This window comes from Notothenia rossii, assembly GCF_949606895.1.
Source record: "Notothenia rossii genome assembly, chromosome: 8".
Taxonomy (NCBI): Eukaryota; Metazoa; Chordata; class Actinopteri; order Perciformes; family Nototheniidae; genus Notothenia; species Notothenia rossii.
This window is the reverse complement of record NC_136906.1, coordinates 67,103,209-67,236,688: the sequence shown is the minus strand read 5'-3', so window position 1 is coordinate 67,236,688 and position 133,480 is coordinate 67,103,209. Positions and strand designations below refer to the sequence as shown.

Here is a 133,480-nt window from a genome sequence, read left to right as displayed (position 1 = left end):
TAAAATAGTGTAGGCCAAATATAGGGGTAGGTGATGGGTCACTTTCTTATTGATTTAAACATATTTCCCTGTCACTAAAACAAATTATTCATTCATGAGCAGCCACAAGCAGCTCAGCAGAAACAATTGTGTCATTTTTCTTTGTGCTTTGCTCTGACGGACTTTGGGGTTGTTGGGACCTCATGTGTACAAGTGCCTCTGCTTGCCAGAGTCTTTCAAAGCCTCCCTTAAGAGGGCTGAAGATGGATGTGGGGAGTGTGTGTGTGTGTGTGTGTGTGTGTGTGTGTGTGTGTGTGTGTGTGTGTGTGTGTGTGTGTGTGTATGTGTGTGTGTGTGTGTGTGTGTGTGTGTGTGTGTGTGTGTGTGTGTGTGTGTGTGTGTGTGTGTGTATGCGTGTGTGTGTGTGTGTGTGTGTGTGTGTGTGTGTGTGTGTGTGTGTGTGTGTATGTGTTTGGGTGAACACAGAGGAGCCCCAGTGGACAAATAACGGACAGAGAGAGATAGACGTAAACAGAGAGAAAGAGAGTGAAGCACTTTAAATGTGAGCGCTGCAAAACTCCCACTGCTCGCAAGGGCACTTCTCTCCTGCACGTCATCTCTCTTTTCCCCCCTCTCTCCTTCTACCCTTCTTTCTCCCCTTCCCATTCCCCTCGATTCCATTTCTCCCTCCCTCCCTTCATCGCTTTCTCCTTTGTCTCCGAGCTCTCACCCTCTATCCCCTATCTATCCATCTCCCTCTTCCCCCTCTCCCCCTCTTTCTCTCCCCTTCCTCTCACTAAAACAGTAGGACGCTTAACCTTGATAACAGTGAGATTTTCCCCCCTCAAAGTGACACACACGCACACACACACACACACACACACACACACACACACACACACACACACACACACACACACACACACACACACACACACACACACACACACACACACACACACACACACACACACACACACACACACACACACACACACACACACACACACATGCACACACACCGGAGAAGTGCTTTGCCAGCATGCCAGGCCGGTCCAAGGGACGGCTGTACCCTTCGAGGTGAACAGGACACTGGGAAATGCAGCAACAACAAAACACTTACACACATGGACTCGATCTCTCTAACACACACACACACACACACACACACACACACACACACACACACACACACACACACACACACACACACACACACACACACACACACACACACACACACACACACACACACACACACACACACACACACACACACACACACACACACACACACACACACACCACTCCAGGTCCTTCTTAACACAAGCCTTTTAAAGGTCTATTGTCAGCTGACATTGAGAGAGCAGTGGTGATCCTGAAACACACACACACCGTGGCAAAGGGGAAGTGTGAGAAATGAAACATATTAAAGGTGAAGTTGCCTGCTGAGAATTTATGATCACAATACACTGGAAGACACACACATAAACATCTCACCACAGATAGGTAAATGAGGATGGGGAAGTACAATGCGATTTCTCAAAAACACACCACACACACACACGCACACACACACACACACACACACACACACACACACACACACACACACACACACACACACACACACACACACACACACACACACACACACACACACACACACACACACACACACACACACACACACACACACACACACACACACACACACACACACACACACACACACAAGGAACACTGAGGGGAAATGAACAGTGAGGAAGAGGTAAAACAAGCGAGGTGTTGGTAAGCTTTCTTCCTCATTGGATGAGAGTTCCTCACGTAGTTGTATAGATTATCTGTGATGCACGCTTTAGAAAAAAATGAAATATTTGTATTGCTGTCAAGTGAAAACCCAACAGACGTTTATTAAAGATTAAGTTAAAAGCTGGTAATAAGGTGTTCTAGAATAGTTTTGGACCAGACAACAAGGAGGTAAACAATAGTGAAGTGTGTATCAGGAAGTATGAAAGGCTTAAACGCAGCATTGAGAATAGTGACAGCAAGGTTGTGTCAGAGAGGACACAGAGAGACAGTATCACTCTGCCCGTCTGCATCCATGAGGTGTCAGGTTTTCTGATGTGGACCTCATTACCTCAGCTCCTTCTCTCATACAACAATTCTGTTTCTGCATGATCTGCTGAAAGCGTTGGTGCGTACCTCAAAGTCGTTGGCCTTGTTGTAGTGCATGTTGAGGGCTCGGAAGAGTTCGTTGTCGCGGCTGACGCCCAACTCCTCAGTTCCGGTTACTCCATCGTTGATGGACTGGCGGGCAAACTTCTCCATCTGGATGTAGTAGAACTCCCTGAAGTTGCTGAACCACTTGATCAGCTGAGAGGTGATGCAGCGGTTGAACTGTAACGAGAGAGGAGAAGTCAGTATTGCTGAAAAGTTGAGAAGAGATCTGTACATGTTCTTAATGCAAGCAGTGTAGGGCAGAGACTATCAGATCAACCTTATTAAGCCATTGGATTTGAGAAGGAGTGTAAGGGTGACAGTGTGCCATTTCACATCAGGGAGTCGAGACGTGAGGTGTTAACTTAAAAGAAACCGAGAGAGAGGGAGATAACAGACGAAAGCAAGGAAGATCACAGGTCGTGGATCGAGGGAAGATAATAGAGACATTAAGTAAGACAGCTAGCAAGGAGGAGGAGGGGGGGGGAGTGTGTGAGAGTGTGTGTGGTTCATCCTCCCCACTGGGAGCAGACCTCCCCCTATCATAACCCTGAGAGTGGAAAGAGAGGTTGGGGGTTGGGGGGGGGGGCCGGGGCGAGACCGCAAACACATAATTGACCAGAAAAACGATTAAGTCATCATCTGAAGCGCCCTGGCCCGCAGGGGGCTGAAACATGTACTTAACCCCGTTCACCAATTACACCCCGATTCTCCTCCCCTCTCCGCACCTCTCAGGCAGGAAGAAAGGAGAAGAAAAAGAGCACAAGAAAAAGAAAGAGAGGGAAAGGCAGAGATGGCTGTGGCTATCTGGTCTGTGCCGCTCCGCTGGATTCAATAGGACGAGGTAAACCTATTAAGAGCCTCCGCTGGTCCCCGGCTCTTTTTCCGCCTGGTCTCAGTAGTGAAAACACACTGTCTAAACACCCCAAACACTAGATAAGGAGCTCAGGAGTTCAGGAGAGCAGCAGAGCTCATTCACCCTAAAATGCCCCACTGAAAGATCTCTCTGATCAAACCCCTAACAACATACAAATAACATCTTTATCTTTATTCTTCACTGATTTCCAGAAAGGACACCTCGTAAATTCAAAAATCTCGCCTGTGAAAGCTTGATATCCCTAACCATCACCCACACCCTCGGTCCACACACACACACACACACACACACACACACACACACACACACACACACACACACACACACACACACACACACACACACACACACACACACACACACACACACACACACACACACACACACACACACACACACACACACACACACACACACACACACACACACACACACACACACACACACACACACACACACACACACACACACACACACACCACAGGCCTTCACTCCTCCCTCCCCTCTGCTCTTTTTGTGGTGCTGGAAGAATGGGGGGACAAAACGCTACTAAACGCTGAGCGGACGGCTCGCTGGGGAGGCAGAGCGGTTTTGACATGGAGATTAGGCTCTGGCTATTGTTCCACAACACACAGACACACACAAACACGTACGCACCCACTCTCTCTTACTCGCAATCGTGCATGGCAGTCAAACACACGCAAGCAACTGAAGATGGGAGGCAGCAGGACAGAGAGGCAGGAAAGTTGGCGAATTAGGAGCCGCGAGAGAATTGGCAAAAGGTGGGAAGGGGCTAAAAGGAGAGGGGCCGTGCTTTTCTGGAATGATCAGCAGATGACATAAAGGCCGGAGTGGAAAAGAATAAGTCCGCTTGACATTGTTTGGCAGGGGTTTTGGGAGGCTGTACGTCGGGGGGGGGGGGGGGGGGGGGGGAGAGGAGGGGTGGCACGGTGGCTGTCCTAAAGTGCAGGGTGAGCATAAATGGGGAAATGAGTGAGTGAGGGAGGGAGGAGAGGAGGACGGGTGCAGGTCAGCGCCGTCGGACAATGGCGTTCTGCTGGTGGGGGGGAGGCGGAGGGTCGGAACGTGAGCAGTCAGCAAGCTGGGGTCGTGACATCGCAGTGTCAAACAAACAAACTACTGACACTTACAAATACAGAGGCTGCACAGGGCTATTCTTAAACACACACAATGTGGCACACAGTCGGAGTGTGAGAGCACAAACACACTATTGCATTGAAGTTGTCACTTTGATATAAACATTTCCTTGTGTAAAAGACCAGATCAAGTCTTGGTGGGGGGAATCTGAGACATTTAGTGAATTGGCGTCCATATACGCAAGCATGTGTGTGTACATGCAACTGAGCGCGTGCAAGATTGAGCACTACATACTGAGATTAAAGTCAGTGAAAGAGTTGCCATCGCTCATGCAGGAGACCTTTGGTGTCACCGCAGCCGAGTGACGGATAGATTTGTCATTTGGACAAGGATTACTTTATTATACGGACAGCTCCGGAGAAGATGTATTAGGGCCTGTGCAACTGAAGTGAACTGTGGCTCAATCAAAGCAAAGAGCTCATAAAAGACACAATATCTACTCTGCATGCAGGTAAATACACTAGCTTACGTTATATCTGCATCAGCTGCAACCAACACACTTACTGAATTAATTTTGGCAAGTCCCCCATGCAGCTTCCAGCAGTCAGGGTTCATTAAGTTGCTGGTGGGGGAGAGAGACCCCCTGATAGCGGTTAAAGACGAGTGTGTTCAGCGTACAAGGAGGGAACTGGTTCAAAGGAGCACATCACTGCAGCTCCTTAATCAGAACTGGCAGGGGTCAGCCTGCACAGACATGAGATGCAGCGAGAAAAATGTGTGTCTGAGCATATAAGTGTTTATAAGGGTGTGTGTGTGTGTGTGTGTGTGTGTGTGTGTGTGTGTGTGTGTGTGTGTGTGTGTGGCTGGCTGGCTGAGAGGCAGATGAGAGAGAGACAGCAAGAGCGTGTTTCTCACACTCACACTCAAGAGCCTGTGAAAGGTCAGCGCTTAGTGCTAACAGCACAAGATAGAAAGTGGCGCACACACTCACACTCACACACACATATGTTCTGCTCGTGCACAGGCGCATACTTAAATCCAGAATAGGAAAACACTCAAGTATCCTTGGACTAAACTATATTAGTCGCCTGACGAAAGCAATCAGGAGCTAACCGTCGGTCCCAAACTTCTGCACACACATCGGCTCAGTTTTAAATCTGTTGAATGAAATTTGGTTAAACGGTTTTGTGTTTAAATTTAGGATAACATTTTTTAGTTAAGAAACATTTGGATGACATGTCAAAGTATCACTTGCCAACACTTTCTCTGACACAGTGGTCAGCAGTGGAGCAGAAAGCACACGGATGACCTCAGAGTGCTAAGCTACATCCAGAACAACCGGAGAGGAGAGCAGAAAGACAGAGAAGCCTGTACGGGCCTCCCTCTCACTCTCTTTCTCCCTCACTCTCTCTCTCTCTCTCGTAAGCCCCTTCGCAGTCATCAGGGCTTTCCAACGTTTCCTGTTTTCGCAGGGGTGAATTGTGGGAGATAATCTCCGGCTGCCTATTGGCTGACTGCACACAAAAAGCGGCCCTGGAAAGCGGGCTTTTGTTACTGCGGCGACTCAAATCCAGCGGCTGGCTTTTCTTTCTCCCCGGCCCCGCCGAGGCACACACACCATGCCACACCATCAGCGAAAAAAAAGAAAAGAGAAGGAATGACATATAGAAAAGGGAAAACCCTACTGACCTCCTCTACACTACAGCACATGACTGGCCCAAATACTGAAGCTTGTCGCTCAAAAAGCCACAGACAGATACATAAAGAAAGCAAAGAGTGTGTGAGTTTCAGCCAGTGGTCGCATCTGAATTGGAAATCTTTATAAGATGAAGGTCCAAACAGCCTCTAATTAATATACAACACACACACTGGATCCCCTTAAAGGCACTAACTTTTGCTGACTTTTTTTAATTGACTGAACATCTTTATTTAATCTGTGCATTAATCTGTGATAATTACTCATCTTTAATCACAACATTAACTGCAATCATAATGAGAAGTCTTAAAGCTAGTGGGATGATACAATAGGCCGCTATCAACAACAAGGGCATATTGAGACGTCTGTCAAAAATATTTCATGAAAAACAAAAGTCAGAAAAGTCACAATAGTCACAATAGTCTTAACGGGAGCTTAATCAAGGGAAACAACAGCTACAGCATCCCCCAGTTATTGGGTCAACCCACTTCCCAGTTCATTAGATCCTTGACAGTCAAGACCTGATTAGTCGAGACCTGATTAGCCTTTAAGACTTTTGTCTGAGGACAGCCACTTGCTAAGAGGCCACGCTGGCTGCATCTAATTAGATATTCAGTCTCATTCCCATACATGTCTACTAACTTGAGTCCATTGTCCCTGACTGAAAACAATATGAGGGGACTCATAATCCCCTTAACTATCTTGACCTTGTTAAAGTATCTAATGTGGCCACCAAGAAGGGGCCCCATCCCTGCGAGTGATTAGTGAGTGAAAAAGTAAGTGGTTCAAATCTTAAATAGCAATTGTTGTAATTCAACACCAATGTGAAATCAGTGGTATGCTTTAATAAATTAGTTCTGTAACAGATCAACATTTACAGCTGCTGTCCACTAATGCCAACCCTCCTTTACAACGAGACCAACGAAATGCTGGGAGAAAACCATGTGATCCATGAGTCATGGTTTGTGGCGACGGCATCCATGAGAGGGCAGCTGGGAAAAAAGAGGACCTTTATCTTCTGATTTGAATAAGATGGCCTGGATATGTCACAATGTTTACCCCTCCGTATGGTCAGAAAAGGGGCACGCATTTAGTACAAACAACAACAACAACAACAACAACAGGAACAAACTCGGTCGCGCATACTACAGTACAACGGCCATTGTGCTCTTGTTCTTCTGTGCAGCTTACATACTGTATTGTGCTTTGTTTTCCAAATTTCCTTCATTAAACTCCCAGCAGCGCCAACGCTCATCCTTGCCATGTTCCCTAAACCGACTATTTCTCTTCTCCCCTCCCTCCATCAAAACATACTCCCTACACCTGCTCAGATAACCACTCCTCCGTCTCTAGGCTCCATCCTCCTCTCTGCCCTCTCCACCCCTCCATTACTCATCCCGCGCTTTATCTTTAGAATACTCATAGGCTCTCCAGCTCCCTCATGTAAACCCATTCAACTTCCTCTTCTTTCATCTTTTGCATAAAACCACAACTTAGTTAGGGAAAGGGCCTCATTTCAAGACAGACAGGCATACTCTGTTCACGGCAACTGAAGCTGTAAAATCCCCTTTTAAAGCAGGTGCGTTGACAAATGATAAAGTAGGAAATGTGACAAAAGAAAAAAATCCTCTTAATACTTGCTACACGTGGCAAAAGAAGTCACTGTGTCAAGAAGGTAGTACAAATTATAGTATATAAAATAGACAGGCAAAGATACTCATTCTTACAACATTTTAAAAGGAAGATAGAAGCAAATTATTAATTAAAAAAGGGAGAACGTGTTTGACCTTACCTTGACATCAGAGAAGAATATCTTGAGCATATTGGAGCTTGGGTAGCGGCTGTAGAAAAACATGAGCTTGGCCTTCTTCAGATGATTGGGAGAGAGACCCTCTTGGATCTAGAAATAGCTGCCATTAAGGAAATTAACAAGTGTTTGAAGGGAAACATTTTATGGTAGATCAAGATAATGTAGCTACTGATATTATCACAAACACAACATGTACATGGTAATCATTAGTTGCAAGATTGGCAATAAATTGTCCTTTGGATGATGGATAACCAAATTTCCTTTCAGGCATGGATGCAGGGCTGCTGGAGGGGGGGGGGGGGGGGGGCTGAAGAAAGTGTACTAAAGCAAAACCATTTGCTTGCAATTAGCATCGTCCGTATCAGGTGTGAGAGCGTCACGGTAAATAAAACGCTGGCCAGCACTACAGCCGATGCTTTTACATAAGGAGGCTAATTTCACAGTCAAAGTAAGCAAACGCCTTTGCCTACACCCTGCGCTAACCTCCACCCAAAAAAAGGAAGAAGAAAAAGGAGAAATTTGCATATCACAGACAAAGACAGCAGTTAACGCCAGTGACGGGCAAGAAGGCCTAATGGCTTGGCGACAACACATGCCAAGCCTGAATATGACTGTCTGATATTGGCTTCATATCATTGACAAAACAAGGTCTAGGAGATAGTCCGGAACAGCGGCCCAAGCAACATGAAAACCTTCTCACCCTCACAGGCCATATTCAAATACATGTCAGAGGCCTTGTCTTCTTAATGGATCGCCTGGATTGAACACCAGAGAGGATGGAGATGGGCTGGTGGGGGCACCTTGAGGGATAGTGTGGTTTCAACCTTCAATTACATCCCCCTCCTCCTCCCTCTGCTCCACCCCTACCCCCCAGCCTCGCTGCCTTTGCCAAACCCTTGGAGGAGCAAAAGGAGGAGGAGGAGGAGGAGGAGGAGAAGGAGAAGAGGGGCTCCGAGGCTTTGGACTCAGCCAGTGATGGGGGGGTCTGCAACACATCTGCGCCACCGAACGGCCCAAGCCATTTCCATGGTGAATTAACGGCCGTATAATGCATCTGATAATATCAATCTGGAGGATAAGACATTGAAAAGGGAACGGGGAAGGGGGCGGGCTGCATGTTAAAACCTCAGGCTGTTTCAACAAGGTTTTTCATCAAGCAGAAGCAAGACAGGGCTTTAAATTACAAAGAAGATACAGCACCAAGTTTTCATGAAGACTGTTTACACTCGACTGGACAAAATACATTGCCTGACATTATTTATGATCTACAGGGGTGGCTTTGATCGTTAAAATCAGTCAAGTGTCCAGATGTAGCTGTAACTATAGAGTGGGAAGAAGGCATCAGCTGCTAGATTGGATTGCCCTTGGCCTCAGGGTTACACAGCAAAGCCAGCAAATACTGAACCACACTGGGTTGGCTCCTTAAAAACCCTGTCTACTTTGTCTGATTCAGTGAGAGTGAGAGAGTTAGTTGTATACGCAGCGAGGGTCTTGTGGGGGAAACCCTGGCAGACTGGTGTTACTCTGTCAGGCCTGGCCAAAAGAGCAGCACTTCACTCTCCACACCACACCATCTGCTCCAAGTGGAGGGGATACAATGGATCCTCAGACAGAGAGAGGGAGAGAAAGAGAAAGCTCTTTCTCAGTAAGGCAAGGTTGGGATTTGTTTGCTGTGAAAGCTTTGCACTTACACTTAAATTAATTTGTTTTTGCTTTTTGAATTAGGATAAGCATCGCTCTCCCCTTAGCACTGAAATTAAAAATGATTTTAAAACAAATACGTCACGGTTTTACCTCTCCAGCCATAAACACAATATCACCTCCCTTCAGAAGACAATTAAGAAGCTTCATATCTCCTGATGAGGCATTTTCATCTCCAATTCACTCACAGCTTGCAAATGTAATTGTGATTGGACTTAGGGGTGGCGTGCAAGGCTATTATTTTGTCATGATGGTGCACTCATACCAGCTGGCCCACTGTTCGCCTGCCACATCTGACAAGACATCATCATTCTCACAACACATCCCCAAAACCCAAAGTCATGAGAGGGAAATAGCTGCTCGACTTCCCAATTCCAGGTGTACGGACACGAATATTTGGAGTCGGACTGAGAACAAATGAGGAAATTGATAGCAGCCATCTGCTCCACAACGCTGCCGAGAGCTGGTGAACTTGAACACACCTCGCAAAATGTCTGACAAGCTGTCTCTGGCTTAGGAGGCTCCGGGATAAAAAGGAGCTAAGAAATACAAATAATTTAAAACCACATCCATGAAACCAGCTATAAGATATTACAAATAAAAAGAAACTCATGTGTAGCGATTTAGAAAGTCGTACTATAAAAAAAAAAAATACTGAACAAAACTATATCTTGTATATGTCAAACTTTGTTCCTGAACCTGTGATAAAATAAAAATAAAATAATAACAAAAAACAAGCCGACATGTTGTACTGCCTATTTTTTCATTTAGGGGACTACATCTGGTAGTGCTCTGAATTTATAAATGCTACAATGAAAGCCACAGCATCTGGCATATGTGGTTGTTGTTTGATTGTTTTTTTACTTTCTCTTAGTCTCTTTTCTCTTTCCATCCCTCCATCGGGAGCCCGTAGAAGCAAAGGATTATGGATCTCTGGAAAGCGTTCACCCTTGGGTCAGAAGACAAGACAAGGCGAGGTAATGAAAGATAAACAGCTCGCTGCAAACACCTGTTAACGTCCGCTTCAAAGAAAAGACAGGGAGGAGGGGGGTTTGCAGGGAGGGAAAACAAAAAAAAGAAGTATTTGGCTGCCAAGCAACAGCCGAAGGGCCCCCCGGGCTGTTGACAGATCTTTATGAAATGAAAAAAAGGGAAAAGAAACGACAATGATTGTGGGCTTTTTACAACGGCGATGGATGATAAGAGGAACACAAGAGAAAACACAAGCAATCATAAATATACATCTTTACTGAGTCCTCAGGCGAACCTTTTGTGACATGCACACACACATAAAGACACACATACACACACACATGTACACACACTCAGAAAAAGGGTAGGCAGTCAGGTATGCACAAAAGTAAAAACAAGGCAACTAAAGTGTTCTATATAAATATTCACCGAACTTAAAAAGACACAACAGGTAAGCTGTTGGATTCATTTCCTGAGCAAGGTATGAATGGGAATGACTCGAAGACAAAGCTCTCTAAGGAAAGCAATGTGACACAAATCAAACTTTCATAAGGGTTAGGGGGTGTTGAATACTTAGGTACTAAGGAGGTATAGGGGAAACAGAGAAGGCACTGCATGTATCTGTTTAAGCTATTAGTCCTGAGTCCCCGGGGGACTCAATTTGAGACTCCCATAGGGGATAGCCTTTTTATCCGTAGGGCATGATTGGGGCACACTGGGGTTAAACTATAAGGGAGGCTATATAACACCATTGTGTGCCAAGTTTCAGGATACTATCTCCCTCCTTGTTCTTTCAGGACATGTTTATAAAAAGGAATTGGGGCAGTCAATGTCGTGGGGACTTAATCTTCGTGAGTAAGTGATATGTGACAAGAGAGCTTTTAAAGCACTTAGGATTCAAGATGGAAGAAAAGGCTGTATGGTGCTGTGAGGAAGAGGTATGAGTATAAAAATAAATATAACAATGCAGTACAATGGAGAAGAGAACAGCAGTGGGAGGAAAAGTGATTCATCAACAATTTCTCAGTTTCTTAGGCTAGTTTCAAACAGGCTAAAAAGATTTGATTTTTAACTCTTTGTGGTTTTGATGCATTGTATCGCACCTGTCTCTACAGGGAATTACCACCTGAAATTGGATTTTTGTCTGACTTACAGAAGCATATGCTGCCTGAAGTGGACTTTGTAGTTAAAACATCAGAGTAGGTATACACATTCAACCCCTCAAACACACACCCTCACACAGAAGCTCTTCGACAATTATTTTGTTGAAAGGATACATTGCTGCCTGAGTAGGGTGAGATGTCACTCATGTCCTGGAGGTCACTGCACTCGGACTTGATGAGGGACAGGGAGAGTCCCTCGGCCGTGCTGCCAGGGTGCGATGGTGAAAGAGAACGATGGTGGTGGTGGTGGTGGTGGTGGTGCCCCATGTGGTGGCCCGACGCCATCTTGGTCCTGAGGCTGGTGGTCTCCCGGGACAGGTCCATGGAGTCTGGAGAGGAACGGTCCTTGCTCGGGTAGCCACCTGTGGGCCCACCAAGAGGACTCTGGAAGGGGTAGCCCATAAGAGGCAGAGGGAATGGGTGCCTAAAGGATGGGGGGCTGAAGCCCATGGAGGCAGAGAGCGAGGAGGGGTGAAGGACGGGGTGGTGGTGTCCACCGTGGGCCCCCACAGCTGAGGACTGGTGGTGATGGTGGTGGTCACTGGGTGTCTTCCTCACGACTAAAGGTATCGCCTCGGTTTGATCCATGGTGGGACATGGCATCCCAGGCATGCTGGAGAAGGAATCTAAAGGATTGGGAATGATGACATCGCCGAAGCACTGCAGCCTCTGGTTGGCGGTGTGGAAGTTGGGGTTATCACCATTGACAATGGTGGGAAATCTTTCAGCAGGTATGGAAAGTGAGGGGAAGGCCTGCTGGGGTGTAGGACGTGGAGGCTTGGCAAACACCTTGACCACTGTGTCCACAACCTGGGTCATGGCTGAATTGAGTTCCTGCTTCAGTGTTTCTGCTAGCTGTTTACCTTCAGCATGCATGGAGGAGCCTGGACCTCCCTGTCCTTTGCTCCGGCTGAGCCCCTCTCTTCTTGGCTTCTCTCTGTCTGCCAGCATGGCCTGCTGCCGAAGCAACGCCCGTGCCCTGTCCAGAAAGTGGCCTGGGTCCAGGTCAGACATCTCATTGTCAGAGCGCAAGTCATCTCCACCCCGGTCATCGCCACCTGTATCAGACCGGCCTGGGCTGTCCTCGGACATGTTTCCTATGTCATTGTGGAGGTCATTGTGGAGGTCGTTATGTTCTGAGTCATCGGTTGAGTCATAGATCTGAAAGAACTTCTCCTGCAGCTGGCGTAGCTGTTTCTGCATGTCTTCCAGCTGTAGCTTCAGTTGCCGCCGCTCCTCCTGCTTCTGCTCCTTCCTCTGGCACACCAGCTGGGTGAAGCTCTGCTGCTGCTGCTGAGGCAGACGCTGCTTGCGCTTGTTCTCTCGGCTGCTACTGCTGCACACCTCCCCTCCCCGTGGGCTGCCGGGGGTCTGCTGCTGAGACTGAGGGGGTGGGCAGTCTAGATCCATCTCCCGGTCTCCATCCATCTCGTGGTCACGCTCATGACGGGAAGAAGCAGGTATCACCACACTGGGTGAGTGGCTCATACCACGTATAATGTTCTCTACACGGGCTCGCTTGGCACGCAGGTGTTCGTCGTTTAGACGTTCAATGTCAAAGCTGGCCAGGCCAGGAGGACGGCCGAAGGGTGACAAGCACTCTTGTGGGGTGCTATCGTGGGAGGAGTTACTGCAGGCATCCTCCTGGGGAGCATCTGAACTTGCATTGGAGCGCCCTGATCCAGGGAAGCCAACATCCCCTCTATCACCCCTGTCCCCTCTTTCTCCTCTCTCATGTCCTCCTCCATTTTTAGTCATGTTATTCTTGAGAAGCTGGGAGATAATGGTGGTGCCAGGGAAGGGCATCATGGTGTCCTCGTATGAGTTGGCCCTCTTCAGTAGCTTTCGGAGTACATTTGATTTGGACTCATTGTCACTGGCTGACATAACGCCAGGTCCACCATGTGGCTGCACTACAGAGCACTCCATGGAGTCAGCGTCTGATCCGTGGTGAGAGTGGGAGCTCAGAGAGTTCATGGCACTGAAAATGGCTGCTTTGGCGCGGGCAATGTTATCAGTGGTTGTTGTTGTGGCTGCTGCTGTGGAAGAGGCTGCGCTGCCCACGGTCCTCTTAACACCAATGTCCACACGTCTTCGCTTGGTCTGTCTGTTCAGGAGGGAGTCGCTGTCATGGTCCGGCATCACGGGCTGCTGCTATTGGGCCATATCCCAAAAAAGAGTCCTCTAGGATCAAATCCTTCGAGCACCTGTGGGCAAAATAAATCAGAAATTGTGTGAGTCACAGTGAAGAGTATTTTCGGAATATTAATTAATCACTCAGACAGCCAGTAAATGTACAAACACACCTACATTTCAAAACTGAATCTACATTACACAGAAAAGCTGGAACGTTTGAATGAAAAAATTTGAAATACATCAACCTCTTGAAAAATGCATCAGAGGACAATATGGATATACTGTAGAGGCATAAGTTCTGTCTCAAGCCAGCAGGCTATCCCTCCTAATCTGTTTCTAATAGGACAGGCGCATTCATGATTACATCTCGGGAGTGTGGACTGGTGACAGCGGGGTAAAGGGAACAGGCAAGATGGGGGCAGAATTAGGCCTTGGCTCGACATTCCAGGGCAAAGTCCTACATTTTATCCTGTCCCCTGTTACACGCCGCATGACACTGAACCAGTTCCCACGGAACACAAAGCTGCATAAAATTATGATAATTACTTAAGTACTTGTCCTCATTTCCATTTTTGTGCAGTGTGAACCAACATACTGTAAGAGCTATTAACTCAAAAATAAAATAAAATAATTAGGGTAAAGAGTATAAAAAAAAGCGTTGTGTAAAAAGGAAGGCAATGCACATTGGTTGTATAGCCTTTGCTAAATCCTATCACAGTATACGTAAGAAAATTATCGCTTGGTCATTTAAACTAAACTAAATAATACCATGTTTACACATTGTGCTGTGTTCACATTAATCAATATGGCCATCATATCTTAGGCGATGGGGGGGAGTGACACATAAAAGAAACACAAAATAGGCCTATTGATTTTGTTGCCAGCGTGAGCTCACTTCTGTGTTTTTTTTTTGTCTTTTCATCTGGCAAGGGCAGTTAATTCTGCTCAAATGAACAGGTCGCAAGGGTCAACTCCGGCAAGGAGCAACTTAAAGCGCTCTTACAAAAACCCTAATGCCCCTCTGAAAGCAAATTGTTTTGTCAGTAGTACAGGCCTGCATCAATACTGCTATGTAAGCAGTGGTGGCAGTTTCTTAGTCATAGCCACGAAGCTGCATTCAATCCCAAATGTAGAGATGTATTTTGAGACAATTTAACCTGCATGCCTGTCTTTAAAAATATAATTAATTATAAGATTTGTAAGTTTTAAATTTGGGTAATGTTTTCTTAATCAAAAGCAAGAGTGGTGCAACAATGTCCATTTTCCTTTTACACTCTTTCAGAAAGCCTTTTTTAAGACACACTGGCTCAGTAATAAAAAAACTGCTTTTTTTTACGTCTATTTAAAGGTTGCAAAAATATACTCAAATTTGACACAGATTTAGGCAGACTTTAAAAAAGATCTGCCAAGTAGCTATATATATATTTTTTTCTTTTATACGAAAAAGGCAGATATATTTAAATATATTAATTTTGCTATTATTTCTTCAGACAAAAACCATTTCGAGTGTCTAAATTCTAGTCTCGGTTCCAATGGTTGGTAGGAAAACTGAACTCCGTCGAGATTATAAAACATTCGCTTTAACTGATTATTTGGTTGCTCCAACTAATAAAAATGTTATCTTCTTTTCATCCTCACTACACGTCAAAAGTGTTTTTTTAAATAAGAAAATCATATTTCTTGTCACAAAGCCTTAAAGCCAAATTCACACTATTCATACACACAACTTTGCTGCTGGCTTTGTTAGAAGCTGTGCAGTGTGATGCACAACACGAGTGGCATGTAGCCTATTGCAGGTTTTTCCACTATTAAAGAAATCCCTTTTTCAATTCACATCTTGTAAACTGATAAGATAAAACTAATAAAATAAACAGGTATAGTGAAACATGTTTCCTCTTAAATCAATCCCATTAAAGTGACATCAGTGTTCTAAAACAATATCATTTTGATAAATGGCTGTGTCTCAAGTCTTGACAGCCATATCCAGCAGTTCATAAAAGGGGTGATACATATCCAAGAAAGAAACCTTGACTTGATCGCCTCAGGATCTTAACAATGAGCTTGAAATAGTCACCAGCACCTGTCTTTTTCGACCGAGCACCTGTCTCACATTGCCCATGCGCACTCCCTCTCTCTTGTAAAAAAAACAATTTCAGGCTTTGAACTACACACATGAACAGCAAGCTCCAGGGGTTCATCTCAACTTTATACATCTGAACATCATCCTTTAAAATAAAAACCCCTGGCTATAGGCTTTTGTTTCAAAAATTCTTTGATGAGACACAAAAAGTAAAAAAAAGAAAAGTGAGGTTACATTTAGATTTAAAACTTGGTCTAATTTAAAACAATATACAACTTTTAGAAGTCAAACGACATAATGTACTATACATAATGGTAACAGTTAGACTTTGAAGCATCTTTCCACATTTGATGGTCATTGGACAAAGATATCAAAACCTAGGAGAGTTGCCTTCACTTACAACAATATACCGGCAGCGTTTTATCACGATCCTCCAAAAGTGGTTCCAGCAGAAGACAAACACCAAATTCACAAAACAGGAGGACTGACAAGCACCGTAACAGCCTTGAAAACAATTCTGTGTCGGTAAAACGGCATGAAGAGGTTTTTATAATACGATTCTCCCCACAGGAGGACAAAGACAATATAAAAGTCACCGTTTCCAACACGAAACATCAAATACAGACTCAATCTCAGCTTCCGTCTAAAGTCAACTCGTGTTTTAAGTCACGTATCGAGACACTCGGTTCTAAAACTTACTTGGAGAAGTTGCAAATCAACTTGATCTCGGCTTTCATGGGGAAAGGTTGGGCTACCGTCCGCAAATCATCCTCGCTAAAACACACGGGCAGCTCACGCAACTCTAACCACACACCGAGGGGAACGAAACAGAACAAATAAAGTCGTATAGATATATGATTAGCTGTTGATCACCGTTATACATTTCCCCGTTCATGGGGTTTAATTTGTTTTTGTTTTTTCCGCCCACCGTGTGCAAGCGAGGCAGAACAAGAGAGGGAGGTATCCGAGGACAAGGTTACTTACCCTTTAGATGAAGAGGGGGACAACCTGAACACTACGGCGAAAAAAAAAAGAGAGAATAAACGCAGAACACCGAGGATTTTCTGGATGACGGGATATAACAGTTTCTCAGAGAAGAAAGAGCTGGAATAAAGTCAGAGCTCTGCGCAAGCGAAAAGAACAAAATAGGAAAAATATAGAAGATGAAAAGAGCTCTTGCGCGTATAGGTCTCTCCCTCTATCCTCTGCTGTGACTACAAGAGTGAGAGACATAGAGAGAGTGTAAGAGAGAGAGAGAGAGCGAGACTGCGTGTGTGCGTCTCCGAGGCGCACTGGATGCAGAGCTCTGGATGCTGAGCGCTTCTCCGCCACTAAGATTCACTTTAAGACGCGGCTGAAGGAAACAGGAAGACGTGCGCGTCACCAGCGGCGTGATGTAACTGTCGCAACCTACCAATAAGAAGCGTCCGTCCGGTCCGGAGAACAACGCACTGAACTTGACCAGAGAATGGGACTTGAGCATGCAACTAAAGAGAGAGAGAGGGGAAAAAAGGAAATACACTCTTACTAATCTCTTTCTTCCCAAAGCACCGACTGCGCGAGTAAGAATCGTTACTCACTTTGACATTACACGATAAGCCGCGACAAAACAAATAGTCCACATATTGTTATGTTATGTATGTCATATTTAAGAATGTTTTTGTTAAATGGTCGCTTTTATGCCAAGAGTTTTTGAATAAAATACTAAAAATAAAATAAATTCCATGATAAAGAAAATTCATTATGGAACGACTTGATTTATTTGGCAAACAATCAGATGATATGTGTCCCTGTTGCTGATTTATTCACTAGGATACATGTAAAGCATGATTTTAAACAAATGTAGCATTAAGTGAATTGTTAAAGTAGACCCCGTTTTAGTGCAGATATTTTCAGACATCTTTCAACCAGTAAAACTCAACATTTACAATCGTTTTTTAACGACTTTTCAACACTTGCGTTTATGCATGTTTGGATTATGTTTACGATACTCTAATAACACATTCCTTCAGGCCAATTCACTTTAAATCATTACCAACTTTGCAGTGTGATATTTTATAATTTAACGATGTGCAACGAGTCGGAATTTTAAATATCATTATGTAGCCTACATTTTGTTCTGCAACTGGTACACATTTAGACTGCAGCTTCTCAAAGGGAATAACAATATTAGGTCACTTGGGTATTGGGGGTTCAAAGTGGCATGTAGAGATATTTTATGTGCAGACTTTTCTCATTGGGTGCTGCAAAGTCTGATTTATGAATAAGCAAAGCGGCACAGAAGCTCGGAGCTTTGCTTTGGAATTCAGATTATCCAGGGAAGCCAATATCTGAGGAGAGATAAACGTGTCTTTGTGAAACGCTCAGTTAAGAGCCGAAAATCATCATGAAACGTCTGTCACACAGCCTGCCACAGAAATAACCCCATGTTTAAAGACGGCACCCTCGTCAGAAATGCATACTAAGTAAAGCTAACTGTACATTTATTTTAAAAATCGCCATGTTAAGATTTGTTGTGGATTATTCGACTTTTTTTCATTTTAAACTTGCCCACCTGTAAGGCTGAACTCAGCGGACATCTTATCCTTTCCACAGAAAAACCTGTTTGACGCTTCTGATTTATGAAATGATGACGGCTGCTCGTTGTCGTCCTCCTGCATTCCTACAAATTGGATATTTATTATTACACAGCAGATTTTGCTCACTGCAAATATTCTAGCCCTCGACCTTTACAACAGGTGCAGACATGGATTAGTAATATTATTTACACATTTGTGCCATTGAAATTAATTTTTATCTTACATTAGCCTACATAATATTTTTTTCATTTACTCTTACGATATTTCTGGATAGTAAAGGTCACATCCATATGCTTCATAATGCGTATCTGCATAAGAGAAAGGATTATCCTAGTATTAAGCAAATGCAGAAATTACCTCTGAATTATTTCGTAATGAACGTCTAAAATAGTATTTTAATTGTTGCTATTATTATTGTAGAATCAATTTGTAGAAGCCAGTAAAAAAGTAGCTGATGCCCCTTTTTTATGAGATCATTGTGCCTTTTTTTCCTTTCCCCTGTTCGTCCTAGCGTTTCACTTTAGATTCATTTGTTGCAGGCAGAATTTTCTTTTTTTATCTCCTGCACAAACAGGATCCTAAAGTACTTAACTAGAAATCTTATTTTCCATATGTGCCTCTGTCAGGTGCCAAACGGGAAAAGGCGAGTCTCTTTTCCATGTTGCAAGCAAGTGTTTTTTAGGACGAACAAAATGCAACGAAGTCAGCAAAGTTTAGTGTCTGGAGTGTCTTTTCCAAAGCAGGTGTCCCGGCCCCATGCTCTCTCACTGGCCTGTGGCTGATTTGGCCTCGGCTCCCCTGGGTGCCGTCGGTGCGCACACAGGCTGGAAAAACAGGCCGGGACATTAAAGAAACGCGTGTTTGGAAAAGGAAGACTCGGATGAGGTGTAGAGGAAACGTGTCGGTTAACACTGGCTGCTCTTATCGCGGCCCATTCCAGGTGGATCAACCCGTGTATTTATTTCAAACTCACTTTCCCCCCCTCTGTTGGGTCGAGTGCGACACACCTCGATGCCCAAGACTGATAACGCGCGCTGGCATCGAGCACTGATGGCAGAATTTATTGACATATTTATTACAGTAGGGCCTAAATGCAGGAGGAGGGAGGCAGGGAAAACACTATTTCTCCCAGAGGTGTTTTATCACATTCTGACCACAATTAAGTGGTAATAAGTGCGCACGCGGTGACGGTATGCCGGAGTGCAAAGGGGCAGTGGCCTATGTTTCCTCGGTTTTAATTTAGATCAACGGGTCATTTGTCTTTTCATTATTAGTAGTAGTATAATCAGAACTATTAGAGCGTTTTTGTCTTCTTTAGGCGCAAATTAAAAGAGAACAACAACAACAAATATAATCAAAATAACATTAACTGAATTTAAGTTCGATTACTTTTCTTTGAAAGAATGAATACTATTTGGGATAAGAAGCAATGCAGCGGATAGATATGGCCTTAATCACATAATGACTTCATGTGCTTCTACAACAGCTCCCTTTCTCTCTCTTATTTTTCGTGAATAAGAGAGCGAGAGAGTGAGAGATGGAGAGAGAGGGAAAGAGCTATTTGCAAAAACAGAAGCAGGGAGAGATGGTAGCGCTAAAAGCTGTTTTGTTCCGGAGAGGTCTCCGGGTCCCTGAATAAAAAGGTTTAGGAGACAGGACAGAGGAGAGGAGAGGAGGATTTGTCCGAGTGTAATAAATGAGTAGGCGTCTGACTCTTACTGCCTCTAAAGTCCTTGTTGGGCGTCCTGTCCAGCACTTAATGTATTCAGCTTCCACCATCACAGACGAGGACACTGGAGGAAAATATACATCACTTCTTTTTTTCAAGATAGAACCTCAGTCTATATGACCTGAACGTGATCAATGAGACTTCTAGTCAAATAAGATACATTTACATTTATTTTATTATGAGTGTTATTATTTGTTGGCAGCCAGAGGGATAGCTGGCACTGTGTGGCCCCCGATGACCCACATCCCTCTTTCTAGGGTACAAATGGTGATTATGGAGGTGTGTGTGTGTGTGTGTGTGTGTGTGTGTGTGTGTGTGTGTGTGTGTGTGTGTGTGTGTGTGTGCGTGTGTGTGTGTGTGTGTGTGTGTGTGTGTGTGTGTGTGTGTGCGTACGTGCGTGTGAGAGAGAGAAAGAGAGAGGGGTTTGTGATCCACTGTGGCCTGTTTTATAAGCCATTCAATGAGACATACTGCTCACACACAGTCTCAAATTCAAATATGTTTTATTTGCATAAATTGTTAATGAATATTGTTAAAGTAAATATATGACAATGTGACGGTCAAAAATGACAACATACACAAAGCAAACATCGATTTATCTAACAATCAATAACAATAATATGCAATAGTTTATGCATACACAAAGCTAGTCGGTCTGGCCCATTTCCCCTGTGGACCTCACACAGCCATCACGTGAGTGATAAAATACAGTATTGCAACACTTTTTGTCCTGTTTTCAATAAAGAACCTGTTTGCTCTAACATTAAATAAAGTTCCACGTCTGGCCTATTTGGAAATAATAGGCAATTAAATTAATTCTGCTCAGTCAGGCTGATGGGAATATGGCTACAGTCAAACTCATTAAAACCACAGATATACACTAAACATCATGATTAGTCCATGATTAGCTAAATATTTAAAATGTCTTTAGTAGGAAATGACTCAGTACATTCTGCAAAGTCTGAGTTAATTTAACATGTCTTACGAACAACCTTGAAAGTAGCCTATACACATTTTTTAAATCACTGCCTATGACAGGGGTGAGGCTAAAGTCGACAGGAATGAAGGGCTCGCGCACACATGTGAGCACGCGCACAAGCACACACTTGCACACAGCGCCTTGGAGGTGCTCGGGCGGACAGATATGTTGGGAAATCGCCTGGAACTGTATTAAGCCTGACGTCCTTAAAACAAACAATGGCACCATGAAATAAGGGCTTATGCGCTCAAAGTCAAAGAGCCCCCTCAGCAACTCTCCCTGTTTATCTCTCCCTCTGACACACACACTCACCATTTCTTGGGGGTTACACAGTCAGGCTCGCAGCTCCATTGGGAGGGGACCGACTTTGCTCCTGTGAACTCTCACCTGTCAACATGGAGCAGAGGACTTTACTTGGTAAACACGAAAGGACTTTAGCTGTTTACTTCTGGCGGTAACTTAACCTATTTTATTCACTGCAAGGCCGCGCGGACACAGCTGATTCTGCGCGTCAAGGCGAGGTTAAATCCACGCCAAACTCCGTTCAATAATGTTACTATTTTAATAAATACCTCTTAAGTTGCATATTTTCTGAAACAGGCGTTGACTTTTATTGTTTTAGATAATGTGTGCTGCATCGATAGACAATCCAGCATACATCCAAGTTGGATTGGATCAGTTTGACAGTGCATGAACTTCATTTTTCCCACACTGCTCGCTACCGCCCCACGGTGTAGGGCATTTTGACATAGCGATAGCGATTAGACAAATTACAATTAAATTAAAATGAGCGTGTTTTTTGGTATTTAACCCATGCCGAATTTAAGAATGGGCTTCAAAGATTCACGTATCTAAAGTGTTGTTCTGTTAGGCTATGTTTGGATATCTTGTCAATAAATAAATAATCAACAATGTTTACATTTGTTAATGGAGCGTGGCAGCACATGCGGGCTGCAGGTTTTTGGGATTTTCATTTTTAGATTTTCATAGCCATCATGCTGCAGTGAGATAACTGGAAAAAAAAGAAATTAAAAAAAGACCCGGGATGTGGCAGGGAAGCGGCGGTCTGTTTTCGCTCCTCTGATCAGCGGTAATTATATTTGTTGGCGTGGAGGTAAGTGGTCCTCCCCGGGGGGCGTATTGTACTCGAATCACTCCATGTCATAAAATAAAATTACAAGGAAAGGAGAAGATATGCTACAATAACAGAGGCGAGTCGTAAAATCAAAGAGTATAGCTAAATTAAATCAGAAGGAAAAAAAAGGCTCATGGAAAATACATTAGTGGTATGATGGACGGGGGCAGGGGGGCTTCAAATAAAACGCAGGTTAATGAGTTTTTAATAGCTTCTACGAATATATGGTGGGTAAACCAGCCCCCCCCCCCACACACACACACATACACGCACGCACTCACGCACACACATACACACACAAACGCACGCACTCACGCGCACACACACACACACACACACACACACACACACACACACACACACAAAGTTTAGCTGTCTGAGGCAATTAACGATAATTAGTGAGTGATCTGTTACCTGTGCTTCAGCCTTTCTGCACTTCCCCAAATACTATAAAGAGAGGCGTCTATAGGCTATGAAGTGACATGTACAAGGCTTAAGTAGCTTTAAAGTGCCTCTCTCACCACACATTAGTCTCCAGTTATAAGTTTAGCTCTCTGCAACAGTCAGCTCTCCTCTTACACCAGTGGACATTCACACATCTTGTACCTGTTGGCACCTTTTTGTCTGGTTTATGTATCTAGGTAACCTTTGACCCCAAATGTGGATGTTTAGCATGGCACCCAGAAAGCTCTCCACACTAGAGCGGCCTTTCGCTGGCGACCTCTCTTGACCTCTCACTGACCTTTCACTCCAGAGGAGATTCGGCTGCCTCAGGGGAGGTCATAAGGAGGGCGCCGCTGTTATAATTGGCCTGTAAAGACACACAGATACAGACAAACACACAAAGGGATTTGAGGATTGTTTTTTATGGCTTGTTATTGATTATCATTGAAATCTCTGGCTTTGTCAGACTGGAAATTAATCAATGTTTTTCAAATGGTTAAAAAAGCAATTACTGTCCTTTGTTCGAGCATTTCCTTTTTATACTAATACTCATACGACACCTAATTTTAGAGGGAAATATTAAATATTTGTCTGCTCTACGCTGTGAAACATTATACAGGAATGTTGAGGAATCAACTGGTTTCTAAGTTTGCAAAGGGAAAAGTGACTTTTTACCCGGCTTTGTATTTTTGATTTGTGGGTAGTGCAAATTAATGCTGTTCAACTTCCCTTCGTTGAACCAGTGCCAGGAGCTCCCGCTCACCTGCCCGATGATGTGAAGTGACGCGTTCACTCAGACACCCACCGCTCAGTGTGCGAGGAGTTTCCTGAGCCGGTAACATTGTTCATTTGCACACATCTCCCACATTGAAATTATACGATGAAAATCACCAATGTTTTCCTCTACCGTAAACAACATGCCAACTTTCTTGCTAGCTTAAGCAACATTTGGCTGGGTTTTACAGTTAGATAATTCAACGAAACATATACTGTTGCTGGTTTTACCAATATTACCTAGGAAAGCTTTAAACCAATGACCTGAAAAAGTGTCACCTACCATACTATTTTGATCACATTGCCTTCAGGATGCTGGTGTTTCTAGTGTAATGTATGTGTGTCACTGGTAATTAATCAGAGTGGCTTGCCCATCTATCCTCTGTTGGGCCATGCATGAACATGCTCCAACCACAGGTTAACAACCAACTACCTATAAAGTGTTCATGTACACAAGTCAACACCCACACACACTCACATAAACACAAAGTGAGGCCTATGTATGGTATAAATGCACAGGCCTAAATTCATGCAAATCACCCTCGGCATTTTTCAAAGACTTCCCCGTGGACAGGAGCGTCTGCCAGCGCTGCTATAAATCACGCAGAGGCTGGTGCTGAGGGCAAGGCACACCTTGTCCACGTCGCCCCCACTCCTGGGCTGAATAAACCATAACATCCTGCCTCTCGTGCTGCCCGACGCCCTCTGAGCACGACCCTAGAGGAGGCCTCCCTCATGCCCTCATCTCCCCTCATCTCCTCTCCTCCTCCCTTCCTCCATTTTATCTCTCACCCCATCCCTCCTCTTCTGCCTAATGTATCTATATATAGGAATTTTAGCTGTTGCAGTCTGGCAGAGCTCTTCTTGTTTGGAACAACACAGAAACCCCCTCCCCATCTTCATTTAACTATTTTTTTCCATTCCAATGACTTCCTGCTTGAAGAGTGGGATGAGAAAAAGAAAAAAGGAGAAGAGCAAAACAGCAGGAAGCAAGCGTTTAGCAGAAGGATGCTGACACCCTCATCCTGTCGTGTGCCGGCTTGGTTCAGGTGTTTAGGGCCAATCGTCTCCCTCCGCTCCATTTACCTCAGGGTGTGCCGTATTTGGCTGAGAACGTGCACCTTTCCTTCATGGCCCCCTCTGGAGGAAGTATAATGTTTCTGGAGAGAAAAGGAGATCATTTTACTGCACGTCCAGACGAGCCAAATGTACAGGCTCATAATAGAGCATTAAAATCCCTCACCACCCAACAGAGACATAAAAGTGAACAAAGAATAAAGAATGTGTGGAGTGTTAGGTTATCTGCTGATTATTTCCCTTGATTTTCACGGCTGCAGAGGGAGAAGCTAAGCAAACAATCCAGCCCAGCGGTCTACTCTTGGCATTCCACTTGGAGGCCTTATTATAGACAATAATCACTTTGGAAAATGTATTTCTTTTGTTGCTGTGTGTTGGCATGCAACCACACAAATGATTACCATCTCTAAAATTCAATTTTTAAGTAAAAGGCTCAGAACTGCCAATAAATTCACTCATATGCAACAGTGTGTTTTAATTCCATTTTGTTAGAGGAAGGAGACGCATGTTTTAGATGTGGAAATTCTAATTTTGGAAGAAAAACGCTCCTTTAGTCCCCTAAAAAATATGTGCAAATACAAGGGGACACACAATTATTACTTTGGATCCATATCCATATCCAAAGTCATATGCACACAAAAAACACCCAAGTCCAAATCTCTCCCTAACCCCTTAGGAGTATTTCCACCAGAACGCCAGAGGAGCCTTGAGAGGACAAGAATAGCAGAGCATGTGACTATTTGTGGCATCATTGTTAAAGAGATAAAAGATCTCACTCTTCGCTTACGCACGCACAACCGCACACACACACACACACACACACACACACACACACACACACACACACACACACACACACACACACACACACACACACACACACACACACACACACACACACACACACACACACACAATCATCATTAGGTGAAATATTTCAACATTGGTGAGGACCATGAGGTACGACCCCAAAAAACCCAAAGGCCTCCCTATGCATGTAAACACAAAACACACACACAGGGCATGCATCAGCCAACAGACACTTACACTCACTGGGCAGTTCCTAGTAAAGACACAGGAATAATCTTCTCTTTATACACCCAAAAACAAGGACTTTATTCGGCTGCTTGCAGTGTGTGCAAATGCCACACCGCAGCTCCATGCCTTAACCATGGGCTAACGCTAACCTGAATATAGGCTAAATTAAGCTGTGCACCTGTGCCGGTACAGAGCCAGTGTGAGAGGAGAGTGCCATAATAGGACGCAGGCGCGTCGTAAAGCCCCGGATGTTTTTTCTTTAGCCCCGGACAATTCTCCCTCAATAATATCATACATTAACCGTGCTTTACCTGAACCTCATCATGCCACTAGAGAGGACGGCAGGATTGTAATTTCCCGTGTTCAGTGAATGCAACAGAGGCAAGACACCAGACCAATCACCAGAGAGTTGCATGGACATAAACGTGTCTTATTGGCTGACAGGTACCTATCCTGTGACAATGTTTAAACTGTCAGTCGGACTCGGAGTTTTTGAAGATGGACAAAAAATACGACAATTCTCAAGTGGTGGCTCACACAACAACCCCACCACTTGCGCTAGGTAAACAAGGTATGTAAATGTCAGTAAACTTCCAAGTTATGCGAACATGTAATCAAAGCATAAATTACAGCTATGTTGTTTTACTTTGAATCGCGCGGGTAATATAAACCATTAGCAAGTAGCTATAGCTAGCCAGAGATATTAAATTAACACTTTCATACGATATAAATGTTATGTGTTTTAGCGTTACCTGGTGATTTCAAAGAAAGCTCTCTGGAAAATGTTGACTTACTGTCAGTGTTCGACATGGAGCTAGAAGCTATCTTACATTACACAGTCACAGGGGAGTGATTTGTAAAATATCCATAAAGAAAATCTGTTTACAGTTCTGTTTCATATGGGTGTTGAAAGATGTATCCATATCTTTCTGGGGGAGCATGCCCCCGGACCCCCCTAGAAGAGTTGAGGACCCCCCTAGAGGAGGTTACCCCTGCTTACATCTATGCCGTGAGCTGATTATCGAGTCTTCATTGTAACAGTCGCGGCTGCACTGTGTATGTGCGTGTGGGGAGTGATGCACTAGAAATTTCCACTGTAGCCCGGTACCTTAATGTACCTTAAAGGTGGGGTAGGTAATTTTGGAGAAACCAGCTCGAGTGCGCTAGAACTTGAAAATACACAGCCGGAAAAAATCTGCCACTTCCTTATAGAGCCCCTCCTCCAACACACACGAACGCGCACATGACCAATGAGGGCACGAGATAAGTTTGTGCGCAGATGGAAGGCTAACAGGCAGGTCGGCCATCCAGTTTAGCCGGGCCGGGCCGGCTAAAATGATTGGTCGTGCTTTTTACAGTACTACGGCTTCCACAGATGACATTTTTATGTATTTATTGTCAAAGCATTTAATATATTCATTGCTATTGGGATGTTAAGAGCATTTCATGGAATATAAAAAAAAGTGTTTCTGAAATAAATTACATACCCCACCTTTAATGAACTGTGGGCTAAGCCCCGAATGTTTCCAGTTCCAGGAAACGTCCCTGATAGAACGCTATGTCTTTTGTTCGGTTGGTATGACAATCTCATCCAAGAATAATGTCCCCTCCTCTATCCTGTACAGTATATGTTCTGAGATTAACTGTTCCCTACACTGTAGGGTTTAAATAAGTAAGACTTAAGCAACAATGAGAACATGTTTTAAGAACTCATTAATTTGTAAATTAATATCACATTTTCTGAACTTTCTCATACGTTTTGGAAAACTTCATAAAAATGCTTTTGTCAACGCCATGGTCATGCCACGCCCTCAAACGAGAATACCGCGGTGTGAGAATTCCGGTTCCTTCCAGCGATTCTTCAGCAGTTCTACAAGTGTTTGCGTTGGATCCTCTTCAAATCATCATAAAACAAGTAAGCATACCACCTGAGTTATTAATTACTGCTTTTTAACTAGCAAGTGTTATTTACCTTTCTTGTATTCACTGTTCTGAACGGAACATCGACAATTTAATGCATGCCATTGCCAGCGCCATTACTGCTGTTAAAGTTAGACTCAGCCCTTTCATGCTCATGTGTAGTCTATTTTCTCGTGTAAATGGTGTTGGGCAAAGTTTGCATCAAGTGCTTACCTATACAATTCTGTTAAAAGTGGTTAAGTTAAGACTATGTATTAAGAATCAACTCCGCAAACTGTTCCCCTGTGCAGTTTGCGGAGTTGAACTCTTTAAGCGTTGGCCTGGCTCCGTCATGCAGCCGGCCAACCGCTTTAAGCGGACAACGCTTAAAGCCCGGCGTCCGTCATGCGGCCATGGGGCACAGAGGCTCTGCTGCCGAGCATGTTGTGCAGTAAAATACCTCCGCTAAAACTATTCCCTACTACTTTATAACCCAGCGGTTATGTAAGAGTAAGCTACTAATGCGCCTATTTGATATTAATTCCTCTGTATGTATTTCACCGTTTCTTTTACTGTAAGCTATTTATTATGTTTCTACAATCTAGATGTGTACCCAATGTAAACTCATAGTCTGCAGTTACAGCATTGAGTTATTATTATACAATATGAAGTGCAAACTCTTTTTCATGCTTATGCAACGCTATAGATGCAAATCCATGTTTGAATCTGCAGGAGAGTTTACGTTAGCTCTCAGTAGCCAGTGTCAGAGGTGCCATTGACTTCAGTTAAGTTGCATTCAGGCGCAGTTAAGTAAAAGTGTGTATAGAGAGGCGAAGTCCCGCCCTTCTACTTTCGCTCCATGGGACTTTATCTCGGAAAAATTATGTATTGAAGTCAATGGAGAGAGAAAGATTATCTTTCGATCCCCAGAGTCTCATAAGGGATGTCATTAACGTTACACATTGCATTCGTGTTACTCACCAAAACCTTGTAAAGCCGGTCCTGCATGCTGGCTTTTACGGAACCGACTAACTACCCTTTTTCGTATGTACAGCTCTCAACATGCCCAGACTTGTAGTGATTTTCACCTCTTTTAATACTTTTCGCCTCATTCTGAAAGAAAGAGGTGAAATGTGCCAACGTGACGGCCATCTTGGTGTTGGTGACGTGTGCGAGACCAGAGTTGTAGTTCATTGAGCGTTTCACACAAAAAAATGTGTTACTTCACAGTTTTACGACACATTTAAAAACAATTTGACTTGCAAAATGATCTTTGACAAACATCATATGTGTAATTCGTGGCACAATTCAAACGGGATCGAAAGATTATCTTTCTCTCGCCATTGACTTCAATACATCATTTTTCCAAAATAAGGTCCTATGGAGCTCCACCGGAAGGGGATGGACTTCGCCTCTCTATTGGGCGAAGATGCATTTATAACGTCTGCAGGATGTGTTCAATGTAGTCCAGTAAAATGCAGTCTTTAGTGAGAAATATCAATAAATACAGTTGTAATAAGGAGATCTTTTACTACAACATAAAGTAGATATTAGACAGTATGCAAACAAGATAAAGGAGTGTATATTGAAGTAATTAGGATCCGCTGTGTAGAGAATCATGGAATTTGACTGATATCTACCAATACCATCCTTAATAAATGCCATCTTTATAAATGTATACAGGGCCGTCCCTCCCTACAGCCAGATCACGTAGACTGCGTGGGGCCTCACCTTGCGGAGGGGGCCTCATCTTGCGGAGGGAGCCTCAACTGAGCCGCAAATGCGGCGCACCTATGCGCTTATGCGGCGCAATTAGTGTGGCACGGCTCCACTAGCACCCCGCCACCCCCGACGCTCGCGAAACAGAGGGCCTCAACATATAACATTGCGTGGGGCCTCAAATTGGCCAGGGACGGCCCTGTGTATATAAATACAATACCGTTTTAAATTATACTAATGTTTTAATTATGTTTGATTCCATTAATTAAATTAAAGATGTTTCAATCAATTCTACTGAAATGATTGTTACATTGTCATCATGTAACTATTTTGTTCTTTTATTTGCCTCACCAGAAAACAGCACCTCCTCTTGAAGACATTTTGCCTCCTGGTATCGACTTCAGGTTCACATTATAGCCCTTGAGTGTGTCAGACTAAAGTTGTTGTTTCGGAGATTAATTCAAGACGTGTTATATTTACATTCTAATATAATGAGCATCAGGTAAACATACCCATTTCTATTTTTTGAATCACAGATGGGATGGAGATGTAAACTATGCAGCACTAGTGTCACCACTCAAAATGATATTTTAAAACATTATCAACTCCATCATGGAACCTTTGGACAGAAACGTGCCTTGCCCTGCATTCATGTAGACTGGCCTGCGCTCTCACATATCATGACCACGTGGTCCATTTTCTTGCAAACCAGCCTTTTTTTTGATGGCTTAAACCCCTTGTAATGCATGTGAATAGCACCTCTGTTACCGTCTGTTAACAGCTAATGTAAACTGGCTCGTTATGATTTCAAGATGGATTTGATTTTTTTTGTTGAGGAAACATGGTGTGTCCTGATTTGTACTCAATTTAGTGTTTTGTTTGTATTTACAGGGAACAGCAGAGGTCGAAGTGCAACAGAGGCTTGTGATGCACAGCATGAAGTTATACGTTGCCCACGAGCCAGATGCAGTTGGAATAACCATCAAGTAATAAGCATTTGTCTCCATGTATGTTAATGTGTTGTGCTTAACTTGTTACTGTTTTATGAAAACTGTTTTGAAATAATCCAATTTTAATAAAATGTAATAACATGTCCATAACGTTCCCTTTTTTAAATATATTTGTTTAATCTGCAATGTTTCAATGCTATCAAATGTTTAAAGGGTTGGATTGAAATCAGGAAGACTTTGTCGTATATAGGTTCCGGCAACTCAATTGTGTTTTATAATTTACTTTATTTATTCTTGTCTTATGTGGTTCTTAGCAGATTGTTATTTGCATTGGTTACACTTAATATATGGGCTTTTAATTGTAGGCTCAACTCGTCTTTTCACCCGCAGAAAAAATCACATTAGTGAGTTTACCCAACTCCTAAAATTGCTTGGAAACTGTTGACACATTTTTTTTAAGTTTAAGCAAAGTAACACGTTCTTGAGTAGAGGAAAACAAAAAAAAGAACATTTCACCAACTCAAAAAATGCTAAAGTTTACTAAACTCTTAAAATTGCTTGGAAACTGTTGACACATTTTTTTTTTTTTTTTACCAAAGCAACAGTTTTTACAGTGTACAGTTTTTACTTTACACAGCAGGTGAAGAACCTGGAACAGGTATGATGTAGAAAGAGGATAAATCATCTAAAATGAAAATGGTTTTATTATTCTTCTTTTTTTTACAAAACACACACTGTTCTTGAAAATATACTGAAATGAAGAATAAACGTTTTTGAGCTAGAATTAGGTGTTTTTTTACTTAAGTGGAAAGAGAAGTAATGCACTCAATGTGACATGAAAAAAACCTGAACAAGTTTTAGATAAGGGAACATTTCACTCACATGGCTGTCCAGTTGTAACCTCTGTCGGTGGCGCTTGCGGTGTGCATCAGAATCTTTCATTTAAATTAGTCCATGGACATCTCATTTTTAATAACGGAGCACAAAGAGTCCGTGGGTGGAAGAATAGACTTCTTCCAATAATTCTGAGATTAAATATTTTAGTTATCAAATCTGTATAGTCTATAAATCTATATAAAGTCTTAGGGAAGTTAGAAAAAAATGGTTTACATCTGCTTTAGTTTAAGCATTTATTTGACGAGTATTATAGAAAGACCAGCTTATTGAACGTTACAATACAACTACAACATGTTTGTTTCAGCATCTAAAGCACCATTCTACAATTCTGTTAAAGTGGGATATTGATTGGTGTGTTACTCAACCCCAGCCCACTACCTTCAAAAACAACACACACACACACACACACACACACACACACACACACACACACACACACACACACACACACACACACACACACACACACACACACACACACACACACACACACACACACACACACACACACACACACACACACACACACACACACACACACACACACACACACACACACACACACACACACACACACACACACACACACGCTATTCTCTGTGTCTTTAGCAAAGCCAGAGGACAAGTGATGCCCAGGGCCGTTCCTGATCCTTCTGGCCTTTTCCTTGCAGGAATCTCCTCTTCCTGTGCGGAAGTTTATCGTGGTCAGCCTGCCTGTCAGTGACGCCTCCCAAAGGAAAGTGACAGCGGCTTTATTCACCCGCTGACCCGTGAAGAGGACAGGGGAAGAACAAACCAACAACTGTATGTGTGTGTGTGTGTGTAACCTGACTAAGGGCTTATTTTCTCTGCAGTAAGGAGGCGCAATGAATCTTGTCCGATCAGCACCACCTCTGCATATCTGCGCGTGTGTCTAATGTCACGTCCTTTAAACGACCACAACAATGTGATGCCTCTTCCCTTCGTCTTTTCAGCCTCAAGATAGAAAAAACATCAAATTCCCACATCGACCAAGTGATGTCCTTTTATTTGATCTCTATACAAACAGATCCGTTTTTATTTTCTATCTCAAAGTCAAGGCCTCGCAGCCTTGAAGATATAAAAGGATAGAGAAATGATGTCCATCTGCTCCGATGATCTCTCTCCAACTTTATTTGGCATTAGCTTTTTCTCCATCCCACTCTGGTCCCATCAGCCCCAGAGGAGCGAGGCACTGGCCTTTTCTTGACCCAGTTTAGGACTTCCATTCTGGGCTTTCTGATCCGTCCACTCTCCCCTCTGTGTGGGGCTTCAACAGAGAATCCTGAGATTATCAGATGGTCACTTAAGAGGGAATGAGAGAAAGCGAAGTGCTGTCCACTTAGCTGAAGATTATCCTTTAAAAGGAAGGGATGGCGCTGGAGATGGAGGAGAAAAGGAGAAAAAAGGATGTGCTTAAGAGATGGATATAAAGGGGGTGGATGGAGGGAGAGATTGCGAGGACAGTCAGAGTATGGGAGAGGGCAAATGAATCATATGGAGATAAAGTGTGTGTGGGAGAGGGTTAACAAAAAAGCGAGGAGAGAAAATACGGCAACGATGGAAACGTCTAAATGAAAAGCTGAGATGGAGGTGAGGGGATGGAGCGAGAGAGAGCGGAGGAAGGTTGACGGAGGGAGGCAGAGATGGAGAGATAAAAAGAGGAGGAAGCAGGAAGGATGAGGACAAGAGCTGGATTAAGCAGTAAAAACAGGGATTGTGAAGTGGTCACTAAGCAAATTGAGCATCTCTGCTCTGTACGGGGAATGGAGGGCACATGCTGACTTGTGTTAGTCAAACATCAACAGAAGAGTCTCAGTAAGGCCTATTTAAGGGTTACATTAATGAATGCAAGCAAAATATGTATACGTAGTCTTCTTTCTAGATTCATGTTTTAAAGAATTTGTCGCCGCTTATGTACTTTCAGGCAGTGTAGGGTTAAAGAATAAAAGACGTGAACAATTGGTCTTGTTTTCGCAGTCAGTTAACACAGCAGAGTATAAAAACATTGTAACGACCCAGGAAATCTCTTTATATGAAATATATATAATAATAACCCAGCTCCTGTGTTATGAATATCTCATTTTTCAACTGTGGAACAACCTACCAACTAAAATAAGAAACCGCGCTACCTACAAAACCTTCACACAGAAAAACTCAAGAACTGGTTGTTAAAAAAGATGTAAATAAATTAATGAAATCAAGTACGATAATAATGAATTTAGGACAGATTGGGTACTCATTTTGCTGTTCCCCCTAATTTATACAAATACGTTTTGCCTTTGACACACAGGTAGATTGATTCTACCTGTGTGTTGTCTTACTCAGTGCTTTTCTGAATTCAACATCTGACAAAAGTATATTACTAGTAAATAACTAGAAATTGCTTTTATTGTGTTTCAAGTTACCTGCAACAGGTATAATGGACATTTTGTATATTGGCATTAATGTATTTGGCGTATTCAAAATGCTTCAAAATCCCATCACATTTAAAGTCCACCCTTTCATAATTTTATGTGAGAGAGTGATTCTGGTGTGTGTGTGTTTTTTCTCTTAGAGGGGCATGACTATGCAAGAAAAATAAATAGAGATCATTCCCCATCATTTGATTGGATCAGGGGTCCTGCCAGTGTCCAATTATTGTATTCCCCTCATAAAACACACACATCACAACGACCCACACACATACATTACAACACACACTAAATCTTCCTTACAAATCTAAAGGCTAAAGCTCCTCATTCTTCACTGGCCAGCTATAATCTCTCTATATCTACCTCTCTCACCCCGAGCATTATGGGAAAGAGGACAACCTCAGTGGAGAAAAAGCAACAGGGGTTCAAGGATGAGAGAGCTAGAGAGAGGGCGTTTCTCAATGTCGAGTACACCTGCTGCAGAGACACTATTTCAAGTATACTACGTCATCGATTTGGCGCCACTCGATGCCGTACTATACTTGAAATAGTGTCTCTGCTGCAGGTATACTCGACATTGAGAAACGGCCAGAGACAGGGGTGAGTTAGAGAGACAGAGGGGGAGGAAGGCACCCCCCCCCCCCCTCCTCCTCTTCCCCATGTTAATCTCCTCATTTTCATTTCTCTTACCATGTGGGATTAGAATGATTTTATTTAAAGTGTCAGCTTGAGCTACCGGATTGAGAAATCTGGATTTCATAGGGATTATTATTACAGAGAAAATGCACACACACACACACACACACACACACACACACACACACACACACACACACACACACACACACACACACACACACACACACACACACACACACACACACACACACACACACACACCAACATCCAACAGATGGATTTTTTCTTCTCAGTCACTCACTAATGACCTGCTTGACCAACAAATGGTATTTATCCTCAAATTCAGTGCATGAACCAGACATTGTGATACACTTCAAAGCGTGTGTGTGGCCGTGTGTGTGTGTGTGTTACATGGACAGTGTTTTTTCCACTCTGAGAAATATTAAAACCCCATATTTCTCTGGAAAAGACACAAAGCCCAAGCAGGAAGATTAATAGCACGCTCTGTGCTTTTTGTCCCTATGAGAACAAACTCCTGTCACCCTCAGCCAGGCCAAGTGAAACGAGGTGAACAGACTCTAACCAAAGCTTCACCCTTCTGTCAGATTTAACATCTAATCTACATTAGGATAAGGCTTTCACCGCTCAGGAAAAAATAAAAGAGAAGAATAAAAAATGCCATCACCTTTTCATCCTAGGGACAAGCCTTTTATTCCGCCTCTTCTCATTACATTAAAGGATGAGGCAGGCTGAGCGGTATTTAAAGATACCATCCCCTTCATCTGTTTAATTTCTCTTTATTTAAGAGACTCTCACAGCCCTTCACCGCTCCCTCCCTCCTCTGTTTAATTTCTCTTTATCTAAAGACTCCCTCCCTTCATCTGACTGATTGATCTTTTTCTCAGTGCGAATGACATGGTAGAGTTAGTTACTGCAAGGTCCCTAATCCAACCTTTGTGACAGGAACACTGCGTCTGAGTGGAGACGGGGCGACTTTACCTTTCTAGATCCAAGCTCTTTATGAAATACGGTTCTACATTTATATTACATGGCGCTACCTGTTTCACTGCAGACATGACTCGTAGAAATGTTGCTCACATTCGCAGCTTCCTACTTCATATAAAGCAGAGCACTGGATGCTAAACAAAGCCAATAAACTCACTTTAATGACTGCATTTGAACTGTTAGTATATACGGTATCATCTTAATAAAAGCTACAATTATACAACTTATATATGGTCTTAAGAATATCATTATTATTATTATTATTACATGTTACTTGTTAAACGATTTGATCCAAAGCGACTTACATACTGAATGCTGTGGACAATCCCCACAGGAGCAAGGAGAGTGAAGTGTCTTGCCCAGGGACACAACGACATGCTGACTGCAGTGGGGTTTGAACCTGTGACCCCCTGATCCGAACACCAAGGCTCTATCCACTGCGCCACATGCCTCCCAAGAAGGGAATTATAATTAGAAGGTATTGATCTCTGTTGATAAAGAGGGCAGTTTTTGATTTCATGGCACTGTCATGAATACTTACAAATAATTATAAGATAGAAAAAAATACTTGTGCTCTATTAAAGAACTACGCTTCTAAACCATTAAAGCTGTACTAAGAGTGACATAAAAATTTTTTACTTCCTCTTTTAGTGGTTTTATGTCATTCAGACACAAAACAAGTGCAGAATTACACAAGAAAAAGTTATTTGAGAAAATAAAAGTCGAAAGAAAACACTGAGGAGGTTGATACGGTTGAATGTTAATAATAATATGAATTGATTAATGAATCCAACAACTTTTTTTATTGTCCCATAAAATGTCAAAATATGACGATCAAAACTTCTTAAGGCCTGCTGAAACCAGGGACTGTGGTACATTTGCGATTGATGACTTAATCAATTCATTTATCAAAAGAGTTTCACTTGAATACAAAAATCATCAATATGATGATATCAGTGTCAGAGTCAAAGAAATCAAAGAGCATTAGGCATTGCTGGCACAAATGCCTGCGTTGAGACAAGTATTGAGAGTTGATCCTGGGGAATAAACACACACGCACACCGTTTTAAGAGCAAGGTCTTGGGAAGTAGGTTAAGCAGGCCGGAATCACCTCGCGCTGCTCTCTCCCAGCTTAGAAGCGCTGAGAGGGCCGGGTGGGGAGGGATGGGTGACGGAGGTGGAGAGGGTGAGGGGGTGGGGGTGGGGGGGGGGGTCGTACGAGATAGAGAAATCTTCCAGAGGACATCTGTCACAGTGAGCAACTTGTGAGCTGCTTTTTTCCAGCCCGCTCTGTGACCCACGGATTCTCTTGCATGACTGGATAAGAACTATGAGAGTTTTAGAGGGGGTCTTAGCCCCTGCACACGGCCTGGGAGACCCCGTACGGACCCTGTTAGGTACAAATCAACATCATGTGGAGAGAACAGGCAGGACGATGCTTTATGATACTAAATATTTCAAAATTGAAGGAATGTAATCAAAGTATTTGGAGGATTCCTACCATACATATTGAAGGCTTGGGAGAATCCGCACTGCGACAGGAAAATGTGTCAACGTTCAGCTAATGTCACAAATCATTTTATTAAAAGGCCATATGACACTTGTGTGTTGCTGTTCTGTGACCATGTGTCCACATTCGAGGATGCCGTTGGTGCTGAATAGAAACAGCAATGCACGTTGCAAAAGTGCATTCATGAGAACGTTTCTCCGCCTCCCGCAGGTGTTTAAGCTGCACAGTAAACAATAACGCTCTACACACATATAAACACACACACACGCAAAACACACAAACACAAAAGGCTCATTGTGTGTCGCTGTGTGTCCGCTAACCCATCCTTTTTAATCTGGGATTATGGTATTCCCATCGTGATGGCAGAAGAGGAAACAATGCTGTATTTCATGGGAGGAAATGTGCAATAATTATGTTAACACCTCAATCTGCCTTATTTAACCATTACCTACGTTTTCTCTCGCTCTCTCTTTTGCACACACACGCACACACATATGATGCCGCACAGTTTCAGCATTTGTCTCTAAACTTTCTTTCTTTTTTTTTAAACCTTAACCTTTATTTTTCTTTTTTTTATATTACCATATTTTATTCAATATGCTCCTTTAGATATCTTTTTATTTTATTATTTTCTCCTTATAGCTTTGTGAAGCACCTTGAGATGACGTTGTCTTTAAAGTGTGCTATATAAATCAAATGTATTATTATAAGCAAACCTTGACACACACAAATCTAAAGCTCGTTAGAAATTGAAATCCGATCCAAATTGTTTAAATTGTGTTTCAAAATGTTGTGATTTGTGTGTGTGTTTCAGGGAGAGTGCCTTGAGCCTTATTGTGAGCATACACAGTACAGTATAGCTGCTCCCCTGGGTTGTAATCTGACACTAAAATTGTCCATTAACACACTATCAAATCTATTCTTCTTGGTTGTCACACTTCCATGAGCCATTTGTAGCTTTAGTGCTTCGCCTATCCTGCCTCTTAAATGTAGTTCACAGCGCGCAGTAATAGGATGCCATCTTTATGGATAAAAGAGTTCCTCAAATCCCTCTCCTCGAAGCCAAAATCCTGACTGTGAGTTTATTTTTAAGTAAACATTCTAGTCGATAACACAACAGTGAGTCAAAGCATCAAATCAGATTTTAGATTCAGTGTTTCCCGACGTAATAGTGGTGCGCTATCTGCTCTTTTTATCAGTGCAGCACAGATCAGATGCTGTTTGAATCCAGAGATGGATGCCAGCAGATCATCTCCTGTGTTTGAGAGGTAACGGTGTGCTGGTCTGTGAATAAGACCTCTGATGATGGCTGTATTTTTATTGTGAGGCCCCAGGTGCTGCCAGCGTCACACATGGGCACCCATGGCACCGGTGTCCTGGCACCTGCCGGCCAACCAGGAAAGGGCCAAGACGTGGTGTGTGTGTGTGTGTGTGTGTGTGTGTGTGTGTGTGTGTGTGTGTGTGTGTGTGTGTGTGTGTGTGTGTGTGTGTGTGTGTGTGTGTGTGTGTGTGTGTGTGTGTGTGTGTGTGTGTGTGTGTGTGTGTGTGTGTGTGTGTGTGTGTGTGTGTGACTGAGAGAACAGTGTGTGTAGAGGTTTGTGTGCATGCATGCTTTTGGGCTAAAACAGAATCTGTGTGTGTGTGTGTGTGTGTGTGTGTGTGTGTGTGTGTGTGTGTGTGTGTGTGTGTGTGTGTGTGTGTGTATGTGTATGTGTATGTGTGTGTGTGTGTGTGTGTGTGTGTGTGTGTGTGTGTGTGTGTGTGTGTGTGTGTGTGTGTGTGTGTGTGTGTGTGAATCCTGCCTGAGAAAAGGCCAGTGTTGGTCTGGAATGCAGATGAGCATAAAGATGATACCCTCATGCTAATCCATCTCTTTATATTACAAATCTAATCTTCGCTCTATGTTTCAGGGCTTATTTAGGTCATCCGATGCATTTAATGCCTGTACAAATAAGTAAATTAATTCTACAAACACCGTAAAAATCTATTTTACCAGCATCACTTCCTAAAGAGATAACACCAGAGTGTCTTGAAGCCTCATGAAATTACTTTTCATTGTTTGCTTCGGAGCATTTACATTAGTGCATTTTAATTTCAGGAGCTTTTAATTACGGTAATAGCGCAGTTGCAATTGCACAGGCATGTATGTATGTGTGTTTGCACATATGTATGCACACAGTCGTGTGTGTGTGTGTGTGTGTGTGTGTGTGTGTGTGTGTGTGTGTGTGTGTGTGTGTGTGTGTGTGTGTGTGTGTGTGTGTGTGTGTGTGTGTGTGTGTGTGTGTGTGTGTGTGTGTGTGTGTACCAGCTGTCTGATCAGTAATCAGTTAGCAGTGGGCTAATGCAGCCTCCTTAACCCAGGGGCCTCATAAGACCGCCTCTGGCCCAGCCCCTCTCTCTGCCAGGGACAAATCCATTACCCAAAACAAGGACATCAAATGTCAACAAACACTCACACACTCACACAAACCAACACAAACATACTCACAGATTGTAAATACTTGCTCCAAAGCATATTTGATCGATGTCATGAGAGGGAAGTATCTCCATGAAATGCAAAAATTACTGAATCGGGAAGAAAGCAAAGTAGAAATAGTTATTGACACGCCTTCGTGATCCGTTGTTAATTTAATACCAGTTGTAAGAAAAAAGCTGGGGGTGCTGCATTTTTTGTAGATAATTGATATGCTGGTTTTCCAGGCTTGCCACAATTCAGGGTTTTAAATAAATGTTTCAGAAGAGAAAGACAAATGATTTTGAAGTTAATTTTTTCAAACAAGCAAAGCAGCCCTTAAAGAAACAGAAAAACTCTCCAAAGGGAATCTGGGCATTATGTCAATGGCTCTGTTACCAAACCGCCGTTCCTCAAAAGGTAACATAAATAGCACATAAACTGCACTGAAAAGCCCCTCAGAAGTGGCACAAAGACTGCGACGGCTCCCCGAGGGCCCGATAATAAGCAGCAGCGTTTACATATCCGTGGTCCTCGTAGCATGTACAGTGATCTGGCAGGTTGGAGGGCTTTGATGCTCCGTCACCCAGCAGGTCTGGTGTATCGATCCCCTGGGCGGTGCTGCTTTCTGGGCTGGCCCTGCCTGGGTGACAGGGCCCCCTCCCGGAAACCTCCCTGGTGCCCGTACCCAACAGATGGCCTCAAAGAGGGACCAGAAACACAGAGCCAACATCCAGCTCTCAAACAGAGGAGCAGAGGAGCAAATGGCCTGTTAATATTTCATACAAACACTCTCACTCATCTCCGAGCAAGGAAATGGACAGGATTGAGAGCACAGCGTGAGTGTGTGAAGGGGCAACTCTGTGTGTGTGTGTGTGTGTGTGTGTGTGTGTGTGTGTGTGTGTGTGTGTGTGTGTGTGTGTGTGTGTGTGTGTGTGTGTGTGTGTGTGTGTGAAATCAAAGACATTTTAATGACATAGTTTTTACACTGCTTTCTCACACTCATTCTGTAGTAATCACACTATGCAGAGGTGAAACTTTGGCCACAGATCCAAAAAAAAGGACATTGACTTAAAACTTAATTTCAGTCAGAATAAAACCATAGGCCCCTCTTCTCTTCAACACACACATGCGTTGACTCCCACACACATGCGTTGACACACACACACCTCACAAATTACTCTCTGCACCAGATCCTTCCTTATGCCTGTGCTGTATCTTTTAAGCGTAACCTGCCTGCTAATAGCCCATAACCCCTGTACAGATCAGTGGAGGTTATGCTATTTGCTGGTCGGTAATTGCCCTCTTCATCAGTACTCTGTCTGCGCAGGCAGCAACGCGGCCAGCCCCGGGGTCCTCCTGATGTCATTAATGTGTGATTAGGGCCGGTGGGGAGCAGCAGTTAGGAGGTTAAAAAGCCCCTGACAGCCCTCATCATCGGCGAGGAAACCCTGAGACTGATGCCGGCGCTGCGCAGATGGGCGAGAGCGTTCGGCTGCCAAAGTCCTAACTTGTTATTCCTCCTCACCTCCAAAAATTACGCCATGCTAATAAATGGCCCTGACGCGGGCATGCACGTGTATGGCTTCAGTGACACAGCTACATTCATAAACAAACACACAGGTTTTATCATAAAAATATGCTCAGGCCTTATTATTGAGAAAATATATTGTTTGAATTTAACTTCAATTGGGAGAAGGACTGGGAATGCTGCCAACATGACAATCAGAGGTTAATACACATGCTTGCATAAAGTTTTGCCATTTTTTGAAACTTGCTGACACTGATTGGACTTGAAATGATGAGTTGGTCTTGGGAATAGAAAGCTGACAAGTTAAACTTGACACAAGCAATCTACACTACACCCGAAAATGTCTGCCTAAGTGCTCAATCATGTCAGGGTTTTAGGATTCCTTTAAGTTGTCATCTTTAATACATGAGACGATTTCCAGCCCCGACTGCGAAACACAGTCATTAGACTGGGAGGAAAGATGAAATATAAATCAAGCGTCTCTCTCTGCCCCCTCCCCTGTGAACAGGTGGCTGAGTTGAATGAGAGGGTGCGCTAACTTGGCTGTCACCGTGTTTTCCAACAGAACCGCTGCCTTCTAAAGCCAAACCACCGTGAATTATACATCTATGGCAGTAATTCTCTCAGAGGAGAGAGAGAGAGAAAGTGAGAGGGGGGGGGGGGGCGGGGGTAGAGAGTTAGAGAGATTAATGGCTGAAGCGGTTGTTTTTGACGCAGTGATCCTTGGCTCCGCTTCCCGCCTGCCGCTTATTGGCTTTTCAGAGCACATTTATTTATTTCGTTAACAAGAGCGAGCGGCCGCGTTGCTGTCACTCTCTTGGCTCGCTCAGTGCCACAGCAGACTTGTCATCTCCTGCACCGCGGCATGCGCCTTTCAACCCTGCCATGGACTACAGAGTGAGAATATTAATAGTGCAACAAACAAGACTTTAAAAATAGCAGAGTTCTGTCAAAGGCCAAGTGTCACTGACACCTTTAGGAGAAAAAAGTGTCACATTTTATAACGCTTTCAAGGACCTCAGGAGGAACCAATGAAAAGTAATGCCTGTTTTGTTTGTTTTAAACAAAGCTGCTTTAGTTTAATTGTTGCTAAAAGTTTAACTTTTTTTAGAAAAGAAGATAGAGGGGGCAACAGCAAAATGAGTATTGCTCGAGGAATTCTTAACATGAATCCAACAGGTACCAGTAATAACTTATTAATTACAATTCATCATTAAGACGGATAATAGCTGCAACAGGACATTTTTTTATATTTGACACAATAGAAAATCACTATATTGCCACTTAGATATCAATGAAAATAGTTCATTTAGACTTGCACTGAATTATCCATACTGTTTTAATCATTTTTCTCTTAAAGGGAATACTTAGAGTTTGACAGTATGGTACTTATGAAATGCATATGCATCTTGTTACCCTGGCAAATCAAGTCTTCATCACATGAAAACTTAAAGGGAAAATACAAAAAATTCAGCGCTATGTTAAAATAAAGACTAGAGTTTGTCAAATAAAAATCCACAAACAGGAATTGAAAACACATCATTTTCACCCTCAATTTGAGAATTCCTCAAGCTAAAGTAAAGATGGTGAGAAGTGTGATGCGAGATAAAACTCTGGCTGAGTACAATCTGATATGAATAGTCAATCCATGGACTAATCTGTATTCAGCCTCCCAAGGGAGTCCTCACAAAGGGCCGTCACCGGCTTAGCCAATAAACTTATTCAAGTCAGTTTCAACACAGCGCGGCATGTTCCAATATAATCTGTCCGGGAGGTCGTGACCTCCACATCCCCTGCCTGTGGAATAAAGAGGACCTCAGGCCGGGATGACAGGAGAAGTCTTCCAAGGAGTTCATGTTACCACATGTCATAATAACAAGAAGCTACTGTTCCCCCGCCAGGCTCCTTCCCCCTTTGTCTTGGAGGGGCTCTGGACAGGGGCAGACAGGACGCGCTGGCAGAGCTGAAACTGAATATTATCATTGGGGGGAATCTTGTTTCATGTTACTGTGCGGCTAGGCCAGCTAGCTGAGTGCACCGTCACTTCACCTGACAGGAGCAGTTCACTTTCAAACACTCAGCTTCGAAGTACACACACCATTCAAAGAAACCTACACTTAGTTCCTTGACCGACAATCTTATTTATAGGCCCTGCGCACCTTTCGCAGACACATGCTGTATATTCACACACAAGCGCTGACCGCTTTACTCCCCCCGCTTACCCTCAATGGCGATTGAGAGGTCAATATCTCACTTTACCGCCAGCTACACTTTCCTCTGTCACTCACAGCTCCCACTCCATTCAGACAGCAGGTTAGCCCAACAAAGGAGACCGCAGGGGAGCTGCCCGAGCCTTCCGTTTACACACACACACAACACACGCTCACACGCACACAAACACACACAGGTAACGCGGACTGTGCGAGCTGCGGTGCTGCTCAGGGCTTGACGGGTGCTTTGTGCTCATCCGTCAGCCGGCCCCTGGGTCCTGAAGATACCTTCAGTCAGCGAGGCCGGCTCCCTGAAAGGAGGGATTCACACAGCTCTGAAATATTGATACCCGGAGCACGCCGACCTTTTGACCTCTCCTTTGCATTCTTACAGGAGGGGAAGAGGTGGAGATGGAGGGAGGAGAAGGAGGAGGACGAAAGTCTGAGGTGTGGCCAGGTAGAATAGCCAGGAATCTGTAGGGATGATGGTGAGAAAATCTACACATACTCTAAGTTGTTTCAACGCATATCGCAGCCACTATGCAAAATCCAAAACGTTTATACATTCATTTTTAAAGGATCGCCTCCATTCTCAAAAAAACTCACTAGAGGACAGAAAGTACAGAGTCAGCCTTTGACTCTAGGACGGAGAAATGGAGTGATGAGAGAGAAAGATGGAGAGGGAGGGAGCGGGGAATGGGTCAGAAGTTTGACATTCCTGTGGGCGATGTGTGTCTCGTCAGTGAACGCGTTTGGATTCTTTTAACGGGAGTCGATACCCCCTTCCGCTTCCCAAGCACTCACTGTGAGCTGAGCTGGGGTAATGCCATTGAACAGGGACAATGGGGCCTCTTAAAAGGCAGCTTTTAACTGGGCGTGTGCATGTGGATATCAATACAGCCGATAGTTTTCCATGTAAGAAGATCAAACACAGAGACACTGGGTGAATTCTCAGTGAAGAAGCACACAGATAAATAAATGAGATGACTGGAGGGAGTTTATTTTAAAGGGAGAGAAGTGTTTTGCTGTTGTACAACATACAGGCGTTCCCCTCTTTTTCTCTCAGTCCCCCCCCTCTTTCCCTTTGCTCAGACACACATGCTCTGGCGTAAGCTCTTCAACTTTAAAGCGTGGATTTCAAAGGCGCTTGGGTGCCTGTATCACTGTTTTAGACAAACGGGCCAGCTCTTAGGAGATAGAGGGGACATCTGAGGCAGAGAGAGAGGGGGAGACAGGAGCAGAGAGAATGAAAGAGAAAGAACGAGCTGGGTTAGAGAGGCAGAGGGTGAGAGGGGGAGACAGAGAAGAAGAGACTGAGGGAGACAAGGGAAGAAGAGAAGGAGGGGGCGCGATTGCACGCTTTCAACTGCCTTTTGTGGGCCTCTCTGCAGATGTCACCAGCTGTTCCCCTGCACGGAGGGTTCCAGAGCGTGGAACATCGCCTCCGGCCCCGTCCTCGGCCACCTTTCAAGTGTCAATCAGACAGGAGGGGTTGGGGTGGGGGGTGCTGTGACTGAGGGGTGGAGGACCGGTTTGAGGGAGGCAGGAGAAATGGGAGAGTTCAGTGGAAGGGGATGCAAAAGGGGGCCAACAGACTGGGCTGCGGTCACTGTCCTGAGAACCATGCCAGCGATTTGCCATTGATTCGCCCCCCCTCCATCCAACCCGCTCAATAACAGAGAGGATGGAGCCAGCCGTGTGCGGCGTGCAGACAAAAGAGGCCCGTGGGCAAGGTTAGCTGGAGATCACACGGCTGCAAGGCTACTGCTTCCACAGCGCTACCGTTAGCCATAGTGATAGTGATTAGCGATAGCCGATGCCCCCGACACAACCCCTCCTCCCCACTGCGCTCCTTGGTTCAACATGCGCAGTACCGTGAGGGTGACCTACGATTAGATGGTGTAGTGAAGAGTAGGGCATAAAGCGGCGGGAGCAAGAAAAGTGATCATTGCAAGTGAACAAGCAAACATAAAAGAGGCTGACATATGGCGTGATTGACACTGAGACAAACAGTGTCTAACGAGGAGGAGAAGGTGTGCTTAACACCGCTTAACCTTGGAGCGTCTAGTCGGCCGACATAACTCCAAGACACTTTTATTGACGACATCAATATCTACTGTACGCGGCTGCTTGTATAACCTTCTGATCCAGCTGGGGATGATGGCGCTGAAACCTGCCGCACGGAGACATTTAATCAAGGCAACAGGGTCATTCGTAGAAACCCACAGACAGGAACACAAACAATTCTTCCGCAGATTATATTGGCAGACAAGTCTGCGTCGAAAAATTGTGCCGCTGTCACATTGATGCGATATAATTCAATGCCTGAAAAAACACCGATTCCTCGGTTGTATTGCCAGTCTGAAGTGAGATCCACAGACTTTAAATGCTTCTTATCAAGCAGTGTAAGTACGTCTATTATACACACTATTGCCGCTGCCCTGCTGATAACCTCTGTGCCGAGGCTGTAGAACAAAGGCCTTTGAAGAGGAGAGGAACCGGTGGATTTGTGTGATTTATGTCTTTTAAAAACAAGATGGCTGAGCAGAGGTAGCAGACCATGGCTGACCTCAGTGTTTCCTGTCACTGTCGTGTGGTTGTGTGTGTGTTTTCTGCTCTGCAGGGGATAAGTACTCAAAAACATGCACCTAAAAAAAAAAACTGAAAATGATTCTAAAGCAACTATGAATGTCTCAATCTGACAAAGGTTCAACTAATTCAGAAAAGTTCCCACAACACAGCTGAACTTAAACTGTGGCACTACATAGAGAGATAAGTATCATGGTTATCATAGTAAGACAATAAAATCCTAAGATCTGTTGCATTGTGTGTATTTCAGACTGTCGACGGACTGTCTAGCTCTGAAGCTGCAGTGTTTAGAGACTGTGAATGAGAGGAAACTGTTTTATATAGAAAACAGTTTAGCTGTGTGTGGTGCATTTCATGTCATTTCAATGACTTGTGCTAATCTTAAGGAATAATGACTGCTGATCTCAACATTACAAAATAAGACTTTTTTTAGCACTGGTGATTGAAAGGGATGTCTTTCTTCAATGATTGTTTATCTTAATAGGATTAACCAGTTTAATCCTACTGCTTCATACTCATTATAAATTCATCAAGAAGATATTTCCTGTCTCGTGAACAAGCGGTGACCCCTCTTCACATTGTCGTCACGAAACAAAAGGAGGCCAAATCGCTCCTGCCTGTCAGACATGTAGCAAAACACAACTTCAGTCAAGGGGCCACCACTTTTTTTCCAAGGGGTAATATCCTTGGGCATTAATCACCCCAGTCATAAATCAAAAGAGCGTGACCACCCCTCCACTTCAACTCCCCGCCGCATCCCTTCTTCACTTCCCATCCACTCTCCCCCTTCCCCTCCCGTGCTGTGCATATACTCTCCACAGCTAGAAAAAGTTGAAAAATCATAAATCAAAAGAACGACCTCAGCTATCCTGCCACACGCCATCGCCCGCTCCCCCCTCCCCGTCCACCTCCTGCCACACCATCCTCCTCGACCTTCCACCCATCAAAGTTTGTCAAACGCGTCAGAAATCAAGAGTGGCTTCCTCAATATTTCCTCATCAAACCCCCCCCCCCCCCCCCCCATCTCCTAGATCTGTAGCCACCACTGACTGAACCCTACACCGGCCTCCAGTCTGAGGTCACAGGGTCACCGCGGGGTCTTATGGCTGACAAGCTGAATGTGTCATTGTCTCACCCGGTGTGAAGCTCTGCTATCTTTGGGAGCCTGCTTACTGCTTTCGGAGGTGGCCCTGTGGTCACAGAGTCCCGTGTTTTTCTGATCCCCTCCTGCAGAAGTGGAAAATAGCAGGAAACGTATATCTGTCATTGTCCATTCAGGAGATCACCTGTAAGGAAACGAAGCGGAGCAGCAAGTGCTGACACAATCATCCCCGCGCCTAGCAACACATCCTGGTTCCGGCCCAGACGCGAGGGACCGTACAGTATGTCTGAGCTGCTCTGCTTCCTGCCCCGCAAGGCAGAGGGAGGGGGGGCAGGTTATCACAGACTGAAAGGGGAATTCTGGAGAGAAAAATAAAGACTTATGTGTTGAAAGATTGAAATGAAGTTAAGGCACATAGATCATATCTCGTGGTTTCTCAGTCCTCAATTGACAAAAGAAACAAACACAAAAACATGGTGGTAATAAAACCTCAAAAAGGGCACGTTGCACTTGCCAGATTTGAAAAGAACAAAGCAAACACAAACTAAACTATTATATAGCCAACATAAAACCAGTCTTCCAGAAGTGTTCATAAGACACTTTCAACACCTGCTTTGCGTGATTTGGTGTTCTGTTAATTTAACTCCGTCAGGCACGCATGTTTTCGAGTGAACTGGTTTTTCTTAAGCCTGACTCAGCAAACGACCACTGTTTGATCTTCTCTGCTGTTGTTAAGTTGCGTCCTCCCATTACAAAGAGTACCAGGAAACGGTGGCCCCTGGAGAGATGAGAATGAGACCCTGTTTATCCTGAGCCGAACCCATACTCGTGATTACAACCCAGCCCTGCACCTGGCCCCAGTGACATGCCAAGTACACACATCATCGATATACACACACATACAAACACATTAACTTGTTCCACTCAGGCACTACCAGCCAATATGTAATAAACAATGTATGCCACACATGCAAAATGACAATGAGGTCTTGAGACAGTATACAAGACTCAATTGAACAACAGTCATAGATGTGATTTCCTAATCATTTCCAAAAAGTTTTTTAAAAGAACAATATTTGTTCCCCTACAAACCACTTTATACTAACCGTGTTTGAAGGTAAAAAGCAGTTCAGATTGGAGAGACTCGAAGGACCTCCAAAGATGATCTGTTATAGAAAGGAGAAAGATGCAAAAGATCCTGCAGAGGCATAACAGAGGGATAACAGCGCATACTCTCTTTGTAAATGCATATATGGTGTTGCCTTTGATTGATTTTACACAGTTATGTTAAAACATTTTACTTTAAATGCCAGTTTCCAAAAGTGAAATACACTTTGTTTGACGCCTTTTCGAGACCTCAAGACCTCCATCCACGACAAACCTTAAGAGCATGTTTCTATGAATAAACAAAAAACTAAAACAATTTTAGTAATACTGTAGTAATAAAGCCAGTATCATTTATGAGTTAATAGGCCATGCAAGTAATGAAAATCTTTGAAAGTAACTCACAATACATGTTTTCTATATGGGTTATAAACTAGAGTGGGCACAATAAGTGGACTCAAAAATTGCTGCAACTATTTTGATAATTGATTAAATATGTTGATTTACGGCCTTTCTCTATTTTATACCAAATTGCATCTTTGGATTTTGGACTGACAAAACAATAAACATCTTCAAACTTGTCTATCAACCTGCGTCTCACACTCAGCCACTGTGATTAAATCTGAAACACACACACAGCCAAATGCTTTCTAAGAATTTTGAAGAGGTCATTTATATCACTGTGTGACCTGGCTGCAGATGAACTTTAGTAAGAAACAAGCCACAGGGGAACCTTCTATTTGCACATGATCTCATTCAGGAAACATACATTACACTCTTACTAAAAATACACTGCCAGAAACCACCGAACATGTTGAATCGGGGCCATAGAATTCAATTGGCAGCAGCATTTGTATTGTGCGGACGGTGCTACAACACAGAAGTGCTCGGGCGTCTCGTCTTTGTGCTGTGAGGAGTCACATTGCAAACTGGTGAAATCAAAGACTCGCCGAAAACTTTCAACAGGCTTTTTGAGCTGAAAGAGCTGAGAGCTGGGTGTAGCTGCGTATCTTTCAAGCTCCTTTTTTATTCACCCCCTCTTCTCTCAGCAGCACTCAAGTTCACTTACTCAGTCTCCATTTCTGTTTTCTACAGTAACTCAAACCACTTATTCTCACCTTTGAATTTAGGCAAAACTTGGTGGAAAGAATAGATTTGGAAAGTCTTTCTCATGCACTCACAATCACAAATGCCTCTCCTTTTCCTCTCTCCTCATGGAGTTCTGGCTGCCAGCTCTGGAGGAGCTCTATTGTCTCTTGGACCAGCACCTGTCACCACAGTGTTAAAATGCAGAGGAGAGGGGCCGCATGGTGTAGGACGCCCTCAGCAGGCCACTGGATATGTGTGTAAACGCTTCAATTTGCACGCACACACACATAAACACAAGCACATACTCACAAGTTATTCCTTGTTAAATTGGGGAGGGGTGTGTTCGAGGTGTCATGGAGGTCATTCAAGCTATGAGTGTGTGTGTGTGTGTTTGTGTGTGTGATTAATCCACAGAGCAAAGACAGTTTGAGCTGTTAAACAGCTGAGTGTCAAAGGGCTTTTATCAGGGCGAGTGGCGCCTGGACTGACACACACACATATTTTCAAACCACACACACTTTCATGTACCATACAAATGCATCAAATTAGACTCGTTTACACATGCACACACTCACACTATGTAAAGTAGGCATGGGTAAATGGTTAGTAGATGGCAGATATACCATTATCATTTCAAAAAAGCCTTTTAAAACACACACACACTTCACTGTCCGTCTTGCCGTCCAGACGCAACGGTGACCCCAGCTGTTGCTACTTCTCACTTTCAAAGTACATGACACGAGCATGTGATGAGGACATGCAGCAGCAGTGCATGCATGTGTGTGTCATGCTGAACACACTTCACTGCTTCCTCCTTACTTTCCCTATTTGTCTTAGCCTTAAACATTGGCCTATGAATGTAACTTGAAATATTTTTAAACATATTTAGTGGACTTATTTATCAAAATGTTACGTAAACAGCCTTGTAACTGAATGAACTGGAAAAAAGACAACTATATTCAGAATTCAAGAAATACTTTTCGCTATATTTACTTTTAGCTATATCCTGCAAAACCAAATAACAGTATCCAAAACTGCAAATTCCCCCCAACATACTGATAGCTTCACCATACAGTCTGTTGCTTGATCAGTGTGTGGTGAAACCCCAGCACTGCACTGCACTGCAACTGAAATCTCATTGCAGGGGAAATGACAATGAGTTGCATTTGACTGCATGCATAACCTCAGAAATCAGATCTTGTGAAATAGTAATGAGTAAAACTATGCATCTTCTTTTTAAGTGGTATACAGTTGGACAAAGATAATCTACTTTGTGTTTGAAAGTAACAGTGAGACCAATGTCTACATAAGCCAGAAAAACTACTAATTTTGTATCATATGAACACAACTTTGCTAAGAACAAACATCAAGCTGGTGCAACAACAAAAAAAAACAAAGCCAGCCAGAAAGTATTACTAAACCTGTTACACAACCGTCTGCAAACTGACTCAGTAATGTCCGTTACACAGCAATATCCATCGCACTCTTTACTCACATTAGCCTAAATTGGTGACTAAAAGCAAAACACCCAAGCATGTGGAACTGAGAGAATGTTTCATTGCTAATGAATGAAACTAGGAATTTTTCAGGAAGATTGTGATACCTCCTTGGCTTGTGCAAATAAAGTATATTATTAAAAACACTGAGGGCATTTCAAGTCTCTCAGAGATGTTGAATGGTATAACAGTGTGTGCTCTACAAAGGCTGCAACATGCTGGCATGAGCTGTTTAGCATTTAGACTTGCTGTGTTGTGACTGCATGTCAATGGACAACACCTCCTTTGTATATCGCTGTATATTTCCCATGTCTTCAACTTATACACACACACACACACACACACACACACACACACACACACACACACACACACACACACACACACACACACACATACATACAGAAGCTCCTGCACGCAGAAAACACACAGACTCTTACACGTCACATGCGCCTCCCCCAGTATAACCTACATCTTTATCTAAATAAAGGCATGTTTCAGATTATCATGCTAATGCGGCGGCATTGTTTACCAGACCACTTTCCTCTGGCCTCCTAGACCCCCCTCCTCCCTCCTTCTCCTCCCCCTGTCCCTCCCTTCATATCCCCATCTCCGTGCAGACCTCCTGATTGTGCATTTGCAGCTCCCAAGTCCTCCACCCAGCCATTATCTCCTCTTATCTCTTCCTAAGTCCCTGTCGCCCCTGACCACAAAATGTCCTCATATTGTTGCTCAGGAGGACTTAAGACGCTCTTGGCCGCACGGAAAATGCTACCAGCAGATGTTTCACCATTTAAGCGCTTTTTATTGCCTGGGCTTTCTTCCTTTGAGGGGTGGAGGGAGGGAGAAAGAATAGGATGGATGCAGGGGAGGAGATTTCAAACATTAGAAGGCCAACAGCTGGTTGCGTCTCCCTCCCTCAGTGCATTAACCTCTGTGGCCCTCTTGCAGCAGTGCCAGTACAAGGAGCCTCTCAGCATCTGGAGCTTAAGTAGGACGGAAATATCACTGTCGCCTCGGTGAGGGGACAACAAATCCTGGAAACAGGCAGAGATGGAAGATCCGGTCAAGCCAGCACAAATAAAAAAGAGATTTAAAAGAGATGCTACAAATGTTCTTTCTACATTTCCTTTTTCTTCAGCTGTATTTGAAGAGAGAGCTACTGTATGAGGCATCTGCCATAACTCCCTGTATCAAGATAATGTTCATTAGGTTACATTACAGTAGATAATCTAGTGTCTACTAGCTGTCACTGACCTTTATATAATAATAAAACGTTTTGCAAAGCATTTTGGAAGCCACTGAAAACGTTTTCCGTTGTTTTACATAACTGTTTGATAATAATATTCAGTCGTTTTAGTGCAGTTTGGAGGATAATTTAATAGTGACACAAACTTCTCTACAAGTAACCACAGGTTTTAATTTACATTTGTCAAAGATCACTCTTAAAGTCGTACAACTTTGCACTCGTGGATCTTTTTTCTCAAAGCATTTTTTGACAATAACAAATTATTCAAAAGAGTTTCCAGCCTTATGAAGGTAACCGTTGTATGTGAAAATGCTCTGATAAAACAACTGTACACCACCTGCTCTGCACTCAATGGTAGACACATTTAAGCAACAAGCTGGTTAACATAGTGGAGCATTTAGCAAGGATATTTCCTCTAGGTTTCTAGTAGATATGGTACATAAAATTGCATGTTAATGTTAGTCCATGTACGCTACAATATTCAACAGAACAACTTTGTGAGATAAACATATTTCAATGTCTTCAGCTTGTTCCCCTTGCTCCAAGGGGCGAACAATTTGAACAACTGAGCTATTACTGCATATAACCTTGTGTACTTTATGAATTGTAATGCCAGGCCATCATTATTAAAATTAGCATTTGCGTTAAGCCTCAAATTAAATAACAAACAGCAAGATGAAATTTAATCAAGCAGAAATCTGAAGCATTAGTTGCAGACTGTGTTAGATGGACCTGTGGGCACTCCTGCTACACACGCAGACACACACATACACACACATGCACAAGTCAGTCCCCATTCAGCAGCCGTCACTTTGAACGTCCAAACTGTACCTTTTCTTGGGTAAACACGCCGATTGTCTGCATCTCTCTCAACCCTCGGCAGCTGCTTCGCCTTAAGCCATGGCCGTCAACATTACCGTCAACATCATCATCATTATAATCATCAGCCTGCTTAAACACAAGACAACAAAGGTAGAGACACACAATGGGCCCTGGTAGCTTTGAGGAACATATCAAGGCTTAGTGAGAGAAAAGACAGAGGGTTTGCCATCTTTATTTGAATAGTCAGCCTTTGCCTCATGCAGGGCTTGGCCTTTTCTTCATCTTTACTCAGTATTGGGTGTTGTGTGCTCATGTGAAAGGTGTGTGAGTGTGGGTGGGTGAGAGCATGACAATAAGGGCAGGTGCTCCGAGTTGACCTGCATACAGTTTGTTAGCTCAGGGAACAGACACACAAACACACAATGCCCAAGGAGAAGCGCTCTCTCCCGACACTTGTACTCATCCATCGTCGGCATCATCATGCTCTCTTCCTTTCCACATGAAAGTCTATCGTATCTGGTGTCGGAAAGTGACGCCAACGAGCCATTGGTTCAGGTAGATGACAAGCATCCACTTCCTGCGTTGAAAACACAATACACTGTACTTCCTGTTTTCCAACAACGCCTAGTGGACCCATAGATCAGGACAGACAAATAATATTAAACTATTTTAATAATTGATTATAAATATCTTAAGTAATTTCTAATGCAAAAAAGTCAGAAAATGCTCTTTTAGCTTCTCATAAGTGTCCTGATTTTTTCTGTTCTTAATTATATTTAACTAAGTATCTTTGGGTTGTGGTCTGAAACGTATTGAAATGAAAGACATGACTTGAATGAGAAACTGATGGACATGTTCCCTATTCTCTTAAGTTTTATAGACCATATGATTTTGATCAAGCGATTGCTAATCCTCAGATGAATTAATTTACAAATAATTGTTGTTTGCCGCCCTAGTCTATTTATTTGGTCAGGGTGCCACTTTACTTCCTGTGAAAACCAATGAATAAAGTATTTTGTGTTTCTAGAGGGAGATGGCGTTTCAAGTGTTGCTAGAAAACAAATTTACAAAAAAGAAAATGGTCTTATTTCATATTAATATACAAACTAATGTATATTGAGGGGGGGGGTTCTAACTTTCTTCATACTTTTTCTGAAGCCCTGATTGTCATTCTGCACACAACCACTTCAATCACTTTTAGTTCAACACCTTAAATGCTTTCCAGGATAGATTTTCTTAAAGGGTCCGCCCCCTACTCATCCATTATGATGACACTAAACACTTCTTCCTTTAAACATGTTCAGACAACAGTTGCAAAAGTAGGAGCCAATTGTTCTTGTCATACCTTTGCCTCCAGACAATCTCTAAACGTAATGGAAATGGCGTACTCAATCATTGGAGCGCCAATATAAAGCAAAAAGAGAATTAAGACAGGGTTTCTGAACTTCGTCAAGTTGAAATCAGTAATCTAAAAATGTCTCACATCACCTTCATAAATCATGAAGTCAAATCCCTGTGTACAGTTTCTCTCTCTCTGCCTTTTTTTGTTTTTTTGCTGGCCTTGTTTTCTTCTCCTTCTTGAAACGCAAGGAGCATTGAGTCATTTACTGGCAGCCACAGGAGATGAGGGCTAAAATTGCAGGAGCAGACACTTCCATGGCCAAGTCTCATACGGCAGCACAGCTAGAAATTAATTAAAACAGGAGATGAGAGTGAGATAGAACAAGAGAGGAAAAGAGGGGGGGGGGTGAAAGAGAGAGGGACAGAGAGGGACAGACGGGAAGGGATCACAAGAAAAACACAGACACGCACAGTAAGAGGATGCTGTGCAAACGCATTGTTACTTGTGTGTGTCTGCGTGCTGGCTCGCATGTAAACACCAGTTGTCCTCTCTCGACTCGCCACAGAACACTGCGATCCTGACACAAATCCTTGGTAAGGGTCCTTTTTTCTGCCCCTCCTCCCTTGCCCTTTTCTCTTTGCCATCAGTAAATCCGGGTTTCACTACAACTTAAGCACTTAGCTGTAATCCCCATGAAGAGGCGATAGCCCTGCACAAGTCACTTTTCAACCATTAAAGGCATACAATAGGGGCGTGTAAGGGACCCACTTAAATGGATTGAGCACAAAGCCTGTGCTTGATAAGTTTTTAGCTGGGAAGAATCCGCCGTTTACACCCCTCCTTTTGTGCATTCTCATAGATGTACTTGTCTCAACAGTCTAAGCCGATTGTATCCCTTTTTTGCGTTTGTTTAATTCCAACGACACAGAAAGGCTTTAGAGTATGTCCCATTTCTTTCTTTCTCCCTCTTTTTTTTTCAAACAAATGTCACAGTGAAAGATTTACAATGGGGGATATCTCTATCCACTTCCTACAAACTGAACACAGGGGATGATGGCCTCTTCTTGATATTTCCAAAGCTCTCACTTCAAATTAAGCCACTGTTTCTAATCTTTTAACATGGCGCATCAGCCGGACTAAGGGGAAGTGTTTTGATACGCTCGTCTCCCTTGGACCGAAGGCTGCAGAGGAAGTGGACTCCAGACTCTTCAGAAAACACTAATACCCATCATCCTCTGGGCGCAAGGAAGAATGCGCTCCGATACTGCTTATCAAAGCAAGAACACTGAAACACAAGCAGCCAAGAAAAGAGGCCAGGGACAAAACCGGCATTGTCGGTGCTCGTCATTTGCACACTGGACATAGAAGAACATTCGGGGAAGACAATACACAGTTGTCGAATGTGAAATCAATTAAGGAGAGAGCCCGTGGAAGGGGGCCTCACCAAAACCAAGTTCCAAATCTTTGGAGAGTGGGTATTTTGTATTTTCAAGGACATTGGAGAAGTTTTGGGGGATTCATAGAGGTCGTTACTTTGCACAAGTTGTCCAAAGCGTGTCTAGAAACACCTGCACATCCCACACCCTTCATTGTAGAAAGACTTCAGTTTGTGGATGGAGAAACAATCAAGAAAGTCTTTGAACTTATTTTGAATGAAGTGTGTTTGTTGTCGCTCAATAATCCGTCACTGATCTGAAGTCCAGTCCTACACCTCTTTGTTTGTACTTTTTAAGACTCTTCTAAAAGGCCTGTGAAGAAAGTGCTTTTAGTCAGTTAGATATAAAGCCTGGCATAGAGAACGAGAGCAAGAGGGACGCTGCTAAGTCGCTGAGAGCCGATCTAATCCAGAGGTTTGAGTGTTTGCCACTGCCACCATGTCTTAAAGCAGATCTCAGTAGGAGGTGGTGAGATGCTCCTCTGGGATCAGGACTCTAATGGTTTGATTAAGCTCCTCCAGCCAGGGCTGTGCTGCACAGACTAAACCTCCATTTAAGGACCAGACAAAGACAGGACCGCCGGGACGGATAAGAGTATTAAATCTGACTGCCAGGCTCACAAACACACGGATGTAGATTGTACACAACACATAAACACACACACAGCCAGGGATGGTAAGTGTTCTTGCATCACACACACAGCAGCAGCAGATCTTAATATAATTCAGGTTAGTTTAACCTCTTTTTCAGTTACTCATTAAAGGTTAGATTACGCTGTAAAGTATTCAGATCATAATTCAATGCACTATAATTTATTCTGCATGTGAATTGTAAGCTATAGACCTTTTTTTTCTAACTTCCTCTGCCTCAAGGGTTATGTTTTTAGTTTTAGAATTTTGGAAAAGCTACTAGCCTGATTTTCATTAAACTTGGTGGAGGCCTGTGCTCTTCTAGTGCCCTTCTCGTTTAAATGACTTCTAATTAAATAAATACCACAAAAAAATAGATAAATGTAGAGTAAATAAAACCAAGGAACATACAGTGCTAAATGATTCCTGCAAGTCATACATACAAAAATCAATGGCTCATACACACGTAAAAAAAATACAACTGAAACATGTGTGTGTTACTGAGAACACAGCAATACACTGGTATGATAGTAAGTAAGGTGGTAGTGACAAGACACATCAGCAAACATTTGAATAATGCCACACACACACACACACACACACACACACACACCAGTATTTTGCTGGGGTTCAGCATTGTTTTGGAACATAAAGGGTTAAGTCCGCCAGCTCACTCTCCCTGACTTTGCTGGCTGGGCTGTAAGGCTACTAAGTAGCAGCTGTCCACCTGGCGAAGGAAGACCCTTCTGCTGACACACACACACACACACACACACACACACACACACACACACACACACACACACACACACACACACACACACACACACACACACACACACACACACACACACACACACACACACACACACACACACACACACAACCCACAAACACAGACATGCACATATATCCCCTCTTGAGGAGAAACTGCTCTAAAACTCACGCCTGTCTGTATGTGCACACACACAAACACTGACACACTCACTTTTGTGGAGGAGAGGCCCAGATGGTCGGGGAGGGGAGCAGTGCCCAGTGTCAGTGAGAGAGAAAGAGAGGGAAATGGAAAGAGAGAGAGAGAAAAAAGGGAGAAAGCGAGATAGGGAGACAGTGATATAGCTGGAAAGAGAGAGGCGAGGGCCGGCAGCCAGACTCGAGTGGAGGAGCAGAAACAGGAAGACAACATCACACCAGCTTAGCCAGCCAGAGCTGCACATAGAAAGTAAAAGAGGCCATCTCTGTTCCCAAACACACACAATCTGTAATCACATGCCTGGACTGAATTGCAGCCTCCACCAGCACTTATAGGTCGACAACGACAACAGTGGATTTAAAGGAATATAGTACAACATTTTGTAAGAGGATTTCTGTGAGATAGATGAGACCTAGAGCCGGGACGCAAGTAGCTTAGCTTAGCCTCAAGACCTAACACAGCTCTGTTCAAAGTCAATTATGAATATCTTGAATTCTTGATTCTAGGAGGACTTATGTAGTGTAGCTATCTCTTGATCAATCTTGACCATTTATGTCTGCCCAACACTTCTCGAAGCCCCCACAAACAGCACTAGCCGTTGAAGCACATTTTTGTAGGGGCCAAATGGTGGTACTACAGTTACATTCTAGTCTGTGATGTTAACCAATGACATGCATTGGGAAATATGTAAATCAGTCTATCTTAACCTAAATAAACTACCCAGTACAAACACTTTCATAGTTGTTATTTAAATCATGAGGGTCTAAAAAGCCAAATCCAGAGTTTTTTTCCCCTCCCCATTAATTTGACTGAGCCGAGAGCGGGAGATTGGGGGCGGGGCTTAAGGAAAACTCAAGTGCGATTGGGTCCAGACACGGAGGTCCCTGCCCGATCCGCATCCCTACCCGATCCGCACTGCTAATGTGCAAGATGGTCCGCCATATTGGACAACTCAAATAGGACATTTGACGTCTAGACGTTTGCCCGATTTGCCTCGTGCATGCGAGAGTAATAAACGTCTCAAATATCTATACAAAAATCTTTTGTTATTTTTTTTTCTTTGAAATAAAATGAAGGACATTCACAGTTAATGTAATTAGATATAAATTATGAATGTCATACATATTCACAGTCAATATTTCTTCAGTATGACAGCTGTCTAACAGAAGTTAAATCCATTTCTCACTTATTCTGACAATGTACTTAACCCAAATAAAAGAACCCAATAAAAAGAGTTGTTAAATAATAGTGAAGTCATGTTGTAATAACAATAACTCATCCCTCTCCCGAGTTTTCTTTTTGGCTTTGCCAAAAGCCACAAGTGTCCTACTTGGGTTGCTGTCCGGAGTTGTCCAACATGGCGGACCATCTACATGCGCAGTACAGATCGGGCAGGGGGACAGATGTTCTTATTATACATCCATGGGACAGATCGGGTAGTGACCATGGAAGTGACAGTGACAACGGGTACTTTTTTAATCTACAGTCGTTCTTTTTGAATTTACAGTCGCTTCATTTGGGCACAGCCCCATCCATGAACGGGGCCCAGCCACCGACACTGTATCCAGTCTTCAAACATTCATGGTACCTCACAGTGAGAACAGGAAGTAACTGCACTAGGCTGTTGTCTACCAATACAAAGTTATATCTCACAACTTCCCCTTAAACAACAAATTGTCCTTTTTAGATCAACATATTCATACATTACATTCATGTAAATATGAGCATTGTTGAATCTAGTTTAGCCTACATACTGTGGAAATATTTAACTGACAAGCAAATATGCGAATGAAAAAAAACAAAGGCAGGCATCTAAGCAGTTTCTGGGATGTGAAACCCTTCGTCCAGATGGCAATATTTTTTCCAGCTTTAATTCATTTATTTCATGTCACAGTTGTGCTTTGATCGCTCCTCTCTAATAATTAATGTGGTTTTGCTGTGCGCTGCTCTTGAAGTCATTGTTCCAGTCTCCGCTGTACCAACGCGAGCTGGCTCTGACTGCTACACCTGATGGGAAAAGAGCTCTCCCCCCTCAGCTCACCCTCTGTCTATTTATGCCTATTACTTTTCTTCTCTTTATCTCAGCTTTGAATCGTCTCAAAGGGGGTCTCGATGACTACTTTCACACATTTACACACACACACACACACACACACACACACACACACACACACACACACACACACACACACACACACACACACACACACACACACACACACACACACACACACACACACACACACACACACACACACACACACACACACACACACACACACACACACACACACACACACACACACACACACACACACACACACACACACACACACACACACACACACACACACACACACACACACACATATTGGCTTGTCTGCCGTCTCTCAAGAGAGGTTGGGATACAGTGGTTGGCATGTGTCACTCATTCATTATTGATAAGATCCAGCTGCCATCATCTACAGATCACTTAGAGAAACACCATTGTGTCCGTCTTACACTCTCAAGCAGTTTTCATCAGAAACCTGAACAAGAACCCAGCCTGGTTCAACTTTTCTTTGCTTAAATCACCCATTTGTGACCAAAAGCAAAATCCTCATTATCAGAATCAGAAACAGGTTTATTGCCAGGTAGGTTGGCACGTCCGAGAAATTACTTGATGTCATGGTGCATACATAAAAGTGAAACTCAAATGTAAAACACAGAGAGAGAACTATTTTAAGAAAACTATAATAACATTAAAAATATATATATATATGGTAAAATATAGCAGTATTTACAGAAATAGAATGGAATAAAATATGTGCAGTAATAAAATAAAACTGATATTGTGTACATTGTGTGCATTAATGTAGATAATTTGCAACTCATAAAAATGTGCAACTGCAGATTTAGTTTGTTTGAACATTTTATAATTGACTTTGATTTCTAATGTCAGTCTGGAATAGGATTTACACCAATTATTTTTGTTTTTTTACAACCAGAATTTGTATTTTACAACCGGAAAATGTCATTTACTTATTGATTGCTTACACGATTCTATGCTAAATAATACATGTATTTCCAATATTATAACGTTTTTTTAATAAAAAGTGCCTTATTAAACAGTGGTGAATTTAAGTTAAAGTGCTTTAGAGAATGATTAAATAGCAGAGAATATACTGTAACTTTAGGTTAGCATATAAGAATTCCCTGAAAACAGTTCTTCTTTCAATGTTTTAAATACTTTAAATGTGTCATTTAGTGGGAAAGCTGTTAACAGCATTCCAACTAACTGTTCTTCTACGCACGAAAAGTTTATTATTCCGCCGACTTATTTTGCCGCGCTTCTTCTCCCGCATTGAACATCGCAGAAACTCCGTTCAAACATCAAAACGTTCAGCTCGGTCGGGAATCGATGGCTATTACTTTTCTCATTCATAACTTTCATAATTCCAGAGATACATCCCATAATTCATCACATTTTTAACATTTGAACTTTAACATTGCGCAGCTCATTAAGGCAGAGTGCGTGATGTCAGAGTTAGAGTGGAGGACAGTTTGAAATTTGCCTTCATATTTTTTTTTTAAACTGCCATAATTCCCAAACCCTACATTCCTGAGACATAACTTTTCATGACAAACGTAGGAAAACATCCCGTAGCTTGAAAAATGACAAATAATTCAGCAAAAAATAATTAAACAAAGTGCCTCTTGAGGGCATGAAGTGACAAAAACGTTCAACATGTCTCCATTAAAGCCCATTGTAATTTCAGGCAGATATTTCCTCACAGCAGCAGCCGCACACCTTTAGTTAAACTGCCAAAAAGGCCACATTATTAACCCGAAACTACACAAAAATTACACTTCAGATAATCAACTTCCTTGACATGCTTCACGTTTTCAAATTTCACAGATATCTGTAACGGTTCTTCCACAAAACGCTCACATGTAAGAGGTTCATCTCTCATTCAGAACAATGAAGCCTATGAAGTCTAGGCACCTCGTTAGCTCAACTATAAACACCTGTGCAATGGAACACGATGATGTCATCACTCCAACTGACATGCTCAGAGCAGCAGACTTCAGATAGCAGTGTGCAAACAGTCCAACCGTGAAGGCATCTACAGGACAGTTTTGAGATTTCTTCAAATGCCGTTGCCATGGCAACACAATGCTCGCCTTGAAACACGGTTTTCTCATAACTTCAGTGAAAATACTCCAAACAGCCCAGAACTTCACAGGTTTGGTAATGATGCAGCCATCAACGCATCTAAGCGTAGTATGGGGTTTCATCAAATGCCGTTGCCATGGCGACGGACCACTCGCCATGAAACACGATGTGGCTGTAAGTCCCATCGACACGGTCCAATCGTCCCCCAATCTTCACTTGTATATCACCGGTCCATGCCTCAACAGCTCTACGTCAAATCTGAGATCTCACCATATGCCGTTTCCATGGAAACGCATCCCTCGCCATAAAACATGATGTCGCTATAAGTCCAATGGACACGGTCCAATCGTCCCCCAATCTTCACTTGTATATCACCGGTCCATGCCTCAACAGCTCTACGCCAAATTTGAGAGCTCACCATATGCCGTTTCCATGGAAACGCATCCCTCGCCATAAAACATGATGTCGCTATAACTCCTATGCAAATGTTCCAAAAGTGCTCAAACTTCACAAGTGTGCTAACAGTCCAGCCGTGAAGACATCTACGGGACAGTTTTGAGATTTCTTCAAATGCTGTTGCCATGGCAACACAATGCTCGCCTTGAAACACGGTTTTCTCATAACTTCAGTGAAAATACTCCAAACAGCCCAAAACTTCACAGGTTTGGTAACAATGCAGCCATCAACGCATCTAAGCGTATTATGAGGTGTCATCAAATGCCGTTGCCATGGCGACAGATCATTCGCCATCAAGTTAGTTCAGAAGTTTGCGGTTCAAATATTCTGCTGCTATTCCAAGCCTTTTCACTTTCTTTCCTTCTCTCATCACACATTCAAGCACCCAGTGTTCATGTATCATTTCAATCTAAATTATTCACTTTTTTTCTTACACATTACATTTCAACAGTTTAGCGTCAGATTTTCAGCATAAAGCATTCCCACTAGCAATTTCTTCAGGAATTGCATTCTCTATAGTTTTGTTTGCTATTTGTCTGCTTTGTTCACTTGTCCCAAGAGGGATAGACAGAGTGAGAGAAAGAGGGGAGGGGAGGGGGAGAGGGGGACGCACTTGTTGGTGGAGGTTTAAGGGGGGGTAGAAGAAGAGGGAGACTGAGAGAGACATGGAGGGAGGAGGGAGGGAGGGGGGGTTTTGCCCTCTGCAACATATCCACTCAACCATGTCTGTTCTCAACACCCCCTCTCACTCCTCTCTGACTCTCTTTCTTTTTTTTCCAAATGCAAGTCACCGTGAAAAATGTGCTGGTCCAATATTTGCACAGAAGTGGTGCTGGGACAGGCAGATAACCTATCAGTATTTGAGTTTGGCTTCCCATGCTCCAAATAGCCATCCTCCGCCTGTTTAGCTTATTGATTGGCTTGGCAAGAAACTAGGTCCCCTCAGCAGTGACCAAGGTCATACAACACATGGACTCTGTGCCACCCATCCACCACCCCCCCTCAACACTACCCCTTCAACACCCACCACAACCTCCTCATTTCTCTGTCTTACACACACATGTAAGCATCACACTATACTGTCACAAGAGGATTAATAATGTAATAAAGTTTTAAATGTGGGAGCTATAGAAATGAGACCAATATTGATCTGCATGAAAACAAAGTGAGGGCTCAAGGGGGATTCTGTAAATGTTTGGAAATAATAATGTTGGTTATAGCATATGCAGTATAGGGCCGGGTATATTTAGGATATCTCAATATGGAATAAGGCATTTATTTCCTCTGTTTTTAAAGGCTGCATCACAGTTAAATCGAGTACATTTCATTTCAGTTCTTGCTTTTCTACTAGTTGTCTTTGTTAATTGTTTTGTACTAATTGTTTCAATAATTAAAGGTAAACATGACTGTGATATCTTTCAAAACAGCACAGTCCTAATTTGTCAGTTAGATTGAATACAATTTTGTTAGAAAAACCCTTTGATGCTTAATTTCCACATTCGGATATTTTTTCTAACTGGAATATTGTGAGAAAAAAGCTTGAAATGCAATGAAAGAGTAATGTGCCACTCCAGTGTGTGTGTGTGTGTGTGTGTGTGTGTGTGTGTGTGTGTGTGTGTGTGTGTGTGTGTGTGTGTGTGTGTGTGTGTGTGTGTGTGTGTGTAATGACTCCAGAGGCAACGTCCTCCACTCCTCTGTGGGAATCAATGAGATTGAATTCTGAAGGTTTTCTCAGGGGCATCAGCCCTGCTTGTCAATACTGCTCTGTGTCACAAGTGCATTTTGTACACACATACGCACATATACACACGCACACTTCCAGTTCACTGTCCCAAGCCAGACCTCTCCCTCGCCCCTCCTCTTCACTTCATCTCCCGCTTTTCCAGCCCTCAATTAAACTTGCCCCATTTTGTCACATCCGCATCACTTCATCTTCCCACTGTTTTTTTAACACCCTTTTGGTGTCAGTGCTCTATCTCTTTTTACTCTCTACCATATAGGAGTGTGACAATCGGTCCTTGTTCCACAACTAAAATTGGATAAAGAGAAACTGTAAACGGCATATACAAGTAACAGGGGAATGACTAATTGATAAAAAATAAAGGAACATTTTGGTGCTTTTCAACAAACTGCTCTTAATTGTAGCCTTTCTGCGGGCATGCAAACTTTGCCTTCACCACCTCTGATGCAGAAACACATTGACAGATACAAGTTTGACAGAAATGTAAAAAACGAAGTTCTGGATAAGCTCTGGATTATTTACTTTCTATAATTACAAGTTGTTGGACAACTGTATGGCAGAGCAAACAAGATCAGCAAGTGTCCTTTAAAAGTCTGGCTCCTTGTATTGAGGTCAAAGGTCAGTTACAGAGCAGCACCTTTGAAACTGATGATATTCAGGGCTTTGCTCATGGACAGTTAAACACAACATATTTTAAACCTGAGAGCTCTATTCCTTTCTGTTCTATCATATTCCTGATTTGTAGTAAAACTCAGAAAGTGTAACCTGTGGCCGGTGGATCATGAGCGACACAAGCTGTGTGATTTATGACCGTGGCTGTGATGTTCAGCCGTGTTCCACTGTGACCGATATTCCTGATACTCCCAGAGTCCTTGCCTCGGAACCCCAGCGGGCTCTGAGGATAATCGTCTAACACCCCCACCAGCACCGTTTCTAATTTGAAAGGGCCCTTGGATACCTGCTGGCGGAGGGTTAAAAGTCACACACAAACACACAGATACAGTTGATACACACACACATAATCACTGACTGTTGCACTTAAATATGGCTCTGGGAGTTTGAGTGTCATTCTCCGGGAGGAGTAAAGGCCCCTGGGCCACAGCTGTGTGTGTCTGAGTCCGATCTGGTATCCTGCCACACGGAGGGAGGCCTTGGAGCCGGAGGCTTGCCTGGAGGCTACAGCCAGTCCTTGAAGGACATGAGATACAGACAGAGGAGACACTGCCTCTTTTCTGTGGCAAGCCAACAGATTCTGACAAGCTACCAACACAAAATAGACCAATATACAGGGCAGGGCAGTTTGATTTGAAGCTCTCTCTTCTGTAAATACGCATTCAAGTAGTCCTTTAGCAATCTTGCAGAACTGCAGCCTCCTCCTAGTATGCATCACTAACACCCTCCACACACACACACACACACACACACACACACACACACACACACACACACACACACACACTTGGGAGTGTTAGCCCCCGTCGCTAAACAGCTGTCTGAGATGTGGCAGTGTGGCGTACCCATGCTTCATCATTGTCATCTCCCCATCACCTGCATTCTTTCTCCTCCTTCGCCTTTTCCTCTCCATCCCTCCATCCATCAGCATTTTCAGACATAGGGCTCTGACAAGGGCACATCCAACCCCTGGTCATACATCACCTTTATAGGGGGCTGGTGGAGGAGGTGTGGAGGGTTGGGGGATGCGATGCTGTCCCAAACTCCTTCACATGTTGGGACAGAGCCAAGTTTCTGTTGGTCCGTTTCCCTTTTTCCTTTGTGTCTGAGGAGTGATTTCTGTCTTCAGTGACATCCTGATGTTTCCTGTTCCTTTTGTCTGTATGAAACGTCCCTTTAATTTCTCACAACATCCCAATATAATGATATGATATAATATTATCAGTGTCTTTTTATTTAAGTTTAGCATTTAAGATAATCAGCAACCAGTTGGCTTGCAAGAAAATGCAGTGTCACCATGAACGCCTAGTTACGCCATTTTTGTTAACACCGGCGAAATTCATCTAGTTTCCAATGGAAAAAAAGATGTTTTGAAAAACCAACTTTTGTGAACAGCGACCCACAAGTATCTAACATTTAAAAACAACACGTCGTCTTGACAATGCTGACCTTTAAGGTTACGAAAAGTCCAAAGTTGAGGAAGCTATCGTAGCTGGAGCATTAACTGCTACACAAAAGAGAAACTTTTTACAGACAGTTGTGAGACAGAAGTCAATGGAAAGTGTGTTATTTACCCTTGTTCTTGTCTAAGACTCTTTGGTGTTGTTTTTCTGTTTTCCTTCAGTGTGCTGCACAGCTATAAACACCTCCTGCTGACCCTGCCTCGCTCTTCCTTCAGCGTTCTCCTCTGTCCCGTCCTCTGTCTCCCTCACCTGTTTCTTCACTTTTCACACCTGGACTCTATTCTTGGCTGTTTGTTTACTGCTTTTGTTTTCCAAAGTCCCATCCTCCCTCTCTTCCCCCATTTCCCCTTTCCTGCTGCACCATCTATCACTCACTCCCTCCTTCTCACCTCTCCCACTCCCTGCTTCTCTCTGTCTGTCCTTGCTCGCTTTCTCCTCTGGCTCACCTCTCATTAAGCCCCTATTGCCTATTGCCACCGTGCCCAGTGTCCACCCACACGTCTCGCACCTCTCTTTCTCGCTTGGTGTCTCTTATCTCTGTCCTTCTATCCCTTACCACATGTATATCAAGCCCTTATGCACCTTCCCTAATACTCATGCTTAGTATCCTTTTTATCATGTGGTTACTTTATACTTTTAAGTGATATCTCGCATCTGAACTGAAATATAAACCTGTAAAATGTACACTAAAAAAGATTATGTCTTGCTCCAAAACAAACTGCAGATTGCCACTGACGTACTGTATGCTGGTTTATAAAACTTACATCATTAATGTGGCTCCTCATTTCTCTTCTCTGTTGTCTATACAAGTGATCAAAATAATGAATTGTGAAGTTAAGCAGATGTAGTTAATTTCCAATGTCACAAAAATTATAACAACAATAATTCTATAAGCTATTGTCTTATATTGTAGATAATGGACAACAAAATAGACTAAATCTAATTCAATAAGAAATAAGAGAAAAAAATAAGAAATACATTGCCTTGCAGAATCCCTATTTATTCAATCATAACCCGTGAATCATGATACATATTGTAAAGCCAGACACTTGCCAATACACAGCCCTAGCCTGCAGTGTGCTACCATGTTGGCTAACCACAAAGACAAGGGCTTGCTTCAAGTTGTCATACATTTTTTAAGATTTTCTTGTTGTCATTTTAATGAGAAAAAACGTGTTAAATAGCAGCAAAACCTGTAACCTTAAATTAAACATATCTTGTATACAACTGTTGTTTAAAGTGTTCCAGAACTACGCTTACTGATTTATTTGTATTTTATTCTAACGGACAACTGCAAGCCAATCAGAAAAAAATTGTTCTCTGCTATTATCATTCTTTATACATACAAAACATCATACCTCAGTATCTACCTCACCCCCCCCCTCTCCCTCCCACGTATACATGTGCTTAGATCACCCGGCAGCCTTACCTTGACCGTACGGCTCCTCCATTGATTACTGCCTGTACTTCTTCGCTCAAAAACACAATGCATCACAAAGACCAAACTGTCCGTGAAGGGCTAAAATAATTGTTTATAATAGACCCTCCACTTGCAATGACAAGAGTGCTATGATGTGTTTTAGGGTGTAGACAAGAGCTCCCGCTTTGTGCTCAGGTAATTTTCTTTCCAGGCGTAAGTGGTCAAGGTCTGGCGTTTTTAAACGCATGTGAGTGATGTGGTGTGGGGGAACTATATTGTTTCAGGAGATGCGCCAATGTCCATTTTGAGAGCAGCAACACTCGTCTCCCCACTTGAGGAACAATGGAATACACTCCAGAGATGCTGCGTATGAAGTATGGTTATGAGTGAGCTTGGACAATGGGGGACGATGTTACACAACACAAGAAATGGGTTTGGCTCTGAGAGAAATGAGGTGGACCCAGCAGACATCCTTGACATTCACCGCTAATTAAAAGCCGTTGACATGGTTAGAAAAAGACTGATTCACTGGCGGTGTTTACAGTGGCATATGATTGCAGAAAGAGCCGCGACCACTTTCAGTGTGGGAGAAAGTGGGCTGGAGTCATTTGGGGGTGGGGAATTGTTGAGGTACAGTGAGAGAGAACACATTGTGTTGGTGTTTTGTTTGACATAAAAGCCTGCTAACAGCTACTGTAAACCAGGAGCTCTGCCAAGGCTCACAGGTGTCATCAGGGATCTGGCTTGGTGCCACTGTGAGAGGACCCAAAGGCCCTGAGGCTCGCCTGGAGGTGTCACCTTGCTGCGAGATATACCAAAACATCACATGGATGAGAAGAGGTCAGGAGAGGATGGAGATAACATCTGAAAGTGTGTGAGCAGGACAAAGAATAGATATTCACGTGTCACTTTATCTAATGCTTATAGAGGTGAAAGGAATAGGTAAAGGAATTGTTCACACTCATTTGCCGGGTGATATAATGACATGTTAATGATCCAAGCATCTGGCCGTTCCATCAAAGGTGTATATTTATACTGAGAAAAGGAGGGTGAAAAATGCAGCATGCAGAACAAATGCCTTTGGTTAGGTCAGATTGTCTTCTAATGACCTCATTTACTAACAACAAACCGTGCATCTAAGCAGGAAACACACAGCACAGCAAGACTTCTATCCCTGTGCGACAGTGGATTGAGGGGAACAAGGATAAAAGGGACAGAAGAGAGAAAAGGAGAGGAGACAAGGAAGGAAGAGCAGGAGTTGAGATAAGAGGAGAAAGCATTGGCTCAGAGAGGAAGAAAAGGAAAAGGGGATGTTGGTGGAAAAAGGAAACAGCAAGGTAAGACAGCCTCAAGGAACGATGCAATCAAACAACATAAACACAAACACAAGTCTCCGTCTGACTGCTCAACCTTGCCAAAGAAAATAGGTTACCTCTGCCTCCCCTGGGCACACGGAGAAACAAACTGGCAAGAGTTTTGCCCCTGTGTCATCATTTAACCACAAATACCGCCCTGCAACACTACTAACAACTCTCCATACAAATGTGTGGTGTGTAACCTAAACAGTGTTTCTTGTTCTAACAGTAGCTTCAATTTCTGTCACATTGCACACTCTAAAAATAAGAGATATGCCTTATTTAGCTGAAAAAAATACCACTGTGTTGACAGCACATGGTTAGCCTAGCTTAGCATTATCCCTGGAAAATAACTTAGCCAGCTCTTTCCAACCATAACACAACACTATTGAAACCTACAGTGTACGTCTTGTTTGACATTTAAAATAAATTGTCCCCATATAATGAATGCTCTTTTCTCACTATTAAGCCAAAACGTGTAAATGTTTCTTTCAAAACACTTTAGTTAAATATGGCGACAGCTTCAGAATACCTGAGACAGAAACATTTGAAATCAATGGAAATTAGATTTAAAAAAAAAAAAAAAGTAATTGTTGAAAATTAAACTCAAATGTTTTTATTATATTTGACTGAATTTAATCCAGATGTGATAATAATGTGTGCTAAAACTATATTTTTGTCAAGACACTAAAATATAATACTAAAAAACGGTGCAAGATTGCAAACTCTGGCTGGATGCAGTTCCGCTCGGCTCGATGAACAACAGGAGCAGATTTAACTGCAAAGGTTCACTTCTTTTCTTGACAGTGAGCATAAGTGCATCCAGCCGTCCCTCCATCCCTCTCTCCTTCCATCCATCTGAGCATCACTAAAGCCCATCTTAATCTCCCTCTTCCACAATCACGGAACAAAGAGCAGAGTGCGGGCAGATCCTTGTTTTCCTAACTAATGTCGATTACATATTTGATATGCATTTGCATTAGCATTAGCCGAGGTCAGGATTAGCAGCGTTCATCCTCAAACTGTTCTGTCTCTATGCTTCGCCTGTTTGTTGATCTTTTTTCTGGTGGTGCCTTTTTTTTTTTTCCTCCTGTTGTTTGTGGCTATCTGAAATCCTAAAGGACACGAGTCGACACAAGCGCCGGCACAAATATTTGAAAGGGTGATTAAAAATCGTTTGGGAAAACAGATTATTGACGTTTTTTTTTTTTTTTTTTAATCAATCTGTAAACACAAACAGGCTGCTTTAAGGAGTCAAAAGGGGGAAGAACATTGGACATGTTATCTTGTGATTCATGTTTCACCTTTCTTTTTAAAGTCTCATGAATAACATTAGTCATCAGTTTGTGGATCTGATTTACTGGATCCCATATTGTTATGTACCCTTGTCCCTTGATATGTAACATTTTTCCAGCAACATATTTCAACAAGTGTAGAGGCGCATGTGCAAGTATTTCGTAAATGCCCTTCCTTTGTTTTTTCCTCGCGTCTTTACAAAAGCAATTAAAAGAAAGAATTAGCTTCAGACAGCTTGGGCTCAGGAAAAGTTTCAAGTGCCTCTGTTTACCGCACACAAAGACACTGATCTGCTTAGCAGGCTTAAAACTCTCCCTCTTTCTTTTCTTATGTCAGGCTCTTCCTAAAACCCTTCTCATACCCCCCATACACACCACACAGATACTCTGAGAAGCCTGAAACACCGCGGCCCAGACCGCTCGTCCTGAATGAGGATCTTAAAGACCTCTTCCCAACCTCCTAATAAACAGATTAGAGGCACATAATTGTCATCCAAACACGTCTCTCCAAAATGGGTTTTTAAAAGCCACATTGTTCCTCTCTGCCACCAAAGGTTGAGTAATCCCGAGGCTTAAGCGGCCGAGAAATGGTCCGTCTCATTCTGTTTTTCTCCAGCTAATAAGATCCTTCCCTTTCTGAATACTCCTGCTTTAATTGTTTGACATGAATGCTAATCAAGCTTTTGTCGTTCATTGTAACTTCTCTGCCAGGCTTACAAGTATTTGTTTCACACTTCCCCTCTGTTCTGCTTGATAATTTAAACGCGTATTAATTTTAAGATGTTTGTGGAAAAGTGTTTCTTAATGTAAAGGAACAAAATCATAATTTGGTGGTATTCAAACGACATTTAGTAAAGAAAGAGCAAAATGGTGCTGGATTGATTGAAATGAAGAGCTGCGTTAGTATCTAGAGTTGAGCCTAATTACATTTGTGGAAAACAATATTGGACAAGAATCCATCAAGGAGTCCGTTGGACAATGTTAATCTGATTTTATTAGTGTCCTTATTGCTCGCTCAAACTGAAAAAAGAAATTAGCCAGCGACTTTCTCCGATGTTCGCTTGCTTTAATTGGAGAGATGACAAAACAACTGCTCTGGAAGTCTTGATATCTGAAGGATTAATTTAAGGGCCAGGCAGAGTATAAGCGACGTGAGGAGAGGGAAAAAGCCAGTCGCTCCTTAATTAAAATGATTTGGTCCCCCTCCCTGACCAGACAATAACCATATTAGGGACCTATTAACCGTATCAACGCAGGCAGAAAGATCCAGAAGATTCTTCCTCTAATTAAGCATCATATTAAGTAGGAACCCATATAAAGACATCTGGTTGATTAAACTACATAGATGAAACAATGATATCTCTGTTTCAGTGTCTTGGTTTTTCCTATCCCGTTTGACCTGATGCACAACACAGTTTTTTAATATAAGAATTCTAACATTATTAGGTGGTAACAATTGTTCCAGTTTCATTCTTATCCTTTGGTTGAATAGCTAAGCAATTTGTTCGATTTTATTTCCTTGTGTCTTCCTAAATCAAAGCAGTTTTTTTTTCTGGACGACACAACAATGAGACTTTTTTTCTCGAACATTTCCATAGAGGTAAGTGCACCTCCAACGCTGTTATTTCTGTCACCGAGATTAAACCAAATAAAACCATTTGAGAGATTGGAATTGTTCAATTAGCTTTCATTGAAGCCAAGTGATTGGTGGAAATAAAATCAGGGCTCTCCTGCTGGATCTCCGGGTCGAGGATTCGTAGAGAACGTGATTGGTTGCTCGTCCCTCCGAGAGACGTCCAAGTGCTGGTCCACATGGACCCCTCTGACCCCTCCAGCCTCTTCATACTCCCAACTCCAGGGCTCCATTTAGCAAACAGAAGCTGCTAAAGGACTGCTAAGTTGTACTTCAGCGGTCCTCCAGTCCAATCACTCATTTACCTGAAGTGATTTTATCACTCTCCAGAGATAATCATGGAGAGTCCGACACAAAGTGCTGGGTTATTGAACTGACGACGAACAATTAACAAAGTTACAAACCTTGTCCATGTTCAGGCGCTGTGTGAGAAGCATCTTAATAAGGTATTACTGGGGTGAGTTTGGGTTATAAAATGCGCTTTATTTAGATGCTGTGATGTAAATAAATACCGCAGAGTTAAAACTAGACATTAGTCTTTAAGTAATGGACGGTGGATATCCTCTCCAGAAGGATTTCTCTCTGTCAAGTAGCTCTAAAAGGTTTTAGGATTTGTGGAGTGGGCATGGCCACTGGTTTTTGCATTTTGGGTCCTGCACTCGCAGTGGTTGGTCTGAGGGGAGATTTAAAGAGGGGAATTATCTAGAATGGAGAGGGAGGAATGAAGGCGATTTGTGTGTATCTTTGTGTGAGTGTGTAGGGAGAGGGGGACAGAGGGGAAGAGAGAGAGAGAGAGACCATGCTTCAGCAGTCCCTTTGGTCAGTGTACAAAAAGCCCACAGAGGGGCCCAAACGCATGGAGCGTATTTGAGAAGGCTGCCTGCATCAGCTTTGCTCAGATCTCCCCTAATCCTTCCCACTTGAACCTTAGTCCACCACAATCTGCATGCCAACAGATTAACACAATACGCAAAGATAATTCAGCCGGCCCAGGACTGACAGTGATCTCGCAAATCTCTGAACGGCCAAGGGAAGATACCTTCCCAAAACCGGGATTAAGTCAACAGCGGAAGCCTTAGACCCTCTTAGGGCATATATTAGCATTACTGCTGGATTCTTTATTTATATATTTATCTGATTTTAAAAAAGAGATAATGCTGCTTGGTCAGCTTGAGTGTCCCAAAATCTGCCTTGTGTAGGACGGAGGGATGAGATCATATCCCAGATTGAGGGAGAAAGAGAGACAGAGCCCTCTGTAATCCATATTATATGATGCCGAGAGCGAGGGAATTATTTAAGAAGCTCTTTGTTGTACTCTTTTTGGAAGTGTCATTTGGGGATGGGATGAGGGCGGCCGTTTCTATTCTGTGACAGATTATGCGATTTCAATTAGGAGGCTGAAGATTGAAGATTGGAGAATTATGATTTCCATTTTCAAAGGATGTAAATCTAAGAGATTTAGTTACTGTAGAAAGGCGAGGGCGAGCTACAAAGGGAGGAACACAGAGGGGATGTCAGTCTTGATACTCACAATGTGAATTTTGGAATACATTTTTTAAACAAAAAAGGGTAATGGATTTTCTTTCTGAGCTTTTCAACTGAAGCTGTGCTACAAAAGAAAGAAATGACTCTGCAAAACCCTGGACAGGTCGACTTTAAGACTTGATTCATTGTGAAATAATGAAGCTATAGCTCAAATGCCACTGGTGGTTCTTAATTAAATGGGACCATTACTTCCTTTTTTCCTGTCTTTTAACCTGTTAAGCCCCATAGCAGGGCCTATGGGGCTTAACAGAGACACAGTTTTTTTTTCTTCACGAAACTGTGTCTCAGGGCTTCTTAACATTTAACAATCTATGTATGTGTCATACCCACTTAACGGGAAGAAACTCAGCTATCAGACAATATTAACAATTTTTAGCTAAACAAAACAATAGGGTAATACAAAGCCTCTGAATTAGCACTAAGCGAAGAAAATGCCAACGCACTTAGCACAGAACTCACGGTAGAAATATGTTATACCTCATTGGTTCTGCACAAACAAGATATCAAATGAAAGCTGAGATTCCACACGTTACAATGGTATAAGTATCATCACTCCACGACCAAAACAGGGCAGCGAAGGCGAAACCAGACAACACACAGCTTAGCTTTACGGGGCCGAAACGGCAAATACGTCTTACCTTTGCTGTTTTCTGATCAAAGGTTGTGTTCAATGGCATTAAATCGATAAAAACGGTGCTGGAGGTTAATCCAATGTGTCTGTGTCACTTTGAAATGATTACTGATAATCCATCATAACATTTTTTCAAAAACTGAGATTTCATATAGAGTGTATGAGAGCTACAACCAGGGGCGGACTGGGACTATAGATCAGCCCGGGACTCTCGAACGGCCCACTTCGGTACCACCGGCCCACCTCGTTACCGCTAGTCATTTCCGTTAGTAAATCGTCAACGGGGGGGGGGGGGGGGGGGGGGGGGGGGTCGTGACTTATCCGACCGGAGTTTTGGAAGGAAACTATCATTTAAATTGTTTTACTATGTTCAATCTGAATTTACTTTAAAATAAAAACATCTATCTATTGATTCTGGCTTTTCTACATCCAACTCACAGGTTTATCATTGCTTTGAGAAAAAAGATTATTAATTTACCCCTTTTAGAGGTTAAGATATAGTCATTTTTTCTGGGAATGTCATTTTCGAGTCTGAGACCTGAAAAACAGGCTTGGGGCTTAACTGGTTTTAAATGTGGTTCTGTCCAGCACCCAGCATTGTATTAATGTTTATTATTTTCTAGATACTTTTTTGTCATTTCAATAAAGCCAGTCCGCCAACTCATCAAATGCCGATGCAGAAGACTCAAAGCACTGCAAAACCTCAGGATTATCCATCGAAAAACCTTAACCTTGCTCAACATTACTAGGAATTGGATAAACCAATCGCTGTGGTGATAACTTTCCATAGTTGTACAATTCTGTGTATTATAGAATATTATAATCATATGGGCCGTATTTTTGCAGTCTAATATGCCGTTAAATGCGTGGATATCTCCCCCAGAACTGGCCTTCCTGAAAAATATTATGTCATAGCAGTACACGAAACCACACGCCACCCCCACCCCGATATAATAACCTCTCCCCTAACATCCACCACATTGCTTATAGGGTACATTGGCATTGGACATAAAGTGAATATTTTAATTTACACAAAAAAACAAAAAGTTGCTACCTTTCCTTTAAAGAAATGCAAAAGTATGTATGGGCTTCATCCAGACACACATAATTGCACATTAGCTAAATAGACAACATCCCATTTGAACAGCCCCAATTTTCATCTCTACTCCCTCAACTCATAACTTCTTCTTTTTTTGAGGAGGAGGAGAGGGTGGGGGCATACCAAGTTGCCATCTCCTTCCCCATTGTGTTTTTCCCAGTGCGATGCTGGGATAGTTTGGAGAGCTCACTGTGTTCCCGCGGCGACAGACTGCGGCCCCTCTCTGCTGCGCTCAAGGGCCCTTGAGGCGGCCATTATCTGGACGCCCGCCTCGCTGAGGCATATGGGTAATTACTGAGCTAATAGAGTGATGGAGGGAGAGGCAGAGGCAGGAGCCTAGGCCAATTAGATGATGCATTAGTGCTCTGTCTTTTGTAAGCACCTAATGTGTGGGGAAAGGATGGGGTAGATAGAGAAAACGTGTCATTTCTGAAGGGTCAGGATCCTTGAGCAAATGCAAACAGTCTCTCTCCCTCTCTCTCTCTCTCGCACACACACACACACACACACTTACAAACTCACTTGTGCACAGTAGCTGCACACACATTCACACAAGCATGTGTTCGCAAACATACGTAGACACTGAGACCACGTATGCACAATTGCACTTAGAATATACCGAACCACACACACAAACGCACACATATATACACACACTGATTACTGCGCTTTGTTTTGCTCTTTTCTCTAAGTGTCTGAAGAGTGTGAAGTCGTAATTATTGCACACTCTGGCTCTACCTCACACACACACACACACACACATACACTAATAAACATAAACACACACACACACACACACACACACACACACACACACACACACACACACACACACACACACACACACACACACACACACACACACACACACACACAGACCAAATGCAGATGAGTCCAAATAAACGAGGAGACCCTGCCCAGTCTATTGAGGTCTGCTATGAGAATCCACTCCATCAATTACATTAAAGAGGCTGCCTAATGATGGCCACAGCTGTAATCACGCTCAGCTGAAGCATTTTACACCCCACTTCTTTGTTTTCACCTATTATCATCCATCCCACAAAGGAGAGAAATCTCAAGCATCGGCACAGTGTTTTGAGTTAAGAATGTGCTTTTTGTCATCATCCAGTTTTGTCAGATTGTGAATCAGTGTTTTGGCAGTTGCAGCTGGAGTCATTAAAGTTGGCAGGCAGCGGGAGTAACAGAAAGTTGTCAATTTGTTGTATTGAGTTTTCCACTTTCAGTTTTTCACTCTCACAGGTTGCACAGTAACATGAAAACTGGTTGCACTTTAGTTTTGAACCAACATAAAAGTTAGGCTTTCCAGTCCAAATCTTTCTTTTTCAAACAATTTGGATTTTCCTTGACATCCCTGACTTCATAATTATCTATGTTAATGGTGATCTTGACTGCAACTTTTGTAAACAGAGAGGACTGAGCATCAGCACCACAAACTTGTTCTCCTAAATATTCATTAACTTTATTATTATTTAATTGGACAATTAGCATCAAAACAGTCTCATCAAAGGGTGAACGGAGGCAGGACTGTATAAAGCGTATGATTAACGCTCCCATTCGACTTCATTGTTACACCCGTAACAATAACTCCAAGGACCTTCGCCTTCCTCTCCATGACGCTGACCGAGGTGGCCGGCCACTTCACTATCAACCCCACAATTACAGACATACAGAATGTGTGTGTTCAGTGTGACGCTGAATGTTGCACAAAGCATTGTTATTCATTCAGTCCCAACAGATGAAACTGTAATAGCCGTGTATTATTATTCCCTATCAGAAATAGAATCTCTCATTATCAAACAAAAGACTCTATTACTGATATCATTATCAAAAGGGGGGAAACGGTGGAGGGGGGTCTATAGCTTTCAGCGTTTAAATCACTTTGTTTCACAGACCCTTAGTGAGGTTTTCCTGTTGACGTGATTGGCGTACGTTGTTTTTTTCTTCTGAAAACAGGTCAGCTTCACATCTTTGACCTTGTTGCTGCTGAGTGACAATGTGTGAAGTTAGTGTGCGATTATTGTTAATGGTGATGCCACGGCTGTCCTATCATGTGGTTTTTGTTTTATGGTGGCTTTGGAAACACCTTAATTGCACCTAATGCAAGCTCATCTTTGATGAGTAGAGGAAAGGAGGGGGGTAAACTCAACCGCTCTTGCATTTTCACAGACACATTGATCTTTTGTGCAGGCAGGCATAGCTTCAGGGAGGTTCAAAGACATTCCCAGACTGAATCACCTTGAGGAGCTCGCTTCAGGCGGTCTTAGCTCCACTGACTCACAAATGAAAGCGGCTCACGGAAGGGAGCTGGCATAAAAATATGTTTTTAAAAAACCCTTGAAAAGATATTGCGACCGCTGAGCACAACCTTAGCCACCAAGGCATGTCTCATTAATGCAAATATTCTCAAGTATGTGAATTCAGACCATAAAACTCTTCATGATAAACACGTGTGATTGTGGTTAAATTACAGACACAAATGCAACAAACACTTGTGGATCTTCAGCTTCCTTTTCTAAAGACAACGCCCCTCTTTCAGCCTACAAATAATGCTGGTAATTTCTATAGTATGTATTTTTTCTCTCTAGGTTTGCACCACTGAGCATCTTTGGTTTTATCAAAGACCCAGACGATCTGTTAATGATCTGCGTTAATACCAGCTGGTACCAATGGTTTTAATGATTGAAATGTATAATCCTTATTAAAGCAAACCTATTTTTCAATGTACTCACAATCAGTCAATAACTTTCTACAGTATGTTTTAGTCTTAGTGCCAAATCTGCCATTCCCAGAATGCATCCCTTCTGCCTACGTAAACTCTACAAGTTCACAGAAAACTGATGCAGCGTTTCATAATCCTTGCCTATCATTGTGTATGAAGTTGTCACGCCACTATTATTATTAAAAACATCACGGTAAAAGACATGATCATGTTAATCGTTGAATTTCCCCGTAACAGTTTAGGTTAGCTGAGTCATATTTAGTACTGTGGTGGTCTAGGATTCTCATGTTAACAGAAACAAAGTTTTACAGCACACAGTTAATGTATAGGTAGCAGAAGGGTCGTCGCAGTGTTTTAACCAATCCCCCAGTATGCGTAGAATAAATGTGTGTCGGAAAGATTTACATACTTTACATAAGCCTAACACGCTGTGCAAATACTGCTCAGCAAACAAGACAGTGGATTTACCCTCCTCTGCATCGCCCTGGTTGTTAGTGATACAACTGAGTAACGGGCTCTGGGACAGCAGAGTCGAAAACAAAACACATGCTAATGCGTGACCTGGCTCTTGAGTCTCACCTCCTGCGATAGAGAACCATAGTTCTCAAGTACAGCCAACCTGGTCCTTAATCTATCAATGGGAGGCCCTCCTCTCCCAACATTCAGACACATAACCATCCTTCCATTCTCCAGACAGAGAGCCCTCCTCTTTCCTCCTGAGCCACCATCCCACACAGTGGCCCCTGCCCCCGGTAAGACCAGTCCCCATCTCCTCTGGGCTGAAGGGCCCTTCAGACGTCTACTGAGAAAGAGCAGAGGGGTGGGAAAGAGAGGCAGAGGAGACGAGCAAAGAACAGAAAAGACTGGAGAGAGGGGAGAAAATGTTTAAAAAAAGAAAATGACAGAGAGGTGTGAAAAGATTGAAGGAGGAGGTAGAGGAGATGAATATTGCATCGGGCCCCTGAGGGTTATGGCTATAGTTCATGTTGTGTATTAATGTGTGGAGCGCTGGTATTCTCTGTCATGCTAATCTCACTGTGTTTCTTTGTTGTGTTGGCTGGTGTCTGCTAGTGTCACATACACTCATCTCTCCTCTCTTCCTCTGCTTTCTTCTCTTTCTGTGCTCCCCTTTTGGAGTGGACGATCAGAGGGAGTAATAGGGGGTAAACAGTGCTGTTGTCTAAAAGGATCACATTTGAATAACTAATACACTGTTAGCATTAGCATACATTAATTATTCAGCCCTGCAAAGGTGCTAGCCATTTTCCAAATAAGCCTCAGTTGTTTTTTTTTCAGTTGTTGTTTACAGAAGGAATGCTTCCAGGAATCAGGACACATGAAAGTGAAAGGAAAAAGGAAACTGATGAAAGCACCTCAGCTTGCTATCAATAGTTCTGTAGACCCTCAGGCTTAACAGTGCAACGTCCATCCTCGTTTTTATGGAACAATCAAAATGGAACATTTCAGATGCTCCGCAAATGTTGAATACTCGGCAAGCTGTTTTTTTTTCAGTTTCCTCCTGATTACTTTATCGGTTTTTGAAATCTTGGATGGGAAGAGAAATTACAAGAGCGAGCCAAGCCAGAATTTCCTGGAGGTAGCATATCTCTCAAGTCTCAGTTGGGGTGGATGGAGGAGAGGAGGGGGATCTCCTCCTGCGTGTTTATCCACAGTAATCAGGAGTCTGTGGAGCAGGAGCCGAGGCTTGGCAGTGGGGGGACCCTGCCACATTAGAGAGGAATGAATAGAAATGTGCCAAGGCTGGCACACTAACACTTTAGACACAGCATCCTTTCTGATTTGGTCAAAACTTTTGAAGGGAGAGAGAGAGAACGAGAAGGAGAGAGCGAGGTTGACACTGTTAATCTGGAGCAAACTGGACCAGTGTTTCAGTTTTGTCGTGTTGTTTTTCTATTTTTTCTTCTCTTCGCCCATGAACTTTTGCAGCAAAGCAACGGGGAGGAACAAAAGAAGCCGTTCTGGGTTGACAAAGAGGAGAATAGATGGTATGCGAACGACAAGCCACCATCTGCTCTGGAGGACGACCAAAATCTTGACACACTTCAGCAATCCCACAATCCCCTGCTCCAGGAGCGTTCCAGGCGCCCCATTCATACTCTCTAGTCCGCTCCCAGAGTCTGTGTGATTTCCCCCTTTTCTCTCCTCCTCAATTAAGTCATTAATTCCTTTCTTCGCCCCCCTCTTAATGACCGCAGAGGCACAAACAAGCCCTGGTTGCTTCCTATTGAGGCCCTGTGATTGGGCATAATTGCTGCGAGGGCCTAAGTATGGGGAAGCAGGAACGAGGGAGGAGGGAAGCATTGTCTTTTGGGAGGAGAGCAGAGATGAAGATGCACATTAGGTGGAACCCTTCCTCTCTTGACCTGCGACACATTAGTGTCAGTGAACGTTCGCCTCTCCGAGACGGATGGACGATGAAAGTGAATCGAACAAATCCGGACACAGCAGACAAAAAAAGGAAAAATGCTAGATGTAGCTTTGTAGGAAACACTGGGGACTGCATACATTTCCATGTTAAACAGCAGATCCTTTGTCCACCTCCCAATTATTATGACACATCATGTCTTCATCACGCAAGTTTCAAGACTGCCATGTGTTGAGTGCTTTAGGGGGAAAGGTGCTTTTGTTGGCAGCAAAGGAAACCATATTTCAAAAGCCAACCCCATGACTGCAACATCCATTAAAACACCGAAAATGTGTTAGCAAGATCTTTGAAAAGATGGGCGATGAAAGATGTGTGTTTTTTGTTGCAAGATATGTGAGGTAATCACCTGATATATGCATGGCACCCAGCATGTCTTTCTGCAATCCCACTACATTGTTCCAGGCAGACCAGCTCTTCCTCGCTCCAGTTTTTGGACTGGAACTCAGTCCAGTTAAAGAAAGATTTGGGATTGGTTCTGACTGTTGCTGGCTCACTGCAAACAGCTAACATCTAATGGCTTCTAGCTAGCAATGTCCACCAAGGATGCCCTCCAAGAGAGAGGGGGTCCAACATTCCACCCTGAAATCAGCTGTCTTGTTTGGCTGATTGTGCATTATGTGACCATCTGCAAAAAAGAAAAGGAAAAAAAAAGAAGTGTGTGTGTGTGTGTGTGTGTGTGTGTGTGTGTGTGTGTGTGTGTGTGTGTGTGTGTGTGTGTGTGTGTGTGTGTGTGTGTGTGTGTGTGTGTGTGTGTGTGTGTGTGTGTGTGTGTGTGTGTGTTGTTGGGCATGGTCAGGGGGTGGGGTATGAGGATCTGAGGGATGTGAAGGGAATTAGACGGTCTTTAATGACACGTTTTGGGGATAAATGCATTTTTGAAATACTCACAGATTGCTCCATTTATAGATGTGGAGAAGTAGAAACAGAGAGAAAAAGAGAAACAGAGGGAGAGGGGGAACAGATATAGTAAATCTCCAGATTAGAGATTAGCCATAGTAACAGATTTAAAGGGGTGTCTGGTCCCTGGCCAGCCTGCTCAGGCATCTATCTGGCTTCTGCTGGCCAGGCCTGCCATGGCCCCTTCTAAGTAGATCACTCAACCCTTACTGGGGAAGCCATGTGACCACCGTTATCTCCTAGGTCTCTCTTTCGTTCTCTCTCTCCCTCAGCTCTCAGAACAGGAGACAAAAGGTTCTGCCTGAATCAGTCGCAGACGGAGGATGGGATGGATGGAAAGCATTTTCTCCACCCTTCCTGGCTACGACTCCAGGCTTTTCTGGCCCTATCAGATGATTTCAACCCTCAAAATAAAACTCCAAAGCCCCTTCACTAGTCCAGATCAGAGGAGCAGTTAAGCATCTCCACCGACAGCTCAGTTTAGTAGTTTCAGGAGGGGTGGAGGGGATGGAGAAAGGCGGTAGAAGGGTATTTACTCCTTTTTAACGTGTAATGGTGAGTGGGTGTTTGCGTAATGTAATAAGCGATGTTCCCCTTGGCCTAATGATTATCTTTAACGTTTTTAGGCCCTATAAGCAGTTCTTATTGGGAACTAATTCCTGTTTTTACATGGGTGTAAGTAATCTGCTGTAATCGGCAAATTCACCCAAACACACTCACATATATGCGCAGGAAGGCAGGGGGTCAAATAACTATTACACACACTCGTGGTGTAAATCTCATTGGGGCTTAGCTTTAGGGACTGTGCACAGGGGGTGGCTCCGAAGGTAAGAGGTTAAACACGATCTGTGGGAACTTTTACAGCCTCGGTCATTTAACCCCTTTAGATCTTTTTAATCGGTTTTAGAACATGTTTAAACAGACATTTTGGGCATCTGTTTACCCCCCAAATCTCTTGAGCATACGAGCTCATTGTCAACAGCTGGACACAACTGCAAGTGCACTGATCCGGAGACTTCATTTAAATAACAACATTATATTTTTGAATTATCTGCTGAGCATCATTTTCTAAAAATGTGTTTAATTCGGAGCACAGCTGCAAATACGTCCTTTAAAAAAAACTTTTCAGGGTGAAGTATCATGAATATTCAATTTTGTTTCTTTAAATAATATATATTTAAACTGTGTATTTCCCACTTTTAACAGCGCCAAGACTGATCTGCTATATCTTACCCTGCCTTGTTCTTCTCTAAGCTGCTTGCATCCCGGTTGTGTTCTGATACAGAGATGAAATCTTGGAGAGGCGTGTCTCTGGACCCAGGAAGCGGTTGCCGCTGATTGAAGAATAGAGCTCTTGGAATGGAGGATGTTCACTGGAGGTATCACACACACCCCAAAAGACGGCGGGACACAATGAGAAATCACAGCTCTTTCACTTTCCGTCCATCTGCCCGCCATGGAGCGTGCTCAGTGTGTGCCACTTGGCTTAATTCTGTCCCATCAGCCACCACAAAAGCCCCCCGATCCAATCGCAGGGATCCGACCTGGGCCAAGACCATGAGACGGGGAGCCAAGGAATAGACCAGAATCAACAGCCCATTCTTCCAAGATCACACACACATACACACACGGATAAATAAAGGGCCAAGATGAGACGTGGAAAAAATAACATGGAGGGTATAATGGCATGAAATGTGTGGACGGAACATTTCCACATTTAATTCTTGATTTGTAAAGTTTAGCTAGCTCCAACTGTGCTTCCAGAAATGGTTGAAGAGATGACAAAAGTCAAGCAAAACGAGAGGCGAAAAGTTACCATATGTTACTGCTGGTACGCCATTAAAAAGAAAGGCCAGGAGATCAGAGTAGAAAGATAAGGGCAAAAAAATGCTATTCTCAAATACCACACATTCCCTCTCTCTCTGCCTAAGCCTCGCTCACTCTCTCTCGCTGACTGTTAATTGTGTGAGAGCAGGTCATCAGTAGCAGTGCATTAGAATAATGGAAATAGATGGCAGAGACCTACGGATGGCAACACAAGCCATCTTCCCTATTTGCATGGCTGTGTGCTCCGGGACAATTATGTCATTATCACAGACCTCTGTGCGCGTATGTGTGTGTTTGTGTGTGTGCTGTTTGACAGGTGTGCAAATGAAGCTACTAAGTGCCAAGGAAATCTGAACACACAATCTTCCACTTTCTGTTAGTTTTTTTAATTCACTTTAAATAGTATGCCCTCTGTCCAGCCCAGCATTCTTTTATTGTGCAGTCTTAACTAAAAAAAACAAAAATCTTTGATATAGTTTCGCAATCACTCTCCAAAAAGTAAGGTTCCCTGCTTCTCTCAACCTTAAAAGGAATACTTTGTGACATTTTTTTGACACGTTTTCTTGCCAAGATGTATCACTTTATGTCTCTTTGTTAAATATATGACGTTTGATCAAGCAGGCTTTTGTTTTAGTTTCTCTAAAAGACTGGTAGCACTGAAAAACATTGCAAATAACCCCTGCTAAAACCACAAATGATCAATGTTACACTTCTATTTGTGTAGAGAATAAAAAACAGACTAAATAACTATATTATTAGTGAGCTTTTACGAAATGTAATTTTCCTTTTTTACCTTGGCTAGCTGTTTGCCAGTCTTGATGACAAAAAATACACATTTTCTAAAAATAAAAACTATTCCTTTACTCAAAATCTAAAACATTGTGCTTTCAGCGACTCTTTTGTAGAAAGTGGATTTTCTCCAGAGAACAAAAAACTTTTGTCAAACCCTATTTTCTCAAAACACCTAGAACTGCACCCAAAGGCAGGGGAATTCCCATCTTAGCCTAAAGCCTCTTCCACCCATCACCTTTGTGACCCTGCCAGGCTATATAGGGATCCAGACATGGTCTTCCTCCATTTCCAGGATGTTGGCGAAAAACCCCAGAAAGGCAAAAGAAAATACAAACTCATGAATGACAGCTTTTTCCCTCTTTCCTCCTGTTCCTCCTCCACCCCTGAAATGAGTGAGGCCTTTTAAAACGCAGCGAGACCTCATCAGGCCCCCCAGACTTAAGAAAACAGTGCAAAGAGTAGAGAGGGATGACCTTTGACTCAAACAAGTGTCCTGTGCCTCCGCTGTACACGGCTGACACTTCCTGTACTCATCAAGGCAGGGAAGAGAAGGCCACCTGCTAACCATGCGCCCTCACCTCTAATGGCGGATGCAGTGTGGATGTGTTTGTGTGTGTCTGTGAGTGTGTGCGTCTCTGCTCTGCTGCTACTTAGATTTGATCCCACTAAAATAAGTAATAACCTATTGAAATTACCACCAGCCGGGCGCTTTTCACTCTCAAAACAGCAGGAAACATACAAAGTACATGTTTTGATGGTGGCAGCCGGATCACAGCATCGTCTGAATTAAAAGAATTAGTATTGACATGACAAATCTGAGCAGTTACGAACATGGACAACAAGAGGCCATTAAATCCATCAGCAGAGTCTTCAGGCTGTTTCGGTAGCGTCAGAGATGTTGGACAACATGCATTTATCTCACTAGCAGCAGGCATTGTGGAGAAAAGGTGCGAGGTCTTTTTTTTCTGTGAAACCTCTTAGCGTCCCATAATCAGGAGTGATAATGTGTCTCATTCTATGCTAATGTGTGTGTTTTACAGCAATCAGGCGACAGGTGATGATAGCACGCACTGAGAGAGGTTCTGCTGTGTGCATGTTGCGGCGTGTGTGTGTGTATGTGTGTGTGTGTGTGTGTGTGTGTGTGTGTGTGTGTGTGTGTGTGTGTGTGTGTGTGTGTGTGTGTGTGTGTGTGTGTGTGTGTGTGTGTGTGTGTGTGTGTGTGTGTGTGTGTGTGTGTGTGTGTGTGTGTGTGTGAGCGCGCAAGTGTGGACGCAAGGCACCATTAGTGACTTCCCAGGTCCTCTTCAGGAATACAATGGGCGGCGAAATTGCTTTAATGGAAAAAGGCTAATGTGAGACGCACACACACACGTACACACATATGAACACATCGCCTTAGCAAATCACTCAAGCCGGTGAGAGGCAGAAAAAGGGAGGATATTATCACTTACACTTGAAAAAATAGAGATGTAGGAGAGAGAGAATAGACAGCGAGGAGAGAGTTGGTGCTGCTCTTCTTCCACTTGCACATGCTTCCACCCACTAGAGTCAGTAGTTTTCCAAAACAGAGGCATACATTCTCAAGTCTATACAGAGGAGGGGGGGGGAGGTCTAACCTGTATACCATTCTTACACAAGCAGCTGTGATTTGTGGAGAGAGACAGGAATGGAAAGAGAGGAGGAATGGCTGCAGTTAGATGTAATGAAACTTTTACAACCTTACTTAAGGCTGGAAACAAAGACGGAGGCTTCTACTTGGAAACGAAACGGCCCGTTTGTCAATCGCGAGGATGCTGGCTTGGTAGTCGCGTACTTCCAACTCACTATCTTCAGAAACTAAGCAAGTATGCTTCCGAGCCACGGCTTCGGAAAACGAAAAAGAATGGAACAGGCTAACAAGTGTGCCACTCTCTCTAACGGTTTCAACATAAACTGTACCGAAAATAAATACCTCACGATGTCTAGGCTGTCTAATTATGAACTTGCTTTACTTTCACAGAACACATTTATGGTGGTAACAAATTTAACAAAGTAATACATTTACCAACACTACACATTTTCTGCGCCACTAATACTTACATTTAAATGTGTACTGCGTCGGTTCAGCAATTCTCCTCAAGGGTTTTTGAAATTGGTCCGTGCGCAAAGCATTGTGGGGATTTTAAGGACGCGAAGTCTACCCATGTGCAGCCTCGAAATTTCCCCCGAACCAAGGACGCGGCCTCGGTGGAATTCCAAGTATGCTGGAGATTGGAACAGTACTTCGGCGGCACTCGATGACGTAGCATCCTTGAAATATTGGCTTGGAAGCCAGTATCCTCGAGATTGAGAAACGGCCCAAGGCTGCAGTCGAATAGTCCATTTAGCTTAGGAACCTTCCTAACCGAGTGATATGACCCGGAAGTCCCTCAGTGGCAGCCATGATACGTGCCGTTCCTATCTAGATATATGAAAGGAGGTTTCAAACTTCCTTTATAACCTCCTTTAGCTTAGGAACCACTGGACCTCCCTCACCGAAAGGAGAGGAGAAAATGCTGCCCCACAATGCCTTGCAGCCGCAGCATTTGCCGTCTCACAACAGTCGACCGTTCACGGAAACAACCGATTATGACCGAGAAATTATATCATGAAAGTTACAGTGCTTATTAAGCTTTTTAAAACGTAGGGGGCCGCTTGCCAAAGTGCTTTGTTTTGAACGTTCATCAGTATTATAATCAAAAAGAGAAATATCAATGTTAGTTTTTACTGAAATTATCAAATAAAGTCAACATTTCACAGTCTTTCTTTACTGAGCTGTGTAGGGTTTGTTCAACTTTTAAAAGATGTTTGAATGGTGATATACACAGTGATAGATGTTAAGTAGCAATTTTTATATTTAACACATTTGTATTGATTTTAAGATCTTTTCATAGTTTATACAGTGTTTGCAATCCTTTGTATTAATGTGGACCGGAGGGAGAGGGTGACGAGCATAAGTTTCACTTTCCTTTTTTATTTCAAGGGATTCAGCCCAATTTGGGATAAGCAATGGTGTCAGACAAGGTGGAATTATGTCCCCAGTTCTTTTTAACCTTTATATTGAAGATCTGTCCAAGCGACTGAAAGCCTGTAATACTGGATGCATGATTGGTAGTACCCTAGTGAACCATATTATGTATGCAGATGATATTGTTGTGCTGAGTCCATCTAGCGTTGGTCTTCAGCAGCTTCTTGCTGTTTGTTCTGTGTATGGTGTGGAACATGACATCAAATACAACGACAGTAAGAGTGCTGTCATGATCTTTAGAACCAAAGAAGATAAATGTCTCAAATATCCTGATTTTAAATTGTCTGATATTAATCTTAGTGTCTGCAATAAGTTAAAATATCTTGGACACTTTATTACAGAACAAATGACAGATGATGAAGATATTTATAGGCAATGCCGCATGATGTATGCACAAGCAAACATTCTCCTACGTAAGTTTAGTGCAAGTACAGATGGAGTGAAGATGTCTCTGTTCAGAGCATATTGCACACCACTCTCTACTGCACATTTGTGGTCAAACTACAGAAAAGCAAGTTTGAGGAAACTTCAAGTAGCTTATAATGATGCCATGAGAATATTGCTTAAGAGACCTCGATGGTCTAGTAGTGCAAGTGAAATGTTTGTGGCTGCAGGAGTCAATACTCTACAAGCTGTTTTAAGAAATCTTATGTATAAATGTATTTGCCGGCTTAATGACTCTGATAATGAAATCCTCTTGGCCTTATCGAACATAAGGTTTAGTACTACACGCAATCGCAGCTGTGGAGACATTGGTATAGTTGTCTCTTTGTAGGACACTGATTTAAATTACTCTTAAACTATGAATTATTTTTATGCTGTGTATGTAACTTATTATAATGCCTTGTCTTTTATCTATGTAATGTCTTGTCTTTTATCTGGACCCTGAGTCTGTAATAAAGTTTTCATTCATTCATTCAATATGTTTCTCTGTTGTCCCTGTTCATAAAGCATAAAACAACAGCATCAGAGCACGGTGCAGAGTCTCTAGATGAGTCTACAGTAGTCCCTCGTTCTTATTAAACATCCATGTTGTAGTCCGCTGTATAGAAAACTGTAGTTTCCATAGTTTCCCCACAGCAGCAGACGCACATTTATGACGTCCGCTGGCGCATCATAAACACGTCGGATAGTGAAAGTGCAGTCGGATTCTCTAAAGCACTGCAGTCTCTTCTCCTAAATCCTTTTGAATTCTCCTATCAACTATCTCTTAACCCCGTGACGTTTCACTCAGAGGTCAAGGAATAGACGATAGGGTTAGAATGTAGGAGATGATTTTTGGACTATTCGACTGCAGCCCAAGCTCCCAGGAAGTACGCCGGACCCAAGATTAAAATATTTGTGGTGGCCAAACGGCGGTACTACACTTCCGTTTGGTTGCCAGGCCCGGAAACACTTTTTCCCATTGACTTACATGGGGAAAGAGTGGTCCGTAAGTCGTTGGATAATTTTTTTTAAACTACCCAGTATGAACACTTGTATAGCCCTTATTAAAAACATTCGTTCCTAAAGTTGTAAAAATGTGCTAATAACGTTATTCTGAGAGTTATTTCCCTCTGCATTATGAACGTGCATCTAAACCACGGGACCGCGCCGCTCGGCACGTTCATGTGATGTGACGTGTTTAGTACTACATGAGTTTTACCTTTACCCATGGAAGCACAATAAGAACGGACCCATATCGCCTTACTGCCAGCCCACGGAGCTGTAATAATGGATGTATTGCACATGTTTGCTGTAATTCATAATTTGTAAAATATTATACTATGGTCTGTATGATGTAAATCTTGTATAAAATAAAGTTAATATTACCGACGTAGATTAACGTCCCTGTAGCTTCTTATTGCACTTGCAAATATACCATTAAAGGAGTTAAACGTTGCTATTGCCTATTACTATACTGTAATACCAAGCAGGGATAAGCCAGAGTTTACAACCTTTGCATGGGCACAACACGTTGACCTATGGTTTTGACCCAGATTAATTAGCTATACCATATATCGCCCGAGGAAGTCGTCATACTTATACAAATAAAGATATCAAAGCTTTAATCAAATTAACAGTAGTATTAATTATACTTGTATGTATATAGTTTGTGTTATATTTTTATACACACAAATGAACAACCTTGTATGCGTGTCAAATAACAAGTTGTATTATGCTTATTCACATTTTGATTTCAGAGCACAGGAGAATGCTGGGCACAACATAAAGCTCAACAGTGAAGCTGGCAATGCTGAACAAAACCATCTAGAGTTATAATATTAATTTAGATGGAAAAGTCAAAGCTCCACGAAAATGTAATTAAAAATACATAAGCATTTCAGGTAGAAATCAGCATTTTATATAGAAATTCACAAAAATAAGAAATGAAACCTAAAAGAAATGTTAACACATGTATACCTCTGATGGCTGGCATAGTTGAACTAGGTGGAAAAAATAGTGACAATAAATGTAAATACAATTGATATGGATTAAAATGGTAATATATATAATATTGATGGCAATTATATTAAAATCCACCAAACATGATCAACAGGAAAGCCCTATGAAGGCATTTTATGTTTTGAAAAAAGTTGAGGATGGGGTCAAGACAGTTCAATCAGGAGAGGCTTCATTTTGTTTAAAGAACATTTATTGACACATGTCATATGATAAATGTTAAGTCTTTAGCGATTAGACCCCGATCCTGAAATCTTATCTAAAGGGGGAAATGCAGCCGTGAGCATATTGGGAACCTCTTCGGGGTGTAGACACTGGTGATGATGATCTGTATTTGATGAGGAGATGGGATGAAGAGGAGGTGTGATGAGGTCTTCTGGCTCTGGATATGATGAACGGAGGTGGGTGGAGAGGAGGCGGGCGGCAGCATGAAGACCTGAAATCACAGCTGACTGCAGGAGAGAGGAGAACCATTTTAAAGTTTGGCTGCAGCTCGGTGATTGGCTGCTGGAGAATGAGGTGAATGTAATAGGTTAAAGGTGACCTATCATGCAAAATGCACTTTTGTACGTCTTTTATACATGAATATGTGTCCCCGGTGTTCCAGGGAACTCACCAAGTGTCAGAAAACACAACCCTCTCTATTTTCCTCCATACCCAAATCTCTTAAAATGGGGCTGCAACGGATCTGATACAGACTGATCCAGATTTGAACACTTCTATGACATCACAGAAGTGGCGCTACGGCTATTGGGGCAACTCCACCAATCAGGAGGAGACAGCCACGGACATTGCCGGTCGAAAGCGCTGGAGACGCTGTAGTACATATGCCAGGCCTGTAGATGGTGCTGTTCTCACAGAATCAGCCCATGCAAAGACAGTGATAAATTGAGCAAAATGAGGAATGGCTAAAATGTATGATCCGTTTGGTATTTTGAAAAATAAAAAGTATAAATATGCCGGATGGTCCTACACTATAATATTCAAATAAAGCATGATAGGTCCACTTTAAAGACAGCGCCCGTGATGAGCTGATTATAAGGAGCTGCGGAGTGAATGTATACATACCCAGTCTTCCTGAAAGAACTTTCGCTGAGCTTCATTTAGTGCAGTGGTTCTCAAAGTGGGGGGCGCGCCCCCCCTGGTGGGCGCAGAGGCATGCCAGGGGGGGCTCGAGAGACCAGGAGGAAAAATGGTTATATATAAAAAAATAAATAAATAAATAAAAAAAAATCATAATTTGAAAAATTATTGATTCGAAAATAATATGATGCAGTACAGTACTATTACGTCTGGGTCTCTGTTTCATTAAAGCTCGGCTCTGTGTGTGTGTGTGTGGAACGAGCCATTTTGTGTGCGCGTGAGAGAGAGAGAGAGCGCACCGGTACTGGAGATCGTTGTTGTTAGCTTCTGGTGCTAGCGAGCTACGCTAACGGATATAAGGAGTTTTTTCAACAACAAAGTGGAGGAGAGTCCTCTCCTGTCAGACTGAGAGACTCAGTGAGCTAAAGGACTCTCTCAGTGTTATCTCAGTGGGTCTCAAATGTTTTGGTCACCATTAATGTAAATAATTATTTCCGAGGCACACGGTTATATGATCATTATAGTTATAAAAAAATAAGAGAATAAATGAAAAACAGGTATGAAATACTATATGACAGTAAAACAAGAATAAAGTTTAAAAGGGTGATTTGTAAAATATCCATCAAGAAAAAGTAAATCTGTTTACATTTCTGTTTCATATGGGTGTTGAGAGATGTATCCATAGATCTCTTCATTTCGCTCTCAAAGTGCACCAGATTGATGCTTTTAACTTCAATATTTAAAAATAAATCTTCCCGGGGAAGCTTGCCCCCGGACCCCCCTATGTGACGTCCACACATCACCTATAAAAATAGCACTTTATCCCTGCTTACACCTATATGCCGTGAGCTGAATATCGAGCCTTCATTGTAACAGTCGCGGGTACGTTGTGTATTTGCGTGGGGATTGTTGCAGTAGAAAATTCCACTGTAGCGACCGGTACATTAATGGGAAACCCTAAATGTTTGAGCACCCTCTATGAAACGTCAAGCTACCCCACAGCACCCCCAAAATAAATCTCTGGCGCCGCCACTGAGCCTGATTATTCGTTTTGGGGGGGCCCGACTTTTTTTTTTCTCCAAAGGGGGGGCCTGACAGAAAAAGTTTGAGAACCACTGATTTAGTGAGTCAGACTCATGGTCAGAATGCTGGTTGGGAGGCTCAGTTCTTCCTGTTGACAGAAGATGGCACTTTTCTGAGAGGGAGCCAGTTGGCCGACACTGGACAGTGGCAAACCAACAGATTAAACAGGAATCCATCTGAGAGGCTATGTGGAAAAGGATAACAAATAATGTCAGCAAGACATGAACATATATAACCACTATCATTCAATTATGTAATTGCAGGTTTGTTAGCATGATATTTCAAACATAAATGGCCTGTCTTAGTCTAAAGCCCACTCACCACGTCAAGGTGCAGGCCACGAGTGAGGACACAACAACGATCACAAACAGTACATACACACGAGACAACTTTACATATAACTTACATATACAATGAAGTTACACTAGCTAGCTGCCGCGGCCGCCTCGTTATTATTACATGGCTTAGTCGAATACTCGATTCTGATTGTCAATTCAGAACACGTGACACGTTGTTAATACCGAACAGACAGACCGCTGTCAAGCACTTATTGACCGTTGTTAAGGACGCTCACATCTGCACAAACAAGTCTGTTCGATTTAACTGTATACAGTTTGGCCGAAAAAAGTTTGGCTTTTCTACCTGACAAGACAAGAGCGACAAGAAAGCAGCGGAGAAGTAACGGGCAGAAATCCTCCTTTTTACGCAACGGTCCAGACATAGACATCAAACGGCGACACATATTCAGTTGCCAGTTACTTTGGAATTAGGGCAGGGATATCTAGATACTTTCCAAGGTTTGACATAATTAATTGTGTTACTTTTAAAGCAAGCAGCGATGTTTTCAAATCTTTAATCAAAAAGCTCCTCAAAAACGCTATCGAAGCAGTTCCTGCCGTTGCTACGTTAGTTCAAACAGTAACAACGGACTAATTTTCTTAGCAGATGCATGTCAATTTAAATCAATACAACTATTTTTTAAATCAATAAAATCATTTTCTAAATCCATAAAAGCATTTTAATTAATATTGGGAGTCATAACGTTACTTTGTTGAGAATGTGGCCATGTAATAAGCGGGATAATGTGCAACGACTTGGTCATTATGGGGAAAAGAACACCGCTTCGCGTCGGGCTCCTGATCAGCCTGCACATTATCCCTTACATATCCATCGTAACAATCCAGAACGTGCGGTGCTGTTAAATGTACGCAAATTGACGTGCTTGATGCGAACGAGCCTTTTGGGGGGCGTGGCTAAAGTTGCGCATTCTCTATGAGCGCACATACGGGTACTTCTCAGGCATGCTGGGTAATCTGTGACGTTTTACTCTCAAAAGCTGGGCCATTTTGTCATCATGCGCCAATGGCACCAATGAGCAACTCTCATAGGAATTAATGAGGCCCCACCTTCCACACTGTATCCAGTTCTTATTATACATCCATGGCACAGACAGGCAGAAGGGGGAGGGGTCATCACACCCCCTCCCTTAAAATGGAGGACCATTTGCAAGCACATCTGTAGCATCTAGCTCAACCCCTCAGCAACTTTGGTACCTAAGAAGCATTTTAAGAGAGGGCAAACAGAAAAGACAGACACCACTACAGGGAGAAAAACACCAGTTAACCTAGGAGGTTATAGCCCTGGACATGGCGTCAGCCACTGTATTATCCACACCTTTGTCTGCTGTCCAGATGAAAAGGCTGGAGGAAGAGACACCAACGCATAAGGCGTTGATTTGGATTCTGGAGCGAGTGCAGAAAGGTTAGGTTAGGTTAGGGGATTATGAGACCACCAGGGGCCCAACTCCACTCCCAACATACAACTCAAAATGTATTAATGCCCAGATGAGTGCCAGTGCCTCCTTTTCAATGATCAAATAGTTTAATTGATGAGTTTAATTGATGAGTTACATTTCTTAGAGAAGAAACTCACCAGGCATTCGGAGCCCCTCATCAACCTGCGCGAGTACAGCCCCAACCCTAGCATCCACATGAAGAATGAAGGGCTGGTCCATCTGGGGAGCTGCTAGGACAGGAGCAGAGCACAACACAGTTTTCGCAGCCTCAAAAGCCTGTTGACACAGAGGAGACCATTCAAACTTGACCTTAAGGCCGAGAAGAGAGGTGAGGGGATTAAACAGAAGAAGACGAAATAGAAGTTTTCCACCTGAAGCGGCTTCATCAGGACAGCTGATGAGCAGCACGGAGAACCAAGAGACTCCTGGAGCTCAGAAACAGAAAGGAAGGGAGACGTCACAGCTGTCAGCAATGTGACAAATCAAAGGCGGTTTTGGCGCAGTGGTTAGAGCGTTGATCATCAGGTCAAGGGTCGTTGGTGAACTCCAGTTCGAAACCCGCCTCGGCCACCACTGCGTAAGGCCGTTGTGTCCTTGGGCAAGACACTTTACCCATATTTGCTCCTGTGGGTAATGTCCACAGTTATGACATTTACATGTCTAATATGTGTAATATGTAATTGTAAAGCGCTTTGAGCACCTGTAAAAGCACTAATAAAAAAAATGTAATGCATTATTAAATCCTTCAAAACATCTGGAGATTTAAAACGCCACCTGCGTATTCTCATGGGAGAAAAACCGTACAGCTGTGGGACAACTTTCACTCAATCAGGTCATCTCAAAATACAACATTTGATTTGCAGGAACCTGACCTACAGTCTCTGCAGCTCTCCTAGTCTCAGATGGAAGCTTACCTTCACTCATCAGCTCCAATCTATAGCGCTCCAAGTCTAGTTTTTGTCTGCCCTGAACTTGAGCCATCTCCGCTTCCTGAAGACAGGCATTTTGTCTAAACTTTTCTACCAACACATCACGTTCCAAATGTAGCATTAGAAGCTCTTTCTGTTCTTTAAATGACAGTCCAACCCCAAGTCCAGACAGGACTGGAGCCACACCTGAAACATTACCTGACTTAATTGACTGTTGGGAGGCAGGCCCCAGAAAGACAGACAAAACACTTTTCCACTAACTGTGGCTTTATTTCTTCCAACAACTCCTCTTTATTCAACTTTTTGGGAAGTTCAAGACTGTAATGGTCAGCTACTCTCAAAAGCCGATCTTTTTTATAAGTACTCAACAAATCCTCATTTGGGGACTCAACAAAATCTTCAATAGAAGCCATTTAACTGTTTAGCCACCAAGGCAAGGTTTTTCCAGCAGTAACTGATCGTGAAAGACAGCTTTACATATGGAAACCCCACTCCTCTGGCTAACTACCTTACCAAATGCTTACTGACTCACTCAACCCTAGTCTTCGTGTAGAATTGTGGGAGGATTTTAAGCACAAAAGCCCAGTGACCCGGTTAACTCTCAGCAATTGAAAATCACCTAGGCAGTCATGGAGTGCACCCGAGCAAATGCTCTAGCCACTTACTACACAAAAATAACAAACTAAAACAAAAAAAGGTTCAATGGAGACAGCTTGTGTCTCTCATTGCTTGTACCTAACAGGAATAAGGGTTCCAAACATTTGACAGCCTTTAACACAAAACAGCAATACCGGAAAACATAGCTTGCCTTGGACAGAAACACAACTTTGAGTAAAGCCAGTTACTTAAACAGAGTAAGATCGACCTGACCTATTTTCCACTACAAAACTCAGAGTCAACCAACAAGCTGTGTGAACACTCCCTGACTGAAATAGGTCACCATTTCCTTTATCCAGCACCAGAAATGATCCCGGACGAGACCCCACTTGTTACAACAAGTGGGGTCTCACAGAGAGTTAAATGCCAATCGGATGTTTGTTTAACAGTTTAACATAAAATACCTCAGAGTAATTGTGTATGTAAGAATCAGACTTTCAGTAGTGTCAGCAGTGTGTGGATGTGTGGAAGTGTGCTATAGGCATGTTGGATGGTGCATCAAACCAAACACAGGTGGAAGGCTGAGGTTTCTGCAGCAGGCCAGGATCAGAATCAGAGAATGAACCTTCCAGCTGGGCAAGGCTTTATGCCTTCTTGAGGCTCCACCTCTAGATGGGCGGGCACAAACAGGATGACACCCCCAGTACCTGCCAGAGGACAGCAAGGCAGGGAGCACAGACAGGCAGAAGGGGGGAGGGGTCGTCACAAAACAAAAAAAAATCATCTCCAATGCCTTGCATCCTTACATTTTCATGTCACTTTTCCTTTCATGTATGACATATGTATACTGTACATCAAATACATTTTTTTCTTAAAAGATAAATGTAAGAGATTTTATGTGTCAAATTTAGACTGAATATAAATAGATTATAGACACAAATGTTCAACACAATCATCGATGTTGAAGTTGGTGGATTGCACCTTTAAACCAATTTATTGTTGACACCTTGTCTATGCCATTTTATCGCTTTTGCCTCATCCTCCAAAACAATAAGATATGCATCAGCTAAGTAAGCTGACTGAATGTGCATTAACCTAAAAGTGAGCTGGTTTTAACACAGTTTGTTAGCTCAACAGAAACCTGTGCTAACACACTTCCTGTTAGCAGCTGACTGTCTAGGCCTCACGATCTGAAAACCCATTAAATGTACAATCAACTGAAGACAACTGATGGGCATTAGCATCACTTCAACAAACAACTCACGCTCTCTTTTCTTTGAGAGACAGGTCCACACACACACACACACACACACACACACACACACACACACACACACACACACACACACACACACACACACACACACACACACACACACACACACACACACACACACACACACACATGCTCCTGCGCTGCTCGGTAAGACAAGGCACGTCTCTCCTTTGCTTCTAAATGGTCTCATCTGTGCCCTGCTCAAGGCTGGCAAGGCCTGCAGCATCTGTTTGACTGCAGGCCATGCCATAAGGTGCCAGGACTCCAAGGATCCTCCACACTCCCTCAAGAACACTGATCTACGCCCTGCTAACCCCACCCTTTCAACCCTCTTTCTCCCGCTTCACGCTTCAACCTCAGAAATTATATCATGAAGTCCAGCTAACTCTGTGGCGTCTGCTCATTGCTTACGAAAAAAACAAACTCTCGTCTCCCCCTTCCCCACTCAACACTTTGAATCTAACGATTCTTCACCTCCCCTGGTGAAGAATCGGCTAATTTCCCTTTTCTCCATAATCTCATCTGCCCCCACCGTTTCCCTGCTGACACCCGTCCATTCTCCCCTCATTTCTGTCTAATGCCCCCCTGTCAGGATGTGTGACATGTCATCTACCTCCCTAATCTGCTTCCCCTTTTCCCCCAGCCTTCCCCTTTTTCTCTCTGAACCTCTTCCTTTGCTCTCTCCCCTGAGGGTGAGGGAGATGTCGTCTGGCTGGGACTGTAAATGTTCGGGGTGTGTGTGTGTGTGTGTGTGTGTGTGTGTGTGTGTGTGTGTGTGTGTGTGTGTGTGTGTGTGTGTGTGTGTGTGTGTGTGTGTGTGTGTGTGTGTGTGTGTGTGTGTCGTCGCTAGGAAGACATACCCCTCGGAGGAACAGACAGATTAGCGAGTGGATTATTGCTTCCAGCACGGCGTTCAAGCTGCATTCCCAGGAACGTCTCCTTAACAAGCATCACAGTCCCCTCCAGGTCGCCCGCAGCCAACCCCACAACCCGGCAAAGGAGAGGAAAAGTGATCTGATGGCACTCTGTGTAATTTCTCCTTATCTCCCTTTTCTTAGCAGGATAGTCAAAACGCCTTTGACCCTGAGCTGCAACCTTGTGATGTTTCAGTGTGTTTGTATGTGGCGTGGCCCTCACAGGAGCTCCTGTTGAGGCCTCCAGAGAAAGAGGGAGAAAAAGAGGGAGGATAAAGGCCTGGAAGGAGACACAGTCAGGGGGAGGGGAGAAGGGGATAGTTGGTCTTATGACAGAGGGGGTCTGCAGCTAACAAGCGGTGTGAGCCACAGAAGGTGTGTGTAGCGGAGCGTGAGGAAACAGTTGAGACAGCGCAGGCCCACTGAGATGACCGTGGAGCTAATGCTATTTTAGTGAGATGCTAACGGCATGCCTGGGCCCTGGTGCTCCGCCTTTCCACACGGATCACAGGGGCCCACAGCACAATGAAAGGAGACACCTCAGGTCTGCGGGGGAGGTATTACTAGTGACACGTCTTTTGGGCACCGGTTGGGACTCCTTTACCATCTGAGCCTCTCGTATCATGACTCACACGCAGGCATGTTGGTTATATAAAGAGACCCCTAAATGCAATGTGGCCTGGAAGGTGAGGTAGAACAACGCTCAGAGCAGAAACAAATTACTGGCACTTCAAATCGAGGTACACGGAGAACGCTTTATAAAGCAAGGCACCTTGGGTAATTTGACCTGAAGGGAGTTGAGATATCTCTCAAGGTTAGCAGGCATTCAAGCTGTTCTCGTTCTCTCGTTCTCTCGTTCTCTCTCTCTCTCTCTCTCTCTCTCTCTCTCTCTCTCTCTCTCTCTCTCTCTCTCTCTCTCTGTTTTCTTTGTTCTTCTTTAGTTTAGTGTCATAACGCATCACTTTAATTGTAGGCCTATACTTGAACTAGTATCACTCAAATCAACAACACAATTAGACATGTTCACAGATGTTAAGCTAAAGAGAGCTTATAGACTTCTACTGACAGATGTTGCACAAAACAAATATGTTTCAATGCGGTAAAAGCACTTTTTGTATTTTCCTGTCAATGCTTCTTTTACACAATCAATGTTCAAAAATAAATGTATTCTCTATACAAAAACTGACATGTGACTGACATTTATGTTCAATCTGAAACAACAGCATTGGAAAGACTATGAAGGCTACTCATACTGTTACTACATCTTTACTCTAGCACTGACACAAATGTCAGTTAAAATGTATTTTAAGTGACAGTACGTTTTAAAAAGGGAAAGGGGGAGAAAGGGAAATTGTAAGCGATGATTTATGGTAGACCTATTTACGTAAAGAACACATTTAAGTTACAAAATACAGTAGGCAAACGTAATGTATGTCAAGGCAAAGACTTACACATCACACCACACAGCCATTTCTTCCATACACTGTAGCAATATCATTTTCCTACCTTCCTTCCTCATAACGGGGGTTACATTATAACTAGTTATATAAGCACAGGCGGAGCCCTCTACTGGACTCTATGGGTACTACTCTCTATCATGCTATGCGTGCATTCACCTACTGAGTTGCATAAACGTAGCCGGCCAAGAGGAGCGAGCCTACCCGAATGCTTGCGCAGGCCCACAGTATATAAGGTGTCTACGCCTCCCGACCGTCATCCTACACCCTCTTCAGCGAGCGGCATAGGAAAGACAGGGCCCCCAGGTAGAGGGCTCCGCCTGTGCCTATGACTAGGGTAACAATACGTAACCCCCCGTTATATATCACACAGGCTCCACCCTCTACTGGACTCTATGGGTACAGTGGGTGGAGCCCCGATGTATAAACGCACTGTCGTCCAACAACATCGACCCATCACACTGCCCCTGACCGACTTTTGGCTAACATCCACAGCACCCCCACTTCCTCCCATTCGGTTGTAATCGTGGAGAAGTCGGGGCCGCAGCTTGGATAAGGCGCACTCACACACGCTTACCTCGTGTAGAGTGTGCATGGAAAAAAATTGTGGAGAGAGTCCTCCAGCCCTGTATGGGGTTCACTGCGCACCATGTTTCCCAGTTCCCCAAGGAGCATGGGAAAAACATAAGTGCATTATGTCGGGGGGGTCAGATACCTACTGACCCACAGCCCCCACCCCTCTCTCACCAGTCATGTGTTGTCCCGGCAAGCACAGACGACGAGAAGGACCCAGACATTTCCAAGAGATAAAACTTTATGAAGGGGCCTGGCATAGACCAAGACGCCGCCGTGCATATATCTTCTACACTCAGGCCGCTGAAAAAGGCTGCCCGTGTAGAGTGTGCACGGACCCCCGTGGGGAGGGCTCTCCCCGCCCGTCCATAGGCATGTGTAATGCACTCGCAGAGCCATCCTGTCAGGCGCCTCTTGGAGAGAGCTTTTCCAGCCACATCATCTCCAAAGCACACAAACAGCTGTTCAGTGCGCCTAATGGCAGCCGTGCGCTCCACATAACATGCTAGCGCACGCACCGGCAGAGGAGGTGCAATTTAGCCTCCCTTATGCCATGGTCCCGCAGGCACGCAGCGGCCACACATTTGCTGAACGTGCGTGGTGATAGGGAGTAGCCGAACGGTAGTCTGTTGTGCTCGTAGGCTACCCCCTGGAAGGCGAAACGCAAATACTTTCTGTGCTTTGGAGCAATTTCGACATGAAAGTAAGCGTCCTTCAGGTCGATGGTTGTGAACCAATCGCCTGGCTGCACTAGCCCCAGTAACTGTTTTATAGTTAACATATGGAACTTCTTGCAGGCAATGTGCCGATTCAGGCTGCGAAGATCCAGAATGGGTCTGAATTCTCCTGTCTTCTTGGGAACCAGGAAGTACATGGAATAGTGCCCCTTCTCCCTGTCCTGAGAGTGCACAACAGACACCGCCTGTTTTTGCAACAGGACCTGAATCTCTGCCGAGGCGGGATTCGCACTTGCGTCCTGGGTGGAGAAAGGCTTTCTCAGAAAGCCATCTCCGCCGGGACACTTCCTCCCGTGAGACCCCTAACACGCCCAGATTATTGGCCGCCGCCGCCAGCTGTGCCCCGAACCCCCAACTCAAAGATGTTGGGGGTTCGGGGCACATCTTTTTACTCAAAGATGTCTTTGAGTTGGCTACAAAAAACGTCTTTGCTTGGCTAGTTCCACTTCTGCTTATCAGCAAACGTTGAACCCAAGAACTAAGGAAATAAATAACCTATCACTAAGACAATTAGGCTACATGTTACTGATGGGCCTTATTATTTCATCAGAACCTGAATCTTGATTTAGATTTCATTTGGAGGTTGCATTCAGTTGCTGATTTTTTTACTCTTAACCTTTTTTCATTATCTCTGTGTAGCATAATTGTTTTACCATCTGATTCTTTACAACGTGATCGCACTTACTCTACAGTATCATCTGAGGCTCTCATAAAATATTTGATATTTTCACAATTATAATTCGAGGGTCAAAGGTCATACATGCTAACCATAAAACCTGTAGGGTGGCTTTATATAACCTCATGGGTCTATGTTTCCATTGACCTCTCGGAGACCCGGTAGTTCTGTCTTAAGGCGGCAAAGCGGATCACAGTACGAAGCCATGTGGCTAATGAAGGGAGTATGGTGCTCTCGTTCGCACACTGCAGGTCAATGACCTGCTTGTAATATGCCTAAACCCTTAAAGCCAATTTGGGATTAATTTTGGGTTTGTGTTTACAGACACTGATATTTACTGCCTGGACGTGAGATGTCTTGCACAGTTACCGCACAGCTTAATTTCTGTTCAGTGCAGTGGAGGAGCAGAGGTAGGAGACAGAGCTGCTTTGTATTATCTGATCAGATTAAGGCGTGAGACAGCCCAAGGCACAGGGTCAGTGACAAGTAGTATTACAGCAGTTAATTAAAGGCAGGCCAAGAAGAGATTTAATAAAACCTTTAATCTGGATGAACAATTTTTGGGGAGATACACTGTACATCACATTTTTGATAACCTAGTTACGATTGTTGCCCTTTTTAGAGAACCTGAAGATACTTAGTAGGAATATTTGTATTTATTTGCACATTTTATAATCAAGCTTCTTTCTTTTTTAGATGTTCTGTTACATGACAAAAGATCACATTTATGGTGTGTGGTTGTTGTGTATTGGGTTTTGGTCCACTACTTCAGCTTACACTATTTTTTGGTCATGATCCCTTCCCTAAGGAGGACACTGGACACCAGCTGCTACTGCTTGTTGCACTAAAAAAACACATTTACCTCTTAACACAAAATAGATGCAAAGGGCAGAATGGACAACATTTTTCCTATTTGTATTTGAATACAAATTGTAAGGAAAGAGCAATATGCAGATGTTTTATTGTACTAACGATTTTGAGTCAAAACATCATATAATATGTGAGGATTAAAAAAACCTGTACATTAATCCACTGATCATCCATTCATTTTTCCACCTTTACCTGTGCCTACCATGCACTGCTCCTGATGCTGTTGACCATGTAGCTTGTGAGTGTGTGTCTGTGCTGTGTTAAGGGTGTGTGTTTGTGTGTACGGGGGCGATAATGAAGAGGCATTGTGTCTCTTCATAATGACATCATGAGTCTGACAGAAGCTGGAGAAGATGCCCGGGGTCTCAGAGCGGAACTCTTCAGCTTGGCGCAAGTGTGTGTGTGTGTGAGTGTGTGTGTGTGTGTGTGTGTGTGTGTGTCCGTCCCTGGGCAATAGGGAGTCCTCCTGGGCTTTGTGAAGGAAAGTCAAACCGTCAAAGACAAAAACAAAACCTGACCAACAGCAATATGAAGCAGAGGGCAGGCCATTTGGCTGCTGCACGCTCGCTGGAGCCTCAGTGGGAAAGCGCTGGGTACGAGGACTGAGGGGAGGTGCGTTTGAGGAGAGAGGGAGAGGTGGGAAAAGACTGCAGAGAAAGAGAGATGGAGGTCCAGGAAGTTGCAGGAAGGGTTCAGGGGTCAATTCAGCCTGCAGGCCCGGGTGACGCTTGAAGGGCTCTGGCCTGTATTGCATCATGGGAGTCCTTGGCGTGTCCTCTTAATCTTGCCTCTGACCAGACGGATCCTCCCCTTTGGCTTTGTACACACACAAAGACACACACAAACTATGACACATGCACCTTGGTTCTTTGTGTGTATGCAGACAAATAGGCCATGGTGGGAGAAGTATTCAGATACTTAGGTAAAAGTACAGGTACAACAATGTAAAAATACTATTTTACACTTTCTTGATACAGAATCCCACTTAAGTAACATTTTAAAATTAATATAAAAACGTTAAAAAGTTAAAGTAATCTTTCAGCAGTTGAGTACCCAGGTGAGTGATATCACTACTCGATTAATACTGATGCATATAGTAGCATTTGTTGAGCTGATCAAGGTGAAGTATATTTAAACTTCTTAGGACAAATGGTCATTCGTTTTGTTTTAGAGATTTCACCTGTTAAACCGCAAGCCTGTTTTCCAGGTCTCGGGCTCGAAAATGACATTCCCAGAACAAATGACTATAACTTCACTTCTAAAAGGGGTACATTAATAATCTTTTTTCTCAAAGCAATGATAAACCTGTGAGTTGAATGTAAAAAAGTCAGAATCAATATAGATTTTTTAATTTTAAAGTAAATTCAGATTGAACATAGTAAAAAAATGTAAATTTAAGTGCAGAACTTGAGTTCAGGAACTTAGTTATGCTCCAGCGCTGCTAAATATCTTGAGAGTTTGCGATACATGTTGTATTAAACTGTAATATAGAGGTAGACTTCACATTTAATCATTCATATGCCATTTATATCAGTTCAATTGGAACCATTAGTGGCAAAACGTCGTCATGTACAGCATGGTAAAGTGGGCTCTGAGGGTTCCTGCGTCTATTGTGACCACATGGAAGGCACATCTCACATGTACGCTGAGTAAGATTGACAGGTTTCTTCTCTGAGCTGAAGTGAACCTCTCGCCCTGAGTGTGTGTGTAATGAGAGACAGGTCTTATGACAAGCACTAATCAGCCGGGACTCTTGACCCTGTGGCAGTGAGGCTGACACAAGAGGAAACACCGCGACACTGCTAACAACTCCCCCGACCGGTGTGTGTGTGTGTGTGTGTGCACGTGCATATGGGCATGTGCCATTTCAGGTAATAGAGGAATGCGTTACGTTATGTTTAAGTCCAAAGTGAATTTTCAAAATGTGAAAATATTGTTATTTGTAAAGGTTAATACATTTCATTTTTAGATATATAATTAGATAGTAGCCTACTATGCTGTGATCTTAATGATCTGATCCAATTCTTAATGTTTTGAAGCAAGTATCCAAACCATCTATCAATAACTTCAAGTCACTTCTTTGTCAGAAAATGTTTAACTGTAGTAATGTCAAGACAAAAAAAGTTGAACAAATTAAATATATATTCGGAAAAACACTTATTTAATTTTATTAGGGAGTAAGATAAGGAGATTGATACCAAATTGTCTCATATAACTCTCGCAAGAAACGGAATTTCCCCAAAAATATCTTACCAACATTTTGAGCCTTGCCAAAAATAAATATATATTACATTGCTTTGGTTTATCTTAATGAACATTTCTATGAAAATGTCTCAATAAAGTACCATCTTCCACTATATATTATTTTCAAAATGATAGCATACAGTACTTGTTTGTCACATTTCCCCAAACAGATTTGACAAATAATCAAGAAACATTTAAAACTTGAGCTGGCGATACCAAAGCTCCGATCATAAAGGGCCATCTATATCAAAGAGTGCTTGGGGTTTACATGCCGTGTGTGTGTGTGTGTGTGTGTGTGTGTGTGTGTGTGTGTGTGTGTGTGTGTGTGTGTGTGTGTGTGTGTGTGCTCACATTACCGTCAGTGTGACACTCAACAGGAGTGACAGCGGCTTTCTAGGAGCATCATCGGCCCGCTGATAGTCTGTAGCCTCAGAACACACACACTCCCAGATCCTTACACATAAATCATTAAATGTATAAAAGAAGCATCACTCCATGTTCTCATCCAGGTGTGTTTATTGTTATCCAGAGTGCACTGACAGACCCGTAGAGACATACAGCACAGACAAGAATAGAGCATAGAAAACGGAAAATCGGATCTCACTGCGGTGTTAATGTCTGATAAAAAGGGTTAATAGGTAGAATATGGACCAGGTCTGTCAGTTAATTTAGTGCAGCATCTACAGTGGAGTGATTAAACTGTGTATTGTTAGAGAAATGTATTACAATGCGTTTCGTATATATGCTCTAATAATTCTCATCTGATTACATAAGAAGTGGTATATGGCATGTAATTTAAAAATGGCGATGTTAACCACATTAATCAGTAATAACAGATTACAAATGACAAAATCAGCATTCAAATCTGTGCGGCAAGTAAGTAGATGCAGTGTACAAACATAAATCAATTAAAAATAAAATGGTGACTTGATTGAAGAGGCAGGAAATGATTGACAGGTTGGAAATAATCAAGGTTTTGAGACCTGGGAGTCCCTTGCAATCAACACAACATCATTAAAAAAGGTGTATTTACAAAACACACATTATTTATTGTTCAATAGATCTTTTTCCATAGTGTAAATATATTACATAAATCATATTCTTTCATGCAAAAAAAAAGCATTGTTGTACAGTGCAGAGTTTCCTCTTTAATTCGTAAAAACAATCTGTAAAAGGTCTGGTTTTAAATACGTGGTTCAAGCCCTCCTTATTTGTTCTCATTCCCATCAAGGGACCCGTCTATGGAGGGAGAAGGCTCACGATGTCTGTAAACTGTACCTTTTTCCCCAGCTATAATCTATTAAATAATTAAATCTTCATTTATCTAAATACTTCACCTAACAACAAAACTAAGGCTTACCTCAAAACATTGTGTTCATTGACCTTGTATAGTGTTTATCTGTGTTACTGTAAAAGGGCTGTATGGCTGTAAACCAGGTAGAAAAAAAAGATCTTACATTTGATCCTAATCAAATATAAAGATCAACCTGTCTCACTCACAGCAAATCTCAGTTGGCTATGTGAGAAATTATAAAAGTGTTCTATTAGGTGGCAACGAACTGTATTGCATATGTGTTTTTTCGGGAAGCTAAATGAATGTTATGTCAGTTTGAAAGCGCAAAGTAGTCACTTCTCACTTGTGTCATTTTGGCTTAGCTACTGTATGAGGAGTGTAAAAGCAACAATGTCGTAGTGGACCATCACTCAGTACCCGCACTTACTGTATCAATTATTGCACCACACATATTCCCTGCACAAAAAGGTTACACCCTCTATGGGATAAAGAAGCGAGCGATCTACAGGGAAACTAATACTGCTTGTTGGCAAAGAAAAGCACATGGTTAATGAATGTCCATAAAACAAAAGTGTGCAGAAATGCCAGATGTGTATTTACTGTATGACTATACGTTTGTCCAGTCTGAAAGGATTCATTGAGGACAGCCAGTCTTCCCAGCTCTGGCTCACGCAGTCCCACAATGCACAGCGTCTATCTGTGCCATTCCACTCTGGCAAAGAAAGGGTGTGATTTGATATCATCCACGCCTCCCACACCTGCCCCCAGTCTCTCCATCGGATTGAACTGAAGCAACTGTGAGACAAGACAAGAGACCAAACATGAGACAACACACATCTTTTTAAAATAAGTATAATAAGCATAACAGATGCCATAGCGTCTACTCCTTTACAGCAGGAACAGCACAGAATTCATGGCGGATTGTTGCCATGTTATGTAGAGAGTCATAGAGAGTACATTTAGAAATCACAAGTGTTAAGGATTTGCAACAGGCTTTAAGATAGCAACATGGTGCAAACTTAGCTATTAAGAATATTTTCTCTATGTTTATGGCTTGTGCTAACTCAGTTCTTCTTCTACTGTATTTATTTTAAACAAACGACTGCTGCTGCTACTGTAGGGAATAACCTAATATGGAAACTTTTCCCTGGGAAAGACCTGCCAAGAACTGCATATTTTCAATAACCCTCTTAAATGTTAATTAATATTACATTATTATTGTGTTTACCTGCCAGTTAGAGAAAGTGGTAAATATTATTTCTGTGAAAATGCAACAGATTATTACTTGAACATTATCATTGTCATTGTCATCCAACTTTTTTAAAAGGCCAATGGTTCTGTTTCTTTCCCTACTGCCTTTTCAAGTGCATGTGGAGTTTGTAAAGGAAGAAAAATACAGAATTACCCAAAGACCTTTTAGATCGGGGATTTCTTTGAGTTTATAGTAACAGTAGATATATACAAGTTCCCAGTAAGACCCCAGACTCTCACCTTCTCCAGCAGAGATCTGGCCTCCTCTGAAACAGACTCTGGGATGTTGAGAGCCGTGTGGTGACCGATTCCTGCGGGATGGCAGCGCAGCAGGGACTGTACAGAGGGAAGGAGGGGTGGAAAGAAAAGATAACTATCAATCAAAACAGAAAACTCACAGACTGAAGAACAGACATACTGAAACCCGTACAGCCAAGGTCAGTGTGAGAGCACCAGGACTGGACAAATAGGAGGAGACCAAAGAACCACCTGAAACAACACTGATCAACGACAACAAGGTTATAATGGTTTACCCACTGTTGCTCTTTCTTAGAACTTGGTGTGTGAGTCAGGAAAGGTGAGTGATGACACGGAAAAACACATTGTTTTTGGTTGGTTTGAATACAGAACAACTTTACAGGAAGAACCAACAGTTAAGCAGCAGTAAATCTAAAAGCTTTTGATTTGTTTTTACAGTAAAATATGGCCATATTAAACCGTCAATTACAAGGAATTGTTGCACTCACAGTCGAAAAAAAGACAAAACAAAAATCTCAGAAGTGAGAGAAAGGGAGCAGAAGACCTGCAAGTGCTTTTCCAACCACAGAACGCAGCCCCGTTGTTATAGTAATTGACAATAATGACCGTAATCACAGTACGCTGCAACCGCACATCTTTCAGAGCATCTACAAATACAAATTGAAATCGCTACAACACAACGTGTGCGGCAGGAGAAAGCCTGTGGACTGTTTGTGTGTGTTTTCCATCAGTTAAGTCTGTTGTCTCTCTCTCTTTACGTGCTGCAGGAGTTCTGGCTGGGTTCCTAGCTGCAGTCAAGACTGCTCCAGGCGAGATCTTATCCTGCAAGGATCAAGAGACACGATGTTCCTGTGTGTGTGTATCCTTGCCAGGGCTGTACCCAGACATAATCATCAAAGGAGACATCTGTGTGACTGAGTTGTTTTTTTCCCAGGTAAGTGGGTGTGTATGGTTCGACATAGGAACACTAACCTAACACTCAGACTCGTGTTTAGGGCCATTGATGGGAACGGCTGATCGCTGATATGAAAACATGCCCACTGGCAATCAGTTAGAATGTATTCAAATGTAATAGACAATGAAATATTGAAGGGACGCTGTGCACCTGCGCTGGGTGTCTGCTCGAGCAACTGTGCATGCGTTTGTCCTTCAAGAGAGCAGCAAGTTATAATTAGCATGTGTACACGTATAACAGCTGAGTGTGTATCTTTTGTCTTCCATACAGAAGCGCTCAGGATCTCTCTTTAAAAAGGATTGTCCCGCAGACAGCCATGTTTTCAACACCTTGAGAGCTGCCCCAGTCTTCACCTTCCTCGCCGACCTCAGACAGGCGAGCTCCGAGCCCGGCGCTGCTCCAGGAGCCAGCAGAGGGGCCCGGGTGGAGCTGACCCCCTGGCCCAGCAGATGGAGCTCAGGCTGGGGGAGAAAGTCACACCGACACCCCTGGCACTCCCCGAGAACCAGAGTAAGAGACGGGAGCCAAGACGCACCTCACACACATGCACACTCCAAAAAACAACAAACTAAAAACACGTACAGCCACGCGCACAGGATCACACACAACCTGGCACAACCATAGAGAGCGTTGGAAGCCAAGACACCTACAGACATCCCACAACACCTTAGCAACAAAGGTAACATTTGTGTTTTTTGACTCACCATGCCTGTCAGGAGCTCAAACAGCACGGCGCCCAAACTCCACCAATCGCACGCGGCCGTCTCCTCACTGATACCTCCCACCTCTGCAGGAAGAGCAAAAAGGGAGACAGGATTAATCAATAAATAAACAAGCAGAGAAACAGCGCATGTGCTGGGGAAAAATAATCAACTGGTGATGGCTGTCAAATAAGAGCAAAAGCCTTAAATGTGTGAACAGAATCATTCACTGATCTGAAGCTGTGTTAAGTCCTTCAGTGTTTACATCTAAAACTCTCCACATGAAGCACTGTTTCAGACTGACATCTTGTTTCTCTTATTATTTAATTGAATTGACAGAAATCAATTCAAAATGAACACAAAAACAAGGACACAGAGACACACGCGGTTTCACACACAGGCACAAGTGTGCGTCTCATAAAAAGGGTGATTTGCATAATAAAAAAGCAGTTAAATTGAGGAAACCGTCTGCTGCAACTTCACACCATCTGCATGACCTGACCTCCAACACACACACACACACACACACACACACACACACACACACACACACACACACACACACACACACACACACACACACACACACACACACACACACACACACACACACACACACACACACACACACACACACACACACACACACACACACACACACACACACACACACACACACACACACACACACACACACACACACACACACACACACACACACACACACACACACACACACACACAAATGTAAAGCAAGAAAACTGAGGAGAAATAGTATAGCATATTTTTTCCCATGTTTTTACCATTTTCAGCCCCTGAAAATAATCTACACTGCAGAATAAAGCTGCGAATAACGTTCATTTTCATTATCAATTATTCTGATGGTTTTCTTTTTTTAATAAACGAATGGTTGGGCTTATAAAATGTCAGGAAATTAGTCATTTTAATCAAATGTGTTCTGTTAAACAGTCCAAATAATTGAGTAATTAAAAGCTAAAATGTGGCTAGAAAAATTACTTCAACAATTTATCCGTTACTAAATCAAGGCACCCTTTGAAAAAGACCCTGCTGACAGTCCATCTCTGAGGTTTCTGTCTTGACAAATAAATAATCAGAATACCTTTATTTGTCCCACACAGGGGACATTTGCATTTCACTGACATCCTTTACCATCTCTTACTTTTATAAAAGTTTCCCTATTTGGTCTTTTGTACGTCTGTAATGTATCCGTTAACAGTCTGACTGGCAGCGTGATGGAGATGTTGGGATTTGACAGTGTGTGTCAAAGTAAGAGACAGAAACGGAGAGGGATACTCCTTTGCTAAAGTCACAGAGTGTGTGTGTGTGTGTGTGTGTGTGTGTGTGTGTGTGTGTGTGTGTGCACACGCGCGTGCGCTGCAGCTCCACTGGGTACCAGATGGCCTCTTGTGCCACTCAGCTTGCCTCTGCTCTCTCCAGAGGGCCGGGACCCAGGGTCACGGCTGCGTGTGCCCAGAGACCAGGCTCCTCAGCTGGGGGAGCGTAAGAGACAAAGACCCCTCGTCTCCCGGAGGCCGCTGGGAGCTCCGGGGGCCTGCGCGGCTCTCTTGCAGCAGAGGTTAGAGAGGGCTGTGATTACGACTTGTACACACAAACACTCGCACACACAAACACTCGCACACACACATGCGCACACACACAGCCAACTGAGCAACCAGTCTTCAGGGCTCCCCAGGACCACTGTTTTGACAGCCAAGGAGAGAAGATCGTCATTGAATGGACTAGTGATACCTGCGCAGTTACGGGCTGGAGGGGAGATACTGGACACACACACTCACACACACACACAAGCACACGTCTCAGAGCAAGGTCGATGTCATCACAATGGATTAATGTCTAAGGAGCTGCAGGGAGAGTACAGTGGAGCTGGCTACACTTACCGCTCTGTCAGAGCGAGGCAGGGAGAAAGGGAGATGGAGAGCGAGAGGATGGGAGGGGAGAGTTAACCGCATCCACAGGCCATGGGTCACTCAAAGCCCACTGTGGAAATGTGCGATACCTCCACCAAGCCGGCATTTTCTTTCTTGAATAGCGCATGATTTAAAAACAAAAGGAGACTGAGGAGTTCACTTTTAAAAACAATACAGAGTGTTCACCTCGTGGCCTCTTCTTCTTCCCTTTCCCCTCTACAATGCAGTTCCCTCCTCCTTTGTATCTTAATCACACTCCATCTCCTCTCTCCTGGGGGCCATAAGGAACTTTCTCTCTTCTCCTCTTAGACCTACTTCCCTAAAAACGTAACCGACAGTCATTGTTGAAAGGGGAAGTGGAGTGTACGCAGGTAGGAAGTAAGGAGGTATCGTGTTTGTGAAGTTCCAAGACTGAGTGTGTCTCAGGGAGGTTTTGTTCAAATGGAGCAAATTGTAGATGAAACTGAATAAGGTACATAAACAAAACAATCCTATGACTCATCTTCACCATGAGGACAGAAAATATTCAAATATAAAGCAGAAGTACCTTCAGGGTGAATGGATTACTTGCAAAGCAACAAAACGACAGCTCTGTGTCAAAAGGGGAACTAACTTTATCTTCCATTAGATCACACTGTGGCTGAGCAGGTAGAAGGGAAAAAAACAGGTGAGCACAAACAGCGAGTATGATGATGGATTCATCAGTTACTGACTGGTTACTTCTGGGGAAGAATATTGAATTTCCCTTTTCTTAGAAGACAATCGGTTTCGGCGTGGCTTCCCTCTCGGCAGAACAATAAACAATTACCGTTCCTGCTCCAACGCTGTCACTCAACAGCTTGTGTGTTTTCTTTCTTATTAGAGAACAAAACGTGAGCCATCTGATGTTTATCAATAATGACGAAATGGCTGGAAAGTAAATAAGCGTCAGTGCAGAGTAAATACGATAATACCCTCCTGCCACCGTATTTTCCGAGTCCCCTCCCGTGTTTTTTTGGGTGTGAATGTGTGTGTTTAAATAACATGTTTCCCTCTGTCTTACACAGACACACACACATACACACAAACGCACATACGGTCAAAGCAGACCCCCTGCTAGCTTTCTGGCAAACACTCATAAATCTGTCATCAGGAATGAAGCCATCGCTAGAGCTGACCCTGTCTGGATAAACAGCAATACATAACAAGGGCAGGAGAGAGAGACACACACACACACACACACTCACTAACCTCTGCCTTACTGTGTGTGTGTGTGTGTGTGTGTGTGTGTGTGTGTGTGTGTGTGTGTGTGTGTGTGTGTGTGTGTGTGTGTGTGTGTGTGTGTGTGTGTGTGTGTGTGTGTGTGTGTGTGTGTGTGTGTGTGTGTGTGTGTGTGTGTGTGTGTGTGTGTGTTTTAACAAGCACATACAGCAACAGATACACACATGTAACGTAAGAGTTTGAACGTAAGAAATAAAAAGGTAATTAACAGAGATTACTTGGTTAAATGTGTACAATCAAAAATGAAAAGAAAGAAAGGTGGACGTAAGAGACCGAAGAAAAAGAGAAAAAGTTGCCAGTGTCTGGGTAGGACAGTCAATAGATATGGAAGCATCTCTTTAACTCAACAGCAGGATAACACCCCCCCTGCTGGCTGCTAACATGTACAGCATGCATTCATCCACATGTGAACTACGGTGGTTTCACTAACATCACCTTTCACGCCTGGGCTGAGGTTCAATTCCAGACATTTCACTAAAGCGCTGGCTTCACATAGTTAATGGGAATCTTGTATTTATCGTTCGATAAATATAATTCCAAAAGCACCATTCTATAAAGTGATTATAATGATGTTGCTTTAACATAAAGAAACGTTTTTATACCGTGTCCAAAATGTATTACATTCCTTTTTGTCTCCAAACTAAACAATATCTATATTGTAGTTTTTTACCTTCTGGTCGTATTTAATGACAATTTTGTTATTTACATCATTTGTCAAGTAAAGAAAACACACATTTTAAAATGTGTTTAAATGTTCCCATTTTATTTGATTCCACTTAAATGTTGTTTATTCAAATGTAAGGAATACCTTCCAGTTTTTGTTGCGTCAGAAAACAAGAAAATATTTGAGTACAGCACTTTTTTCATGGTGAAAATAACCACTTTTCCCCTGAACTGCTGCAATAGTGCTGTTATAACTACATTTACTAAGAGTTAATGATACACAAAATGTACACTTAAAAATAAGTAAAAATGTTTAATACTGAATTCATTCATTTCAAACTAAAAAGATTGTTCTACATATTACATGGTTACCTTTCAAACCTTACCATACACACTAAAGTATAACCCCCCCCCCCCCCCCCCCCCCCCAGTGCTAATATTAATAAGGATATGACTACATTGATTACAAAGACTTGAGTGGCTCACATGTCTCGGCTCGGCACTCAGACCCTGGGCCACATTATGCATAAAGCTCCTTTTGCTAAGCTTTACTCCTGTGCTCGTGTCTTTAGGTCATCTACTGCTGGCCCCTGAACATTATGCCTCTCTGTGCTTCTATTCCCATTAGTAGGCTTTTAAACAAGCTGTTGCTAAGGGAATAAAAACGCACACTTTGGATATTAGATAGAGCATTTGTTGCTTTCAGATTTATTACAACAGTGGCATACTGTATGTTCCAGTCACAAGGAGGATTTAAATCTGAAGTGACCTTCCCGGCTTGAGAGAGAGGATGAATATGAGAGAATAACTTAATATAAGTGCGTGGGAGAGTGAATGGGTGAGAGGGTTGTTGTGTATGTCTCAGAGTGTTTCCAGAGTTTTCAGCTAACCGTTATCCATCATGCATTTTATTTATTTATTTCTGTCTATTCAAGACTGACTTAATTACACTAAACATAACAGGATCTAGCAGGAGCGTGAAGCCAAATGTTTCAATAGGTTTAGGGAGTAACAACTTAAATGCAACGCTTTTATTTCAATCGAAAATAATATGTTATTAATCAAGATGTTGGGGAATAATATGGGGATGAATTGAAATATATCAATTTGAGTAAGAAGCAGTTTTAAGTATATTTCAGGACAATGCCTCATTGGGACACATTTGAATGCAACGCCATCATGGGCATGGTCTCAGCATCCAGACAGGCATGTTCAATTGGTATGAGCTCAAATTGTAGTTGTGGACTGGTTTTGATTGGTTCTCTGGTTTGTACTGCCTCTCGCCTGCCAATCATATCAATGCAAATTACTCTAAGCAAGGTAGGTGACCATGTTGGCGGACAAGAACTCCTTTCAGTGCTGGAAAATAAACAATATCAGCCTTCTTAAATGAGAAAAGTACTCTAACAAAATTGTTTAGCGTAAAAACGCTCAATTTCAAACTGTTTTGCCCAGTACGAAACAGTTGTTCGAAAGGTTATGAAATGTATGAATATAAATATCTACAATACATTTGAACAGGATTACTCTAAATCTGTAATCTATTATATTTCCAAAGTCACCTTTTTAACCCTTTGCTTAAAGCAGCAAGATATTGTAAAAAAATAACCAAAATGCAACCCCCCCCCCCTCCCTTACACAGGAGTGCTAAGTAGGGACATGGAGCAGTAGTCTAGCAGCAGTTTGTTTTAGGCAGCTTGTAAACAGCATGCCAGAGCTGCCACGAGCCTGCTGAGGGCAACACGCGGGTTACTGCCTGCTGCCGGCCGCACTGCTGCACAACAGCACACTCTACAGGACCGAGAGAGAACTACAACAAGAGTCAGCCTCTCAAAACTGGGACCGCAAGATGGAAAACGGTTATTCTTCATATATTAACCAAAATGTGTGGTTTTTTTACATGTATTATAATACTGGCAGGGGGATTATTCCACGTAGCCTTATGATGTGATTTCTTAGAGTCAAGAGAAAAAATAGCTTAGTTTGGATTTCTGCTCTTTAAAAAAAAAAAAATGAAGAATACTATCCATTTGTTTCTACTCCCAAGAGTATGATTGTTTATTGTTGTTTTTGAGGCGTTTGTGACCATATGAAAGTGACCTCATTATGCAACCTGCATGCCTGCATGATATTAACCCCACATAAACCTCCTTACAAACATACCCAAGAGACAAGGCTCATAATTAAGAAGTAAAAAGTACATCAGTCAAATCATAGAGATAAAGTGTGTTAGCATGTGTGTCTCACCTGGTGCACAGTACATATCGGCGACTGCCTCTTTGTCACAGGACTCCTCCACATCGTTCCAGCTGCAAAAGTAGGTGAGCTGAATATGACCTAAGGAGACAAAGAGAGAACCTCAGAGAAAGATACATCCACCTAATGTTCCTCCTCCGCCCGAGTGTCTCTACTTTTCAAACTGTTTGCTCACCTTTAAAGCACTTCCTTCCTCCGCTCCTTTCCGCCTCTCTACATCCCTCCGCAAGCTTTTCAAGCACACAGCCCCGGCGATTACTCCTGTTTAGCGGCTACCCGTTAACGCTATCATTAGAACTAATGGTGTCATTAGGTAGCCGTGGCCATTAGCCGAGGCTAGCCAGACTGATGCACCACACTACGCCGTTGATGGGCCCTTTAGAACAATAATTACCACCAGGGAGACGAAAACAGCCACTCAGCTAATTAGACGCTTGTTGATAACGAGGTGGAGAGAGATGATTGTAGGACGACAAAAGGAAGAAGTTGAGGGGGGGGGGGGATCTGTGACCTCCTGGTAAAACAACACTTTGGGGGAGCCTTCCTTTCTGTAACACGATTACATTATTGTTGACTCATAAAGCCCCTTAATCTAATTGTACCTGCTCTAAGAAAGTAGAAAGATAAGACCTTGACTTTATTTGCTTTTTGCTCAAGAAAACGAGATCCACTCTCCAAAACAAAGTGCCCTGAGATATTTGGGTGTGACAGCAATCAGATAAAGGCATTTCCTCTGTGTTTTCAAGTTTAATGAGATTCTCGGGTGTACCTAGCACTGAGCTAATCTTCATATTTTTCTAAACTCTCTGTAAGTATATTGCATCGTGATGCTGCCCTAATATTATAGCTCCAGAATCTGTGGGAATCTTTTCTAGCAGTTTATGATAGTGACATTTGCCGGTCTTTCTCCCTACACCTAAGTGCATGTACTTTTATCCCACTGTGCAACCCTAACCCTATCTAAACATCTAGGGTTAGGGTCTAGCTGTGATAACAATGGAAGTCTTACCTTGGTGGTCGAGCAGGATGTTTTTGGGGTTGAGGTCCCGACAGATGATGCCCTCTCGGTGCAGAGAAGCCAGAGCTGTCACCATCTCCACCGCCCAGCATCGTACGAACTCCTCCGGGATAGAAGCTTGGGAAGCAGCCAGCGACAGCTCGTCCAGCTCTGCAAACAGCCGCGATACTTCTTTATCAAATACGCTGCCACCTGTATTACTAATAACTCCTGATGAATCCCCATCAAGACCTAATACATTCCCAACCCCGGCCTCAGTCCCATTTGTGGCCGTGATAGAGCCTGTGCTTGTGCCACTTAGGTCTGTATTTACTCTTGCACTGGCCTCCAGTTTCTCATTTAGAGAGTCTGTAACTGGAAGGTCAAAGGGAAGGTCGTTATTTTGGCATGCGGGATCGACCATCATTTTGTCAGAGGGCTCTTGTCCGAACGCCAGGCTGCAGTCATCCCACAGCGAGTTGAAGGGAGAGGAAGATGTAACACTGGTGTCGCAAGTAGCAGACGCTGTGCATAGAGATGAAAGCTCTTGCTGCTCCTCCTCTTCCTCAGGCTGGCTGTGAAGCTGTAAAACATCCGGCTGTATGAACTTCTGAGGAGACGCTGTGACCTCGAGGCCCAGACACACGCCCGATGTGTCTAGTTCTTCATGTGAAGAGTCCACAATCCCCCCCGTTACAGGCAGGTTGACCAAAAGGTCTGGCGGTTGGCCCTCGTCCTCCACCACTGCCTCTTTAAATGAAATGACTGGCACTGACTCGTTGGAGCCTTTATCGCTACAGTCCAGCCCCCAGAGCTCAGAACTGTGACCTTTGACCTCCTGAGCCAGCTCTGGAAGATCCTCAGCGACATCAAAGCCCAGATCGGATGTAGAAAAATGCTTGTGAGAGGGGCGCTGCTCTCCCGAGTCAAGACAGGTCAACTCGCTCGTACTGTCTTTACTGTCGATACGGAAAAACTCCATGGGCGTGTGCTTGGACTGATCCAGAGACAGAGGCGCGGCGGGGGAGGGCAAGGGGCTGAACACCTCCCCGTGGTCCTGACCCTCGCCACGATATTGCTCGATGTTGAGGGTGTGGCCGCTTTTGTCGGACGACTCTGTGAAAAAGCCGAGTTCCTGAGAGCTGATGGGTGAAGAGAGGCTGTCGTTGCTAAGCAGCGAGCGGCTACGCGAGGAAGTGGTCGTGGCAACGGGCACTTCCAGTGACAGCATTTCCTGTTCGCTCCTCTCTTCCTCCTCCTCTAGTGCATCTGGTTCTACTTTGTCTTGTTCGTACTCGTTACAAAGATTCAAATAACTGTTGGTGCACTCTTCCTCCGAGGTGGCTCCGGAGTCGGACTGGGCGCCTATTTGTTCAACACGCTGGGGGGGGAGAACCCTTTTCTTAGGAGAGGCGTTGCGTGGCTCCTCTTTGTTCTGCAGCGCAGAGACAGGATGAGAACCAGCAACCGGGCCAGAACCAAAACCGGCTGAACCCGCTTCCAGCTGTGGGATGGCCGGCTTGGAAGAGTGGACCGCTGCTGTGTGGCTCTTCTGGATGTAGGGAATGTCAAAGCTGTCGTCAGGGCTGGTAGTACGCATGAACTTTCCGATGTGAGACCACAGCTTCCCGCCTGGAGAGGAAGGAGACGGGGCATTAACAACAAAGAAACTGTACTACAACTAGGGATGCCAGCGATTATTCGATTATTCGTTACAGTCTCCATAATCGCAAATTATTTTTTAAATTCGATTTTATTTATATATATTTTTATTATTATTTATGTTTTTTTCTTTTTTTCTGGCTAAGTTTCAACTAAAATACAGACTAATGCTAATAATAGTAATAGTATTAATAATTGTAAATGGCCATTGGGCACACCACCAGTTTGTTTTACTCTAAACTTGGAGGAAGAGTGCAGCAGACTGCTGCACTCTGCGCAGCCCTACGCTGCGCTGCTACACACCGACCCCCTCCCCCCCCCCCCTCTCCGTCACACGAGCGATTGATTTATGGGAGTGAGAACACAACTAAAGATGAACAAAGGAAAGAAGAGTTCCTCGTGGAACTACTTCAAACTGAGAAGTGCAAATTAGGTCAAATGCAAGAGTTTTTTTTTCTCTCCCGCGGGGGGGGGTGGGGGGCGTCGAATAATTGATTATTATTTGCCAGGGCTCTCCGATCTTCGATTTTGATCGTGGTCAGTTTCTGGCATCCCTAACTACAACTGCACCAAAGGTCCTTTTTTCAGGAGAAATTCAAAGCTCGACAGTTGTCATTTTATTTCAGAGGACGACGGCCTAAAAAAAAAGTGAATTTGTTGTTTGATTACTACTACTGTAGGTCGCCCCTTTCATACAGGTGTTGTCCTTCCCTTGTGTGAGGCATGAAAGAGAGCAATATAACTGTTGGAAATTACTAACAAAAATGTATTGAATTTTTTTTTTGTCTCTTAAAAACAAGGGGACACTACTTTTGAAATAAATGAAATGTAAGTATGCAAATGTGGCATTATATATTGGCAAACTGATGCCCTATTCTTAAAAATCAGCATATGGCATTGAAAAAACCCAAATTGGTTCCCCATGTCTATTGAGCCCCTTTAAGTCTGGAGGAAACATTTAGATGCACACCTTGTCCAACTGGAAATCGATTCACTATTTCGAAGGCAGGTGTCAACAACATTGAATCTAAAAAATGTAAATAAAAAGTTGCTTCTTCTATTTATGAGACGTGCCTAATGTTCACAGTTCTTCAGGAGCTGTGGAAAGGCAAAGAGAAAGCACAAAAGACATTTGTAATCCCTGTATTTGGTTTGTGGGGCTCCGTAGGTACTGGAAGTCTTTGGTGAAGAGGGTCATTAGTTTCCACTTAGGAATGAGTATCCAAAGGCAAACAGTTATGACTGAACCCAAATTGGCCAAATGGGGTTGTGTAATGTTTGCATTTTGACTTCACACACACACACACACACACACACACACACACACACACACACACACACACACACACACACACACACACACACACACACACACACACACACACACACACACACACACACACACACACACACACACACACACACACACACACACACACACACACACACACACACACACACACACACACACACACACACACACACACACACACACACACACACACACACACACACACACACACACACACACCTGTTGTGTGTGATGAGAACAGATAGGGAGTTCACAGTGATGATAATGATAGTGGGGCAACTCGATGGCTTAGAAAGTAAAACCATCCACATGTTGTTTCGTCCAATGTCACTCAGGTCACTGCCTCCCTCCGTCTGCCTGCCTGTCTGTCGTCATTCAGCCAATCAGCTGCTGACAGGATACTAAAGAGGCATAAAGCGCAGCCCTGGATTTTGTGGATCAGAAACAAAAATGTATTTTTTTTTCTGCGGCTATTTCTGATTAGCTTTATTAGATCATGTTCGTACGACATTAAATATTGTTCAATAATATTAGTGCAGCGTGGTTATGGAGTGCACCAGATTGAATAGGTTACAGGGCATTAAAAAGTATGGTGGCATTACATTGTACCCGCACACGAGCTACACACACATCCTGGAGTGAGTGGGATGTAAGGAGGCCCAGGTGTTGGCATAGCTAATGAAGCATGGCGCCACCTGGTATTCAGAATAATGACCTGTGACACACACCCATCTCTATCAAACATCTGTCTGGAACAAGGGCAGAGAGGGGAGTGGGAGAGGAGCGCAGGAGGGATCAGGTGAGGAGACGGTTGGGAGGTAAAAAAGACAAAAGGGGGGGGGGGGGAGATGAATCTGATGGGATGTGCGCGTCTTACCTTCAGCGTACTGCAGAAGAAGAAAAACGGTGTCTTCTGAGACAATGAATTTCCTCAGCTGCACCATGTGTGGCACAGAGGGGGGCATGACTGTCCTCTTCGTCCGCCCACAGTCACTGCTCTTCCTCAGGCCCTGCGAGGGGAAGGCAGAGGAAGAGGAGGTGAGTAATAACAGGAGAGTTAGGGCATCACATGGATAATATATAATGCCAATTTTGCATTTAATAATTGTATTACAGTTCATTTATTTAGAAAGCAGAGTCTCACTTTTTCTGAGACACAACAAAAACTTGTTTTGCAGAAATGAAAGTTACTACAGGATATATTTTACTTTTAATTTCAAGCTACTGTAAGACAAGGCAAGGCTATTTATATAGCACCTTTCAACACAATTCAAAGTGCTTTACAAAAATGAAAGACATTAAGAAAACGGCATTTAAACAGTCATTAAAAAGCAAAGATAATAAGATAAACATTAAAAGAAAAAATAGTACATGAATACAATCTACAGTGCAGTTTAAGATATGAATAGTTCAATTAAAAGCAGCGGCAAAAAGAAAAGTCGTCAGCCTGGATTTCAAAGTAGTAAGAGTTGCAGCGGACCTGCAGGTTTCTGGGAGTTTGTTCCAGATGTTTGGAGCATAATACTCTACACAATTTCTACACTATGTACAAATTGTGCACTATGTTTATATGTTAAGCAGATTGGTATATTAGAGAGTATTCTAATGTATTCTGTCTATTTTATAGTGTTTAGATACTCCTCTGAATACAACTTTCTAATGAGAATATTTATATATTGTTTATTTTTGTAATGTTTATTTTATTCTATTTTTGAGAAGTGTTGTAAATCTTGCAGCTAGACTGTCCAAAACCTGCTGTCACAAAACAATTTCCCAGCTTGAGATAAATAAAGTATCTATCTATCAAAAGGTGAACTAAGGAAATGTAAGGACTAGAAGAGAAAATAAGAGTTAACAAAGTGACCGGGAGGAGGTAGAGGAAGGTGAGTGCTTTCGTTTGTGCGAAGAATCAAGTGTGAAAAAACCGAAGCGTGGCAAAGGAGAAACCTCCTATTAACGAGATGCCAGCTTTGCCCCTTGGCAACCCAAAGTCACTGGATTCATCAAGCCACATACAGCGCGTGACTTTAAAAGAGCCACACAAATCTGTCAGCGCTACACGTGAAGTGCACATCAGCTGTGTGTGTGTGTGTGTGTGTGTGTGTGTGTGTGTGTGTGTGTGTGTGTGTGTGTGTGTGTGTGTGTGTGTATTCATCTGTGCCCGCGCTGTGCGTTGGCATCTGGCACACGTCTCACACCTGAGAGCAGAGGAGCTGACAGGGACAGGCCCATTAGAATCAATTACACCGGTCACACACAGGGGCTTCTGGCACACTTCACACTCAGGACGACACACACACACACACACACACACACACACACACACACACACACACACACACACACACACCCACACACACACATTAAACTTACTTTCAGGATGAATGTCTCTTGAGTTCTCTTGTCCATGACCAGAAGAACCTGTGATGGAAGAGTGCCATTAATTGCCAGATATGAACACACCGTCTGAGATGATGTAGTGGTGGTGTCCTCTAAAGCAGTGTTTTTCAAAGGCTGGGTCGGGGCACACATGAGGGTCACAGCAAGATAAATGTAGGTCCCTAAATAATTCTACACAAATTGGCATTGACACAAAACCTGCTGTGTCGGACCACATCAAGTCCCAGACTTATAAAGACAATTAGAATATAAAGGTACTGAAGTAACACTTATTTATAAATTAGCTCATTAATACATTAGTTTATTGATATAAAACACATCTAATAATCTCATCATTAAGTATTTTAATCACAAATGCCAAACAATCGCAGGTTATTTTCTCTCTAATATAGTTGTCATGCCTCTCTTTTTTTATATATATATATGATATATATTGTAAATTGAGAATCTCTAGATTTGGTTCAGTCTGTCTGAAGATGTAACAATGGTCGTTTCATAGATTAAACAATGGATGATCAACTAATAGATGTATACATTTATTTATTGTTAAAAATAAACTAAAAAGACAGCCGACAAACCAAATGGCAGGTTGTTCATAATAATGTGTACATTTCTTCACTGTGCTCCTAAAAGTCTTGTGTTCCTTGAAAAAGATGTCACTCTAAATCTATGCAATGCTTCACGGCAGACACAGTAAAAGCTATAACTACCATCTCTAAATCCAAACCCTCTTTTCACCCTTGCCTAATTTCCAAAATAAACGGAGCCCTCGCTATCTCTCAATTGCCTTCCTTTACCTTCTCCTTCTGGCTTTTCCCACCGTCTCGATTTCCTCCCTCATTCTCCCTGACATCTCCATTGCTCCTCTGCTTCCTCCCCCTCTCAGGGGAGAGTTTGAGCATATGTGTGTGCCCCGCTGTGGGTTTGTGCGTAGTGCAGTGCGTGCGTATGTTCAGCGGGTGCGTTCTCTCCATGTGACCCTGGCCGGGACCAAACAGGTGCAGGCTAAATGGATATGAATGGAGCTGTGAGTAAACAGAGTGGCACTGCTAGCCAGGGCGCTAATATAATTAAGACACAAACATCAGGGAAGGGGGGAGGTGGAGGGGAGGGGCAGCAGGGTGAGGAGCTCTCTCCATCTGTCCCCTCTGTCCCCATTAAAAAGTGAAAGGAGGAAGGAGGAGAGCAGAGGAAAGCCGGGTCATTTGCAGCGCTATAGTTTTCACTTATGGCGTGGTTTTGTTTTCGCCGGTGTGTCCCATTTGCTCGGGACATATTGTGGATTTTGCATGCACCTCTGTAGAGTAACACATGTTAGTATTGTATCAACATTTTCCTTGGGGTTTTGTGTTTGTGGAGGATGAGCATCATTGATTCAATGCTGTGCGCCGCTCTCCGAGCTGCTTGCCAAGTCATTTCATGGCTGAGTGGTGAAGTTGCTTCGCCGGCAGCTGGTTGAGAGGACCAGCAACCCAAACTGACCTTGTGGTACTCATAACTGACGCTGAGCATACACACACTCAGCCCTTACCAAAGCATTCAGTAAATCTATTACGCTTTATGGCTTCAGATAACGGGGGTGGTCAAAGAAGGAAAGGACACAAGGAGGAGATATTTGACACATCCACATTTATCTGGGCCAGGGAAAATATTAGTGCCTGCCTGAGTGGAACTACTTTGTTAGGATCTTGAATGTCGTTGTCACCTTTAAAATCATATTTACTATGATAATCAAGCAGAACATTCCAGCCTCCAATTCAAAAAAGTGAATTGTTTTTTGTCTTTAAATCACTTTTTGGTATACGAACACAACCCAAGCATTCAAAATAAATAAAACATAAAATATGGGTGCAAGTTGCATGACTTTATAATATTGAACTGACCTTATCTATGACCCCGAGCACCCTGTAAGCTCTCAGCTCCTCGGAGGGACTCGGCTGGCCTCCTCTGCTGCTGGACGGGCAGCACTGCACCCCCAAAGCCTGGGACAACAACAAAGGAATGTCATATATAATGGTGGGCTGATTTATTATCTAAACATGGTCAAATTAATCAGTTCTTGTGACATCTGAAAAGAGTCATATGTGAGGAAGAATAGTCAGTGTTTTTGAAAATATGATTATCAGAGTGGGCATCATTCCGTATCCGTTTTACATAGATAGTTTTTCTGTAATTTTCTGTCTGAAATAAACCCAATGTACTGTCTCGAGTGGTTTGAGGTCTCTGGTGGATGCACGCACATAAATCAGATTTGCATAATCCAACATAGACAGCATACAGGCCACTGGCATTTCCCTCCCACTCACCACTGTCTGCGTTGACCCCTGACCCATGTTGCTTCTCAGATGCTGACTGGATATCTGCTCTGCACGCATCAGATAGTCTGCAGTCTTCTTCTTCACTGCCTCGCGCCGCGTGGGACTGGGCTCACCTGAAAAGGGGTGAGTGAGGTCAGTCATTTTTCTTTACGAAGCAGTTTTTATAGTGCAGGGGGAAATGTTTCTGTGCAAGCATTTTATTCACTGTCAAAACAGCATGATATCACTTCTACAAGCTGATAAACCACAAAGTGAAAGTGATGGTTCTTTGCCAATGTCAGATCGACTTAAGAACCCTGCTGCTGTGAGGGTCAGTATCTGGCTCATGGACACTTCATGGCTTGCAGATATATCCATGGTTACACTATGATGGATTGGTTGAGTATACGCCTACATTTCTCACCAGCTATCTCCAAAACTGACCTTGCACTCCTTGCAGCAGCAGGTCCACTCCGCTGCGATAACAGGAGAACGCTGCCTGGAAGTCCTGCTCCTTCTCCTTCTGTACAGCCACGCAGATGAGCTCGCTGGCTCTGTCTAGGTAGTCTAACTTCTTGTCCTTAGGTTTCCCACCTCTGGCTTTCCTCAGACTGCCGGAGAAAAGATGCGTTTGGCCTGGCCAGCTGACCTCTGGGTTAGGGGCTGAGGAGGCAGGCACTGGGGAGGGAGATGGGGTGCGGCGGTCGTGAAGGGAGGGCAAGCGAGGGCTGCAGCTGCTGCTAATGTTGGAGGCTCCCCCTTGTGGCTGGTTTGGGGAGGTGCGACCTGAGGCCATGCCATCGTCCAGCCCAGCCAAAGAGTCTGAGTCCACAGCCAGGGAGGTCAGTTCGCTGTCACTCGACGGGCCTGGGGATGAGAACAATGCAGTGTCATAGCAAATATAATCAAGCTGTATTGTGGGTGTGTGTTATTTGTATCCATAATTAAAACGTACCTCCATATTCAGATGTGATAGTCAGATCATCTGCACCACTTATGTCTCTTTGAACTGAAAAAACATGATCAAACATCTCTGTGTGAGGTCACAGTCATGTAAAGCAGAAAGAAAATGGATTCTGAGGAATAGTTATTGTATGTAACCCACCGTCAGAGCTGCAGTCTGATAAACTGTCTGCCAGGAAGTCAGAGAAGGGCTCAGCGGGGCCAATGAGCTCTGAGCCGTCGTGAACCTCGCCTCCCTTAAAAAGAATGAAAAACATATTCTTCATTGATTGTAGTGTTATGTTAAGGTGAGTATGGAAGTTATAGGGGTCTGGGATCATGTTTGGGTACCTTGAAGAAATCTTGGATGTGCTCACTGCTATAGAGAGCGGGAATGTTAGCAGAGAATTGAAGCAGATCCTCGGAGCACTGCCTTCTTTCCTCAATTACCGAGTCATCAAAACGACCTGCTCATGCATGGATAGAAACACACACACACACACACATAAGAGTGACTTCACAACTGATAGTAGTGCTTACTGACCAAGTAATAACACTAAACTGCCTCTAGGGGACAGTCATCACAACTACTACTACTATGTTCTAGTACTACAGCGAAGCCTGACACTATCACAGTCTTTCTTCAGACACATCCACTAACAAAAAACAATATTAAAAAGGTACCAAATGACCAAATAAACATCCAACAGGGATTTTTTAAATAACAATGTTCCCTTCTGGACAATGTTTGATGCAGGAGAATTAAGTGGTTTATTTCTTACCAAAGACTTTGGCCTTGGCAAAGGGAGGAAACAGCTCCGACTGGCTACACACATTCTTGTGCAGCTGCCATAAGCTCTGATGAAGCTTCCGGAAATCGCTGTATCGCTTCCATACTGTTATCTACAACAAGAGCAAGAGGAGAGGCGGATGAAGATAAGGAAAAGGAGAGGTTGGGTAATCAATATTTTCAGTTTGAAGACATGTAAAGCTTCACTAAATGGCTCGTATAGATTTTGTTCCCTGAAATATTAACCTGATTTTGTAATGCTCTGTAAAAGGTAATCTAATTTTTCAAATATCGGAATAAATCCAAATTCATTGCCTTGTTGAAACCACACATTTAGAAGGTTAACAACAGCACTGACTTGTCTGATATATTAAAGGAATCGAATGTCAACTGTTGTTCCTTTCCCAACATTTGACAAGATAAAAGACTCATCTCACCGCCATCTTGCACAAAACAACTTAAAACACAAGTCTCACTAATACACAAACCTGATTGAAGTAGGTCCTTACTGTGTGGGATAAAGACACATATAATATCCTAGATTGGTTTGCTTAACCCCTGTTTCAGGAGAACTAACCTGAGCACTATTCCCTAAGAGGAGCACTGCTCAATAATAGAGGTATGCGTTTCCAGACCAAACTCTTTCATTCTCTCTCACACACACACACACACACACACACACACACACACACACACACACACACACACACACACACACACACACACACACACACACACACACACACACACACACACACACACACACACACACACACACACACACACACACACACACACACACACACACACACACACACACACACACACACACACACACACACACACACACACACACACACACACAATAATTGACATCATGCCTGCTGCATTAGGGCTGGTTCCAGGCTAGAATGCATTCCTTGGTGTGTGAAAAATGCTAGGAGAGAATTCATGTGAGTGTTTGCAGTGTGTTTCTAGATACATGAAGATGAAGGTTAAGATATAAACATTCTTTTAAACCTTTTAAAAGTTGTCTTGAGCCAAAACTGATCGTTAAAATGACCTCAGAGACGATGTGAGACATTATATCACTGTGGACAGTAAAAGCTTTAGTGTCAGTATTCTCACATTAAGAAAGTGAACTTCAAATGTCAAAACAGGTAACCTTCCTTTATATAATCTCATTAGTAAGGGTATGGATGAGGAACATAGCAGCAGATACATCTTGCACAGCCAGTTTCATCAAAAACCAAGTGTCACTTGCAACTGATATTTGTTGTAACCTTTATGAATGAATACTGTAAAATTGCACATTTTAAAATGTTATTAAATTGGTCTGGTGAGAGCAACCCTGCAGGGAACATTTCCATCAAGCTCCTGTCTTTCAAGAAAGTTAACTCTGCCAAAGCTTTCACACTCACAAAGTCAGGGTTGCTTGTCTTACCTCTTGGACATCCTCTGGGTTCTTCCTGGAGATTATCTGTGTGGAAAAGAACGAAGAAAAACGTACTCAATCTCCATCTGAAGGATTCCTATGCAATGGTGTAGGATGCCAGTGCTGGTTTATGAATTCCTTGTGAGGCTGGCACAATTATGAGCAGGGACACAGCTCTGTGTGTGACAATGAGAGCATTATACAGTGAATGACGAAAGTCTTGAGTGTAGGAACGAGACATCACCAGCAACCATATCATCCAGGATGGCAGCAGAGAAAGGAAAAAGCAGCCTGGCCTAATTCTTATTGAACTGGGAGCATGCCAATGCCTCTGTAAAATCACTGCTCAAAATGTTGCATGTTTTTTTTCATAATCAGAGGATTTACTTCTCTACACAAGCACTTGATTTGGGAGTTTTGAATTATTATCAATGGGGACAGGAGCCCATTCTTACAGAGAAAAGAAAAGTGCCCTAAAGCGAATTTTGTCTAGGGTTTATCTCCTAATTTGAAATGGTTTCAGTTTTAGCACCACCTTGTCCTGGGAGATAGATACACGGAGCATTTGGCTATTAAATGTAGGTTTGAATTAACACAGGCTTTGACATTTCTACATTTAGATCTGTGATAAATCAGAGTCCCCTCCAACATAAAATACCTCTTATAAAAAGGCATTTATCTAGAAATTATGCACACAAATATAATGACACAAAGAACTAGATATCATTTTATCTATCTTAAAGATGCTTTATAATTTATACTAAGTGTTATTCCATCGTAAAGCTACCTATAACACGAACAGAGCTGGCTAGTTAGCTATCTTGCGGTTAACACCGAGGTTACTGCGTTTAGGTATGATTCACTCAGTTTGGCTAATATTGCTAATGTGAGCAACTATACAATCTACTGAAGGTGAAACACAACATAGATTTCAACAAATAAAATAGTCTGAATGAACCTGTTAGAGACATTTTTGTTTTGTTTACAAAAGCTGTTACCAGTTCATCCCGAAGAGGTTAAAACAACGTTGCTTGTGTTTGCATAATATTAGCTTGGTTAGCACAGCTCAAGCTATACAGCTAACAACACCTAGCATTAGCCTTGCTTTCACAGTGATCAACATCTCTTTACTTACCCTTGCGGTGACTTTGTACACAGTGTAGCCTTTCAGGTGCTTTTTAGGATCAGTGACAGTATAAAACCGAGCCAGTTCTCCTATGTCCCGCTGCGATATCATTCTGATAGTGACAACATTGCCAAAGCTACCAGTCGGCTAGCCATACACATTCATTCCCTGACAGCACAACACAAGCAGCATAGTATGTTAGAGCTCCCCCTGGAGAAAGGTCTGTGTAACTACATGCATCCACTTAAAGATTGTTAATTTTTATTAAGAAATGATCAAATGCTCTTTTATATAACTGTAAACTATACAAATCAGCATTCAGGCTTACAGTGCATTAAAAATAACACAATACATGAAAACCGACATGATATATTACATGCACATTCATGGCATATGCATATACTAAATGGAAAATATATATTCAAACATGACTGATTGCTGAATTCCTTCCAGTTACTTCTTGGTATAGTATGCATTTAAGTAGGTAGTGGAACATTTTACTTTACAAATTGAGTGTGTAGTTAATTGGTCCCAGGCAGGTATTTCTGTATTTTATGAAACAGGGTTTAAAGAAACAGTGAGACAGTAAATCGCAATATGAAAATCAATATGTCAGTTGCTAAACAATTTGACAGTTCATCATTGACTAATAATCAATATGTAAAGACTATGCAATACAAAAATGAAAGGAGGACATCTGAATGCACACTCTTCTTTAAAGTTTGAAACAATATAGATTTGATCAACTGTGCCTTCCTTTATCAATATGTCGATGGTTACTGTTGCTCCTACAACCATGTTACATTATTGCAATGTAGAGTAACACAAGTATGATTCCTGCCGGCTTCATTTTACAGGAAGTGCTGAGTCCACTGGCCGCGTTGCTAGTCTCACAGGTGACAGTTGTCTCCATCATATCCCTGACTGTGCCATGTGCGTTCACTGAGTAGTTGTGCTGTAAAAAAACAACCCAGATGGTTTAATATAGAAATAACTTCTTCTTTTATAATATTTGGTGGAAGCAATGACAGACAGAGGAGGAAAACAAAAATTCTTCAACAAAATGTATTTATGTTATCCAAGTTAAAAAAAAGAAAATACCCTGTCAAACAATTCAGACTGTTACTTACTTTGTCATCGAAGGCATACTGAATTTGTGGAAGGTTCTTCATTAAACTTTCCTGCTCAGCAATCGTATTCTGGTCTGAAGTTGTGCTGTTCTCAGACATGCTGTAGGAAATGAGTGCACAGCTACTTCAAAACAACATAATGAAATATATCTGATCGAAATAAATAGTTCAAGGTCGATATGCATGTAAGCTGTTTTATAACCAGAACTATAATGTGAATCAGTGCATCAGGTCTTAGCTTATAGATATATACTGTACCCTGTGTTTGGGTGGCTAACACATGCGGTGATGTTGATTGCAGGGTAGTAGTATAGGAAGGCCAGGCACATCTCATCAGTAGATCCTAACCCCATCTGAGCGTGGAAAACGTGAAACATGGCAGAGACATGAGTTTCTCTCTTTACAAGCAAATGGATTTCAAACAGTGTATGGTGCTGTGACAGCCATGCACTCCAATAATTTAGATGTATGAGCTGTTATGTCTTCTGAGCAGTTTTTATTTTTCTTCAAAATTATGATGTAATTTATTTGTAAAGAAAGGAACATTTCTTTTTTTGTTCATGTTAAGGTGCCCACTATCAGGTTTATAGTAACAGTTCCAAATAGATACATGAAATATATTACTTCTTATTTGTTTCAATAAAAGTCTTTATGTTACTATGTTTTCCTTTATATGTCTCTGATGATACTGATTTAATTTAAAGCAGACTGTATCTACTGTATTTACGCACAATAGAGACATTGGTGCGATCGGAAGTATCGTAGGTGCACTCCACTGCAATCTCATCACCCTGTAGTGGGAGAACAGAAATGTGGCATCATACATCATCGTTTTTAACTTTAACAACTAATGACTTATTAAAAAATGGTCGTGCAACAAATGGGCATCACATCTGTGCCTTAAGGCAAAAGAGACTTACCTGCTTCACGGTTGTGATGTGCCCCAAATTGACTGTCTGCTGCAACCCAAAGTCATAGTCTTCATCCAAGGCCAAGAAGCCTGTCTGTGTTCCATTCCTAAAGTGTTAATATTTGTACAAGAAAATAATAGTAGAATGTATAATCTGCGCCAAAACTTGATTTTATTTCAAATCACAACTACCCTAGATAATACTTTATAGAAACCAACAATTATACTGCATTTGGTACTGTAAAAATAAACGTTTCTTTTTTTCTTAAACTTTAATATTAACTGACATAAAGCATATCTCTCTTTCCTACCTGTAGTGGACAACTCTGATTTTCCTCCCAGCTAAGTGAGTGTGCAGCATCACGGCAAAGAATTGCAGTTCAGGCACAGGATTGAGAAGCTGAGGTTGGAAAGTATACACTATCAGGGATACGTTCATAAACAAGCAAAAATAGTTATTCTTTACTTGTCTCAGTTCCATGAAATCCATACTGAATAATTCCATACCTCTGAAAAGAGCGTGGTATTACACACGCCGTAGGTGTGAAATTCAGGGGTTTTTGGAGGGATATTGTAGGCCAAAGATGTCCATGGGGAAACACCTGTGATCATGATGCCCGCATCGTGCTGCCGGAGCTGGGCGGTATAGTGCAGTCTCAGTCCTGAACTGTCTGTCCTACCTAAACAGAGAGAGGGAGACAGGATATAGACATGTTAAATCTTAGTATTGTGATAAAGACAGACTATAATAAAAAATACATATATTCAGTTCTGTGAAACAACGATGTAAGTCAATATATATTCCTGGAATTTCATTTTTGTTATATTATGCATGCACTTTGTTTAAACACATCCTGCGCTTCTACTGATGTAACACACATAAGGGTGTTGACCTACAGAACACATCTTGTCTTTTCCAAATGGGATGTCACCCAACACACAATGTTATGAGAAAATAGCTTGAATAGCCGATGAATAGTCAGCAAATGACCAATAATTAAACTTTTTTTTTTTTTAATGCCAAATCATGCCTTTGTGGATATGATGTCTACTGCATTAGACATTATATAACACTTTACTAAAACATTGTTGAGAAAAACATTTTTACATTTTCACTCAGTCTTTAAAGATAGACTGAGTAAAAATGATCTACTGTACCCGCTTCTTTTCTTGGGTTATTGTAGTGGATTTCCAGTCTATAAATGGTACCACTGTCCGCACCTCCAATCGGAATACCAACATTTTCTGGAAGCTCAAATACCTGAGGGTTTCAGGAAAACAACGTGAATCACTTTGCACACACAAAACACTGACAAGCATTTAAGCATTCATAGAGAGACCCTTGATACTTTCTCACCCCTCCTCCCACGGCCCATGCAGCCACCACCCCAAAGCAGGTATCTCCCATGTCGCCCATGTAGCACGGCCTGTCGTCCTCCTCCGTCACAAAGGAGGGGCAGCGGTGCAGCAGCACGCGATGCACGATGTCAATATGCTCGATCACAGGTTCAATCTGAGGAAGAATTCGAAGAGTAAGAGAGCAGCAAATGAAGGATGACATATTTAAAAAGACCATGATGGTTGTAGTCCATTTTGTTTTGGGAGAAGGATTAGTCATGTTTCCCATTGTTAGAGATTAATAAATGACACTTGCTTATTATCAATTCAGTATTTTCATTGTATACGTATGTAAGACTTGTTTTGCTATTGAACTTTAATCCAAACAAAACCTGACAGTTGATGGGTGTGATGACAAAAAGAAGGGATGATTACCATATATATATGATGTTTTGTAGTTAAGTTCAACTTCATGTACTTGCAGTAGTAGTAGGTACGGTAAGCCGGGACAGTGATCTGATAAAACAATAAAGTAAAAAGGCAAGATAGATAGATAGATAGATAGATAGATAGATAGATGGATAGATGGATGGATGATTACTTGAAAGGGCAATACAAATAATTAAGAAAATCCAAAAATGGTCCCACAAGTAAGCATTGTGCATCATTGTCATCACATTTCTAAATTATTCGTACATTGTCCATTGTGGCGCTGAGGAAGTTGAGGTTGGTTGAGGTCGTCCTGGGCATATATTCCAGCAGGTTGATCTCCTTTGTGCCTCTATTGTCCCTGTGGTTTTTTATTTCGTCTGTTAATCCGTAGGCGTAAATCAGTTTAATAGGTTGAGCCTGTAAAAGAGAGAACCGTCTTAGTCAGCAAATATGATACGCTACAAAAGCAGCAACATAAAAGGGGTGTAATTCAGTGGAAAACCTTATACATTTACCAACATAATTACCTTCTTTTTTTTAAATTGAAATTACAGGCAAGATCGACGTTGCGACCTTGTATTTAACAAGGATATGTCAACACATACAACAAGGTTTATCACCAAAGTTGTGTAGTACTTTCAACGCAAAACAAAATCTTGAGCTCCTTTTTCTTTTGTTGCTATTGTCTTCTGAAAACACCCAATTCAATGCTTCTTCAAGTTGTTGACGAAGATTCAGGTGAACCTAACAAAAGAAATCCTATGACACAGGTAACATGGATACTAGCAGGAAACCTGAGCTTTAAGCTGTAAAAACAATCAAAGGCTAAGTTATAGTAACAATGAGCTGGAGAGTAATGCAGCATGTTTTGTTCCCATGGAAAGAGTGGCATTTGCGATGGGGTAACTCAAAATGCTTACATCTTTTGCACTTTATAAAGTTTTAACTGGGCTGACCTTTTTCGGACATTTTCAATCTCATAATTTTTTCAGTGTTATTTGGAAATATACCCTGACAAATATCTCCAGATCCTGATAATGGAAAGTCACCACGGTCAACTTGTGTTGTGAGTTTACTATACCCCAACCCCGTAGCCAATACTAAATACCACGCATGCAGAATATATTTACTGTAACATGAAAGACAAAATATCCGAATGTACTTACAGTAATAAGGAAGTCCTCCTTATCACACGACTGAATGGACCTCCGAAAGGACATGATGGTTTGGCCATCTTTTTCATTCATAGAGAGGAGAGTGTAGCTTTGCTGCTGGTCCACCAAGGGCTCAAACTTTCCCAATGCATGTCGATCCTAATGGACAAAAAATTCACAAATTTCACACAGCCGAAATATATTATGTTGTGCTTGCTGTCCAACACATATTTTACCTGTAATGAAAAGAAAAACAACCTTCACATGTTAATATCTAATAATGACTTACTGTGAAGTAACTTCCATCGGGCCCAACTCCCCCTATGACCATGTCTGCCCCCTTCATGCCTCCATTCGGACTAAATCCAAAGCCCACCCAACCTGTTGTGTTGACCTCCAGCTTGAATGTGATGTTTCCTTTCAGGTTATCAAAGCCCCACATTAGGCAGACCATATGTTTTTCATCCAGGTACTCCATGAAGGGCATGGTGGGGTCTGCAGCCCATGCTCCTTTTGTCCAAGCCGAGAACAGGTAGAGGAAAGGAAGCAGAGAATGCATGTCTCTGTGAAGTTGGAAATCTTCAAACTGAGCTCACAGTCTGTGTAGAGCTGCCAAAATCCCCTCCTACCCTCCTCCCCCTCCCCCGACACACCTGCGCTGCTAGATGAACTCAAGTGATACGGGAAAAAATGCTCTGTCATTTTGCATTAGCCCTTGTGAACAAAAATGACACGTTGGCTCTGACCTTTTCTGGTTGTTGGGCTATTGATTTATTTTTGTATAGTTTATTCTCAGCGTCAGATCTGCAAGTTGACTGTATTTCATGTCAGAGGTTGGGAAATCATTAGCCTGGTCAAAGATGGCATCCTTATACCCTTCTGTGACTCTCAACGGGCTGTGGGCAGCAGACCTTACCTCCTTACTGCATCCCCTCTAAGCTCCTCAACCCGTTCCACCGGTTCTTACACATGGAGACAAATGAGACCACATAGGTGTTTGAAATATGAGGAGGTGACGAAGAAGTAGCAGGAATGAAAGTTATACCTTAACTTATTTTGGGTTACACACCAGCAGACATTCCAGGTGAGTCATTGTTACATTTCAATTGCTTTTTATACCCCTAACTGAAAGATTAACTGCTTCAGTGCTTTAACATGTACATTGCTTACAAGGCTGCAACTTGAAATGTAAAAGCTGTTGGCCTTTATCTATATTCATCAACTTTCGTCGACTGGATAAGCGTACTCCCAGGCCCCCTCCAGGATCCTTGCGAGAGTAAAAAGCTGATTCGTCGTTCCACGACCAGGAAGGAATCCGCATTGTTCCTCCTCAATCTGAGGTTCGACAATCGGCCTGACCCTCCTTTCGAGTACCTTAGAGTAAACTTTCCCGGGGAGGCTGAGTAGTGTGATGCCTCTGTAATTGGCACACACCCTCTGATCCCCCTTTTTGAAAAGGGGAACCACCACCCCGGTCTGCCACTCCTTTGGTACTGTTTCCGACATCCACGCAACGTTGATGAGACGTGTCAACCATGACAGTCCCTCAACACCCAGAGCCTTCAGCATTTCTGGGCGGATCTCATCCACCCCCGGGGCTTTGCCACTGTGGAGTTGTATGACGACCTCAGTGACCTCCCCTCGAGAGTTTGGTGTTGATCCCCCGTCATACTCAAGCTCTGCCTCTAACATAGAGGGCGGAGTTGTCGGGTTCAGGAGTTCCTCAAAGTGCTCCTTCCAACGCCCTAACACTCCATCAGTTGAGGTCAACAACGGCCCATCCTTACTCTACACAGCTTGGATGGTTCCCTGCTTCCCCCTCCTGAGGTGTCGGACAGTTTTCCAGAACAACTTTGGTGCCGCCCGAAAGTCCTTTTCCATGTCTTCTCCGAACTTCTCCCACACACGCTGCTTTGCCTCGGCCACGGCTGAGGCTGCTGCGCTTCGGGCCTGTCGGTACCTTGCAACTTCCTCGGGAGTCCCCCGGGATAACAAATCCCTGAAGGCCTCTTTCTTCAGTCGGACGGCTTCCCTGTCCACCAGGAGGTTCGAGGGTTACCACCCCTTGAGGCACTTAAGAGCTTGAGACCACAGCTCCCCGCCTACACTTATGAGCATCCTCATGTTCGAACATGGTGTTTGTTATGGCCAATCCATAACTAGCACAGAAGTCCAGTTCAAACCACCACTCCGGTTCAGATCAGGGGGGCCGTTCCTCCCAATCACGCCCCTCCAAGTGTCTCCATCATTGCCCACATGTGCGTTGAATTCTCCCAGCAAGATTAAAGAGTCCCATTTAGGAGCCCCATACAGGACTCTTTCCAGGGTCTCCAAGAAAGCAGTATACTCTGAACTGCAGTTTGGTGCATAAGCACACACAATAGTCAGAGTTTTCCCCCCCATAACCACCAGGCGTAGGGAGGCGACCGTCTCGTCCACTGGGGTAAACTCCAACAACGAAGCACCCAACCGGGGACTTGTGAGTATCCCCACACCCGCCCGGCACCTCACACCTT

General features: G+C 43.0%; 4 protein-coding genes and 1 long non-coding RNA gene across 13 annotated transcripts in view; 1 reads left to right on the top strand and 4 right to left on the bottom strand.

The window, feature by feature from the left end:
• Nucleotides 1–25,584, bottom strand: part of LOC307014931 (prospero homeobox protein 1-like) — a 41,814-nt gene extending 16,230 nt beyond the window's left edge. Inside the window, exons 1-5 of one of the 6 annotated variants that reach the window (XM_079643202.1) lie at nt 25,497–25,584; nt 24,459–24,532; nt 11,631–13,723; nt 7,663–7,770; nt 2,185–2,379 (exon numbers count right to left, since the gene is read on the bottom strand). In XM_079643202.1, the coding sequence (XP_079499328.1) occupies nt 2,185–2,379; nt 7,663–7,770; nt 11,631–13,658 (2,331 nt within the window). In that variant the 5' untranslated portion in view covers nt 13,659–13,723; nt 24,459–24,532; nt 25,497–25,584. The other 5 variants (XM_079643204.1, XM_079643201.1, XM_079643205.1 and 2 more) reach the window with 5 other exon arrangements.
• Nucleotides 25,585–27,301: 1,717 nt separating this feature from the next.
• On the top strand, nt 27,302–82,442 carry LOC307014947. 3 transcript variants are annotated; one of them, XR_013801363.1, is made up of 4 exons: nt 27,302–27,402; nt 29,997–30,091; nt 31,624–31,756; nt 81,397–82,442. It is a non-coding gene; the product is annotated as an uncharacterized lncRNA (long non-coding RNA). The 3 variants fall into 3 exon arrangements; XR_013801364.1 differs by lacking the exon at nt 81,397–82,442 and having other exon boundaries at nt 31,624–33,537; XR_013801365.1 differs by lacking the exon at nt 81,397–82,442 and having other exon boundaries at nt 29,997–30,112; nt 31,624–33,537.
• Nucleotides 82,443–87,982: 5,540 nt separating this feature from the next.
• LOC307014942 (uncharacterized protein) lies at nt 87,983–94,094 on the bottom strand. Of its 2 annotated transcripts, none has more exons than XM_079643222.1 (4): nt 92,317–94,094; nt 90,428–90,568; nt 89,287–89,327; nt 87,983–88,670 (listed from the first exon to the last, which is right to left on the bottom strand). In XM_079643222.1, exons 1-4 carry the CDS (start codon nt 92,396–92,398, stop codon nt 88,446–88,448), a joined length of 489 nt encoding a protein of 162 aa, XP_079499348.1. In that variant the 5' UTR covers nt 92,399–94,094; the 3' UTR covers nt 87,983–88,445. The 2 variants fall into 2 exon arrangements, with proteins under 2 accessions (XP_079499348.1, XP_079499349.1); XM_079643223.1 differs by having other exon boundaries at nt 90,428–90,472.
• Nucleotides 94,095–102,950: 8,856 nt separating this feature from the next.
• rps6kc1 (ribosomal protein S6 kinase polypeptide 1) lies at nt 102,951–126,197 on the bottom strand. Its single transcript, XM_079643189.1, has 16 exons — nt 126,010–126,197; nt 124,884–124,919; nt 123,432–123,552; nt 123,001–123,116; nt 122,813–122,906; nt 122,663–122,716; nt 122,152–122,574; nt 121,717–121,841; nt 121,294–121,392; nt 119,384–119,431; nt 117,888–118,020; nt 114,049–115,668; nt 113,031–113,120; nt 106,915–106,997; nt 105,238–105,333; nt 102,951–104,541 (listed from the first exon to the last, which is right to left on the bottom strand). Exons 1-16 carry the CDS (start codon nt 126,109–126,111, stop codon nt 104,440–104,442), a joined length of 3,342 nt encoding a protein of 1,113 aa, XP_079499315.1. The 5' UTR covers nt 126,112–126,197; the 3' UTR covers nt 102,951–104,439.
• A 47-nt stretch (nt 126,198–126,244) lies between these two features.
• moxd1l (monooxygenase, DBH-like 1, like) lies at nt 126,245–131,523 on the bottom strand (the record flags this gene model as incomplete). Its single annotated transcript, XM_079645970.1, has 13 exons — nt 126,245–126,955; nt 127,131–127,230; nt 127,389–127,483; nt 127,862–127,921; nt 128,051–128,147; nt 128,352–128,440; nt 128,548–128,720; nt 129,199–129,301; nt 129,398–129,553; nt 129,814–129,894; nt 130,075–130,227; nt 130,977–131,123; nt 131,254–131,523. The coding sequence occupies 13 exons, from the start codon at nt 131,521–131,523 to the stop codon at nt 126,800–126,802; spliced, it is 1,680 nt and encodes a 559-aa protein (XP_079502096.1). The 3' UTR covers nt 126,245–126,799.
• Nucleotides 131,524–133,480: the final 1,957 nt, after the last annotated feature.

Coding starts and splice junctions, on each gene's coding strand:
- LOC307014942 (XM_079643222.1), bottom strand. CDS start 92,398: ATGGACCAGCCCTTCATTCTTCATGTGGATGCTAGGGTTGGGGCTGTA. Junction 89,328..90,427: donor TTCTGACCATGAGTCTGACT/CACTAAATCAGT, acceptor TGAGAACCACTG/CACTAAATGAAGCTCAGCGA. Junction 88,671..89,286: donor AGTTCTTTCAGGAAGACTGG/GTATGTATACAT, acceptor TCTCTCCTGCAG/TCAGCTGTGATTTCAGGTCT.
- rps6kc1 (XM_079643189.1), bottom strand. CDS start 126,111: ATGATATCGCAGCGGGACATAGGAGAACTGGCTCGGTTTTATACTGTC. Junction 121,842..122,151: donor GCTGCTGCAAGGAGTGCAAG/GTCAGTTTTGGA, acceptor ACCCCTTTTCAG/GTGAGCCCAGTCCCACGCGG. Junction 106,998..113,030: donor CGATATGTACTGTGCACCAG/GTGAGACACACA, acceptor CTCTTCCTGCAG/AGGTGGGAGGTATCAGTGAG.